Genomic DNA, 134,018 nt, shown 5'->3' with positions numbered 1-134,018 from the left:
CGCTTGCCTGATCAGTACAGGTGCTGTTGATAGAAATGACAAATGTATATCTGGTGTGATGCCCCCGTGGTGAGATCCTGATCATTCTTTGATCCACCAGAAGATTGGTATTGGCCCAAGCCAGGCATGACTTACTGCGGCAGCGTCGGTAATCTTCCCTAAGAAGGCACCCGGTTCGCTACGAGCCGATTAGTTTCATGTAGCCAAGCGTAAGAGATGGTCTAGTCAGCGTTATTAGACACAGTCTGTTCCTAGGTTTCCTGCGGACAAAGACTTCCCGTCACCTGTGAAAGCAAGTGTGCGACTAATTCCAGCGGGGTCCCACTTCAAAACGTAAGTCTAGACAGGACATTGAGTATGGCTGCCTGTAGCTCGTATGAAGTGCCGAATTTTCACGCGTAGTGGTATCTAGGGAAACCCGGCGTATGCATATGCACAAGCCTCTGCGCCAACTATATGAAGCTACGGCATCTCCGAACAAGCAAAGAGTGATTGGCAGCGTTCTTCGCAGCCCCCACGCTCCTAGAAATAAGGATATGCAAGGCTATTACATATTTCCAACATAGAGAAGGCGATTCCGGTCAGCTGTAACAATGAGCATGGCATTTGACGCATATCTGCCTCGTGGTAGCCCACGCATATGAACTGGTAAAGGAGTACCTCCACAGTGTAGCCTTCCCTCGTGCCCTTTACAACACTGCTGGGTCGCGAACCTTATGTACTCTGTCAGGTGTGACAATAATAGACTTATGCCTTTGGATGCCTGCATGGATTAGCTTGTCCATACCTTCCTTGAGGGAGCTTTAGTAAACTCTTGGCATTTATTTGATTTGCTTATCTGTTTTCTGTTTTCTGTTTTCTTGGCTGATCACTGCCTACTGGACTTCCTGTTAAATAGAGGTTAACTACTCTAAGGCTTTCTCTACACTGCGTAATATGGGATTGCCCCTTGCTTCATCCGCTTCGTTTTCTTCCACAACTCCGAGTTTCTTGCGTCAATGATTCCCGGAATTAAGATGTAAATGGTGAAAGAAGCTGGCCCTAATTCTAATATGTATGCTACAAAATCTTACACATTATGTAGTTTGACAGATGATATATAATGGTTGTGTTCATGTAGCTGTACATAGAATTCCTTCCCATAGCCTAGGCGCAGCGTTAGCCACCACGCCAAGGCAAGGGCAGGCAAAATAAGAGTATTAAATCAGACACTTGAGATTCTAAAACACGATAACCTGATGGAAAATGCAGAGTAACTGCACAGCCACAGAAGGAAGACCTCGAGACTGGGCATCTGGACAATGCAGAACCGATTTCCTGCGCCACAATGCGATACATTTTCTAGGCCCACTTGCCAAGGAGTGCCATCAAACCCACTCCCCAAAGCATTGAAATCACCATGAACGCCAGTCGCTTGTTGTCCTGAGTACGATGGGGATCGAAGAGAAAATCGCGAGCCAGCAATTCGACCAACCCCGTGTAGATAAGGATACCAGCAGAGATGGCGTCCAGAACCCCCGAGACCACATTGGCGGTAAAGGAGCCTGCGTTGTAGGTGGTTCTGACTCCGAGTCCGATTGCGATGGAAATTGGTGTTGTCAAACCATAAAGCGTGCACAGAATCCAGGGCAACCAGCTGCCTTTGCGGAAGGGAATCGCTGACATGCGGGCACCAATACCTAATCCCTCAAAAGACTGGTGGAAGACTAGGACTGGGTACAGAGTGGAAAATTCTTCACCGGTAACACCGAGATTCAAGCCGATAATGACCGAGTGGAAGATGACACCGAACTCAAGGATTAGGAAAGCAGCAATCTGCTGCTTGAATGATCTCTCCGTCAGCGAGTCATTGACAGATTGCGATTCAAGCTGTGCTTCCTTCTCCACAGGGGCTTGGTTAGCCACAGCGGCAGTACGCGAGGTGTTGTCCGTTATGCTGGTCATGATAGGCTCCGGGTCCTCACGACAGATTCCGTACTTGACCTCCACATATCGCTCCGCCCCAAAGTCGAGAAGGAAGATTGCGATGAGAGAGGCAAGGACGATGGCTGGGCACCAAGAATAGTCCCCCCAGTGGCCGGTCATGCCGACGCAAGATGCCGGTCCTATTTCATCATACGCGGGATCCAAGAGATGGATAAAGGCCGTCGCCACAATGACACCTGCACCGAAGTACCGTGCGAAGAGGTAGACGTATAGAGGGATGTGAAGGCGAGGAACTCGTTTGGCCAGCACCGGGAAGAATGTAACAGCGCTTGAGATGATCAGAATCACAAAGATTGCCGATACACGAGCGCCTAAGCGCCCATCGTAGTCGTTTTCTGAGGCATTGAGGTAACAGATGATTTCTGCCGGGTCCGCGGTATCGAGATCGACGTTGTTGGGATTGAACGACATGGTGAAAGAGATTGAGTCTGTGAGGAAAATTCCAACGTGCTTCTTCTGGTTCGACTCGCGCCGGGATGCTGGGATTTATAGGGGAAAGTAGGACATCTTTGTGGGATACCTTGCGAGCCATGACTCCAATGGTGAGGCATTTGAACCACTGAAAGGAACCATGGAAGCCGAAATTACCACATTTTAGTCACCACATGGTGGCAAGCGATTCATAAGTGTCTGAGCCGGTGTGTGCCACCGTCAGGATTATTTCTTGACGGACCGTATTGGACAGGCAACTAGAGGCAGCTAAAGTTCATGCTACTACGTTCCTAACGAGTCGATAGCATCCTCGACCCGAAATTACATGGCATCTGGGTGGAGTTGTCTGATGATGCATCCCCATGCCCTGGTCCACCCTGGGAGCAAAGTGGATCTTTCGGGTAGTATCCGGACTGTCTGTTCGAATCGAAGTCCACGCGATATGAACATTTCCCCAGGGTCCCCAAAGTTGTTTCAGCTTCTCCACCCACCATTCCAAGTTGATTCTCGATTCGCTGGCTCTTTGTCTTTGCTTTGTACCAAGCAACTCTGGGCAGGAAACAAGCAAAAAGGCCAAGTCAAGGAAATACGAGTGTGGTAGTGTCGTTGAAGATTTGAAGTAGGCCCTTAACTACGGCTCGCAATTCGCAACGTACAGCCGTGGAGACGGATACGGAAAATGTCTGCGTGAACAATTTCTGCAGAAGCCCATAGACGGTAGAAAACATAATGAATCACGCACGACTGCGGTCCTCATTTTCTAGGGCCGGCTCAGGAGAGTCGAGATACTCGTTGACATATCACGAGCGACCTCTCGGCCGGGATTTCGTTAGCATGGTCGCGACAACCGCGACTAACATTTTATTTATGAAATACGAGGACGGAGCATACTCCACAGTGGTACTAGCTCACAGTGTCGCAGCCTGCAATAGTCCAGTTTGATTTCACATTCCATGGTTGAGGCAGGATATCCTTCCCTCACGATATTCTTATTCGTGGTCGAGCATTAGTAGCGATTCACCGGATAGACATGGTTCGCATGTGATGAAAGATAAGGAAGTCGAAGAGGATACAGGAAAGAAGCGGATGAAGGGGGTTGTTATCGTCGTGCTTGGGCGAATGTTGGGCACTCAGGCGATGAGGAGGCTGTTAGGGCTCAAGTTCCACAGGAGGCAATAAGTTGAGGGAATATAGACATCGGTGTCACATGACACACGGCCTGACAGGACAGGCTGTCAACTTAGGCGTCGAGATGAACTCATGCTTCTCTCACAGTTCGCTAAATCGATCGGAAGTATCAACAGATCCCGCGACATCACGACCTTATGTCCCCTACATTTCCCCTGTTCCCGTTATTGCCGCCTGAGATCCGACACTACATCTGGCACTTGTCTCTCACCCATGCCCGAGTGATTCGTATCTCGTGCGACCGGGGTATCCTTCCCAACTCGCGGCGATATGCTCGCTGCTTTCGCGCCGACTGCGCCAATCCACCTCAGCTACAAGTAAATACGGAGGCCCGTCATGTGGCCCTGCGGTGTTATGCACCTTACTTTCGGACTAAACATATGCCTCACTGCTGCATTTATCTAGCGCCAGACCAGGATGTCGTGCATCTGCATGAGGCGGTGTTGGCATACCTCAGCACGGCAGAGAGAGCGGCCCTCCGACGGCTGATAATTGACGTTCAGGATTACGGTTCCTTCGGTTCGTACTGGATGGATAGCCTGTGTAGCATGGACCGATTGCAGGAAATTGTGTTGGTGGTGTTGCCAGGCACCTCTACTCCCTATCGAGTATATGACCATCTGCCCGTGGCAGACGATGAGATTGTTTGGATGCTGAAGGCTGCCTTCGTTGAGGGTGTCAGGACTACCCCGGAGTGGGCGATGCCGCGCGTCAAAGTCATATCGCATGATGGAACCGCGATGGGGGATATCGTCGTAGAGGCGGATGATCTGGAGATATCTTAAGGCCGTAGGCCTTCCGGGAGAGCCGAAAGCGACTCTCCGTCCAAGCGAAGGGTGACGAAACGATCTGACAGCCCGTCCTGGAGGAAAGGTGGATAATCCTTGCTCGATGCGGAATAGGGACGCACGGGGCGCGAGTGCCAACGTCTCGCTGGAATGTGGGGACCGGATGCGGGACATGGAATATCTCTTGCGGACAGTGCCTTGCCCATCGATTGATCCTCACGTCTGGACTAAAGCTCTGTATCGGCCCTACTCGATTGATAACAATGAAGGTCATTATCGTTGGTGGTGGTATTGGTGGTCTCGCGACTGCGATTGGTTTGCGTCGTGCTGGCCATCAGGTCAAGGTAAGAGGAAAGCGGTTCCTGTCGATCATTTTAAAGACAGGCTAACCACCGGCTACGGGTCTGGCAGATCTTTGAACGATCTTCGTTCCTCCACGAAATTGGTGCAGCTATCAACATCTGCCCAAATGCCGCTCGGGTTCTCTCACACTGGGGATTCAATGTTGAACTAGCCCGCATGGTAACCGCACGGCAGTCTATTGTAGCACTCGGAAGCTCACTCAAACCATTGGCGGAAGTGGATTGCTCAAAGTGTGAGGAAGTGTATGGTGCACCGTGGCTGCTGGCCCATCGAGTCGACCTACATTCGGAGTTACGCCGTCTGGCTACAACTCCGGAGGGACCCGGATTACCGGCAGACATCGTCTTGAACTCAAAGGTCGTTGGATATGACGCTTCGGAGGGATATGTAACGCTGGCGGACGGGTCTGTGCATGGGGCGGATCTCATCGTCGCAGCGGACGGAGTCCATACGTCCGCTATCCAACATGTCAATGGCCGTGCAACACGACCAGTTTCTACCGGCTCAGCAGTGTTTCGGTTCCTACTCTCGACCGAGGATTTGCCAGATGATCCTAATATAGAGCCACACTTCGGTGATGGTCTTTTGCGGATTATGGCTGCGGAGGGTGTGAGGCGGTTGGTTTGGTATCCATGTGCTAAGTAGGACTGCCTTTGGCTTGCCCGTCCGGCATCATTTCATGCATCAACTGATGGCATTGCGCAGTAACTCAGTGCAGAACTTCGTGGGAATACATCCAGATCAATATACAAACGGCGACGAACAAGAATGTCAGTCTTTTTTTCTTTCTTTCTTTTTTTTTTTTTTTCATGTTTGCATTTTGTGCCCATTGTGACTGACGACCAAGTCATAGCCTGGGACCGGTCCGCCCATGTCAATGATGTGCTGGCGCAATACCACGACTTCCATCCCAGCATTTTGAACATTATCAAGTAACGTTAGGTGGCCACTCTTCCTTTTCATATGCTAACATGCCTCAAGGAAGGCGACCAATATCAAGCGGTGGCCACTTCTGTACCGGGAACCCGTGCCAACTTGGAGCTGTGACCGTCTAGTGCTTATTGGGGACGCAGCGCATCCTATGCTACCTCGTACGTTTTCCTGACTTAGGCCTGGAATGAAAGATCCTCCCTAACACTCGTGTTTTAGACCAGGGCCAAGGTGGGGCTCAGGCTATTGAGGATGCAGGCGCATTGAGTGAGATCTTCACTCAGTTGCCTGCCAAACCCACGGCAGATGAGATCCGTGACCGTCTCGCACTATTTGAAAGGGTTCGGATCAAGCGCGCGTCGGCGATACAGGTCACCTCCAATGTTGGACAGGACGAAGCGTGGAAAATCCGGGAACACGCACAGCAATACATGCCAGAAGGTGTTGATGTGCCCACGTCGCCAGCAGAATTCATGGAGCATAACTTCCGTTATGATGTTCTCGAGGATAGTCGGCAACAGCTCGAGGCTTTCTTGGGGAAGAGTTAGGATCAGAATGGTTGGCTTTCCGATTCACTAGGTGGACGTGAACACAATCGAGCCTGTTCTGCGTTGACTCAAAGTATATCCTGCAAGTTTCCTTCATATTAGTCGTGACCACTGAACGCCTTTGTGAGTGGGGAGGAGAAGAAGCACAAAAAACAAAAATTTATTTTTCTATGGACATAGAGTTTGTAGGCCGGTAGAATAGAATTTCAATGGCCACCGCGGGTGAGCGTTGGTTGATCACTTATATGTTGGATCTAGAAGACGATACCAACCCTCCATTGCCCCAAATATTCAAGGCCGTTAACCCTCCATCAACTAATAAATCACCCCCTGTGGCAAACACTGCATCCTTTGAACATAAGAACGCAACCGCGTTCGCAATGTCAGCCGTCGTCCCCATCCTCCCAGCAGGAGTGCGATCAATAGAGCTCCGAAGCATAGACGCCGCAGGCCCCTCCAGCTCCTCCTTCATCATAAAGGACTGCACCACCCCAGGACTGACTGAATTAATCCTGGCACCTTTCCTCGCCCACAAGGGTGCAGATGCCTGGACGCGCAGGATATTCCCTCGCTTGGAGATCGCGTACGCGCTCGTGCGGGACTGCTGGTCTGTCCTCGGGGTCTCCGAGTCAAAGATGCCTGGAGGGAAGTCGGGATGCTGCAGCAAGGTTTGCAATGGGGCCGTCGCCAGGTGTCGTTCGAAATCCGGGGAGAGTGAACCCTGAATGCGGTGTCCGGCTGCGCTGGCGATTGCGACTAAAGAAGTCCCGACGGTCGCGAAGTGGTAGAACACCTCGATCACATTCGCCGTGCCACGTAGGTTAACGTGGTATATTCGACTGGGAGGAGCTTGATTCATGGCCACGCCAGCGGTGTGCGCGACCACTCTGATCGCGCCCAGCCCAGCGGCATGTAACGCGAGCCTCTTGACCGCGCTGATATCAGCTACATCTGTTTGAACGCCTTCGACGTGGTGGCCTTCGTCACGAAGGGTTTGGACCGCCCTCTCGAGGGCGTCTTGTGAATAGTCGGCCAGGACGATGTGGCAGCCGCTGCCCAGGCGGCGCGCAATGGCAATGCCCATGCCTCCACAGCCGGTCACGATCACCACGTCCTTCTCAGGGGCCATTGTGGGTGAAAACAAGGTGTAGAACGTACGAGGTAGCGAATCTGTCAAAGTGATAGCAGTCAACCGCTTGAGACACCCGGCACTGAGCAGCGCCTACCTTTCCACGTGTACTTTATACGCCCTGAGAACACGTGGGGTCCAAAAGTGCTCTGCTGCTATATATAACGTTGGCTGCAAAGCAGTGGATGTCATTGGTATGGAAGAAGACGGTAGACCCACTGACACACGTCAGATCTCCTTCGATATCACTTCTCTAGGAATGGTGGTCAGCTTAGGAGTAAGAAAAACAAGGATGCGGCTTACACACATACCACTTACAATCTAGTCGGCGCGAGGATGAGTTCCATGGCATCCTCCAAAGTCCCAGATACCCTCCGACCGATATACCCACACAGCCGTGCAAAGGGGAAGAAGTCCAGGTGAATGCGAGGTGGGTATTTGACAGGCTTTTTTGTCTCCATATACCAAAAACGGGGGTCTATCGAACTAAGAGTGACATGGCGGGTTCGCCGTTCTATATTACATATGATACATGATTCATTTCCATTTCCACTCCGAGTTGCGATGGATGAAATAGTCCTTGCTCTGAATCGCCTTGCGAATGCCCCAAAGCCCACCCAGGGGCCAGATGTCGCGCAGTTTGCGACTCCACGACTCGCTGCGCTCCCTCCGATCCGCCTCAACATCGATGCGCACTTTATCATACACACTGGGGAGGGTCTCCGCCCGATACTTCCGTCGCAAGCCCTCATACCAGTCGCGATCGTACATCTTCCAAAACTCCTCCTGGCTATAATAGGTGTGGGCATAGAACCACTTCATGCCACCCAACTCCCGTAATCGCCGTTCCAAGTCTCGATTGGCGGCGACAAACGTGTCCGGATCCTTGGGTCCGAAACCCCACACGCCAATGTTCAACATCTGGCCAGGCGTGAAGCCCTCACTCTCACCCTTGACCGTGGTCTCATGCGGATGGAACGTCGGCGCTGGGCTTTGCTTCAGCGGACACAGCCACAACGGCCAAATGCCCAACTTCTCACTGGTATAATTGATGAAGGACTCGGCTGTGGCGTACGGCAGCGCCAGATCCTGAATCATGTACCGACTCGACTCCCCGCTGGCATGCAGCGCCTTGTACAGCATCCGGGTGTGTAAGAAGTCGTCCAGCCACCAGCGCGTGAGTCGGTTGAAGGGGAAATGGAAGTACTGGAATGCCGACCGTCCCACCCAGAAGCCGGCGCGATCATAGCGGAAGAGATACTCGGCCAGCGGGATATAATCCGAGACAGGGCCCTGAGCCGCTCGTGTCTTCTCCTGCACATGGAGATAGTACCACGGGTCCCAGGCATGACTGAACGTCTGCACCTGCGCCGCGGAGGGCATCTCGTCCGTCATCTCGCCCGCGACCACCACCCCGTGTTCCGGCCCGTATACGATCCCATCGACATAGTGATTCCGGTCGTTTAGCGTATGTTCGTGTACCGAGTGAACGGACTCCTTCACACTCCGCTGTGGATGATATGTGGCCTTGACGAATTTCTTCGCCTCGATCAATTGCAGCTCAATCAGGGTGGTGACGCCTAAACTGCCCACCGCACCGGCGGCGCCGTGGAAGAGATCTGTGTTTTCACTCTCCGACGCCTTCACCACACTGCCATCGGCCAGGACCATCTCCACCGAATGGATCGTCTTGTCAAAAAACCCATATTTGAAGCTGGAACTTTCTCCGGCCGTGCCCGCAAAGCCGCCGCCAGTGGTGATCCCCGGGAACTCCATCACGACCGGCGGCACCAGTCCGTATTTCATAGTGGCCTCCACCAGTCGGTCCATGGGCACATTGGGCTCGACGAGGGCCCTTCGCGTGGTGGGATCAACGTGTAATACATTGCGGAGGTCGCCAATATCGACTTCGCGGTCTCGGCGGATCGGTCGCGTGCTGTTGGTCGAGCCGTGGTTGATTCGAAAGGGTTCCTTGCGTTCGTAGAAACCCCGAATGCTGTTGGCGATCCGGGAAACCGCCGTCTTATGGCGTGCCAGCCCCATGGCGGAGGAATTGTGCTGGTGGTGGTGGTGATGGTGGTGGTCGCACTTCTTGTCTGGAAGGTTAATTGATGGTCACGTTTTCCCGTCTCAATAGCTTTGACCTGCGGGCTCGGGGAAAGTCGGGGAGCACTCGGGACCACCCGGAAGGAATACCTGAAGCACATCACAGCCAAGTCTATACGTCTATACGTCTATGCATACATCCATCCCATATGTCTACATACTTCAGTCATTGATGTGCGTTTCCACGTCGTAATATCCGTATAACTGGTATGTATTGTTTGACAATAGTGATGATTTATTCATTTCTCGCAACAATGCCATCCAACCTAGAACCGTTTCTATCCTCCGTAGGGTTATGCTTCTCACGCCCAAGATATTCTGTATGGTGATTATTCCTAGTGGCTAGGTGGTCACTGGGTAGCCACAATTTAGAAACGAAGTTCATATTAAGGAACTGTCAATCTAAGTTGTGGATGGTGTGGTGTACCCTTTGTAATTCGAAGAGGTCTAAGATTCTATTCAAGATACAATAAGAGGGCCAATTTCATACATGAGACAAATACAAGACCCATTCCGTAGCCACATTATACGTCTCGGCTCAAGAGACTCCCTTCTCAAGCATCAACCTGTTCTACCTGCTTTCGTTTGAACCTAAACATTTGAATCATTTCGGTCCAGAACCCCGGGGCGGGACTGGTGAACGTGGCTTCGTAGGAGTCCACAATCGGTCGGTCCCAAACCAAGTCGACATCCTTCGGCTGGAGGATCTTTGTCCGGTGAGCGAACTTCCATCCGAAATACAAAATGGGCGCGAGGATCTGCATGGTGTAATTCTGGAAGAAAACCTCCACACTCCATGGCGCGAACGCGGTATATCCGTAGAAGAGCAAGACCAGGACCATACACACCGCACCGATGTAGGAGCAGTAAGGCTGGAAATAGCCGTAGTACGGAAAGCTCTTTCGATCAATGCCTTGCGCGTTGCATGCCCGGTAGAACTGGATGTATGTGATACATACGACCAGATAGTCAATGAGGGCACCGGCTGTAACCAAGTTGACTAACCACGTCAAGACTTGTGCCGAGTTGTCCGATAGTTGCAGGAAGGACAGGAACGGAAAACAGATGACGATGAGGAAAGCGTAGATCGGGACACCATTCTTCGTCTTGCTCAAGATTTTCGGGGCCCGTCCGTCGAGGGACAAACCGTAGAGGGAACGAGTGGCGCAGTAGGTGAGAGTGTTACCGGCGGAGAAGACGGAAGTGATGAGCAGGGCATTGACGATGTCGGGCAAAATGGTGATCTTCAAGTTCGACATGGCGATGACATAGGGAGACGCACCACCTCCCTTCTCACTGCTCTCCCCAGCAAGAATGGCTTGCAGCGTCGGGTCGTTCCACGGGATGACGATTCCGACACACAGGGCACCGAGGGCAAAGAATAAGATAAACCGCCAATAGATGGTCTTAAAGGCGGCCTTGACAAAGATCCGAGGGCGCTTGGACTCGGCAGCGGCCATCGCGATATACTCGGGCCCCACAATGCAGAAAGCAGCAGACCAGATCGCCGCCAGGAAGCCCTCAAAACGACCGAGGCTACCGGCCGTTCGATGCGTGGCGAAGGGGCCTGGATCGTTCCAATAGCGAAATCCGTACGCATCGTGAGCGGGGTTCCCCCCAACCATAGTCACGAAGGTAAAGAAAAAGAGCAGGAAGATCAGGAGGACCTTCCCGGAAGAGAGCCAGAACTCCGCCTCCCCGTACGCGGCGACGGCGAGAGCATTGATAGCACTATGGAATATTCAGCTTGGGTTCTCAGAGGGACTAATGAACCTATAAACATCACAAATGGGAGAATATGCGGCAGAGTACGTTACGAAAAGTCGCTTATGGGAAGTGTGGAAAGGCCGGGTAGGATAAGAAATAGTTGCTCTGGGGTCATACGCAAAAAGAACTATACACGCCGCACAGACTGCGGCGACCGGAATATCGTCTCGCCAGTAGCTGAGGATCAGGTTGATGGCGGTTATCTCGAAGGGGATCATGAGTGCTTCGTAGAGGAAGAAATTCCAGCCCACCATGAAACCGAGAGCGTCATCGACCCATTTGCCTGCGATCCGGATGAAGCCACCGGACACCGGATGGAGGACAATCATTTCGGAGAGACAATTGTTGATACATGCGAGCACACCACAGTACAGAACGTAGGCAATGAGCAGACTGGCTGGACCACCTGCTGCCAGGCCATTGCCGATGGTGACGAACAAGGCTGTCCCGATGGAGCCTCCAATGGCGATCAGTTGAATATGTCGGTTCTCGAGTCGCCGTTGAAGACCCTCCGTGCTGTCGATCTGGCCATCTTGGACATTTGCATCGACCAGCTGAGGATCCTCCTTCATCTTCAAGTCAAGATCGGGCTCCATGTTGTACGATGGTTGGTGTCGCACTGGGCAAGGGGCAAATCGGAAAGAATACAAGTGAGCAACCTAGTGATAGGTTGCATATCAATGAGGGATCTGGTTTTCGAGGAGGAATGCAGATACAACCCTGTAGATTATATAGTCCGCTCTCTCCCTCTGGACCCTTATCGCTCTCCATGGTTGCCAATCTCGGGTTCCTTCCCGCGAGACGTCATGACCGCTGATCTATCTCTATCCTCTCCGGCTTCCGACACGAACTGAGAGCTTTCAATCCTTTGCCTCAACCCCAGATTGCGCATGATCTGAATCCCTTGGCAACTCTTCCCCGCAACTTTAATCTCACAACCCACTCACTTCCCCGCTTTAGACGTTGAGCAGGAGTTGCGTTTGCAACATCTGGCTCGCCGAGTCGCCAGAGGGAACATCGGTTAGGGCTTCCAGGGTGGAGACCGCGGCATTTTACCCCGCGTCTGGGGCACTGCGCCACATAACCCTAATGCAGACACTTCCTTATCTGCTACGAATACTACCGTAGCTCTTCCAAACTACTAACTCTTTAGACTGGCTTCTAGCCCGATACCGGTTCAAATTAATTAGTCCGAAAGCGGAAATCAAAATGAGAGCACCCACACACGGCTCCAGTTGATCTATCTCTCACAGATGTTGTATATGGAAGAGAATGGAATCAGAAAGACGGGCAAGCCAGGCGTAATTCATTTGTTGAGCCTAATAAAGTTCTCAACAGCTCCGGTGGGATGACGAACCGCGATCATTTGGGGGAATGCTCTCTGGCATCATGGTCGAGATCTTTTCCACGAGGTGCCTCTCCAGGAGTTAGGAACCTCGTTATCCATCCGCGCCAGTACTATGTCTACATACGAAGACCAAGACAGTATGGTTCATACCGGAGAGTGTATTTGCAAAGGTGTAGGGTTCACCGTTAAAGGTCTCCCAGAGGATGTGTTCTGCTGCTATTGCCGTGACTGTGCGATTGGAGCCGGAGGACCCTGTCAAATAGTGAGTCAGCGATAGTTCTCCCTGATGTTGCGTTTCCGAGACTGACGGCTCTAGACCGCAAGCTATGCTTCGTCCAACGTTACCATTCGCGATCCGGACGCGCTCCTCACCTGCTACACGATCACAAACGGGACTATAAGTGGCCATGCGAAGGAAAAGCATTTCTGCAAGCGGTGTGGGTGCACAGTATTCACGATTCCTTTCAGCCTGGGACGCCAATACGTCGTTATAAGACCGGTGCTCATCGAAAACGGGTAAGCAGCGGTGACTTCATTGAGTTCAATACATTAGTGACATTCGCAAAGCCTCGAAATCTATCAACCCGGGCTGGAAGTTTTCGTAAAGCGACGTCCAAGCTACTTTGCAGGGTGCCAGTCAGCCCAGCAGTACGACATAATGCCGACAGAGACTGGGAGCTCGGATACAAAGGAATAAAGTATGGTGAATCTTTCTTTCTTTCTGTGACTACATAGCATGATACAAAGCTGATGTATTACAAGAGCGTAATCACGGGATCCACCCGCGGTTGAGAACGATTTAGTCTCAACGAAAGACGGATCCGAGTGCTATATCATATATCCAAAGCTCGAAAAATAGCATCCACCGGTACCATGTCGCGAGGCTCCTTACACATTTCTTTTTACATCCTCCACCTCTTCCGCCTCCGCGATAACCTTGTCTCCAGAAGGCATAGCCTCCCCACAATAGGGTACCTCGTTCCAGGTGTCACTAGTGCATGGAATGGGGAAAGCCTTTGCCAAGGCCCAGTATATCGCACCAGCCACCAAGAACCCTGACAGATAATTGATGTTGTAGATATATTCCGCCGCCACCGGTACTTTTGCGCCAACGGCGCCAGCAAACCCAACGATATTGATCAGGATGCCGCATATGTAAGCCGTATAGCCCCTCCAGGAGATACCACAGGTTCCATAGTAAGGGCCGTGCCTTTCGGCGCTATATAGCGCTTGGATGTCAAGGTAGCCTCGCCGGACCAGGTAGTAGTCGCTGACCATGACCCCGGCGATCGACGAGAGAAATACCGAATACGATGACAAGTAGACTGTGAATTTGTTAGAGGAAGCTACCAAATTCCACTATGAGGGTTGTTAGTGATGCTAGTGTAACATCCAGTATATATGGATCGAGAGAGACGGGAGGGAGGAGACTGACCGGGCACATAGCGAGACCAATAGCGGCACACACATAGGCCCCTCGGCGAATGGTGCAAAACCGAGGGAGTAAGGCCGAGAGGTTTGTTCCAGCCGATACAGAGTTGGCTGCAATGTTCGTTCCTAGTTGAGCCAACGCGAAGCCCGCGGCGATGACAAACACCCCGAACCGTTCTGCCGAACTGGCGTTCTCCAAGAACATCCCGAGCAGAGTGAGAGGATTCCAGACTGCTTGGCCAAAGATCACTGATGAGGATGAAGTGACCACGATCCCAATAAACGACGTCACGGCAAAGCCGACTGGGATCGTGATCAATTGTGGCCATACCGCATCCTTCGGCTGGCGTGCATATCGGCTAAAGTCAGGGTTATTGATAATCAAAGCGGCGAAATTGGCAATGCAGTTCATAATGCTCTTCACGAAAGCCCATGCCAACACGCTCCCTTGCGCAGTATTGGGCTGATGGATGATAGGGCCCATGCCATGAGCACGCACAATCGCCCACACGAAGAACGCGATCGCGCAGGCAGGTGAAAAGTAAGCTTTCACCGTAAAGAGGTGTCGGATCTTATAGATCGGAAACCAAAGGGCGGGCAGTGACCCCAGCCAGAACAGAAAGAAGCTGGTGAACTCCATGGTGGTGACGCCTGCACTGGCCGGGATGTGATTTGGGATGTTAACGTAGCTGGGCCAAATGGCCTGGATCATCAAAGTCACACATTGCCCTACACCAAAGTTCGTCATCATCGAGCAAAAGAAAAGAATCACATAACATACCTCCGAGATATGTCTGTTTTGCGGAAGTGGTTAGAGAAGAACTTTGGCGACCTGCAACCAAGCACATACCTGCACGCCATACCAAATGACCGCCATGGCCGCGCGATTTAGAATCGGCCAAAAGGAACCCCATATGCCAAAGGATGCTCGGTTGGCTACTGCGAATGGAATGTGGTAGATGGTTGCAATACGGCCCATGGCAATCACAAAGATACCCGATATTGTATAGCCGACCCAGACGCAGAGCCAGGCCTGCCACCAGGAGAGTCCATCCACAATCATGGACGAGGTGATCATCCACGTGTTCTAGTACAGTGAAGGATGACGCTTAGAAATAATGCGTGGGTCGCCTTGACTGGGTTGGCTATGAGATAGTAACATACAACATTCAACGAATCGGCAATCCAGAACGCTACGAAGTTCAGCCATCTCCATTGGCGACGCTCGGGTTCGACTGGAAGCGATCATCTTCATGTATCAGTGTCCAATTGACAGGATGTACGCGCTCTTCATGGGAGCATATATGAGAATGCATGGATTATGCTAACCTGGCCTTAGATCATCATTTGTTAACATCAACTCCGCCGTCGTGAGACCGGGCTCTGTCGGCACCTGTAGTACCTTGATGGATTTCTTTATCAGTGACATTGTCGTATGTTATAGAGCGACTCGAAGCCGTGAGGAGGGAGAAACAGAAATGTATACAGAGACCCAGTGGCACGAGATATAAGGGCTCCAGGAAATACGTGCCAACTTGTTAGTCAATTTCTACCCCGCATTATATGGAGACAAAGATCAGCATGAATGATTTTTGGTCTCCCCCGCAGGCGGCCGACACCGTAGTGGAAGCTAAATCAAAAGCTCCCAGAACCGAGGCTAGTAGAGTAAGTCAAGGACCATTCGAGCAAATCCTAGACCGCCATTGAGGGGGGAGAATATGAATCTTAGGAGATGGAGGTTGAATCTCTTCAGCCCCGGTGTTGATCGTCCTGGCCCACAATGGTTTCGATATCAAGTCATGGCGTGTATTCTGAGACGACTCAATCGTTGGCCATGTGTGAAGCCTCAAGGAGAGCCCCCCCAAACCTCCTCTCTCTTTTTTCCTCTCCTTATATCGATTTTACATATACGAATGTTTCTTGTTCCTCTCTTCCCAAATACTATTTTCCCCAGAAGATAGTAGTTATTTCCAGACAAAAGGGTGTCGAAGAATAATTCCTTGATCAATTCTATCTCTAGGAACTTATCTCAGTCACTATCTAACTAAGAAGTATATAGGGGCTCGGTCTCTTTAGGAACCTACTGTGGGTATATATCTCTAGATCTTGATATGAAATGACTATAATAGTATAATCTCCCTGCTGAATACTATTCTTAATTTGAAAAGTATGAGCGTTGTTTAACTTTATTCTTTCTTCAACAGTCGTCAAGCTATTCTACTGTTAGTTGAATGCTTTAATGCATATAAGGAACTAATTATTTATGATATCCTTATCTAATAAAATCAAGCCTGATGGCTGAACACCTTCCTAACTAGGAAGGTTCGCTGTGTATCCCTGGGTCACGGGTGGATCCTTACCCTATTCTTTCTGCCACCTCGAAACTATTGAAGCCATTTGTCAATCGATCGACGGATCACCCAGAAATTCTCAATGGTACGATTGTTATTTCGTCTTGTTTATTATTTTCCCGTTTCCCGCGCCCGCGACATCTGCTCACGCGTTGGCTTAAGTCCACGACTCTACCTCTTTCCACCAGATGAGAGCTGTTCCCTTCCAGCGCAAGACGGGAGAGATACTCCCATGGTATGTACACGTCGCGCCTAGCTGTCCAAGACGACAAGATTAACCCAACGCCCTTTAAGAATGTCCCTGGCTTCGCAAGCACCTGATCTTTATTCAGTGCAGGTTCCTCGCGGTCTATCCCGGTTTCACCAGCAGCATTCTGATCCCCGGAACCAATGCCGTAGCCCAGGAACTGGGGATCTCTTCTCAAACAGCGACATATCCCATCGCCGTCCACGCCCTCTTCCTCGGACTCGCTCCGTGTTTCTGGATCACCTGCATGAAGGCTATCCTGATTACAAGCACCTTGTTGTGTTTCGCTGCGCTGGGCGGAGGGTTCGCGAAGACCTAAGGGGTCTCATGACGGCCCGTGTGTTCCAGTCCCTCCGCATCCCCGCCGGGTTCGTCTTTCCCGGCGTGATTGTGGTGGATATTTTTTCGGAAGAATAACGTGGTCGCCAGAATGCGATCTGGGCACAAATGGTGCCGATCGGCGTTCTGATAGGCGGGCCTGTGGTGTGCTATGCTGGCTGGCGATGGGCCTTGTGGCTCACAACGATCATGAATGCTGTACAGTCGATCGCTTTCATCTTAACGTGTCCCGAGACCTCACACCAACACCGCAGATCCGGAAATGCTAGGCTTCGCATACAACACGTCCTAGAACCATTTCTGATTCTTCAAGTGCCCCATATCGTCTTCGTGGCAATCGCGTATGGCGTCACCTTTGCGATTGTTTCGGTGGGATTGGCAACGATTGTGCCAATTGCCCTGGAAAACAGATATGAATCTGGCGCGGTCAGGGTCTCTGTTTCTTGGGTTCATTGGTTGGAGCCCTTATCGGCGAACAGCTCGCTGGCCCAGGGAGTGACTAGATCATGAAGGGCGAGCGGAGCAGTGCTGCTGCTGCTGGAGATGTCGGTGGAACTGCGCAACGCTTGAAAAAAAAAAAAAAAAAAAAAAAAAAACTTTGACTGATTGTTGGCCTTCCAGGATTTCTGATCGCCGTCTCAGGCATTTCGATCCTCGGTCTGACCTTACAATACCGTACCTATTAGATGTGGCCCTGCATAGGCTTCACAGTGGCAACTCTGGCCTTCGATTGGTGATCACTCCCTCGAAAACGTATTGCGTCAAGAAGAAACCTAAGGCTGCCAGCAATGGTTGGAAGCATAAATAGAGCGGAGACCACCGTACGACTATTTCTCGGGAGGTAGTTATCGATAATTGCCCCCAGCACGATCCAGATCACCACGATGACACCCTGCGGTATACCGAGTAGGGCCGTGTGGAAGGTACCGAATCCGAGGCCTTCGATCACCAAGGTCAAGGGGTTGGAAATTCCGCCATTGGGAATATTGCCGACAACTCCAAGCAGGAAGAACAGCCATGTCTTATAGTCGAGGTACGCTTCCTTGATTTGATCCCATTTGATTTTTCACTGCTCCACACCGGTTTGGTTGCGCCGCACGCGAACAATAATCATCAGTCTCTCCTCACAAGTAAAGCCCCAGAAAGTGGTGGGAGAATTGGGAAGCACCAGCGCTAGCAGAAGGTCCCAGGACGAGCAGGCCGCGCCCACAATGAGGAATATATAACGCCAGGATTCTAAAGCGCCCTTAATGTTACCAGTCCCATAGCCTACGGATCATGTCTATTGAAAAACTGACCATGAGCTCACATAAGGAGAGTAGAAGATAAAGCCTACCAATAAGCCCACCACCAGTCACACCGATGCCATTCCAGAGGTAGTATGCTGCAATGCGTGACAATTGTTCCTCGTGAGTAGTCAGTCGAGATGAGCAGCATGAACGCTGGATCTTCAAAGGCTTCAAATGTACCAGACAGTACTCGAAGCGCGGAGAGAGGCGAAGTTCTTCGATACGGCCTGGCACATAAGGAGCGCCCCCAACATGAAGATGTTAAAGCAGAGATACCAGGCTGGTGGAAGTTTCTGCATTATCAGATTCAATAGAATAGCCCATGCTAGCCACCCAAAATAGAAAATGCTCGATAGCCACGAATGCTCTTGCTAGTCGAGATGCAGAGACTCTTTGATCCCAAAGATCGCTGCGTAAGAAAGTGTCGTCTTATCGACATACTTCATATTGATAATCTATGATCAGTGGGCCATCCAAAAGAGAAAGCAAAACATAGGGAGATAAGAGAGAGTGTGTGAGTGAGTGAGTGAGTGAGAGAGGGAGGGAAGGAAAGGCCCTTGTGGCCATACGTAGAAGAAATAGCAGATTCCGAGAAGAGGGGGAATCCGCATATACAATTTACGTATCAACTGCTGCCGGGTCAATGGCCGCATCAACTGAGTACCTTTGAATTCCATTTGATTGATTGCCGCGGCCGTCAACGATTTGGGGTCGCTGTGTGTTGAATGAACATGTCACAGATCCTCAATACGCACCACGTCTAGCACCTCATCCTGCTTGGGATCCATGCAGTGAAAGTATATCGTTCGGGTAGACCTCGAGTAAGTGAACAACTAAGCATCGAAAGGGAGAGATAGAATCCACTGAGAGCTATAAGAGACATGCACCATTAATATACCCACTATGCAACTAGCTCACTAAATCAGACGACTAGCTCCGGTAGCAAATGATAAGTGGATAAATTGTACCCAAACTTGCTCTAGCAAATAGGCTTCTTGGCAATTGACCGGTTAGATTAAGAATATGCGGGGAGAAAACGACGATCCCATCCGGAACCCGATTAGGCAATTCATTTTGTTTTTTCTTTGCTTCCAACACATTTGCTTCCCCGACCCGGGCTGGCTTACTCCATATCGTGCATACTATTCTGCGAGTACGTCCCTTTCGTGTTCCATTCTCTGATGCTGGTAGAAGTCATGGATGGATCAGAGCTCGCAACCATGTCATTATACCGACGATATTTATAGCTCCTCCCACAACAGTAGTACTTGATGTTCGAAGTATCTCTCACTTCCACTACTATTGAGTATATATACTTAATAAGTCTGGTCTTTTAGACTTGAGTCTAGTATTAACAGTAGTCTTGTACTGACTGTATTCCTGATCTAATAATAGCCTAGTATCGACAGCAGTCCTACACCGACAGCGGTCCAATAGTGACTCCCGTCCTACCGCGACTGTAACCTATTGGTGACGGAAGTTAAAGGACAATTTCAGGTTAGTAAACCGTCTAGTGTGGTCCACTAACTGGTCTCAGACTTGACAACGAAGCCCCGGGCGTAACAGTCTGCTGACCTAAGAGACAGCTAGTGTGGCTTTGGGGTTCAACCCTACATCATCAACGAAGATGTTGACGACTTGCCCTTCTAGAAAGAGCAGAGGATCCGAGGTCCTAGTATACACACAAAATATGATTGTATCTGGTTTCCAAGTCTTATTACTCAATGCAGACACAATTATGGAGACGGGAGTTGGAGTCTGTCTCCCTCGTGCGGGTATTTATGATCATTGGCGACCTCTTCCGTCTGATTCCCCATTGAAATGTGGCTGCTATTGGTGCTGATATGTTTAATGGGATATTAATTTCGTGATATATACTACTTTCGATTAATTGACTCATGGGCATTCAGACATTATCGAAGGTCCAACGAAAGCTTCTCAGTGAAAGGCTCAATGGAAGTTGATCAGAGGAGACCTCGTAGTGGATTATATGACGTACAGAAAGTAAAGACAGGTGGTGACGGGGGCCTCGAGTTGTCATCGGGCTACATCTGCTTCGCGTTTAGCCCCGACATGGTGGCTAGCCAACAATCCCATCACAACACCAGCATGTCGCTTAGCGCGCTCGACCAATCGGGTCATCTTGATGAGATGGGAGTGCCCCCGATGCAGTCGACGGCGAGACAGCAGCCTGCGAAGGATGCTGCAAAGGTTCCACGGATGCTTCCGCCATTTCAAGATCCTCAGCACTACGTGCGGTGGTAGATCCCTGCCGTGAGTCCGGCGCCACACTCTGCGATGGACTCGGGGTCAGTAGGCGGGGTCCAGGATTCTTTCCCGGCTGCTTGCTTGTCTTCACGCGTGCTGGCGCCGGGCCCAGCATTGGTGGGTATTTGAATCGAAATCCCCACACGAAGAACAGGCGCAGCTTTGTCCAGAACCCCATGGCATCCCATCGCTTCTTCAGAATCTCCGCGTCAGCCTGGGAGCGGGCGCGATAGCCCTTGCGGAAGAAACAAAGAAGGAGAAGGCTAATTGGGATAACGGTGAGAGACCAGCAGACGGGCAGACCACGCCGAGTTTGCCAGCCAGTCATCAAGCGGCGGAACCGAACGAAGGCCTCGATAAATCCGAGGATCAGAAAGAGGCCGATCCAGCCTAGAGTGAGAATGAGGGTGAGGGCCAACGGAGAGATACCCATATAGTAGTCATCAAGGAACCAGTTGTAGTCGTCGCCGTAACCGTAGTAGTAACCGCCGGTATAGCGGGAGCTGTCTGTACTTGTGTAATAGCACTGTGCACCTGTGTACAGGGAGGTGGGCCGGTTGTAGTAACTGAGTGATTCGAGAGTGCTACTGGGGACCTGAGTTGGATCGACATAGACCACGTCATAGGTGTAAGTGGTCGGCTGGAACGGCACGCTGGAGTCGACCGAAACTGAGGTTTCCATGCTGGTCTGAGGCAGTAAATCCTGCACCACAACGGGCGGAGACACTGGAACGGCAGTGGTCTGTGTCCATTGTGTTGCGCAGCCTGTCGGGGCTGAGTAGGTCAGATATACCTTAAAGATGGTGTAGTGCTGATCATCACTGTAGTAGTAGGGATAATCGTAGTCATCGACGGGTTTCCCTACGCCAGTGGGATACAGCTTTTGGATGACGGTAGCATCTCCTGCATAGTATCCGGTGCCGATGGAGGTGATGGTCGATACGGCTTCGGGGAGGGAAGTGGCCGTCGGAGAAACTTCCTGAATCGTCGTTATGACCTTGGTAGTGTAGTAGTGGGATTCAGTGACGATAGCCTGTTCGTAGTAATCCGTGACGACCCACGGGACTGCAAGAGCGAGTGAACACAGGTGGGCAAGAATGACAGACAAAAACAACGTAAAGGAATGTGAGGGCGCCATCCTGGATGGCCGCCTGCAATGGTTGCGCAAAAGTCCCCTCCCCTTTTCTGGGACACAGTCGTAGTGGCACCCATGGTTTTAATACTACTGCTGGAAGAATCAGTGGCCAAAGGCAACGAGAGCCTCATGACCTCGCCAAGCGATGTTAAGATTGCTTCATGTAACATAGTAGCATCGCATGGTGGTGAAAGCCTGTCGGAGGCTCGCAGGCTGATGATGATTGGCAGGGTTTCAATCCAGACAGGGTCTAGCAGTTCATGAAGCTTTAGCTCGTGCGCTATCAAAGACTTCTTTTGCTGTATTAGGGCTAGACTTGGCCTGTGCTGGACATGGGCATGGACGAACTACTCTGGAGTCGGCTAGTGGCTCTGCTTTTTTGGGACCTCATTTCTCCTATCTCACCATTCGAGTCCGTGCAACACGCAGCAGCAAATGGTACGAGCCTAGGTAGTGGTTCGAGGCCAGTATGGCCAGTCGGACCAACTTTTAGTGTGGCTTCGCTTCAGGGATTTTTTGGCCATGCTAGGGAGAAAATAGACTAGAATGCTGAACAGCCTTTGGAGTCCCAGTTTTTCAATGGTTGTTTGACATGTTTGCATCACGCTTAGTCCTCCTGGATTGGGTTTAGGCTCGCATTGCTCCGAGAAAAGAACTGGAAATCAACCCCAACCAAGTGGAATTTGCTTGATACTAAGTCCACTAGTCCATACAGGGGTATAATTGATCTAACTGTGAAGATACTAGTGTGCTTTGACATCAGTTAGCCATATCCCCGAGAGTTCTGCCATCGCGGACAATGTCCGGAATTTTAGATTCGAGAGAATGTTGGCCACCTGGAAGTTCTTCACCCAGCATACATTAGTAGCCAACAATACCACCTCTTGATTTAGCATTCATAGTAGGGTTTCCAGGTTGGTTATTTCCATGCAGTTAGATTTATGTTGGGTGTGTATTGTATCAATGTCAATTATGTGAATGAAGAAAAGTGGTAGGAAGTACTCGTTTCGAAGCAAAGAAATATATAGCCGTCTCTTAGGTCAGCAGACCCACCCGCCATTCGGCGTGTTGGTCTGCCTCACCTCAACGCAAATTCCCACTTCAACGCAAAATTTGAAGCTATTCAAGCTCCTATACAACATCACCTCGAGTATCTATCCAATAAGGTAGTTTGGGATCTTCCTTATCCACCTGGCTAGCCCCCGTACTAGGCAGATTCCCTATATTTCTCTATTATAGTGATTTATTATGTTCTAAAGTTCCCGTTTTCCTAATCTGTCTGAGACCCTGTAGTCTTTCTTCCTCTGTATGATCAGCAATATAACGTTTTATATTATATACAGTCAGTGGTCCATTATACCGGACTCTTCTCTGTGATTTCTGTCTATTTTAAGACTTCTGATATTGGTAGTATTATTGTAAATTATCTTTCAGCTGAGCAACTAGTTCAGTAACTTCTAGTAAGCTCTGAAATACTCGGTTCAGATATTGGACAAAACTCTGATTAAGCTCTGGGCTATTATTAATAAAGCTCTATACTTTATTAATACTTTAATATAGACTCTATATTGTAGATAGCAGTAATAAGCTTGATAGTAGTAATAATAGTATTATAATTATCTCAAGTTCTGAAGTAACTTCTAAAACTTTATATAGAGACTTTATTATCGGCTCTAAATTTAAGAGATATATATCTTATTTCTTAAAGATATCCCGGATTATATATTATTTAAAAATCTTTATATAAATAGAATAAATCTGTTTTAAGAAATTACTTTTATTATCTATTTTAATATTTTTCTGAGTAAGCTTATTGTTTTGCTTATAATAGAAATATTTATAGACTTGAAAAGACTATCTATCAAGAGACTATACAAGATATATTATATAAAAAGGGAAATAATAAGATATAATATAGTATTGTTTACAGAACTGAAGAAATTTATAGATAAGATAGAATTTATAGCTATTAAAAAGTAATAATTGAACCTTATTTTTAGAGATACAGTACTTTGTATAACAATAGAAGTATTGAATCCAGTTAAGACTAATCTTATCTGAAGTATAGCTTTTAGAAGATAGAGTTATTTAATACTTACTGGGAATATCTGTATTGTACTATCTCTCTAGATAATATATATCTTTGAATATAAAATATAGAGAAAGAACAAAACTATCTACTATAATATACTCTATTGTAGAGACCAGTTTCCCTATTTCTTTAGATAGATTTCTCCTTGTAGCTTGTAAAGGTATAGTAGTTATAATTTTTTGAGACTTTCTCTGCTCTAGTTAAAAGCCGGTTTTATTAAAATTATATATATTTTTGGAAGAAATCTACTTGATAAAGAGCTCTAAGCAGTTGAATCAGTATTAAAGAATATCTATATTCTCTATATCAAGACAATTTCTATTTTTAGACTTCTGTTAAATAAGCTTAAACTTACTTGGGAGATATTTAATAAAGTAATAGACCCAGTTTTTATTAACTATATAAGATAACCTGTGAATTATATTTTGCTGCAGTATTTGATTAGTACTCTGCTTAATTATTCCGGCTGTAGGAGGATAATATAGATTATCAAGCTGATAAATCTAATAGATCAGTATCTTTTTCTGTGAGTTATCAAGGGTTTTAATTAAGATAGAATATATATTTCGAGTAACTCGGCTATAAATATATATCCTGAGTCGATAATAAGAAATATCAAACTGATATGCTAACGCAGAGATATTTAGTTTTTTTTGGTCTTGAGCAGCTGTATAGACCTCTAAGATTTGTTCCTCGATATCAGAATAAGAATCAGGTATGGTAGTGGTAGGTAAAATCTCTGAATAGCTTCAAATTTTGCGTTGAAGTGGGAATTTGTATTGAGGTGAGGCAGACCAACACGCCGAATGGCGGGTGGGTCTGCTGACCTAAGAGACGGCTATAATCCGTGGCGCATGGAGAGGATATGTAGGTACTTGTTAACGCATCAGTCGTTCGTACGATTCATTGGGAGTTGTACCTTCCCGCATAGCAGCTCTTTTTGAGTATGATAAGCCAATATGCCAGTATATTACTGGGCGAGTCAGTATGTTTATAGGAGGGACTGATATCATTCGTGATACTTCGTGATTCATGAAATTCCTTGATGTGGGCGGGAACCAAACAGTGCAAACAGCCTCCGGAGATCCGATGGAATTGCCATTTTCGGTAATCGTCGGGGAACCATCTCATTCGCCAAAAGTGGAAATCGGGAGATAGAAAGATTCAAATCTGTTGCCCATTACGACAAACCAGGATGTCCTGGGAAAGTACTAAAAACGATTAAGGTTGGAAGCGAATCGTCTCCCTATTTTAATGTAAAAACACCACTACACGGGCTTTGACAGCAGATATGCCATCCACATTAGTTCATTCCGTCCAACAAAAGTTGAATCTCCGGGCGTATGAGGGTACTATTGAGAATTTGAAGAGCTTGAAGCCTTTCACACCGGACACCCCGCTCGCGGTGCCGAAATGACATTTCTATGGAGATGGAGTACTTTAGGTGAGTCTGTCAAATAGACAGTTATCCAGAATCCATCGTCCTAATATCACATAGGTGAAAAGCCTCATTGGCCGGAACTTGGTCAACAAGTGCCGTCGGGACTACCTGGGGTTTGTTCACCAGGGATCTGGCGTGTTGAAGCCCGGCACTATTCCCCAAGACAGTATATTCCCCGGAAACAATTAGAGAAATTTCATTCTTCCTGGCGGTACCCATCTCGCCTTAGGTCTCAAAGATGAAGGACCTTTCGTCGAGAACACGGTGGAAAGCCATGTCGCACCGTTTTGTCTGAATTTCAAGGACGAAATTGCCAAGCAAATGGAAGCTTTTGTGGGGGAACTCTTCGGTTTTGAGATCATTAGTACTTACCTCGCTCACTGTTGCAGTGCACAGTTCCTGGCGCAGAATCAACACCGGTCCACTATACCCAGATCTTCCTCAGGTCCGGCCCCCCAACCAGTGTCACCGCTTGGGTGCCTATCGGTGATATCGAGAAGGACGGTGGCGGGTTGATATATCTCGATCATCACATGACATTGGGAAGAAATACGAAGGAGAGTTTACGTGCCTCAGCATAGACTTGAGTGAAGAGAAAAAGGTATCTCATGTTAATCGAAACATGAATGCGGGAGGCTGGTTAGACAGGAATTCGTCGCAGTTCGGGAAAAACTGGGGCCGGAACTGGCTCGTGGTAAGTTATTACTCCAAGAATGATAAGAACCGATATGAACATTGCTTCTGATTTCATATTCAAACTTACAGGGTGAATATGGAGCTGGAGATGTTGTTTTCCACAACCCACACATGATCCATGCTGGGCCCATCAACGAGTTGCCCAAGGGTCGGATTCGAGTATCAACTGATCTACGGTGTGTCGACACATCGAAGCCCTTTGAGGAACGATGGACTTTTCCTGCCTTCAGTGAAAGCGATCCTAACCTGGCGCACAAACTGAAGCTGTCCGCCTAAAGGGTGCACTTGTGGCTCTCTGACGCTTATATATATCGATAGAGCTCGCTGAATGCAAGGATGATAGGCCATCATAGCCTTTTGTGCGATTGACCAGACAGTGCTAGTTATCTTATATTCCGGCTCACAGATACACGTTAGGATTGCCAGTCACTCCCGCTATATTTTATTCTACTATGTTAATCATGGGCTATGGTCTCCTATGTGGTTCCTAGCTTATATGTTTTGCTTACAGTGCGGATATCTTGATGATGACCAGGTATAGTTGTTAGTAAATCGTATCTTGTAGGGGACTGTAGACCCGGCAGACCAGTAGTGCGATGGCACCCTCTTCCGCCCAGTTATCCTTTGAAGCCTATCCTTGGGGTCTTTGATACTTTATATTGTCCACCTGTCTTCTAAATGAGGCTGCTTTTCGAGACTGATGTTGATAACGGGTCAGTAAAACAGTGTAATAGTTAATAAGTATAAATAAGTTGAGACGGGTCTTTACTACTTAACGTATAGATACTAAGTAACTGAGTAGAGTAATTATAAAGAATTAGACTAAGTATATAAATAAATATCTTTATATATCTTATAGTTGACTACTCCTATTGTAACTTTTCTGGGGATAGATAATAGAGTATATCTAATTGTAGTATATAGTACTGTATACTCCTGGTATACTTCTCCTGGGATAGAATCGATAGATTACAGAGTAGATATTATATAACTGAGTTAGTATTAGCTATTTTATTAGTTATTTACTATAATTATTCTTTGGTAATCCTGTAGTTATTTCAGTTCTTGTTATCCTATAATATTCTGCCTTGTGTTTCCACCCTCGATAAGGTACACTAGACAAGGGTCTGTAACAGTGTGTTGGCCACGGATTCCTGTTTGGGCCTAGTGCCCACGCGCGCCTTTGTCTGTAATCGTGTAGCTAGAACCAGAATAGTAGAAACGATTTCTAGACTCATGAGATTTCATCATGATGCAATGATTCTGGACCTTGGGGATCTTGTAATATATTGAACGTCTCATGTGAACCTGTGCCTGTCGCGCGTGCACCAGTATATTGAGGGATCTTAATATCACAAGACCAGAAGCCTTCAGTGTTCGAAGGGCAACGCCGATAATCATAATCGGAATAACACAGACAGTATCTACTATCTATACTCAATAGATCTGGTCTTTCTCCCTTCGGCTGTTGTTGCGTGGAATATACTTGCATTGTGTTGGACCCCCACGGTTGTACCAGTAGTTAAGTCGCATCGAACCAAGATAGCTAACTGGTTGCAAGAGCCTTTGGACGAAACCCCTCACACCATCTCAGCGAGATCGGAACTGATTGCTGCGTGGTCCTCAGCCCCGCTAAAATAGCAGCCCAGAGTGCCCCACACTAGCACTAAGATCGAAAAGAATCGATGGTAGTGAAGAACACGTCAATATGTCGATCCACTCGGACCCAAGCTGAAATAAGTTCGGATCGACAGAAATACCCGTGTGGCCAAGAATCACCAGCCAGCCACAAAAATATTAGACACTGCGCTGAGAATTGATGTTAGGATATTGAATTCGTGCTAGATTCCAGCCTCTCCCTCCAATCTAACTACATGACAACCATTCCGAGAATCCAATTTAATAATGGTGTATCACTTGTAGGAAAGGTTATATCGGAGCTATATTGAATTGTTCACCTCAGGCTAGGGTAAGCGAACTTGACCAGGTCAGGGTCTATTTGCATTCATATATATAAGTGGCAATGAGTACAACTGCCCAACCAACAGTCTGTTTCTTCATCTTAAACTTCTCATTGTCGTAAAGGTTGTATCAGCCCTTGCACACTGAGTCTCCGACCACTAACCTAGACACTGTACTGTTGAAGCAATTAACGCCCGGTGTTACTGGCCCAGACGGCGTCGCCTCTGTAAAGAACAAGGTTACCGTCATTCTGCACAGCAAGGATAACAGGGCCATTGCTTGGGGCGGTATTGCTGTGCCAGAGGGCGTTGTCGTTCTGATCGCTAAATAGCAGTATGAAAGTTAACCAAGAAGAGCTTTATATTCAACTCACAATATCACGACAAAGAGAGATAGAATTGGAGCACAATAGGGAAAGGTAAACTCACTACAGGACAAGATTTCCATCTTCTTGCATATGAAGCCCCTTAACATCGTACCTCTGCTCGGATGTATTCTGCCATTCACATCTCGCGTTCACGTAAAGCGCGATCTTGCCATCCTGTTGCATTTTGAACTCGGTTTCGCCATTCTCACTCCAGAGGCTCTCGCCGACTTTGAGCCATTCGCCGTTACCAAGAGTGTTGGGCATATTGACAGAAGGACTAGGGAGATAGAAATGCAATGGGTTGAGTTGTAGGAGGGGATGGATAAATTGATATGCTTAAGAGACTGAAGTATTGAGCGGGCTGTAGAAGGGGGATGATGGCATTTATATATTACTATGAGACACACTTCTTTTACCGACTATAGTGCCGAACGCAAAGCCGTACGTTATCATGTTGTGCTGTTCTTGCAGGACAGACGATGATCAATGATCCTATGTTCAGCTCGCCTCTGTCCATCCAGCGAAAATGGCCTCCCTATTGGATTCGGCCTCTTTCAGCTCATTAACAGCTGTGGGGCTATGAGCGGTGCAGCTGAGCAGTATGTCAATCAATGCAACGCCGTCAGTTGTTCTTCACAGCGTCGTACTTCAAGGTGTCATGTCATTGGGTCATGGAGTTGACGTACTGCAGCATCTACATATGTGCTGAGCGCTCCGTGCGCAGGCTCGCAGCAAGCGAGCGTTCTAGAGCAGGTAATCAATATTCGATTAGTCAGAGAATGGATGGAAGCGGAGACCTTCCTGTCTGAGGGTGACGACTCATCATTTCTTTCGACCGTAGTTCTATCATTCTCTCTCTTTGGGCCAGTGGATGATTATACGGTGTCGAATAACAGTGGAAGAAGACACAACGGGATGTGTGATCTGATTGGCGGTAGACCCGGAATCCATCTCGGGCGGATGCACAGTTACTCCATTTATTATGATTTATTTTTTTTTTGTGAAATTTATTTTTTTTTTGGGGGGGGCGGTGTGGGTGGGGTAATTGATGCCTGAGGCAACAACCATTCCATACGAATTAAATGTTTAGTAACTAATGATGGCAAGTTGGGAACTTTTATCTGCCCTGAAGTTATCTACTATCAATCCCTTACTACCTCTCCTTTCAGGATTTGTCGGTTACACTTGTATTGCTACTATCATAATACGGTGCCTAACTTAGCTATATCGACAATACCGCTAGCTGAAAATATGATTTCAACTTAGAAACGGTGGGCTGAGTGCCCAGATGGATGTTGCTGAGCCACAAATGTACAATCAGGAGGTTACTGTTACAAATATCTGCTGTTAAAGACAGCCGGCTTCCACTTCCCTTATCCTTTGTAGTAAATCTTGGTGAAAGGATCGGGGGCTCTCTAGAACATGCCTGTATTCCCATTTCTACTATATTAGTATATCAGTTTAATATTTTGTATTATCAACTTGGAGTATATATTTATAACCGAGTTACTTGAAATATATATTCTATTTTAATTAAAATCTTTGATAACTTACAGAAAAAGATACTAATTTATTAAATTTATTAGCTTAATAATCTAGACTGGCGTTTGGCCAGGTTAGGTTATGGCTAGGTTACAACGGTTAGGTTATGCCAGTCTAACAGAGACTAGTTAGATAAATAAGAAAGATCCCAAACTATCATATTAAATAGATACTTAAGATGATATTGTATAGAAGCTTGAATAGCTCAAATTTTGTATTGAAGTAGGAATTTGTATTGAGATAAGACAGACTAATATACCAAAAGACGGGCGGGTCTGCTGACCTAAGAGACAGCTAATCTCTATAAGAATGGAGCAAGCAAACAAACAAACAAGCAGTTCATGCCCTCGTTGATCTCATGGTCGATCTATTCTCTCTCTCTCTCTCTCCCACTCCCTTCTCTCAATACAGTAGCTTCCCAATTTGTGTTTTCACTGTGCTGATCCCCATCGACTATACGCTACATCCCAATGGGCTACCCGTTACTCAGGAACTCCCAAGCGGGATACTCGTATCCTGGTGGCATGGACGAACATTCTTCCACATAATTGTTTCCGGGACTATCACGCTGAAATAACCCCAAACTTAAGAGGCGATAGTTGCATATTTATCATCCTTAAGGTATTCTATAGTCGGTTGGACATTGGCGTTACGTGATTCTCCATCATCGAGGACACAAGCATCAAAAACAGACGGGCCTGCGTCGACACCTTGAAGTAGGCTTAAATACCATGTATCGTTGAGAGACGCACTTCTTTGTCGACCTCTCAGCCGGCGTTGATCCTTCTGCACGTTCTCCTCAGTGGGCACGGTTGTGGCCCCGGTGGCAAGCCCTATTGTCCACGGAAGCTTTGGTAGGCCCAGAACCACGTATGTCGTGTCTCTGATTATCGGTGGTAGGAGTTCGTTTCGTGGAAGACGACCGGTTGCCAGACTAGAGTCAATACACGTTGAAAGTAAGAGATACGCACGCGGATATTTCAGGAACGCTTCAGCCCAACCTCTTATTCGCAACCTTTTGAACGCAGGGGACAGAAGCTTATCACGCCCTTTCTCCTCTACATCATTGCCTTGGAGGCATTTTGAGTCTTCGGTCAGCGACGGGCCTGTTTGTGGCACATTGCCTTCTAGGAGCAGGTTTTTGGTAATGGCGTATGCCAGGTGCAGGATCTGGTGCGTGCCTTGGGAGAACAGTTCTGTGACGTCGTACACTCTCCGTGACTGATCGATGACCTCGGAGCATTTGTCAAGAGCACGCTTTCGTTCAATCATGTCCGAAAAAGACATAGATAGCTTGACGTCTATCGCTGCGAGCACCATGGGAGTGCCGCAATACGCAAGTCTTCCAACCTGGTCAGTAATGGGAAAAGCAACAACAACGACAAACAAGAAGGCCCGTTTGAACGGCACTTTAGCCTCAATTCGTATTTTGAAATTGACATCTCGGGACATAGGGCTCATTGTCAAGAGCAAGGTGACTTACACACTCAAGGGGATATGTTCTGTTAGGTTTCTTGAGCTGAAATAACCAAGCTTTTGCGTGATCTGAAATACGGCGTCTTTCAAGTCCTTGGCCACAGGCAGAAGGATCGACGCCGAGCGGTCTTGGATTATATCAAGGTGGCTTTCCACGAGAAGCGTTTCATAATGGCCCAGGACCATACGAGCGGTCCTGTCAAACCTGTAAGTGAGAGCACAGTATCATGTTCGCCGGTAGTAACTTACTGATAGTGCAAAGCAGTTAGATTGATGATAATTCCAACAGTTTCCGGCTCGGCGATGCCAGTATGATGCAAGGGGGAATAAACCGTTTCTTCCCACTGAGTGAGCTCGGCTCGTAGCTGCTTGATCCGTGTGAGATATATATCCAGCTCATGAAGGGATAGACGTGGAGCATCCCCGTCCGACGCCGAGAATGAAATGGTTATGACATCCGTCAAGATCGCAGCCAGCTGGCATTGGGCCTGGAACACTTTCAGCAGCAGGCGCTTGGCATTGGGCTCATAAAACGGGGACATCATGATTTCGTTGGCCATGTCTTCCTCGTGTAGATAGTCAATGTTCAAGTTGAAATTCGCGGATGTGAACTGAGGCCGACGGTGACGGCCAAGCCACAGGAAGCGATCGCGGACAAAGATAGACCACCACAGTCGTTTCTTGGCACATCTATTGGGATCCTGGACCGAAGGATGGAGACCCAGCCCTGTAGCGGTTGCATTGTGGATTGCGCACATGTTCCAGGTCATCGTTGCCTGGGGGTCTTCGGCTGTGGTATGGAATGTCAGCAGCAGGGCACCTTGAGCTCGTGCTAAGGGGTCGCTCTCGAAGTTAGTATCATATAGCATCTAGTTTGGTCAGGCGCACATCAGCAGAGGGATAATTATTTTTTTCCAGCATGGACAAATATGCAAAGAAAGACATACCTTGGCGCGGTGATAAAACGTTCTTCTTGCTTCGCATGCATTATTGAAGCCACATTGCTGGATGGTTTCGATGGGCACAAACTGCACCGTCCAGTCCATGGTTAACCTGAGGCCCAGTGGCCACATGACGGGAGAATGGTACATACCGCGCAGCTCGAAAGAAGTATGGCTTGAAAAACGAAGAGGGAGATTTTGGGCGCGTAATCGGTGTCCTCCGGTTGGAGATAGGTGTTCCAAAACTCCACTTCATCCAAAATGGGCACAGACGGATGGACGAGCAGAAAGTATTTCATGATGAAAACATCCATCGCAGCCTTGGGGGGCATGTCTAGACAGCCCCCTGTCACGAGGATATGCACATCGCTCATCGGAAGCAGAGATAGGGCATTCAGGTCTAGAAAGTGTTGTCCAGAAAAGGTAGCACCGACACTGCCCAACCTCATCCGAGGCGAGTTCATAGGCAGGGGGTCTAGTATCTGGGTCGAAGAATCAGACTCATACTCAAATATCGTTTCAGTACGACTGGGTGACTGCAACAGTGCCGGCAGCCCAGCCGCTGGTGGTAACACGGCGGATTGTGGAGTGGTTTCGCAGGGCTCTCCACTGGCATTGAAGGTGCTTTGTTCGTCCTCACTCGGCTTCGCTAATCTTTCGGCAGTGTTCCGACGCTGGCCCTGTTTCAGATTCTTGAAACGTGTGGTAGCATTGGGGCGCAGAGTACAGTCCGTTCTGCCATCGAGCACGCAGTTCGTGCAAGGATAGCCGAGAATCGATGCATCGCAGCGCACCTTGCGTCCATGGCACCGATAGCAGGCCGCAGCCGCCCGTCGGATGCGTTTCTCCGCTGGCCGAGGGCCTTTAGTCTGGTACATGTTATCTCAGGAGGCTAGCTCGTGGGCCCAATCAGTGGAAGAGGGTCTGAGTGGATAGAGGCTATAAACTTTGGGAATATGTCGCAACAAGCGAGAGAGAGATATGACAGCTGTGGAAGTTCCGTGGCTTTGGGGTGCTCCAAAGGCTGTCCAGCGTTTACATATCAACCAGGGCTTTCCTGGCGACTTGCCTTTCTTACTATGAATGGCCATGGCTGAACGCCGCGTCACACACAATCCTTTCCCCAGGTTTACAGTTCGAGAGCATCTCCAATCTGCTCCAACCCCATTCAGCACACGCCTGATTCTGGCTGAATTAGAGAGCACCATCTAGTCTCGCGGCCCGCGGTATGCAATTTCCCCCGCGGGGAAACCCTAATTTGCAGCGACAGACCATGATCGACCTGCGGGGTTCTCCTCGGACTATTCTGCCCATCAAGCGAATTGGATTTGCGATCATCCTGCTAGTGTCGTGTGAAGATATAGCAGCGTTGTCTGTGTGTACCGGCTTGATCTACCTATTGGCCACATCTGTTGCGGGTTTCGTTATACGAGTAGGTGGAGGGGCGATATCTTGCTTGTCCTTACGTTCTGACCCCGCCAGGTCGATGGCGCTCAGGTGATACCGGCTTCCATTAATTTAATCCTGATCAGGGCACCAGTTTTCATCCAAAACATCACATCTCGTTCCCCGAACCCCCCGATGAGAATCTGGCACCAAATCATGGGACAAGTGAAACAGGGGTTACTGAAGATGCCACCTGCCAAAGAGGTGGACCTCGAGGCAGCTGACTACCCTGGAAGGCTCGGATGGCTTGAACGATCATATGCATGGCCACGATTCAGAAGTCATCTGGAGGGAATTTTGTGCTGGACACTCTCGTGGATTGTCTTCCTTGCTGTCATCTATTTATACTGCAAGTCAATCGATGCTAAGCTAAATGGACTAAGCTAATTTGTGACAGTGGTTTCCTGAGGGCTCGTAGTGGATGCTGTTTTAGAGTGCGGTGAATTTTGCTCTTGTTCTTTGGGTACGCTCGTTGTCTGGCGTTTACCAATTGGGCTCCTATATGCCTATCTATGTCCTTTGGACCAACGTACATGTATACCGAGCTTTGTTATATGGATGGGCTGGACGTATCGATGATTCATATGCTACAATTGTCAGGAGTGCTACCAACCCCATCGGTGTGATGTAATCTGTAGTCAATTCATATTTCAGTCTGGTTGCATACGCGTAAAGGCGTAACCTATGGAAGAATCGAGAGCAAGACGGCTTATTCATGAGAGTAATACAGAGAGCGTACTTGACACATTGACAAGAGTGCCAGTAGAGCCAATGAATAGAAACAGGAACACACTGCAGGCTGCATGGGAATGAGGGAATCATCATCAAACATGAGAACACTAGTCGTCACGCATTAGGCCATCCTCCTCAGTCGACGACGCATGTCTCTCATGTAGTATTTCATGGGGACCGTCCGAATAAAACGAGGAATGATCGGGTAGGCGATCTTGGCCCCCAGGATCACTGATTTATAGATCGAGCGCCGCAGACGGCCGTCGCTCATGCCGTACTCTACGCGCAGACGTTCAGGGAGCATCTGAGCTGTCATCAAGCGCACGAAAGGTAGACCCATCCGCAGGGGCAGGAACAGCTGCTTGTTATACAGCAGGTCTTGGGCGATGTTGCGGGCGTGATCGGTAACTTCTAGGTTGGCCACCGTCTTGTCCCAGTAGCGCCAGAAGGCCTTTCGGTCCTTGGGCCAGATCTCGAGCGGCACCCGCAGGGACCGTGCCAGGACGGAATATTCTCGATAGATCATATCCGCCTTGCGGGGATCCATGGCGCCGTAGACCTCTTCATACATGAAGATGCCACTGGCATACAAGGTGGCCGCCACCCACATCTGAAGGTGCGGGTCATCCGCCGAATAATCCGGCCCTTTGACCTCGGCGTGGGCACGATTGACCATGGAGATGATCGCGCGCTTTTCGTCCTTTGTGCCAAATGCCATGCAGTAGACGAAGGTCAACGTTGTCCGCAGACGGTGTAGGGGCCGGTACGCGAAGCTGCTGTGATTATCGACGCCCTTGGCGACACCGGGCATGGCAACTTGCAGAAGGATGGCTGCAGCCCCGGTGGCGAGCAAAACCCCTTCTCGCACAATCTTCTGCACATTCTCTGTGCTTTGAAGGGAGTCAAGCAGCTCGTCGTCCGGAACCATGGTCATAGTGGCCTTTTCCGAGATACTTGATTGCCATGGCTCCGGGGTGTCATCTCGCTTCGACTCCTCCGAGTCAGGCGTAGTCACTCGTGGCATTTCCGGTTTATCCATTGTGAGGCTTTTTGAGCATGTAGATAAACCGTGCTAGGAGAGTCTTTGCACACAGAATACCACTCCATCGTAAGACTCAGACATCACACCATGGCATTCGAATATATAACCCTCTATCCTACGTATTTGGCCACATACAAAGGTAGCAGCGACTCTCATCCACGAATTTAATTCCACGGCCGCGGCAGGCAGTCCGAGGCGTGGATCTGCGGGGAAATAGGAGGGATAAATTAATCAAGCCCAATAAATTAAATTGGCGCTGGAAGGATTTTCTTCCGCGGTTAACGGTCCGAGGCACTCCTGCAGAAATGCACAGCCTTCGAGATACATCTGACAAAACAAAATTATGAGTGTCGATAGGCTGAGATCGTAAGACCAAAATCAAAAACAAAAAAAAAAAAAAAACTTAATTGAAGGAAACAAATCGAAGTGACGCCATTACTCAGTCCTATCTCTAAGTTGCTAACCTAGGTAGCCTCACCACGAGACCTGAAATCGATCCCAATCTGTAAGTTTGCTAGAATACGCCAATGTAGGGTGTTCCTAGGTCCCATTCTTCTCGTTACCAGTGCGAGCCGACAGTCTCCCAAGGCACAAGAACGGACAGACCCTGATCTTTCCGCACCCTACCTATTTCAGACTGATCCAGTCGGAGCAAGCTTGTTTTGACTCAGTGATGATCGGAGGGATCGTGGGTAGCCAAGATGTTCAATATGATAGTGTTTGCGGGGGTTACTCGTCCCCAGATTCCCGCTTTGACTGATAAAGTGTTTATCCCCCGCACTCCTGGTATGATAGTTCCACATGCCATAGCCATTTCCTATTGCGTATTGTGCATTGGGAGCTCCGTCCTGTACACCGCAGAAGGACTCTAGAGTGGTATTCGCAACTTCCGAGACCCCATGGCTATCGGTGAGTCGGAAAGGCCCTTTGAGAGCTCCAGTGCCTGGAGAGAGTCTATCGATTCCGACTCCCCAGGCAAGGAGAAGCAGCGTGAAGGCGAAGGGGCAGGGCCTCGTGGCAGCACTGCCCTTGGAGCGAGGTCCAAAGACCTCCGATACAACAAGCCTAAGGGCTTTTGGCCACGCCTCTTCAAGCATTTCAAGCGGTACTGGCTGTGCTATGGCCTCCTGGGGTTCATATTCCTGGCAATCTTCTTGCCCGTATTGTAAGACTGTCGCCTTTCTATCGGTCCGTTATTTGTTGAAAAGATGGAAAATTACTAATACTCGAGCCTTAGCTTCCTAGTCATTATACCAGCGATTGCGCAAAGGTTGGTCGATGATGCTGGCATACCAATCCACTCGGCCGCTATCATGCGACCAACCCCTGATGGCTTGACCTTTTCGCTGTCCGCATCTCTAAGCGTTCCACTCGGATTGAGTGTTCGGATCGATCCCTTCGACCTGAGTCTCTTTAATCGGGATGTGGTGCCGAGGAAGCCATTCGTGACGGTTCCGCTCAATGGACTCCGCCTGAAAGGGAAATCAGACATCACCATCACCAACCAGACGACTGAAATCCTGGACGAGGACCAGTTCACTACGTTTTTGGCCAATGCGGTTTATTCAGAACGATTTACGTTATCAGCTTACGGAAAGGCGACGGCTCATCTCGGAAAGATTAAAGTCCCTCTGAAACTGGATAAGGATATAGAACTAGACGGTAAGTGGTGCGGCACCCCAGCTGATCGACTAGCATTAACCCCCCGGCGATCCAGGTCTCAATATGTTGAAGGGCTTCTCTATTGACTCCGCTCGCGTGGCTCTTCCACCAGAGGACGATGGTTCGAACCTGCTTGGGCAAGCGACATTGCCAAACTACTCTGTCGTTACCTTTGCTCTGGTAAGCTCCATTCACGGGTCTGCCGGGGCTTCGGCGACTTACTTCTTGAACAGGGAAATGTCACTCTAGATCTTAAGATCGATGATATGATTTTAGGAAATGGTACCATTAACAACGTGCTGCTGAAGCCAGGAAACAACTCAGTTCCATTGCGTGCCGTAGTGGATATCCCAAACGCGATCAGAAATATCGGGCCCATTTTGGCCGCAGAGACGGAGGCCCTGAGCCAAGGAAATGTGATGATCTCGGCATCCGGCCAGTCGACTATCTACGAGGGGGAACATATCTCGTACTTTGAGAAGGTGTTGAACAACCTGACCATCAGCGCCAACGTGCCCATTCTCAGGGTACTGTTTGGTTCTATCTCCGGGTTGGTGTCGTCGAATCCCGACGTGATGCAGAATGTGACGGACGCCTTGCGGGACACGGACTTGTCGGCTAGCCCGAATATGCGAGTAATTAATGAGTGATACATGAATGAATGAATAATGAGATAGTGTTTATGAGACGAGACGATCATGTCGTTAATTAATTTTTTCCTCCAATGGTAGTTTCAGGGACGGGCGTAAATACACCGAACCCTAAAAGCAGAGCCCTAGCGTGTCAGTCGCCGGGCGATATGTCGAGCCCCCACTGCTAGCAGATTTACGTGCCGAGTTAATTTCAACTCGGAGAGACAATCTTCAGAAAGGTATCAGCAGTCTAATTACCCCGCAGACCACAGGGGATCAACATCGCTTCCCCAGTTTCCCCACCCTGTATTTAGTCTTTCGGCATTACGGTCCGCGGCAGTGGGGCCGGCGGTACACTAGAGAGTCGAGATAGAAAGGTAGAGGAAGTTATCAGCTTCGCTTACACGCGCTGATCCTACCAATCTCCAATAGCTGACCGTCTGGATAGCTTGGCCGCGGTCAGGTAGCGTGAGGGACTAACCGGAAATCGTACAGGGTATGGCATCAGTGTTGGTCCCCGCACGAGAACACATGGCTGCCCCGTGCTTCTTACTGTCAACCTAGGCGAAGAGAGCTCTGGTCGGAGAAAAACAGAAAAGAAAAACAAGAATTGAAAAATGGCTCGCCGAGAGGGACCATGCGGAGTGCGCCAAGGTCTCTTCATGCAGGGTAAACACTAGGATACTAGTCTGTTGTCTGTTATGATGCGCTTGGCCCTCGGCAGGGTCTGCTCAGGGTGGACTACTAATACAGGTAGCCAGCTCCTGCTGGCTTGTTATGTCTTTGCAGTGCTCATCCAGGCCAGTAAAAGTGTCCATCTCTTCGCAGGATGAGAGTTGTGTCTCTATTTTCCCCGTTGCTGCTCGCAGCGCTTGCAGTCGCCTCCCCCGACTCGAATAATAATAATGCGACTCAGGGGTCGGCTGCAGTGAGTGCCGCCAACATCCTACCTGCCAATGCAGCGCAGGAATCGGCTTCAACTGGCGACGGCAGCAATAGTGCGACGCAGGAGCCAGAGGTAGTGAGCGCAGCAGCCAACATCCTGCCTTCCAGTGCGACACAAGAACCGGCTGCAACTGACGGCAGCGACAGTGCACATGCCACAGTAGCAGAAAGTGACCAAAGCACTGAGGGATTGGGCATTCCACTTCCTACCCTTCCCTCATTGTCTCTGGGCGACATTCCTATCCCAACCGTCTCAATTTCCACCACTATCAAGGCTCCCCCGACCTCGACCGTCTCCGAGAAGGTCACAGTAACTGAAAAGAGCGCGGAGTCGACGCCCACGGCGTCCACGGGTGGCTCGGGGCTTGACCTGGAAGATCTCCTAACAGGTGTACTGGGTGGCAGCGGCTCTGGTGGAAGCTCCGCTCTCTCGGAGATCGAAGACGGGATTAAGAATGTTCTGAGCCTGTTCACGCCATCGTTTATCACGGATGCCACCACACTGGTCAGCCAAGCCTCCGGGTTCTTTGACAATGAGACGATGCAAGATACGAAGGCAATGATCAGCACCATCGCCAGTATCAAGCCAATGCTCACGTCGAGCAACAATAACAACGGTGGAATTGAGGGGATCACATCATTGATTGGCAATGGAACGTTCTTGAACGATATTGACAATATTCTGAAGGATATTGCTGCTCTACCAGCCATAATTGGCGAGATCATCAACATATTAACAAGCGATGAAGTCCAACAATTCCTCCAGGAGCTCCCTGAGATTCTGAACAAGATCTTACCGATCCTCAATCCCGACTTAATCAAAGCTCTGGAGTCGCTCATCACGGACAACCTGACACCAGAGCTGGTGAATGACTTGTCATCAACACTGGGCGCCCTGCGTCCGCTACTCCATGATATTCAACCGATCCTGTCGAACCAGACCATGGAGCCACTCCTGAACCTCGTGACGACCATCATCTCACCGACCTTCATCAATGAGATCGAAGAGGTGCTGAAGGCCTTGCCACCAATCATCAAAGATATCCTGCCTCTCCTTGGATCGGACATTATTACTCCGCTAGTGAACCTGCTGAAGGAGATCCTCACCCCCGAGTTCATCAAGCAGATTTCGTCCCTGCTCAGCGACCTGCCTGATCTGTTCAATACCCTTGTGCCGTTGATCAAACCCGTGGAAGAACTGATTACCGAGATTATAACACCAGACTTTATTAACGAGATTGGGTCCTTGATCAAGGCTCTGCCACCCATCGTTAAGGAGCTTATACCTCTGCTTGAGCCTCTCGGGAACCTGCTCAAGGAAGTCTTAACGACAGAGTTTGTGAACGACATCAAATCATTAATTCAGGCTGTACCAGGTCTTTTGGACACCATTCTGCCGCTTGTGCCGAAGATTGAGGATCTACTCAAGAAGATTCTCACACCAGAGCTTATCAATGCGCTTGAATCGGTCCTGAACGCTGTACCAGATCTGATCAACAGCATATTACCGCTGGTGCCGGACTTAGTGAACCTGGTTAAGAAGGTTCTCACACCGGAGCTTATCCAGTCCCTTGAATCGATTCTTGACGCCGTACCAGGGTTATTAAATTCTCTGTTGCCGCTCCTGCCGAAGATTGAGGACTTGCTTCAGAAGGTCCTAACGCCGGAGCTCATCAGTGCACTCGAATCAGTCCTCGATGCCGTGCCAGGACTGATCAATAGTGTGTTACCGCTTGTGCCAGACTTGGTGAATCTGGTCAAGAAGGTTCTCACACCGGAGCTCCTAAAGGTTGTCGAGTCGGTTCTCGACGCAGTACCAGGATTGGTGAATACTCTATTGCCTCTTGTACCTAAGCTAGAGGAGGTACTGCAGCAGGTCCTGACCCCAGAGCTATTATCCGCCGTCGAATCGCTCATTTCTAAAGTTCCTGGTATTATCAACACGATACTGCCACTGATACCATCGCTTGAGGACCTGATCGTGAACCTTCTCACACCAGAGTTCATCAGTCAGATTCAGAAGGTCCTGGCCGCAGTTCCTGGATTACTCAACGCCATTCTACCCCTGCTTCCACCCATTGAAGAGCTCATTCCGAAGATCCTCACCCCTGACTTCATTTCTGCCATTGAATCGGTACTCGCGGCGGTCCCGTCGATTATACAGGATGTGCTGCCATTGCTACAGGGCGATATCATCAAGTCGTTGGTGCAGATTGTCACCGATATTGTCACCCCAGAGTTCATCAGCGATATCAGCAGTATTGCAAGCCTGATCCCGCCGTTGGTGCATGACCTCGTTCCAATCTTCAACAAGGAGCTCATCACGGCGATTGAGAAGCTGCTGGCGAGCATCATCACCCCAGACTTTATCAACGATTTGACGTCTCTGATCAACGCAGTAATCCCTGTGGTGGGAGATATCATTTCTATCATCGGCAGCGATGCCGTGAAGAACCTCATTGCAGGACTGCCAGATATCATCAACGGTATACTGCCAATCCTGAATGTGGACATTATTCTGGCCCTCGAAAAGGCTCTCACTGGGCTTGTCACTAAGCAATTCGTTACCGATGTCGGCTCGGTCCTGGCAGCGGTGCCACCATTATTGCACAGCTTGGTCCCCATTTTTGGCACTGAGCTTCTTGGACCTGTGGAGAATGTTATATCCACATTGTTGACGCGAGAATTTCTGGGAGACGTAGGAGGGCTGGTTGATACTGTGCCACCCCTTCTCAATGACACCATGCCGTTGTTCCACAAGGACATTATCGTTCCAGGAGAAAATGTTCTCAAGGATCTGATTACGCCCGAGCTTCTGAACAACGTTGGGTCTGTGCTTAATGAAGTTCCGGCCATTGTTCAGAGCTTGATTTCAGTTGTCGGCAGTGATGCGGTGAGCTCACTGCTAGACGCAGTGCCGAAGCTTCTGAACAGCCTTTTGCCGCTTCTGAACGGAGACCTCATTTCCAACCTGGTAAATGACTTGACTGGCATTCTAACGCCCGACTTCATGAATGATATCAACACACTCCTCTCTTCAATCCCAGGCCTTGTACACTCCATCCTACCAATCTTCACTGGAGACACCCTCACGACACTGGTGCAAAACATCATCCCATTGATCAAGGCAGTTGTAGCTGTACGTTCCCCCTTCCTACGAGCTGCTAGGACGAATATTTGCTAACTTCTACCGCACAGTTGTTGCCATTGCTGACCAATATTCTGGGATCTATATGAGCCGGAATACATTAAGGTTCATCCTCGGACTTTCAGTGATGCTAGGCCAACCTCCTGAGTGTATCCTGTGAAGATATGTATATGTTCACCTCTGAGTATGGGGTGGAAATCTGGTAAAGATGATTGTTGACGGGGATGACTCGTCTATTGATGGAATTGAGTAACTGTCATGTTGCATATGACCCTTAACTAATGGTCTGACCAATAATATAATGATTTATGTTTTCTGTGGGCACCACGATCTATTTTCGAAATGCGTGGAGCCTGTTACGACATCCCACGAAATAAATCTCGTACTGAACAATTCTGAGCACCGGAAGAGCGCTACCGTAGGAAATGACACAATCTCTGTATAATAAAAATCTCTGTAAACGGACTTCAGCAACTGCAGCCAGGAACTCAGATATATTTTTAACACCATACTTTCCTTCGAACCCCTAGAATTACCAAACCTGGGCTGATGGTCTGCATGTAAAAGTGTCTTGTCCCTAACTTCAGCAACTGATTGCGGGAAATGCTATATACATTCTTAAAAAAAGGAGCATACTAACATACATTGGTGAAATTCATAAAACTAAATTGGCGAGCAATAGGAAACAATGCGCAACAACCCTCAGGGCTTGATCAACTGCCCACCCCGTTTCCTTATCCGCCTCCTCATCTGACCCATCATGTACGTCTTCGTAAACTGTCGTACGAATAGTGGCATGAAGGGGTAGACGCCGGACATTCCAGTAATAAAGAGGCCCGAAATCACCCGGGAAGACTTCGTTGACTTTAGGAAGAATTGATCACGCACGCGGGGAGGCAACTGCTCGATAGTGAGGCGTTTCACAAATGGCATAGCGACAACAGCCAGCGGCCGGGCCCACAGAGGTAGACCTTTGGCCGGGTGAAAGATATCATGCAAGACTGCACGGGCATCGGGTGTCACACACAGTCTTTTGTTCACCATATCATCCCAGTAGAGCTGAAATTCTGTCAGATTCTTTGGCCACATCTCAGGTGATACTTGAAGCGACGTCCCCATGATTGAGAATGCCTGATAGACTCTTTCGGCCCTCGTAGAACTGAGGGGTCCATAGATCAACTCGTACATATTGACCATAGTGGCATAGATCGTGGCTGCCACCCACACCTGAAGCTCGGGGTCCTTTGCGTTATATGACTGTTTGTTATGTTGCCCCACGACGCGAGAGTGGGCTTTATCGACGTATGCCTTCATGGCCGCCTTTTCAGAGGTAGAGCCAAAGATCATACAGTAGATGTACATCTGGGTATACTCTGCCCGACTGATAGCGCGTGTTTTGAACGTGCTGTGGTCTGCGACGCCAGCTCCTACCAAAGGGTGTGCGATTTGGAGCAGGATTGCCGCAGGGCCTCCCACAAAGGTGATGCTTTCCCGAGCGATCATTTGGAGCTCCATCATTGCCAGATCAGATATTTCAGGTGTGGAATAACCCTTCTCCACATCGATGGAGAAGTAATCATCTTCCTGGTCAATGTACACAGCACTTTTTGTTTTCATGATTGGAATGGTCTGATGTAGAAAATAATAATATCTTGTGAAGATGCGATAAGGGGTTGAACAAAGCAAGTCTTCAAGCAGGGCTATATATGGGTCACGGTCTCCAGATTTATCAGCGACATGTAACACAACCCTTGTGTCTCCGTCTTCCTTCACCTTGTCGGATTGTCCTCATGACGGCTCAGCGACGTCGGTCCGTGGAATCTGGATCAAGTAGCCCCTCTTTACCACATGGTATGTCCAGTCATACAGTGAAGTATGGACTTGTTTATGCTGATCCCATGCCTCAGAAGGTGGGCATGGCATTTCTATGCGGGGATGAAAGAGAGTTGACGAAATCACAGGTAGTAGCCACCCACCATTCCATGATGTCCAATAACAACAAAGCCATAAGTGGTTGAATAAGACTTGATTGTATCGCGGGCTCCGAAAGAAGGACTTGCTTGCCTCGGACCGCTCTGTGCCTTCGTCATCGTCATGGAAATGCATGGACATGCCTGTTGTTTCAAGCCTGCTCATTGGGTTGCGTCACGGAGCATCATGATGGGCTGGGGAAAGCATGGTGGACAGCAGTAAATGTACACGACATTATTCACCCACCTAGACTTCATCAGTATGATTCATAGTGATACCTCTAGACTAGGAGCCCACTAGGTGGTTTTAGCCTGGACCTACGTTTAACATTCGCACACCCAAGTACGACATGATAATCACACATGCCCCATGTCAAAGCTTATCTTTGGGTATACATCTGGGCCTCCTACCGAGGGTCATAACATCAAGCGATTAGATATCAGGCTAACCCAGAGCTTGATGACGAGATCCCCCACAGCTCCATCTTCCTGACCGCCTAGTTAACTTTCAACTGAAGGTCTGCGTGAATCCATGCCCCAGGAAGCGTAAACAGCTCCCCTGACAGTTGCCGAGTCGATACGGCGGAATGAATGATGCGCAACTCAGTCAGGAGAGTTGCATAGGTAACTAAATGTTAATGAGTGCAATGCTTCTTTCCTCTCTAACTTTGCTCTGACCGTTTATGCTGGGCATTGTGCCGTGAAGTGCAGCCACACCATACCGATGAGCTGCCCGCTACACGCTACTCATCATTTACAATGTGTGACTTCATTACCCGTTTAGCTCACCTCACAAATTGTAGTGCTAGCAGCGAAGACAGTTCCTGGTGCATGTGTGGAGGCTTCCGGTGTCCAATATGCCTAGGGTTTCCAGGATTCAGATCCCCGCAGACGGCAGGCTCACACTTCCGTGGAAGAGGCAGCTTTAAGCCTATAGGGTCTGGAGGTCAAACCGCGGGATCATCGCCCGGGCCGCGGGAGCCCTAGTGGTTCTCGGGGCCCCGCTGATGATGGCGTCGATCATCTCTACTTTCGGTGTCTTTTGTCCAAGATATAGTCATTTAGTACACATGACCTGTTGTTATAGCTATCCATGAAGGAGGTTGGTCCGTGGCATCCCAGCAAGGGAAATTGCGGCATGGTCGCCATTCAATAATTAGGAAATTGGTATCCGGCTTCTCTAATGGACATCAGATGAACCTTGGTACTTGAACACGGTTCGATACGGACTTTCACCCGGTAGGTCTCTTATATCTTTGTTGTATTTATATCTACAGCATACAAGCACGATGCGACACTTGCAGTACATTCCTCTACTCGCTTGCAGTATCGTTATGGGGACAGAGAGTATAGCCTGGAGAGGTCAAGCAGCTAATATCCGGGATTTACGGGACCAGAGGTGGGTGTGGTGGTCCTTCGCAGTTCCTGACAATAGTTACTGATTTACTCATTCTAAGATCCATAACCAACAACCCAAGCATCCTGCTAGAGAATGGGGCGTCCTCCAATAATTTAGCCATTGATGTACCACTCGCCTCGGACCAGATACTCTCAATAATAGCGGCACGAGTTCTTGTCGGGTTGATCAACTCACAGTTACCCACCATCCTGGCCAACCACTCACAAAATAATAACGCAATCACTGGGTACCCAGCTACGCCCAACAACACCATGGGCGATCTCTCTAACATCCAACTGCATACGGGATTGCCAGGTGACACCTTTCCAACGGGACTGCTGTTAGAAGGAAGCCTTGGGATCACTAGCGCCATCAGTACAGATGGTGCTAAGGCAGAAAATGCTCCTACTTCCTTCTCAACAGACAGGATGCCCCAAGGAATCGAGGCTATAGTGGACCGCCTGTTGATGGCCTTGAGGACACTAGGGGCAGCTATGCTTCTGTACGTATCTCTGAAGCTGATGGGAATGAGTTTAGCGTCAAGACACAAGAGACACTGGCTAATGTGGAGTACGTGACAGAATGGTTATTGCGCTTGATTCTCGGTTTGGACGCGGGTTAATCAATGCATCAATAAACGGAATTTCGGTCGTCTAAATCATGATACGAGCATGGCTAACCTACAAACAATGGAGGGCGCTGGATGACCTTCATGATCACCGCTAGGCCTGTGGTAGTCAACGACATGAGCTTTCATACTTCGCACCCTATGAACACCATTCAAATACCATGGGTTTTGCAACAGGACTGTCCCCCGGCCAAAGATACATAACGCGCTTTTATTGGACACACCAGGAACGCTTCCCATGTCCTTAAAATGAGGTATTCAGATTTTCCACCCGTTTAGGACAGCGTGGCTATCTCTGAAGCCAGTTTGTTCCTGCAAGCCCACCCTCTCTGTCCCTACCGGAAAGGCCATCCCCGACGCGTTTAGAGGGCTTTGCCAGGGTATAGGATACACCACATCCTCCATTACGGGCAGGCAGAACGCTGGGTCAATAGATGGCATTGACTGGAGGAATTCGAATCTGATGGCAGATACCTCTCTATTTTCAGTGATCTCTGGGGCATTTTCAGCCCCTTTATAGGGTGGAGACAAGCGCTCAGGCACATGCTTTCTGGCGTGCATTTGTCGCCCAGACTCGATAGTAGTCCTCGGGCTTGGCTGTGTTCTAGGACCTATGCTGTCCACATCGTTATATTCTGGATGCCTCACCCTCGGCTCTGGCGCCTTCCGCTCAGTCTCGTCCAAGGGCACTGTAGCCACCCATGGGAGTTGGAAGCCTAAGGATCCGGAGGCCACTGATCGCAGGACCTCCGGTAGAGCGTTCTCATGCGGTAGTCGGCCGGAGCAAAGGGAGTAGTCGGTAGAGGTCGAAATAAGGAGGTATATACGGGGATAGTGGACAAACAGATCAAACCACCCAGAGGCGTACTTATCCTCAAAGGCCTTCAATGTTGCATTTGAATATGCTCGGCCTTGTTGGTACGGATCCTGGAATCCAGATGTCTGCCCAGGTTGGCGTCGTCGGGTACCCAGCCCTTCCGACATCTTCGTAACCAGGTGGAGGATCTCCTTGGTCCCCACCGCAACAAACTTTGTTACATCATAGAGTTCTATAAGGACATTGTAAATGGCCCCTAGAGTGTTTAGCTCTCGCTGCCGTTGCAGGGCTTCGGCGTCATTCCGTGCAAGGCCTGCATCAATTGCGGCCACGACTATCGGCCATCCAACGAATGCCAGTCTATTTACGGCACAGCGAGTCAGTCCCGTCTGCCAGGAATGGTGCAGGCAGTGTACCTACATGCAAAGCGGAATAGCTTCAATATCCTTGGTATAGCTGAAATATTTTAATACATTGTGCAACCCATTAATGGCCTCCTGCAGGTGGCCCCCAGTCTCCCGGAGCTGCATGGTGTACGAGTGTCCGACAAACATCAAATTGGCTTCAAGAAGAAGGGCTTCATAGTGCGCTAGATGGATATGAGCGGTACTAGATAGTGGAGTTAGCCGGGGGTATAGCAGGGGCCTAGGCATGTGCTACCTACTAAGAATACACATATGTCATCTTAATGAAAGACGTCACGGAGTGAGGCACGCTAGAAGGCGTGATCGACAGAGCGTCTCGCGACTCTGTCTCCCATTGACGTAACTTATTTCTTGTCTTCAGAACTTTGGCCATGCATGCCGGGAACTCCTTTGAGGGCAGGCCCCTTGAAGAACCTTCATACGATGAGAATACCAGGGAAACCATGTCTGTAATCAGGATCGCTAGACGGCATTGCTGCTGTAGAGCTGCCAAAATGATGCGCTTGGTGTGTAAGTCATATACTTTAGATTCTTGAATCTCCTCAGCGAAGTCTGCCTCCTCTAATGGGCTGTTCTCTGCATCAAAGTCCTTCATTGTGAGTTGGCTGCGTCGGCGAAGGGCCAAGGAAATCCATCGGTCACGCAGCAGGATTGACCACCATAACCGTTTGATGGTTGATCTCTTCACACTGATGGATGGCTTCGGTGGCTTTCCTAGGATGATGGCATTCTGTATCGCATTGGCTAGAAACAAACTACCAATTTGAGGATCATCTGGGGAGGCTTGGTAAGAAAGCAACAATGCTCCCTGTGCCCTCTCCAAAGGTTGGTCTTCGGCCTTGAGGTCTAGTAGCAGCTGAAGAGGATGTTAGTGACCCAAAGCCTGGACTCATGCCATAGGAATACGGTGCTCGCCTTGGCTCTATTGAAGAAGGTGTCCCCTGCCGTGGGTCTCTCTGGCAATCCACACCCACGCAATGCCTCCGTCGATACATACTGAAACGTTTAGTTTATGTCACCCCAAAGCCATAACAAATCGGCGTACCGGACAGCTTCGAAATAACATTGCCTGTAAAATCAGGACAGAGATCCTCCGGCCATGTGATGCTGCGCTATCCCCATGCTGTGAATACAACTGCCAGAACTCTGCCTCATCTAGTACTGGGGTACCTGGATGGATATGTAAGAAGTACTTTTTCACAAACTCGTCCAGAATCGGTCGTGTGGGTAACGTAAAACACCCTTTCGACGCTAAGTATGAAATATCCCATTTGTCCAAACAGGACAGCGAACGAAGGTCAAGGAATGGATAGGCAGAAAATTCCACATCCGAGGCCGAGATGGGCGCAGCTGTCAGACTAATTGGTGCTGAATTGGTCGCAGACAGCCTGCCGCCATTTTCTGGTCTGACTTCAATGCTTTGCTGGGTCGGGGGTGATTGATCGACGAGGCTCGCAGGAATCTGAGCTCCCTGTGGTTGGTAGGAGACCCGACTCTTTCCTTCGTATGTAAGGCCCTTGGATCTGCAAGATACTTGAGCACAGGTTCTTCGTCTTAATGCTGTCCATACGGAGAGAGAATATGAGACATGATACTTACAGCCTCGGAGCGCGCTCGCGGAAAGTGCAAGCCTGGCCATCCTGGAGGCACCTTGAGCAAGGACATCCACTAAAAGATGCATCGCAGCGGACCTTGCGTTGCTGACACCAGACACAGGCGCGGGTGGCCCTTCTGGCTCGTGGCAAATACATGTGTGGATTGGTGCTTCCAAGCCCAACGGTACGCTGCGGACCTGAACTTGCTACACCTGATATGAGAGACTTAATACTATTATTGAAGAATGCTGTTGAATAGGAGAGTTGATATTATGCGGGGAAACAGGTCAGGTGAGCGAAAAGATGCAGCCAAAATTCATCCAGGACAGTCCTTGCCCTACGTAGACCACGCCGTGGACGAATAAGCGACTGGCATCTCCGACTGAATAGCGTACTGCCCCTGTCGCGTCCTTTACCTAGTTGGGCCCCAGATCTGGCCTGCAAGGACCAGGTAGTCCAATGGCTGGGTGCTTGACCGCGCTATGTCTAGACAAAGTAGACCTTAATCGTTCATTACTCGGCTATGCTTCTGTGAATCAGTCTTCATGCGTAATTAGCCTGCCCATGAATCATATTACTGACTCGCGCTCTTCTGATCCTGGGGTCCAAAGAGCCGGCGACGATCATTGAGCAACAACATGCCTGTCCTCGGCTCCTGCGCACGAACGCATTCTTGTTGTGATACTCAACATGCACCTCTATACGTGTGTCGGCGTTGGATCTACCAGCCCCTCTCCCACCTGTTCGTTCTATTCGAATTGCCATTCTGCATAACGTAGCGAAAATGCGATCAGATACGTTAGTGTCCGGGGTACCCCGCTGATCAGCACCAACTCGTTTACATGTGGAAGCCCTCGGTCCGCGGGCTTTATCGGATTGGGTACGAGCCGAAGTTCAGTCCTGGGTCTAGCTTTTAGTCCACAATCTGTACCACCAATAAAGTTGGTCCAGCGGGTAAATTGAACCTGGCCCTAGACATCGCTTTGCATGGCCCCTCACCATCTCCTGGGGAGTGTCTCCAGTTGTAGGATCCCTACCAAATCTGTCACCGTGCGGATTCACATCCGAACGTTAGGGCTTGGACTTCAGACTGGGTCCAACGGCGATAATGATAGTGACACGAATACTCATCTATATGGTGTAACAGTTCCTATTCTGCCAAGGAAAATTCCTTTCACAACTACTCTGCTCTACACCAAAATATACTTATAATGGTTCAGTCTCGAGGTTAAGGGTGTGATTAGCACTTATACACTGATATACTTCTAATGGGGGTTATTTCTATATCGATATCTTATTTTAAACTAAGGTTAACACACCGCATAGACCAAAAACTGGCCGACAGCTTATGGGGAACGTAATATGGTTATAACTGAAGATCCCGTACCGCATCCTCCGTCCAATTATTATTGTCTTCTGCTTAGTTGAAGCAGCAATGCGGGACTATAGCGGAGATTATGTATCTTAGTATTCGTGTGCATGGGTAGTAATGGTCACGGAAAAACCTTTCATAAATGAGCCTTAATGTTATCAGCTTTATACACTTATAAGTCTTACCAATATCGAAGTCAGCCAAGCTACCTGCGTCATACACAACTCAATTGCCAGCATAGAAACGCATGATAGGATTATATGGAATCTTAAACTAAATCCCTATCGCTCTGGGCTCCTCGATGACTTGATTAGAGTATATATGCTGCGTGGATGCCGATCACTAGGAAGATACTAATACCTGGAGCTTACTGTTGGGATAGAATATTGCAGTGTAGTTGTGTCCATAGCTATACCTGGACTATCGGCAGGGGAGAAGCTTTGTTGGTTTCCGCCGGACTGCTGCCTGAGAGCTGGACACTCTACTAGTGGCATAGACCATCCTTGGGGTTTTAGACTAAATACTAGCAAAGTCCGAGGTCTAGGACGATTGGGCTTAGGTGGGTCCAGTTTGACAGTGCCCTTAAGAAGATACCTGTTTGGGCATTATATCATACACTGCATCGTTGGTCGGTGTTTAAAAACTCTGTTTAGTTGGCTTATGGTATAGCAAGAGCTTCCTTGAGACTTACACCTCTCAGCAAGTTTATATGACTGGCTTGTTACTGTTATATATATTTTGTCTCAACCCCACTCGAACAAAACGCCAATGGCATTAAGGTCGCGCCTTGAATACCATATCTCCAATATGTTACTTTGAAACAATTTTCATCATCGTCATTAGGGGAAGAATATATCGTACGGCAGCATGGTAGGGGATGGGTTCCGAGTTATATTTACAATATTTTAATTCGTGAACTAGTGTCTTAAAGCGGCATCCGTGTGGACGTATGTTTTAGATTCTGGAATATTTGTTGCGATAAAGCTTCAAGACGAGCAAATTATGAGATGATTGAAAGACCACAACACGGGCCTGAATGGACACAATTCATGGAGCAAGGCAGTAATGATCGGGCCTTCGGTCCTGTTTGCTACATCCCCATGTACCTCCTGCGCCAACTCTTCTGGATTCCCCGGCATCTCATAAGCGAAATGACTGTTTAGTTCCACGGGAAGCTTATGCCGCAGGTAAGGAGGATGGGGCTTTCTGATAACAGCCGTCATCGGTTCCCTATTCCGGAGTCAAAGCCAAGCAAAGTTGACAAGTATCATGATCGCCTTGAAGGTGGTGCAGCAGTCGTGAGTCTTCACCACAACACCAGGTTGTGGTGGTGTTTGGAACCCCACAAGGTGCTAGCATCACCGTGTGATTGGGGCTTTGATGTTGCTATTGTATTTCTGATTGTTGTGTTAGTGGGCTTGGGCGAAGATGAGGGCGTTGTGGGAACGGATTTGAGGAGCATACCACATTTCCGATATAGGCTGGCAAGCATCCTCCGTCATACCAATTCTTGTCTTCCCCAAGCGATCTAGCACCCCCTTCACAACATTGCGATTCCCTTCAGATACCAGTCCTCTCTAATGCCCTGTCCCATAATGACTACACAATGGGATGAATCTGTGCCTGAGAGGTAGAGTTCGCGGTCGCTGACACCATGCTACATGATATGCATCCTAACCTTCCCCGCGTGGGCAGCGACATGGATGTTTATGAACTGGGCAGTATTTGGGGAGGGCCGCCTCGCCGACGGGGTGGTGATCCAGACAGGCTGAATGGCTGAGGTTTGAAGCTCCAGGCACGGGGAGGAGAGCCTCGCCCTGCGATTCTTGAAGGAAATGTTTCATCGTAATCAGAGAATGACAGGATTAGCATGAACAATTGTGCCAGCAGTAGCCACAACAATCTGTATTCTGGATCTCCCGCCTGGGCAGCAGCCGTACAGCAACAGCCAGAGAAGAATCCCAGCACACCCCAGAGCCCACTTCGGGTGGAGGATGAGATCATGGGATGTAATTCCACTCGCGGATGTGGTCGCTAGCCGACATGACATTGGCAGCATCCACCACTACTACTGAACCTGAGAAAGGATGACTTCGTGCCGATCAACCCCACCCTTCAGCTCAGTTTGCCGACGCCACAGCGGCTTATGGGATTCGGTATCGCTTCTTCGGCTCCCGAGTTTCTCTCTCCACTGGTCTGTGCGATTGGATCGCTTAATACTGAGCCTGCAGCAAAGCACGATTGGCGCCGGGCCGGAAATTTCGCAACGCCAGCTGATGAGTGGCAACCTTGATGAATCACCATTCATAACGGACATATATAGATCGGGCATTGGCAAACTCTGAGCTGCCCCGTTTGAGAAGCGAAGCGGGTCAACACACGAAGGTGGCTGGCGTCATGGAATCTAAGTTCATGACGTGGCGATCGTGAGGCCTGCAGGATGGGCCGGATTCGGTGGGTCGTTGCTTGACTTTTCCACATCGTGCATACCGCTAGATGAGAGTAGTGGTGTGATTCTATCCGTAGACGAGGAGGAGGGGTAGGCCGTCAATCAGTCTTAATAGCCATCGTTCCCACAGGTCTGGCATTGGGCTCTATCTACCTTCTGATTAGGAAGAAGGGCGGGACGTGTGCTAAGAAGATACCAACACCAAAGATACTATTGCATTCCACGGTAACCGTTCACCATGTCTGACCATTCTATCTCCGCCGAAGCCACCCCAAGGAGATTGGAACTCCCCAAAGGCGAGGGCGAGCAAGAACTGGAAGACCTCGAGTGCGAGCCGTTGAACAACTACTTGGGCTCGATCATCCGAAACGCGCAGGTGAAATTCCGCGACGACGCCGAGGCTGAACCGCCCGTGGAGCTTCCTAGTCTTGTTCATGGGGACTCCGAGAGCGAGGAGGAACAATTTATGCCTCGACACCAGATGGTCACAAACTTTCTATCCGCGGGCTCAGGCTCAGGCTCCGTGGGTGGAATAACCGTCGGCGGTGCTGTTGTCGAGAATCTCTCCTTAGTCGTCCCTAGGGATCGGGACGGTGGCTTTGGCGATCTTCCCGTTTTGCCGATTACGGCGATGGGGCAGGAGAAGACAGAGCTGGTGGCCATCGTGGGTAAAGATCCAGAGGCGGGTGCAGCCACCAGTATTCCGATTTTATTGATGCCAGACGAGGAAGAGGATGAGGGGGAGCCGTCAAGGGCAGGTGTTGGTGATACCATGTCGGGACTCGCAGGTGCTTCTGTTCTTGCAAACTTCGCCCCAAAACGGAAGACAAAGCCCCAAGTCGAGGAGAACCCAAAGAAGAAGGCCGGCGAAGGCACGACGGCCGAGACAGAGGTGGCAGAGGACAGGGCGAAGAAAGAGGACGAAGCCAAAGTTGCTAAGACCGAGCTGGATAACTACGTGCTCTCCGGGGATATTAAGAATCTTTTCGGCATTAAAGGGTTGAAAGGAAAACTATACAAATACAAGGGTAGGATTTCTGAAGGCGACCAAAAGCACAACCTATACTCACATTCGTTTAGGCCCTGAAACCAAGGAGGACAAGAAGAAAACGAAAGACAAGAGAGAAGACAAGAAGGAAGGCAAAGGGGAAGGCAAAGGGGAAGGGGATGATCAACCGAGTGAGAATGATCAGGGAGACGCAGAGCCCAAGGCCGGCACTGCAGGTAAGGATACCCCGGAGCTCAAAGCTGGCAGTGACGATAGCGGACCCAACGGAGACAAAGCCGGAAAGCAAGATGAGAAGGGGAGCAAGGATGAGAAGGACAAGAAAGCGAAAGAGAAAAAAGAGCCAGCTCGCGAGAAGGTAAAGATTAATCCAAAGAGTTTGGCTTTGTTGGGTAAACCTTTGGGAACGCTTCTCCCATTTCTTGAGAGCGAAGAGATCGAAAGCCTACCCGTCGAGAATCTCGAGTTCACTTACTGTGAAGAGAAAAGCGGCCAATTCTTCCCTCCTGGTCTGCGTCTCGAGGTGGATGTGCCGCTCACGGGTAGCCTGCAATGGGCGACAGATGCATTGCAGAAGATGTTTGGTGAGAAGAGAACGCCCAAAAAGGTCCATCTTAGTGCAGACCTAGGTAAAACTAGGGACTGGTCGAAGCGACCAAAAGTGGGAGATTTTGCGCTGCGAGGTTATTTCAAGGATTTTGGATGCCAGACTTGGGACATTCTCCAATTCAAAGCCCTGGGGCTAGAACTTACAGCCACGAAGGCAGCCAGTAAGAATGCTAAGGACAATACAAAAGGAAAGGATGAGAAGGAAACGGAGAAGAAAAGTGACAAGGGCGACGATGAGAGCGAGCAGCAGATGTCTCACAACGCTACCGGGGAACACCCGAGTGAGCCTAATGGAACCAAGAGCGATGAGCCAAAGGCTGAAGTCACGACAAAGCCGGCATCAACGGTGCAGGCTGAACCTGACTCTACGGAGAGTGAGGTAAGTCCATCCTTGACTTCATTCGTCGTGCAATGCTGAGTTGAGCAATCCCACTCAGGCACAGCAAGATGATGCAAATGGCAAAACTGAGGAAAGTAGTTCTTCGAAGAAGGACGAGGAGGGGAAGAGTGTATCCAAAGATGGCAAGGAGGACAGCAAGGATAAGAAGGACAAGTTGCAGAAGTCCTATAATTATGGCTTCGGTTTCTTCGGAACTGTGTCGTTCATCAAAGTTCCATACGCCAAGTCACCATTGGACTTACACATCAGGATTGCTCGAGATTTTGAGGTCGAGAAAGAGAAGAAGAAGGAGGCCAAGAAGGACGAAGCAAAAGAGAAGAAAAGGCAAACAAAAGACGATGAAGGTGAAGCGAAGAATGAGGGAAACGAAAATGAGTCGAAGAAGGCTGAGCCGCTGGAGAAGAAAGACGAACCGAGCAGGGAGACCCAGAAGGCAAGTGAAGACACTGAACAGATTGCTAACGATGCCGCCCCTGCGGATAGCACAGCAGGTGATGGTGACGAAAAGGCCTTGCAGCCGACAGAGGGAGATAGTAAACCGAAGACGGCCGAGAAGAAGAAACATTCCGATGGTAGGCATAAGAGAATATGGAACGTGGTGATCTTCTGTGATGAATGGAAGGAGATCTACGGTGTCAAGCATGTCTCAGTAAGTAGAATAGCCTCTTGATTTGGATTTACTGTGCTAACTGCTGCAGTTGAAAAAAGCCGAGCTCAAGTGGTCATTCGAACAAGGGAACTTCAAGAAATCAATGGCATTTGACCTATCCGCCGATATCAAGCTGGGCGCCGGGACCTTCAAGGTCAAGGGCAAAGTATCTAAAGGTATGGAGCCCCTGACCTTTAGTCACATTCTTCATAATGTCTAACAGCCGGGACAGCGGACAGCTTTATAGATGCTGAACTGGGCGATGTCTCGTACCGCGACTTAAAGAAGATACACGCCCAGATTCAGGGTCATGACGTGCCCGAAGAAAAGAAAAAAGAGGAGAAAGAACAGACAGCAGCGGAGCTCAAGGAGGAAAGCAAGAAGAAGGAGGCAGAGAAGAAGGAGGAGACGAAGGAGACTCAGGGCAATGAGTTCATATTTAACAAGATCCACCTCAAATTATCTAGCCAGTTCATCGAAAAAGAGAAGACCAGGGTCGGATCTTTGTTATTAGAGGGCCATGTCACATTCAACGGGAAGGCTAGTGCAAAAGCTTTACTCGAGATCAATAGGGACGGCATGACCATTTCAGGAGGCCTTGCTGACTACCAGATTCCTGATGTTCCTGTTACCATTAAGCAGGCACGGATGCACATTTTCATAGGATTCAATCGGAACAAGAAGCAGAAGAAGATTGAGGAGAGCAAGACAAATGACAACAAACTAATCACGGATCCCCTGAGTGAAGGGAAGAGCGGCCAGCCCGACCAGGGCGAAACAACAGCAGTTGCTGAAGCTCATGCAGACTCCAAGCCTGATGCGAGTGAGACCAAGCAGATTAAAGAGTCGAATAGGAAGGAGAAGAAGACTAGACGCGAGAGTGAATTTGCAGTTCTCGGGGTGGTGAAAATCCATCAAGTCACAGTATCCGTTGGTCTCTATATCGCGCGGAAGAATGACAAGGAGAACCGTGATTGGCTTGCCTTTGGCAGTATCCAAAATTGCACATTGTCCCAATTCGTACCCGAGCTGAAGGACTCGCCTCTTAATCTACAACTCGACAATATTGCGCTCATCGCGTCGTCAGAGGATCGGGAAATCAAGGAGGAAGAGGAGGACAAGCAAGATGAAAAGATGGACAAGAAGGAGGATAAGAAAGGGGAGAAGAAAGGGGAGAAGAAAGAGGACAAGAAAGAGGACAAGAAAGGGGACAAGAAAGAGGACAAGAAGGACGCTGGTGATCCACATGCAGGTGTTCTCCAGCAAGTCGAGTCCTACAAGTACCCTATCCGAAAAGGTAGGCCATGGGATTTCGTGCAATCCAAGGTCTGAGCTGACCGATTGGAAAGGGGTGCAACTATGTGCGACCATTAGGAAATTTGACGCCCTGGAACAACTGAATGACAAGAAGCCAGTCGACGGCCTAATATTGATCATTGCCTTTACCCCTGAAGGACTCGAGATCGGCATTGACCTGCCGAAGACCTTACAGGTAAGAAGTGTACCATGCGGGACGCTTGGTAGCAATCATCCTCTCTGACGAAGCATACATAGGTCAAACTGTTTGATGATGCCATACTCGGTGATTTCGGGGCCAAGATTCTTGCAACTGAGGGAGCACTTGCACTGTCTACCACATTGACCCTTATGGTGCATGGCCAAAGGCCCATCAGAGTTAACGGTAAAATCAAAGGGAGCTGCTTGCAAGCCAATGCCGAACTGTATGTTGTTCTACTAGCCAACAAGGTCCACCGAGGTTGTGACACTGACATACCACACAGCTATATGAATCCGAAAGATAAGTGGATCAATCCATTCCAGTTGAACGATAAGGTTGTGGTATCCAAACTAGGTGTCGGTGCGGGAATCACCTATGCCACAGTGTGTGTTTCAGGACCTGAGTAAGACAATACTACAACGCACTGCGAGCATTGTACTAACATGAATCAGTCAGGTGTCTATCCGGGGGAGAGTTGACATTGGAAAAGACTTCCACGCCGAGATGGCCCTCAGTTTGGGGGTGAAAAAGGAGCAGGTCATCTACTTCGACATATCCGAAATCAACGTATCGAAGCTGATCCAACTGGTTGGAGAGATGACAGACAGAGTGGAGCTGCAAAACCTGAACGGAGGAGAAGACTTCCTCGTCTTCCGTGACATCATGTTCTTTATATCCACGGGCGGCATGGCCCTTGGCGTCCGCTATGATAGAGGCATACATGTCCGAGGCAGTGTGGAATTCTTCGGCAAGACCGGTAGGTTTGATGGTCGGATCGGTGATGATGGAATTGTGATCAAGGGGGCCATCGATAATTTTAATATCGGTGGCCTTAAAGTTCACTCAGCCAGGGACGAGGGCAAACCGGCGATGATGGATATCGAGATGACGGGCGAGAAGCAGAAGGTCCTGATGGATGGGGTAATCAGTTTTCATACCTTTGAACTGAGTATCTTCATTGACGCGTATCTGCAAGAGAAACGCTTAGAGGCCGATATATCCATCAAGTTCACTGAGCATATACTCCTGCATTTGAAGGCAAAGGCGAACGTCTCCGATTTCCAATCATTGGATGGAGTTGTGATGAACTTCGAGGCGGAGATTCGTCCCGATGTACTCGGAGCAGTCTTTGAGGCTATCGACCAGGCCATAGCTACACTTGGAAAGATGGCATCGGATAAGCTTAAGGAAATCGAGCAAGAGCTCCAGAGACAGGTGGACGAAAAGGAATCCGAGCTCAATACGATGAACAAGGATCTGCAACGCCTGAAGCAACAAGTGGAAAAGCAGGTACAGGAGCGAGAGGACCAGATCGACAAAGAGAGTCAGAAAAGGAAGGAGTTAGAGGAAGAGCTCAAGGGGCTGGAGAAGGCAGTAGAAGCGGCCGAGGCAGACCAGAATAAGAACGAGCGCGAAATCAGAAACTTGAAAGCCAGGAAAGAAAAGAAGGAGCGAGAATTCGATGACAAGATACGCGAGAAGGAGCTCGAGTACCGCCAGAAAGTACAGGAAGAGCGCGATAAGCAGAAAGAGTTGGAGGAAAAGAGGGAGAAACTAGAAAAACAAAAAGAAGCGTCCTTCGGTGATGCATTGAGAAGTAAAGAAGAGGCCGACCGCAGCTGGGCCTGGTGGGTGGGTAAGTCGATGTCTCCCATGATTTCATGATACTAGTAGCGCAAAGCTGTACTCACCATTGTACCCTTCACAGCGGAAGAAGACCGTCTATACCAGAAGATCCAGGAGAACAAGAGGAAGGCATGGAGGGCATGGGATGCTTGGGACTGGGGTGGCGCGAATTACTGGGTAAGATAGGGAATCTGGTTCCATGAAGCATCAATCGCTAATCATCGGGCCTCCTAGAACTGCGTGGTGAAGAAGCAGGAGATTGAGTTAGAGTGGATGCACGGAAAGAAAGCAGCTGATGCTGAGGCCCGTCATGCAGCGGAGAAAGCCCTCAGCAGTCCTTTATGGAGGACAATCGAAAATGGTCTAAACGAGGCCGTACAGAAGATTGAGGACCATGCCAAAGCTTTAGAACATATCATCAACGGTGAGGGATACAAGGCCATTCAGGTACTGCAAAAGGATAGGAAAAGGGAGCTAGACAACCAGATTGCCGCGCTCAAACGGCTCGAAAGGATCAGCAAAGAAATCGAGAAGAAGCTCACAACAGCGCGCCAGGCGCTGAAGAGGAACAAGGGTCGCATTACCGAGGAGGAAAGGACACTACAAAAGGAGGTTGAGAGATTGCAAGGCGAGCTTAAAACAAGGCCCTTCGAAGAAGCGTATAGGGCCAAGCTCCAAGAGCATGAAAGTGTCAAGGCTCAGATAAAGAACATCCAGAAGAAGCTGTCAGAAATCCGATCGGGTATCGACAAGGCTACGAAATCGGCGCAAAGATATGTTGATGTGCTGAAGCAGGCCACGCCAGCCGTGGAACGCATTGTTATCACTGGTTCTACCGACGTCTTCGCCAAGAACAAGCCACTGGCATTCAAGGTTGAGGCCCGCTGGATGGGTAAGCCACTGCACGTTGACGTGCAATGGGCGCCCGGATGGGCTGTGGCCGAGCTTTATGATCAAATTGGCTCGAAGGTACTCGAAGCTGCAGGCAAAGAAGCCTGAAATGTTCAATTACCGTAGATATGGTGGAATTGACTTCTAGGAGGGAAAACAAATGCATTCTTCAACAAGTCTATAAATGTTGAAAGGTATTCTCTTGATGTAACAATGTTCGCATATATGGGCATAACTCGTAGGCATAAACAATAGTCCGAGCTTCTCAACCATCGAGGATGCTTGGGACATGTGCCTAGCCAGGCAACTTCATCACACGTTTCCTACTGGTGTCTGCCCGAGTGGGGTCATGCTCTCTCTCCATACGAGTCTGGGGAAGGGACTGCAGTGGAGAGTGACCGAGCCTGCCACTCTGTTGACTCTATATTCTTGGGCGAGACTAGTGGAGTCACTGCCCCTCCCCTAGTAAGTCCTCCTAGATATTGAATTCAGCCACTAAACTACGAGTGGGGGAAACGGCACAATCCACCTTCACTCTGTCTCGTGTAAGTACTAGCCCCCTAACTTGGATTATACAAGCAAAGCTCAACTACCCGTTGCACGACTCCACAAGATCCCAGTCGTCCCGTTAACATGACAAGCATCAAAGTACCCTCAATGATCCAAAGGCCCCACGATAGCTTCTGGACCTCCAAGCATGGAGAATCCAGCCATACACGGAAATCCTTCGGGAGATCCTGGATCGCGAAGCTTGCATCGTGGTTTCCTATACGTGGGGATACATCGCGCAGTCGGATAAGCCGGCATCAGATACACCCGAGGGTGTTGGTTAGACGGCACCCACGACGTGGAAATGGCACTCGTCGAGGGCAAGGCAAGTAAGGCAGAAGAGTGGAACACGATATATATGGTTGGTTTGGATGTGCGCTCCTCAGGGTAGGGAGCTCCAACTTGACCGTGAATTATTGAAGGCCAAAGGGGAGGAGATCGGTAGACAACTGTAAGCAACCAGTGAAAGGAAAGAAGTCTTCTTACTAGACGTACGTACCGTAATCATTTCCCATCATATTTACAAAAACGCCGCCAAAAGTATCGTATGGCTTCATTCGACGTCATGGGAAGAGGATTCGGCATTCAAACAATTGCTGCTCTTGGATATGTCACGGCCTGGTTTCCAGGACCCAATGCTCGGCCAGGACTATACTGACAAGGTCAAGAGCTGGCTTCGAAGTGCTCAGATGGACGAGCGCTGATTGAAATCGAGTTGGACATTACAGGAAGGTGTCCTTCTCGGGAGCACTTGTCCGATAGAAGATAACGGTAGAGAAAAGGCCGTCCAGCGGTGTTGTAATCGGATAAGCCATGGACACGCGGCCATAGGTTTGTGGCCCCAGTTAACTTGATCCTGGTCTGAAGGACGTCTTCGATGATCCACATGGGTTCAAGGACTTCTGAGTTTCAAGGCTGCGTATGATTCAGTTGGGAGTTTTCCGCGGCAAGTAACCCGGATGGCGGACCGCATATAATGTATTGTATGTGACTACAGGTGGCCTCTAAAGTACCGACTATGTTGTTGCTGAGCGCTAGCCTTTCTGCCAGATCAAGTAACTTCTTCCAATCATGTAACTGCAGCATTGGCCGGTCATACATCTTGAGGTAGCTCAGGCATATGTTGTCATCATTGAACCTGCCTTCAACAACCAGGGCTGCTGGCCTAATAAAAAGGCGTCCGACTACAAATCAAAAGATTGCATATTGATCAACCAGACAAATCTAGGACGGCTTCCCCTTGCAACGTGCCCATCTCCATTGCCTCGAAAACTCCCGTCAATGTGGCCATCCTCCCAGTGCGTACATGTGTCTTGATGATGCCGAGGGCGGCAAAATCCAACGTTTCGATCGCGTCGCGCCGGTTGCCAACCGCGGAGCCGGTGATGGTGCAGTGATTCCCCATCTTGGTGGCAGGGAGGGCACTGGCAATGGGCTTGGGCCCATTCTCGGGGACACCTACGCACACGAGGGTACCATTAAAGCGCAGGAACTGGAGTGCCTGGGCATAGGCGGCGTTGGAGCAAGTGCACACCACGGCGGCGTGGACACCCAGTCCACCGGTCAGCGACATCACGTGGGAGGAGATGGCCGCGCCGTCATCGTCCATGGGACACCTGGTAATGTCGACAAAGTGCTCGGCGCCCGACACCTTGACAGTTCCTCTTTGTTACCATAGTCGACCCTAATTGCCCGCTGTCCCATGCCCTTGCTGGCCAGCTGCACAGCGATGTGGCCCAGGCCACCGCCCGCCCCAGGGATGGCGACCCACTGGCCCGGGCGAGCGTTACGGGGCTTCAGCGCTGAATAGGCGGTGATACCGGCACAGAGCGTGGGCGCTGCCTCATCGGACGCTAACTCATCAAGGATCGGGGTCACGTAGTTGGCTGGAGCCCGGGTGTACTGTTGGAACGTGCTGGCGGTGTAGTAGGCCGAGGCTTTCTGGGAAAAACCGAGGGCTTCGCAGCCAGCTTCGCAGGGCTCTATCAAGCCGCTCAGTTCTATCTGCACCGCGTTGACCAAGGGCGGTTGATGGATATACCGCAATTTCACCACCTCTCCAATGCCCTCATGGCCGCTGATCTGGCCCGGTTGAGTGGGATAAGGGAGCACTTTCCACTAAACATCACGTTGGTGGGCTTATTTGAGCTCTCGCTGAAATTGGTAACACGAACCTTGGTAGTCATGATGCTATAGTCTGAGTGGCACACACTTGAATGGGTCCTACAGGTTGTCACTCCCAGTTAAGGATGTTTCGCTTTGAAGTGTCACAATATAAGATCATAGAGATTGATCAACACTTCGCCAGAGCCCGGCTCAGGAACATCGATCTCGGTGACATTGGTGGACATGGTACCAGGTTTGTCATAGATGACGGCCTTTTGTCTCAACGGGATCTCAGGGGCGGCCATCAGGACGAATGCGACTTTTTGCCCGACCTCGCGATGAAGGAGGTTCTTCGATGCCCGCAGAGTAGTAGAGGGTCAAGAGTATAAAGGAAGGCTTGGGACATCCTCATCGCTGATCCTGGTCAGCAGCCCCTCGTTTTAACCCTCGACGGATATTCGTCAGATACGAAGATCAAACAATCGCATAAGCCTATCACGGTCTCCAATGACCTATGCCACAAAAGTCTGACATAGCTAGTAAGATAGTTCTACTCAACCAGAGCCTTTTCTACATAACGCACTTATTTCTATGTCCGAGAGTTTGTCCAATGTCCATTATTTAGTGACGGTGTTTGCTTTTCAGCGCAGGACATCACTTTTCCCTTGCTGTCGTCTATGGTCTTGAGAGGAAGTGAGAGACGGGACTTGCATTGACGATCTTGGTATTTGGTCTTATACCGATGCAATACTGCGTTTTCGTACTCAGCAACCCCTTGGATTAACGCCAGGCATGGGCATAAACAGCGTAGTAATGTGAACCGGGAGGCGGTTGAGGTCAGATGAGGCAGACCGAAAGTTCATATTGGACACGTAGCAGGGCGTGCAGCATCACGGAATGGAGAATGTCAAGTGTAAAATATATTAGACATCACCTGATAGCGTATTTAGGTTCTATATCTACATGTGATATATCAAGTGCAGTGAACCATCAGAGATGCTGTGGTTTCCTTGTAAGATACATAAGTGCGCATATTGTTATCCCTGAACCTGGAGACGAGACCTCACTTTCTGCCCCTAAATCAGCTTTATGGTCACCAAATGCTTGTGTCATATGAGCAGTGAACCAAGTTCGGTTACGTCAGGATGGGCTCTTCTCTATTGCTCGTCGCCATCTCTCTGGGGACAATTTGTATTTTTGTCTATACACTTTCTTATCCCAGACGCCAGCTACCTTTGCCCCCCGGACCCAGAAGGCTTCCACTAATTGGCAATCTGCACCAGCTCGATATTAAACGGCCATGGGAGTCGTTCCATAAATGGCACCAGCAATATGGCCCTCTAGTCGCGGTTAAATTCGGAGCACGGACCATAGTAAGCATCAGTTCGGATGGGTTAGCTCGTGACCTGTTGAACAAGCGGTGTGCCACGTACAGTTCGCGCCCAAGGCTCTCCGTCTGCTCAGAGAATAATGCAGGAGAGCTCCATGCAGCCCTCATGCCCCATTCTAAACGCTGGGTACTTCATCACCGTATTGCATTGACTCTGCTTAATCCCGGCCTATCAAAGCAATACCGTCAGCTACAAGATCTGGAGAGCCAGCGAGTCATTCACGAGCTACTTCAGGGTAATGATGTAGCGCACTCCTTTGACCGGTACATGGCAAGTGTGAGCTTCACACTTGCCTATGGACTCCCGGTGCAGCATCATAACCAGCGTGAAGTGCTTCAAATAAGAAACTTCATCAATGGTCTCCGGGACGCAATGTCAAATATGTTTGTTGCTGTTGCCGAGATTTTCCCTCTTTTGGATCAGCTTCCTGGAGCATTTGCCATTTGGAGACGACAGGGGGAGGAACTCAACCGACATGCCACTGCGTTCTTCTTGGACAATTCAATGAAGGCTCAGTCAGCGCCCGGGTGGAACTGGGTGAGAGAATGTGAACGACTAAAGGAGACGCAGGACATGTCCCTGAGGGAGATAGCCCATGTCTTGGGCACTATTCAGGAGGCAGGGATGGAAACCACACCCAGCGTTTTCCGAGTGGTTATTAAGGCTTGTCTTCTGTATCCGGCGTGTTTGTCACGAGCCCAGGAGGAAATTGATGAAGTCGTTGGCAGGAGTCGGCTCCCGTCGTTTGATGACATGGGCCGGTTGCCCTACATCAACGCACTCATTCATGAGGCAGCACGATGGCAACCAATCACCCCATTGGGATTGCCCCATTGCCCACTGAGAGATGACGAATTTATGGGGTATCATATTCCTGCAGGGTCGACCATTTTCCCCAACAATCATTCAATGGTCAATGACCCTGAAGCATTCCCCGAACCTCGCGAATTTAAGCCAGAGAGATGGCTTCAGAGCCAAGATCCTCCCTTCAGCCCGTTTGGGTACGGTCGACGAATTTGCCCTGGCAGGCATCATGCTTTGGACAGTCTCTTTATCGTTATTTCTCGTGTTGTCTGGGCATACACCATCACCCATGCGTACCGCAATGGCGAAAAAGTTGATGTAGATGCTTGGGATACTCATACTTCCTTTACCTCTTCACCAGCTCCGTTTCCGACAGTACTCCGAGTTCGCAGTCAAACGCATCAGGAAATCATAGAAGAGGCCTGGACATCTACTAAAGAGAAACTGGCTAACTTCTTGGGGACCTTCAACCCGACATCTGGTGGATAGGTATTCTGAGGTATATATTATCTAGCCGTGTGCATAGTATATATCCATCGTTTGACAATATTTGCTCTGGACTCTGGTTTACGTTAAAGGCTTCCACAGCCTCAAGCTTTCTTGGGCTTCACTATGTTCCTTCGGGGTCATGTTAACTAGACCGTCAAGACGTATTTAACACGAGGTAGCCAACTGATATTACGGTATGATGCTTAATTCTTGAAGGACTGAGTTCTAGACTCTTGTAACTTTCATTGTAAATGATTCCATAGAGGATTTCTAAGTCCACTTAGATGGTTCTGTACCACCAATATTTACGTGGCCCTCCCCTTACGCAAGCAGATGGACGTAAACTCAAATTAAGAGCTGGCAGACGGGTGTCTCCAGCGAAAAAAGCAAACAAAAGAAACGGCCGCAGATGGAGGCACGACGTATTTTCGGGGAAGAGGGAAAGACGGGATATACCAGCACGATTTGTAAGCTAGGATTGATAGTGTTTACCGACAAAGCAAATGTATGCTGATCTCAAAGCTAATTACCGGGTGAATCAGCACATCTAGCGCGATTAGGGCCCCAACTATAGGAACCAGAACACCGCGTTGTCGCTAGCACGCGTGCCCGCTGTCGACAGTGTCAAAGCTCCTTACCTTCAATGATGCACATTGGCGAAGTCAAGACCGTGAGGAAGGAGGCAGATGGCAGATGAGACAGTGAGAATATATGATGTATGATGGGTTCATACCTGATAACTTAACTGACACATACTAGTTCATGCAGCTACAATATCGTCGAGCTAGCTAGCTCGATTTCCTCATCATGTACGGCATAACAAGTCAAGGACGTGTCATACTGCTCACATGCTGGAATACATACAAAGATTAATATCATGGAAATAAGAAGAGAATAGTTCAAGATCTGTGGAATGATAACTATGATCTGAAGTCATCAATTATGCGTAGCTCTCCAATTACCTGGCCGCATATTTGCTGGTGAGAGGAATCCTCACCTTGCATTTCACTCTGAGTCTGTCCTCAAACCCCTTGCCTAATGTACACACATACTTTCGGTGTAACCTATCTTGATTCTTGACCTGTTCGATGCTCTGATGAGATACCAAAATAATACACCTTGTTAGCAAGTCGAATGTGCCCTTACAATTGCTATTTAAGTGTGTTGACCTGTCGATTGGAAGCACTTAGGGTAATAGCTCTCACCTGAACTGGTAGATTCATTGTGTAGGGATTAGACTTGTCTCTGTAAAGGTCAGACTGAAAGGTTGAAGTAGCTTTCTCACTGGATCTATTAACATCATCGGTAAGGGCCCTGCGCAGCTCCGTATTCTACACAAACTAGCCCTTTTTGCTACTTGGATATCTTAGTAATCAGACATACGCAAAGATACAATTTTCAATATCTAACATAGTACAGAATGAATAAGACTAAGAATAAACTGGCTGGTTATATCTATATATTCAATTGTATGCTATAAAGTAGGTATTTCAACCATACAGGTGTAATATTTAATACTAACAAATTTATTATAAACAGACACTTCTACACATCATATGTTAAAGATGAAGTACTATGATACACTCTATGTAAAGTTTTGATTAACATATCTTGTGATTACTGGGAGATTCAAAGAGCCAAAAGAGGTGATTTGTATAGAATACAAAGCCGTCCAGGGTTCTTACGGATTACATGATCTAGACCAGGCGGCTAGGCCTTGCCAAACCCCACAGTGCTTAGTAAAGGCGGCCATCAAAAGGACATCCAATTAGATCTTGAGGCCGCGCTCACCGAAAAATAGAGTTAATGTGGCATTCATTGCCTTGCAGTAGCCTCAGTTCGCACTTAAACCCCATGGCGGGTTTTCCTTCATCCAGTAACTCTAACCTGCAAGTCCCATTGAAATATCGAAAGGGTTTCCGATCTGTATGAAGCGCTATGACGTCTCGTTGGGCCCCATTTCGCTCGCTACTAGATACCTCTCCATCGAACCACCTTATTAGTGGGCCATCCTTGCTGTGCAGCTTGATATCTTTGACGATGTTATGTGATTCTCATGAAACACGCAGAACTCAAACACGGCTCTGCCCGCTATGGTTTGTCCGTCGATTTGAGACTATTCAAACCTTCCCCTGCTATTGCAGCGCATTGACATTATTGACTGCGCAAGGGAGGGCATCATTGACAAGTGCTACAAGACATATGGCTCCACCAATCAATCTATAACATTTCAGGGGAATATGGAACCTCCCAGAGCCAACTCTGACCGCTTTCTTGCTCGACGAGCGAATAGAGGTTTGTGCAAGGCAAGACATATCAGGAATCGATAAAGAGGGAGAAGAGTAGCTGAGCCAGCAAAGCAGGATTTTATAGCTGGGGTTGACGAAAGAAAGGTCCGGTTCCCTTATATGTTCAAGTTCAGCCACTCTGTACCGTCTTATTTCTTGTGTATCGCGTGTGCTCAGGAATATTGTATCATCTTTGAAGATCCTACTTCTATGAATCATTATTCTTCTATATTTCTTTAGAGCAGCCGGCCCAGCAATCTTTCTATCATCTTCTATCATTGAACACATTCATTAGTTATAGGTATCCTTGTTTCAGTACCTCAAGCTACAATGGGCTCTTTCGATATTACTACGAGATCGGCGACTATCCTGGTTGATCTCGGAGGTATCTTTATGCATCCAGAAGTGGAACATAAACTGAAGACTCATGAATCCACCATCTCCTTACGAAGAATCATGTCGACCTCAACCTGGATGGACTATGAAACTGGGCATTTAAGTGATAAGCAGTGCTTTCGGCAGCTAGCCAAGGAATATCACTTTCAGGCGTCTGAACTGGATGAGATGATTCAGGGTTTCCGCGAGACTATCACATATGAGCAAGCTGCTGCTTCTATTTTCAGGGAAATTAAACGTACAGGGACGCGCATTTTCCTGGTATCAAACATCTCTAAGGAAGATTACGCAGCACTCCGCCGCCGGTGGGACGATAAATTCTGGTCTATCTTTGATGGCATTTTTATCTCGGCAAACTTGGGCGTCCGAAAGCCCAGTTTGCGTTTCTATCGGCACGTACTCCGGGCCACACGAGCAATTCCTCGTCAGACCTTCTTTTTGGATGACAGACCTGAGAACGTACTCGCGGCGATCTCTCTGGGAATGAGAGGAACATTTGACACCTCAGCTCTATATCGGACACTAACTAACGTTGTCGGTAATCCTGTGACACGCGGACTCGCATTCTTGCGACTTCAGAAAGGGCATTTTCCTACAACTACCCAACATAACGAGACTATTACCGAAAACTACGCCCCACTTCTAATCCTTGAAGTGTTAAGTGACCCGTATGTCTCTCTTCCACATTAGTGCTTACACGATACTAACTGCTATGAACTAGGAGTCTAGTGAACCTCAAAGCCCCGCCCCGCCTCTGGAACTTCTTTAGTGGTCGGTCTTCCCCGGATCTTCTGTCACCTTGTCCAGAAGTCACTAATCCACAGCTTAGGCGATCCAAAATACACGAGTGATAGCTATCCTGATGACTTAGACACAACCTCCCTCGGGCTCTTAACGATGCCTCCTCACTCTGAAATAGTCCACTCCATTCTAGATGAGATGCACAACTACGTAGATGAGGACGGTATTCCGCAGGTACGCCTTTCATACTTCCAGCAGCAGCACAGCTGGCAAAAGGTCTAACCTTCTCCTAACAGGCATACTTCGACAAATCCCGGCCACGTGTCGATGCAGTCATAGCGCTCAATGTTTTGACCCTGTTCCACAAGCATGGGCGCGGTCACGAGCTCCCCCATACAACAGAGTGGATGATTAGCATCCTACTGAACAGGGCGTATGTTAAGGGGACGCGCTACTACGCAAATGCGGAGTGGTTTCTCTATTATATGACGCGTCTACTACGTGCGTCAAGCGACCAAACTATCAAGGAAAGGATCGAATCACCTCTCAGAGAGCGTGTAGCTGAGCGGATTGGAGCTCCAGGTGATGCATTCTGTCTCGGGATGCGAATATTGGCATGCAACCACCTTGGCTTGGAGAACCACCCTGACCGCCAGACACTTGCAAATCTGCAGCAGGAAGATGGTGGTTGGGAGGCCTCCTGCATTTATTTCTTTCCTGGCGCTAAGCGAGAAGTTGGAAATAGAGGAGTCAGTACAGCATTTGCGGTAAAGGCCCTCGAGGACTGGTCCGGGTGGTGACAGATTGTATAGCCATTATGATAGGTCTTTAGGGAACCATGAAGTCCGTCGTGGGTATATAGTGGAATGTCTTATGATATCGGCGTAGTACCTGGCCCAGTGTATTATTCCGATGGTGATTATAGGCTAGCTGGCTGCTAAACACTATCTTCGAGATAAATCAATGAGAGTAGCCCCACACCACTCATTCGCTTGAAGGATTTCCTTCTCCGCTCCTTCAACTACTGTGCGATAAGTTGATACTCTTGTATACACAGGCGAGTCAGCGGTCAAGGAACTTAGGCAAGGGTCATTCAAAATCTGTACGGCAGACTTGCGATCTTTTACTGAAATCTTACTCTCCCTAGAATAGCCCTGCATTGCTTTACCCAGCAGATCGTGTAAATGTGCCCCATAGCCCCGTATTCGTGTGACCAAAGAGCTCAATATTTCCACAAGAAGGAACTGCTTGTAAGATTAAGACCCTTCTTTTACCTCGCCAGTTTCACTCGCTTCCGTGCAACTAAACCGACAGCCGTTGTAAGAAATTAGACATGATGCCGATATTGGCCTCAACAGCTTTTGTTTTCGATGGCTCCACCTTCATTTCTCTTTTTACATAATATACTCACAGCTTCCACGACATGTCCCAAACACTATCAGTGCGTGCCCCGTGACATAGATCTCCGACAATGCAGAGTCTATTTACAAGTATGATGCCATTCCACCACAAATATCGACAGTCTCGTAATTTGTTCCGAACCCCTTGATCTCCGGAATGATCCGGTAGTAAAAGTTGTCCGCATAGACAGGCCATGTAGCAGCCCCTGCCAGTGCCATAGACTTTTGATGGGTTTGGGTGAGCTTCGATCTTTCCCTGGTAGTGAACGTGATCTTGAACCCAGGGTTGTCGAATCGATTTTGCAAATTGGATCCTTCAGTGCTATTCGCACCAGAGTCCCCTTGTAAAGGTGGCAGGTGAAGAACGGTTTCACCGTTTTCATAGTGGTTGGCGATGATATCGTGCTTCGGAGAGTCGTCAACGGCGAAACCAGTAATCTGGAATCTGTGGGTTGGTAAAGGCTCGTCCTGAAGTCTAGCTAAGGCAATAGTATCCGAGGAAATCGAGAGAGGAGAGAGGCTTTCGTAGGACATATCAGCACTATTGGACAGCATAGTCTCCCACATCTGGAGATAGTCTTGCGAATCATCGACGTCGCGCTTGCCTGGTAGACCTTTGGGAATAGATTCAGAGTAGTGGGCGACAGCGGAGTAGGCCAAGAGTAGATCATCTGAAATAATATAAGATAGTTCCTCACATCTACCACCGCCGGCATATTCACAGACTTGTCGAGCAAGACGCGAGCCCATTACGATATAGACAACCCCAGAAATTACTAGTCTCTTAAAAGCTATTGGGCATCAAGAGGAGAGTATGCGCCTTACGTGAATTTGCTAGTACCAATGGTACGAACTGTTCGGTCGAGTATCTCACAGACCCTAGTAGCCCTCTGATCCAGAACCACCAGGGCTTCGTCAGACGGATTAGAAGACCGGATGTCAAGGATAGTATCTGAAGGAAGTTCAGCAACATCCACCGTAGCAACAGGCGCCGCCAAAGTAACTTGACTCGTGGCCAGGAGAGAGAGAAGGGGGATTGAGAACTTCATGGTGATGTTTTAGGACGGTTGTTGCTACTGAAGACATCAGGCTTTTTAGAGGTTCGTTACTCAATATTTGTAGCTGTATGTCGGTGTTCAGCGTTGGACGTTACTCCGTGGAGCGTACCTGATTTTTGATTACTATACGATTTGCACATGGGACAATAGAATAGCTATCCATAAAAGCATGGACTATTGAACTACTGGTGCTTCCAGCACATGAAATCCCTGTCTCTATGTGGACTCTATAATCAGAATAATCCAAACAGGAACAGTTGATAGTGGATAGCCGGCCTAGGAACCCTTGCAACGCTAGCGAAGGGAGCGTTAGTCTTCTTACATAAATACCTCCCATAGCGGATGGTCTTCTACTTTATTTATCTACCATTGTTTCCTGGGCACAACGGTTCTACACAGCCTACTCTTCTTTTCTTTGAGTGGTGCTAACATATTCTACTGTCGGATGGGACGCAATGGGTACCAATGAAAAAGCTCCGCCGATTTCTCAACCATCCTCTCCGCCAACACCTTCGCGAACTGTTGCTATCCTTCGGAATATCGTACGAAGTCCGCGGGCGTAAGTGCGGTCGTATATATCAATGCTATAAGATATCTGAAGTTAACTATTTAGCTTACCTTTTATCGCACTGATCACTCCGCCTGTGCGATGGTTTTGGAATTACATGGGATGGCGTAACGGAGGAGACGTGGCCCTATCGCTAAATCTCGGACTATTAATGCTGTATTTTATCATATCGCAATATGTTCGCAGGTACGATTGATGGACTGGAAGACAATAATCTATTATACTGAATAACAAATCTTCATCTGCCGACCCTAACTATCTGTGCCGGGGTGAAACTCCAACACATGCAGTCCGTTAATGTTCTACACTTAAGATCTGCTATCTGCATCCTGTGTTTGAGATCCTTGCCTGGCCGAGTTCTCTAGGAGTCCGCGATGCGAGGTTCGGTGAGACACTTCTTCCATAGTCCATGTCACTTGTCATCGCTACCTACCCAAGGCAACAGAAAAGGCCAAAATTCATGCATCCATGATCCTCTACCCAAATGGTTATGCCTTAGCGCTTTCTATGGGTCGTTCCCAACAAGACACCTCACGGAGAATTCCGGAATTGCGATATTAGGTATCCACTTGGCCCTACAGGTGTAGGGCTGGTCTGTGTACGGCGGAGTAGTACCATAGTCGACAGCTCACACCACGGTCCTACACAAATTAACATGTACCGGTGTTCACATTCTTTATAGGAGTCTTTCCCTACGCTGACAATGCTGCCCGGAGATTTGTAAAGTATCAACTCCACTCCTGGACCGTCCCACACTTTATGGTCTTTTCCTAGACTAGTCATCATCGGGATGATGCACAGGGCCAGGCCGGATAACCGACCACACGCTAAACAAAAGCCGGTCATGAGGCTACCTTCCGGGTTTGGCAAATGCGCCGCTAGCGTCTCGCTAAGCTCTTTCATGATATGAGGTTACATTAGAACTTGAATTTATCAATGACCAGAATCTGCCAGTACAGCCTCAAAACAATACTGCGCCGTTCGCGAATAGGGTATATCCTACAAGCAAAAGATAAACTAATCTAGAAAACAAAAAGAAATGACTTAATAAAGGGGATTTTGGAGCAAGCATAGATTGTTATTATGAGTAGACAATGTTGGTTCTTTGCACACGGTTCCTTCACTCTAGCCGGTCCCTACTCTGAGGTGGAGTCTAATATGAGATAGGTACCTACTTCCCATTCGGTTCCTACTCTGTAGTGGGTTCATACTATCCAGTCAGTCCTTACTCTGTAGTAAGTATCTTCCCTGTAGTAGGTACCTACTGAAAATGCCCCGGTTAGTATCACTCACCACGGTAGCCACTTTGATTTCCCATACAAATGTTCAATTAACGCACGAATATATGAGAATTTCACATATGAGCTGGTTGGCCCATACAAATTTTCATAAACCGGGGTATTAAAAACCTTGATTTAACATTGATCATTACTATTCTGGCAAGGTCACGTGAATGATAGGGTCACAATAAGTATCTATATTTCCTAAAATAGTTAGTTAGTAATTTCTGTTTACTAAGTGAGGACGGTGAGGTTCTGACCAATCAGAGGCATACCTCGCTATGCGAAAAATCCGTTCAGTGCAATTAATTGCCTTGGTTCATTAAGTTGCACGCGGGTCGGGTTCAGGTTCAAAGTCTGCAACCCGCCCCTGACCCGGCTCCGGGTCAGGTTTTTTAATAGGTCTCCCCGAATCCAATTCAAAATCTGCTAGGTTTAGATTTTCCCGATCTATGGATTCCTTGCCAAAATATATATTTAGGATTCTGTTAGGTAGGACTACAAATAGGTAATACTTTTCTAAATAATCTAATTAGATATCACTAAAGATTTAAAGAATTTACTACAACTTAATATTATTATTACTAGGCTTGTAATTGATCAAATAAACTCTGCTATATATACGAATCAATATATACTCACCTCTATATGTAGAATATATCAATTAACCGACCCAACACAGACTTTTGGAGGAATGTAATGTGACCTCACCATGGACCTCAGACCTGTACACAATATCCCCACCTGCCTTTCAGAACTTTTCATGGCCGCACAATACGAGTCTAGACATGAATTCGCTCGCCCAGAAAACAATTCAATCATCATGTTCGGGACAGAAATTGTACTAATGTGTTGAATACCGAGAGTTGGCTTTGCGCTGGCCCGCTGGGAGGGCAGCTTTGAGGCAACAAATAGAAGCAACATTTTGTGGGAGAGCAGGTGGTGATGAAGCCGTGGGTTGGTCACTGTCTACCCCAGTCCTACCATGCGTTCTCTGCTTCTTGAATTCAGAATCGTGCGAGAAGGAACAACACCTTCTCGACTGTCTTTAAAACCGGCCAACTTTGGGGCATGTCAACTACTATTACCCGCCTAAACTGTCAGACTTTGAGCGATCGTCCACAATAGAGTTGACGGGGGTGTATACAGAGCTGATTGCGCCGGGCCCCCCTTACCCTAACCCACGTGTATACTAGAGGTCTTGTCGTCTGATTACACCGGGGTCCAGATCAATTGCCCGTGGGATAGCTGACAAAAAGGGTGTTTTCCAGCCCTTCACAATAGGACCACGAGTTTGTCCTGGGAAGGGGTACGGTTCTTCATTGGGAGACAAAAGCAAAGAAACTAACGGCTCGTTGCAGTATAGCTTTCTCCAGGGCGAGCCTAATCCTTGCGAAGTTAATATGGACCTTCGATTTGCAGTCCCCTTCTGAACGCTCAAACTGAATCAATCAACGTGCATATATTATTTGGGACAAGAAACCGCTCATATTGAACTTAATCCCACGCCCTGTTGATCGCGAACCAGCCCAGTCGCCGTCCCTGGGGTACCAAAAGTGTGCTGGCTATTCTAATAACTGGGCTTTGCTCTGGAATAGTAACTTGTAATAGAAATGTTGACAAGATGATTATGACAGCAAAGGGCTTTTGTGAAAGTCTTGTCGACGATATGGATGACACTGATAAGGGCCTTTCTAATCTAATGGAGCAAAGGCAGTGGGAAGCACTATTCTATTAAATGGATTTCACCAAGCGAACTCTGGACGGAGGTGTGAAGTAGTTCCCAGGCAGACTATGACTGTAAAGAGGAAATATACTACTCTTTAGTATTAATAGCCTTCCGGTTGTTCATTTCTTCTAAACCGCAAAAGGTTGATCCTCGATTTGAGCCATTCTTCCCGAGACTGTGGTAGATATACATTATATGTGTTCCTAGCATTGTTTTCCCATAGTGCAAGGGCCCTCGCCAAATATAAATATGCTAAGGTGATGTAAAGTGCGTTACTCCCTCACAGCCCTGAGCTTGACATATACTTTCAGGACGCCCCGTCGTGTATATCCAGCAAGAAGATCGCTCGTCATACATACGTCTTCTGGCTCAGTGTTGTACAGATGTATATGGTACCGACGGCACATATGGGCAATAGTCAAGTACAACTCGGCCATGGTTAAACTACCCGAAAGCATCTGATAAGAAAGGATAATAGGATATTGGGGATAGGTAAGTACTTACTTCATTCCAAGGCAAACTCGGCTCCCCTTGGTAAACGCCGTGAGATGCTGTGTTAGATTCTCACCCTTCTCCGCTGCACGGATCCATCTCTCGGGGTCGAACTTATGGGGGCTAGGAAAGATATCGTGGTTGCGAGAGATAAAGTAAGAAGAACAGCTCATTGGGGTCTATCGACCGTGTTAGCCATGTCTCATTGCACAAATCATGTACTTGCGAGGGGGTATTCACGCCTGGAGGGAGAACATGGTCTTTGTATCGGAGTGTTTCTGTTGGCGCTATTCGAGGGAACCGTGCAATAACTGAGTCCGATATGCGCAATGATTCATAGATAAAGCCATGCTGTAAATATCCTGTTAGGGGGAGGAACACGTTGAGGTACAGCGAAAGTAGGAGCATACTAGATATGGCAGCTTTTCTAGTTCTGCATATGTGGCAGTGCTGGTACGTGTCGGTAGGACAGTTTTCAATTCAGCCCGTAATTTCTCACCAATAGCCGGTTCGCTACCAAGGTAGTACATAGCCATGGATAGAACTTTTACGGGTGCTTCTGTTCCAGCGACAAGAATCGTGATGACTTCATCCTCCAGACGCCGACGACTCCGTTCCATATATGGTATAGATGAATCGACTAGGTTGGAGATTATATTCGGACCAGGCTTTTCAATTTCTTTGCGGGCGACATTAGATTGCTCGTTCTCTGCTATTTGGATAGCATGCTTTAGGAGAGATTCCTGGAATTTAAATGTTGCCGCTCGACCGGGTATGAGGAATGCTAACATTCGTGGAGACAGTGCTCGCAGTGTCATGAAAATCCATGGGAAAAATCGGTTAATATGGAAGAACTTCGCGAAATCCACACCCGCCTGGTGAATGTCGCAATTAAAATCCTCTTGGTCTAGGAATTTCCAATCTTTCCCATAGCAGATATAAGTAATCATATCGGAGGTCAATGCTGAGAATACCTCATCAAGAGCCACTACGGTCTGGGTCTTCTCGAATTCATCCAGGCGTCGCATCAGCTTCTCTACCCTCTCACTAATTGCGGACGAAAATTCCATGACAGACCGCTTGGAGAAGAAATTCTGAAGGATGCCGCGTCGGAATCGGTGCTTTTCAGAGCCCACGGTCGAGACAGTAGACTCGTCGGCAGCGAGAGAGCGCACAAACCCCTTATACTTATCACGCTTTCGAGCCCCTGCTGCATATATTTCGTTATAGAAGGTGGGATCAATGATATGGACCTCTTTTGGATTGATACGCACAATAGGGCCTATTACCCAGTTAGACAAATAGTTGCCGTAATACACGGCGAAAGAGAAAGAAGAAACGAAAGAAGGAGAACTAGAAGAAGTGGGAAAAAAGAACAATACCGTATTTCCGATGCATTCTCTCGACTTGAAATACGAATTGACCTCCAAGAATCACATCATAGTAGAACTCCAGAAGATGTGTAGCGGCGGCTAGTTTAGGGCCAGGTATCTTTGCCAGAGGATGGAAATATAAACGATAAAGAATCCTAGTAGCCAAGATGAGTCCCGCAGTAGTCATGAGAGCCGTCCAGATGCGGGCCTGGTCTATCATCATATGCTCAGCTGCCGGTAAATGGCCTTGAAATTTGGAGAACACGCGAGTACACATCAAAGTGATGGAAGGTATGATATGCAGTAGCACCATCTTGGCTTTATGCTCAAGAGAATATTTTCTCCCCAAGACGATTAAATCTTTAAGAAACGAGAAGAGTACACTAGATTTTGCTTTGCCAAAAAGTATTAAGGAAGGATATGATATAGTGTTGTTGTCGGTGAGTTTGCAAAGAGATCGGACAACAAGATAACACATCGAGTTAAAGTTAACTTATACCTAAGTACGAGAAGCATTTTTAAGACACCTTAGCTGTGGTAGTTCGATGTCGATCATAGACTTCCTGTGAGCACTTGATAGAAATGAATGGAAGGGAGAGACGGTAAGTTGATCGAGGATAAACTTTAACCACACGCCTTTTCTCTTTCCCTTCATCATCGGATTCTACGATGCATCTCCGGCGCCGCCATGACCCCCCATCTGTGAATGTGTTGATTGAGCAAAGAAGCGGTAAGAGCTGCATGCGGTGGCAACCTAGTAAGCTAGTAGCTATCTACAGGAAAGATCGACAATAGTTAAGGCAGGCCCGCTGAACGAGCTCACGCTCAAGGAAGTTATGCATCTCAGAGTGACATCGATCAAAAATGGAAGGGCAACAGCGGATAAGATATATGAACCACTACTGGTAAATGAGGCCGAGAGCATGACGTAGATATACTTCCTTCGAGAGATAACTGAAGCAGCCTGAATACTAAGTAAGGAACATGCAAGGGGTCATTGACATATGACTTATATGTTGTGTAGCAGACGCACACAGTAACATACGGTGAGCAACCTTTCACTATGTGTCAGGTTTAGGAGATTGGAAACTGCAACGCGTTGTAACTCGTACCCTGTGTTATACATATCCTAGCCTCCTGGACTGCACAACAGGCTGTCACTGAACATACTCCATGTAACGACCCCAATGGCCCTTTCCTTCAGCATTTATACAATATTTTCCTTGGTATGTATGATCAAACCAGCATAACAGGCTGCTAAAACCTGACGAACGGGCGCAGGTTCTTTCGGTTATCGCATGGAAAATATTTTATAATCGACACCTTCACCCTCTCAGTTGTTACCCGGGTCCATTTATTTGGACTGTGTCGAGGGTTCCTTATGCGGCATATTACGCCCAGGGTAAGTTGCATAGGCGAGTGCAGCTACTCCACGACCAGTATGGGGACGTTGTCCGAGTCGCTCCAGACGAATTGAGCTACCGGAACCAGCAAGCATGGAAAGATATCCACGGCCACTCACGGAACTTTCCAAAAGACATGCGATTTTACCATATATCCAAAAACAAAGCTCCAAGTGTTCTGGTCGCTCCGGACGGTGTCCATCGCCGTCAAAAGCGAGCCATTCTCCGGGCATTTTCAGAACCAGCACAGAAGTCGCATGAGTGTCTTCTGCACCCATTCGTCGATACTCTTATTCACAAGCTGCAACAGAAGGTCGAAGATAATAATAGCGTCGTGGACATAACAGAATGGTACAATTATGTTATGTTCGATTTCATGGCGCTCGAGCTGTTCGGCGAGTCGCTGGGTTGCCTTGAGGATGGGGTGTACCATCCCTGGGTGGATATGCTCTTCGGATCGATCAAAGCATGGGCCTTTCTCAGCCAATCCAAGTATTTCCCGACAATCTCCTGGATGATTAAAATTGCAGGACTCCTTTTCTATAGCGATCTGCTCCAACACCGAACCACCAAATTCGATTCCATTGCCGCTAGGGTTCCAGGGGATGTGGAGTCCGATTTAGACCAGCCAACCTTTACCACATACATCAAGGCCCGAAATGACCCTCAGTCGATCCTTTCCAGGGAGGAAATCTTATCCAATCACAGCTTCATGATGATGGCAGGCAGTGAGACCACCGCTACCCTGTTATCTGGCTGTACATTCTACATCCTGAAGCATCCAGAGGTGCACAAAGAATTGTCTTGCCTGATACGGAACCGCTTCTCCTCTCCCTTGGAGATAACATTCTCATCACTAGCGGATATATCATACCTACGGGCTGTGCTCCAAGAAGCATTGCGCATGTACCCACCGTTGCCGCTCGGCATGCCGCGTGTTGTACCGAGTGGGGGCGCCATAGTGTCAGGGCAGTTCGTACCTGAGAAGGTATGAAACATCTCTATAGAAAAGAATTGAGCTGCAAGATAACCGAGGTCTATAGACATCTGTTGCCATCGCTTCATGGGCGACCTACCAATCTTCGTCCAACTTTAAGGATCCCCAATCATTTCTCCCAGAACGCTGGCTGGATATGGGCCCTGGGGATAATGATATCAAAGATGCCATGCAACCCTTCTCAGTGGGCCCGCGGGCGTGTCCAGGAAAGATGTAAGTCACGTCTTTGTGCATGGTTTCGGGTGCGGGCTAACCTAGTCTAATAGGCTGGCCTTTGCAGAGGCAAGCCTAATTCTTGCACGATTGATATGGGCATTCGATTTGGAGCTGTCCCCCCAGTGCTCCAACTGGGCGGATCAGCGTGCCTATATCATTTGGGACAAGGGACCACTTCTAATCAAACTGAAGGCACCCTCTTAAACGGCCGTCCAGTTTTAAACTGTGATCTTATCAGGTGCACCTAGCAGAGATGGGCTGACATCCGTCAACTGGATCGACAAGGCCCCCTGCTTACTTGTTAGTGATGACATCAGAGAGATGTACCTCATATGTATTAAGAACAGGGCAAACTATCAGCTAGAGACATACTACGACCCTAGAAATTATATAATGGCCCGATCCGAGTATTATGAACTCATTTTAAACGCACTGGACTGTAGCCTATTCTGCAATGAGGACATGCACGTCTTCGCAGGCAACGAGATCATTCGTGCTTCCTAATTCCACTCTATCCCTAGGAACCTCTCTATAGAGGTATGAGGTTACTGATAGGGTCACCAAAGTTGAGCTCAGTTTTATTGCCGCGACATTAGGCATGCCTAATTTGGCTATACATTAATATCTTCAACGAGTTAGGCCTCCCTGCGGTTGAGATGCAACTTTACAAAGACCCCGGCATCGTTTGCAACCGTCAACCGTGGATACAGAGCCAAGCCAACTCTCATTATCTTGTTTACACAGGGAACAGACCAAGAGTAGCCACCATTGGGCATCGTGTGTCCGCTCGCTCGGAATAGCGCCAGCTACGGCAGCTTCGGGGTTTGGCTCAACATACAGCAAAAGCCGGACTCTGCAAATAGGAGGCATTTAGCTTGATATGTCGTCATTGTGTATACAACGACCACCTTAAAGATCTTTTTATACATGACCTCACAGCGGAAATGTTCAAGTATATAGACGATGGGGATTCCGAGCTACACACCTACGAACTGTCTAACCTTGTGTAATGGACTAAAACTGCCATTGATATACCCGTGATCCAGTCCCCAGCAAAGCTTAAATCACCCTCGTTCGTACGGTCTGTTGCATTAAATACAGCTATGAACCTAGCCTCCTTTCCCCTGCGGTAAGATTCGTTCGTTCAAGGAAGCAGGATTTGGTAATGGCACAAAGCCAGCCTAAACACGGTTCACTCAATGCATGAACCGTGTTCCGTGTCGATCCAATCCGGAGATAGGGCTTTGCGGATCACATTTTAACGGCCAAACGGTCAAGTGGGTTACGGCCGAGTATGGCATACAAGGCGCGCGAGCTGCGATGTGTTGGCACCTTTTTAGAAACAGCTCGACCAGACTATCAGAGAGTCTCCATGGCTACAGTAGGTATATAGATCCGAAAGAATTAGTCATACACCTTTAGGGGTCGAGCGTTATTCGGATATTAGCCAGACGCAACTCGGCTTAAAAGCCCGATAACCGATAGTGTTCAAAGCCCGACACATGAACTGAGAAACGCAGAAGGCGAACCCGGCATTATTGCAGAAAGAAGCAACTCCGGGCCCCGAAGTATCGGCAATCCAACTATCAGCTATGGTAGGGTTTGGATAGTCTTTGACATGACGGATATCCATACTTCTATAAAGCGGACGAAAGCACGGGAGCTTCAGACGAAGGTCTCCCAGCAAAAAGAATCATCCTCCCTTGTGCTTCAAGAACCTCGTTTTGCACAGTTCAGTCATTCCACTTTCCGTCCCCATTTTCTATCGCTGCAAGATGGCCTACACGGCGCATGACGTGGTCATTGTAGGAGCTGGTCCAGTCGGACTCTTCCTCGCTTGTGAACTACGCCTGGCTGGTCTCTCCGTTCTGGTGGTCGAGAAACGAAAAAGTTCTGACGGCATGGCAGAGACACGTGCATTTGTCATGCACGGTCGATCTTTGGAAATATTCGCTTCTCGTGGTCTGCTTGACTCTTTTCTTGAAGCAGGACAAAAAACCAACTGGTGGCATTACGGCGTTCTTGACACTCGACTTGATTACAGTGTTTTTGGCCGTGAAACAAACGAGAACTATGTGCTACTCGTTCCTCAGTACAAGACCGAGATGATCTTATTCCAGCGTGCCTTGGAGCTCGGTGTGCAGATACTCAAGGGTGTCCATGTGGATTCAGTAATTGACTCGGGGCCTTCTATTGTTGTGAAGGGCGCCTATTCCGATGATCGGCCATTCATCGCCACCGGGAAGTACCTCGTCGGTGCGGACGGCGTTCGCAGCACGATCCGCAGACTCGCCAAGATTGAGTTCACTGGCAATCCACCAGTCAATACTGTCATGAGTGGAGAGGCTACACTGGGCGCGACCATGCCGAACCCTTACATTGTTCACAACGAGCACGGGTTGGTTATCGCTGCTGATCTGAAAGTCCCCAGCGGAAGGACCAGGCTCAATGTGTTTGCAAGTGATCGCGGCACGGTTCCTGAGTCGGCCGAAGTGACTCTGGGAGAGCTGAATCATAGCCTCCAGAAAATCACCGGTGTTGACTACAATCTGTCAAATCCTTGTATGCTAAAGCGTTTCAGTAACGAACAGCGGCTGGCGACAAGGTATCGCCAAGGTCGCATTTTTATTGTCGGAGATGCATGCCATAAGCACCTCCCAGCCGGTGGTCAGGGGTTGAATGTCGGCCTTCAAGAAGCTCTGAACTTAGGATGGAAGCTGGCGGCCGTCATCTCTCAGTCCGCGCCCGCTTCGTTGCTCGATACGTACGAAGAAGAACGATGGCCGATTGCCAAGGCCGTTGTTCAAAACACAACATCACAGTCCCTCTTATTCTTTGCCTCTTCTGGTCCGGAATGGGCGGTCCGGGCAGCGGTCGACAAGCTTTTGTGTGTACCAGAGGCCAATATGAGTCTAGCTAGGGAAATTAGCGGGTTCTCTGTCGCCTACCCCAAGTTACTCGACATGATACTCCCAGATGGATGGCATGCCCTACCTGAAAGCATCCAGGGAAAGCGTGCCTTGAATGTAAAGATGACATTACCGGCGGGGGAGGTCACTGAACTTCGTGAGTACACCCAAGACGGGCGTTGGATCCAGTTGCACCTCCCTGGGAAACATACCATTGAACTCCGGCCACCTCCGGCATTTGGTAACAGGACTACGGTGGTGGAAGCTGTCGACCTGCCGGATGAAGAAGCGAGGACGAGCCTGTATATGTGTGGAGTTAAAGAGATGCTGATCCGCCCGGATGGCTACTTGGCCTTTGGTCGATTTGACGAATAGGGTTGGATGCAGGAAAGGGAGGGCAGCAATCTCATAGTCTTCACGGAACAATATCTTATTTCAAGAGACAAGGAAAGAAAAAGCTCAGGCACCGGAAGGCAAAGAAGCTAAAGTGAAACACAAAGAAAATTGAAATAGAAATAGACATAAAATTAGGCCATCTCGGAGTTCCCCATTTGGTGCGTGTCTGTGTATCTAGCCAGATCTGTTAGTACCCATCCTTTAATTAAATCTTCGAGATTATTGGCCGCAATCACTACAAGTACATACCATTCCTATTTGGGATGGGTAGAGGAGATTACTGGGATGTGTTGTGCTGGTAGGGATCTTGAGTCCCAAAAGCATGTGTATAGTAACCAATTCAACAGTCCTCGACGAAACAACCGTATACTGCCGATTATTTATCGCTCTCAGGTTATATAGCCAGCAGGCAATCCCAACGTAAAGACTTAGCTGGCCCTTCTCTGCTCTTCACTGCTTAAACGATTCGTGCACAACAATACAAAACCATCTCATCCGAATATACAGAGTCTCCTCATGATTTCTGCGCTCGCGATCAAATACCAGCTACATGTAGGGAGACCAAAGTGAAGGTGGTAGGCCAATTAAGCTCCCACATTTGACAAGCACCGCTAGGGGGGGGGTTGTCCCTCCCAGGTGGAGCGTTGAAGCATTGCATTAAGCAAGCAGTGGTGGACGTGACACGTTACTTCTACCATACTGGCTGAGAGTGTACATGCTGGGTTCATAGTAATGATGTATCTCGGAGTACTCTGAACTCTCTGTCTTCGCCTGAAATGCCGAACCAAACACATTATGATTCAGAGCACTCCCCTCAGTCCGGTCAGAATGCCTCTGACTGAGATTAGGGCCGTGGTGATGACGGCCGAAGAACAAAAACCTGCCGAGGTCTGATAATGCCGATAACACCGAGACTGCCAAATACGGCAACTCTGACCGACCGGCATGCACGCGCCAGCTCGGCGTTTTCACACTTTTCTCGCTCATAATTCTATGCATGCCGATAACACGAAAGGACAACCAGGAGTCACTATGCAGTTTGGGGTTGGGGAATGGGATAATGGGAAACTGTAGATCAACATAATACTTTCAAACGCAGCCGCTCCAAATAACAGAAAAACTCCGAGTAGGATAAACGAGACGAAATAAATATATCCCGGGTGGAGAGTAATCCACACAGACAGATCCATAGAGATAGTCTATCCAGTCATCGGAGGGAGTTTCGTCAGGTCACTCGAAATTTATTTTCTCGTAGTCGCAGCTCACGAGGAAGCCCTCGTCTCGACACTGCACAGGTGTGGATACTTTGAGCTCCAGTATGACAGCGGACCATGACGAACAATAAATCATAGAGATGCCCAACAAATTCAGACAACTGTAGAACAATATATCACTGACGTAGGTGACGACCTGAGATGCTCTCTACTGCTCAAAGATCAAGAGTATATCCTGACAGCAGCGACTAAATATGTAATGTACACCTGAGTTACTATATTTGTAAGAATATATTTCACAAGTGAACCTTCACCCTCTATATCCCGTATCAAATAAGTCTGTCTATCACCGAAAATCAAATATCCCACCAACAATGAAGATGTGATATTGTATTCGTTAGTACATATATATTATATGCTGGATGTGTACCATATCTTAAGTTAAATAGACTATTTGAATGTATTTCAAGTCTCCGTATCTTGTGATTTGAGGAAATATACAAAACTTCCGTGGTATTATATATATCGAGAGAATTATTGACATGAAGAGTTTTATATCCACTATACTGGAAAAGTATATAATCCAAGCCTTTTAGCAGTAGCTACCGCTTCTCTTGGCCTACCGTTGCTGAGATATCTTGGAAGTGGTCGCTTTATATTGGATAGAGTCCAGAGGGCTGAAACGCTCGCCCGTGTAGAACGCTCGCCCGATGGATTTGTTATAACCAACAAATTCTAGAATTCATCAATGAGTAACGTCAAAATAAGAGAACTAATGCGGGGTAAACCTGAAGGACCATCCCTAGATCTATACATCTAGGCAGGGGTAGAGGGCAATCTCAGCGTGACGCTGAGTACAGGACGTCAGTAACAACATAGAAAATGTGGATTTACGCCCTCCAAGAATATGTTATCATGTATCTCACGCTGTTAATATTTCGCGAGTCTCACTCTTATCCAGCTGGCGGTGATACATATGCAGAACTAGAATAGGCCCTGCACTTGCGTCTAGACATACAGTATAGCGTATACCTTCTAAGCCGAATGACCATCTTATCTGTAATACTATGGCTTGAAGGAATATTCTGAAGTCAACTCGGTAAGCAATTCCCCAATGAGCACAAATTCCTTTGGCCTAGGCAGACCCTCACTAAATGGGCCCAAAGGGGAAGTTGGGTCGAGAGAGTTCAAGAGATCAACGTGGAACGGCCGGGCCATTTACCGTGAACCTTTATGGACAGGGAAAGACTAAGCCGCTGTCTACTCTCGGGAGTCCTGCATAGTACACCATATTGAAAGCGCACACGCAAGGTAGAAGGTCAGAGAACTCCACAATATAGAATCTAGAGCTAGCCCCCAATCGCTCCCCGATGACGTTGACTTGTCCACCCACACTCAAGCATCTCTTATCCCAACCCATTAAGACCACTTCCAGCGTCCAACCGCTGGGGGAAAGATGACTTGAGAAGCACGAAAGAGCGTTGGATTGGAGCATGATTGTTCTTGGCATGGATAGAATCATCTATTTTGCTGTTGATAATTTCGCCCTCCATGTTGTCCGGGGGCTAGGCTGAACACTTTGGTGGGCGTGTTGCTGTAGGTAACAGTAACATATCATCATGACATGCTATATCAACTGAGCTGATGTTTTTAGCCAACATCCCTGTTTTTCAAAAGGCGAAGTGTGCCTCCAACGTCTGACCGAACCTCAAAAGGCTTGCACGGTGTTACACGAGTCGGAAAACTGTCCCCGAGATTTGAGAACCCGTGGCTAGCCATCTCAGTACGGCCCAAGGGTTGAACATAGATTTTCACTATCAAGCAGCTGGATATGCACCGGGGGCAGCGAAAACTTCCGCCGACGCATTAGCTATCTGTCCGAGTCGGAACAAATGTCTGATAGTGTTTGAGAAAAATGAACTCTCGAAACCTTTACTCCACCTCAAAATCTTCCGAGCGGGTTCCGAGGAAATTGACAAGAAAACTGGGTAAGCGAGCATCCAATCAACATGGAAGAGTGTGATTGCGAAGGGCAGCAAATGGGAGATTGCTTAATCGTTGCTTTTGATTCAATTATGTGAGCTACCTCTTTCTCGCTTGCTCTTTTTGCTTTGTATTGACAATACTCTACCGTCTGAAGTTCCCTTGCTGTTGTCTTGAACAACAGCCTTCCCTACCATAATATGGCGCCGCCAGTTGAACTCCTCATTTCCCCGTGGATTACTTTTATTGTGCCAGTTTTTATATCTCTCTATTATCTGGTTCCTTGGTTCTGGATCCTTAATCACCTGAGGGATATACCCGGGGCCTTTTCAGGCCAGCTCTCGAACTTGTGGCTATTGCTTGCCTGTCGAGCGGGCAAGCGTTACAGCTATGTAGACGAAGCTCATAAACGATATGGACCCATTGTTCGCATACAACCTAATCATATGAGCATTGCCAACGAGGAGGTCATTCAGTTAAAATCGCTTCCATATTGGCTGGGTTAGTCAATGAAGCTGTATTCGCTCCCACTCGCTACTCATATAGCCACTAAGTCAATGTTTGGGGACGAGGAGTCATACATTTCACACCACCCGTGCTCTCCACCGTTTATTTTGTCAACGGCACCACGCTCCGTCCGAGGCCATTCCATGTTACCGAGAACCAGGCCAACGGTGTTGCTTTCTCCCAGGACCGCAACGGCAAGGGGGGCGTCTTTACTTCCCCACGGGGATGTGTCCCCGGACAAGAACCACCGAGGATACCTTACCGGCTCCGCACTCTAGACGCGTACGGTGTGTCGTACCCAGGCGCCTGGACGAGTGTCCCTCGGCCCGTCAGTGTTCTTATCTCTTTTGTCTACGACGGTGTCAAATCCACCAGGAGTGCCTGGGTATTCGCCTTTGCGGGGGAGGGGGTAGACGTTCTTGACTCTCAGACCGGGCTGGCGTTGGGGACCATTCGTGTGGTGGGCGGGGGGGACTATGTGGCGGTTAATATGGCCTTGGGACAGAACAAGCTCTGGATTATTGGGGCCGGGTGGTCTGGCATGTGACTGGCTTTCGCGAGACCCTTTTAAGAGGCTTCTAGGTGACCCTCGCAGGGACGGACTGCGGGTTTCAATTGAGATACCCTTTTGCATATAATCCGTAGTCCACGAGCCGGCCGAATGTTGAGGGTACCGTGATCTAAATGTATGAGTTGATGTGCAAGCTTCGACAACCTCTGCACTATTTCCCACTTAAGAATGATAGAAAGTGGGAGGCTGGGGATGATGGTCAGCTGTATGCATTTCCATTTTATGTCCGTTTGTTCTCTCGTGTCGGTAGACAGTCACCCGACTTCATCTCTGCCGAGCTCGCCTGCTTCATTTTCCTGTATACGTGAAATGGCAATTCTTTTGCTTCTACGGATGGTGCACGCTGCACTATTGTCATCCGTAAAGACTGATAAGGCGAAGAACAAACTCATCTGTGGCTCTGTGTGTTCAGGTCTTGGCGGGCCGTATAGTTGCGTTGCTTATATACGAATTTAGGTATACGGGCTTCCAGAACGTCATATGGGCTATTTGATTCAATTACCTCGATAGAGACAAATAGAAACGAAGAATGGCCCTTTTTAAATCGGAACAGCAAGCCGTCGGTGATCCATTGTGAAGCGTTATTGAACCTAACTTTGAAAAAAAAACGAAGCAAAACGCCCTCAAATCTTAACTTCGACAACGACGTACCTTGAAATTTATAGACGCTGCTAGATACGGTTAGACTCGGCTTTATCATTCCACGTCATTCAGCAGCTGCCTGAGACATGAGGACGCATTTATAGAAGCCTAGGCCCAGACCTCCTTCAACGGGATTAAATGTCTCTAAATGGCGATAATTTTTCACAAAACACTTACAATGATTACAAAAATTCTGAACTGCCTAGACTTCCGAGCCTTTCGCCACAGATGGGCTGCCGACCTACGTCAAATAGCCTTATCACCCCTCACAATCCTTGTTTGGACAGCATATACATCATTCAATTTCGTGAGATGGAATCTCATGAGGTCCCGACCATGCCCGCGCATCCGAGTTGTCTGTGTTGCTGACACGCACTCTCAGCGCTGCGACGTCCCAGATGGCGACCTTCTGATCCATGCGGGGGACCTGAGCCTCCATGGCAGTGCGGCGGAGATCCAGGAAACGGTTAACTGGCTGAAATCACTGCCACATTCTTACAAGGTTGTGATCTCGGGCAACAGTGATCGTTTTTTTGATGTTACCTCCCGATTGGCAGAAGATAAGTTGGCGATGACATTATCAGCCGACAGCACAAGCAAAGGAGCTGCACAGCTTCGGCGTTGTATGCCAATTGACTGGGGCGACATCTATCATCTACAGGAGGCTTCGGTGTATTTGCCCTTTCGGGACACATCTGGTATAACGCGGCAAATCCGTGTCTATGGGTCACCACAGATCCCTGTTTGCGGCGGGCCAGACAATGCCTTTCAGTACCCTGTCGACCAAAATCCATGGGCTGGAACCATCCCAGCGTCTACAGATATCTTGGTAACGCATACACCAGCCAAGTTCCACGGAGATTGGTACCAAGGGTCTCCTGAAGGCTGCCCATTTTTGCTGGATGAGCTGTGGAAGGTTCGCCCTTTGTTACATGTATTCGGCCACGTGCATACCTCTCATGGCGTGGAGAGGGTACAATGGGATAGCGCTCAGTGGTGGTTAGAGAAATACTATCGGGATACTTCAGACTCTGCTCAAAATCTGGGAATATCCACCCTGCGAGGCTTCTTCCATCCAGCGCTGTTCCTGGACGCTGTCATGATTCTGTTCTCTGCCACGGTAACTCTTATACGAGACTTAGCTAGTCTACGTCGCCGAGAAGAACGGTCTACATTGATGGTCAATGCGGCTTGCATGAGCGAAGACGGCGAACGGCTGGTGAATAAGCCGATTGTTGTTTATATATAGCCAGCGAAAATCCAGCTATCCGCGGTTAAGAGAATCGTCTCAGATCAGCATATCACTTGTCAGGCCACTGCGATGGGTTGTACTCTTGTGCAGCTTGGAAAAAACGTGATTTAGAGCAAGGCGCAGAAAGACGATAGCATCACGATTCCCATATTTGTATCATTTCTGAATGTCACTTCCATTTAGTAGTGGTGTGTTTGCGAGCTTAGGCCATAAATTTGGCAGTCTTTCGAATCACAGATACAACAATCACGTAAGCAAGAATATATAGTTATATAACTAGAGAGCACCCTGATAGGTGTTCAAGCTAGTTTTCATATGTCTGAATGATGAACTAAAGAAGGTCGGATTGCTAGAATCTAGATAGAAACGAAACTTGAAATATAGAAACGTAATAAGCAATATAGCCTGAATACGCAGTTTGAAGAAATGTACTTTTTGAGTTAGGGAAATCGCTGAAAGCTCTGCGTAGGTCTTGGTGATTGGATTCCGCAGCTCCAAGCCCCTAAACAGGCACGCGCCATGTATGGCTATATGCCGTCGACAGAAACTTTCTGGCTTTCTTGCTGACGGTCGCAAAGTAGCACGAACTCTTTCGGCAGGTGGCTGAGCAAAATGCTTCATGGAAGAGGTGTTGGGTGGAAAGATACCATCTGGGTCTGCAGTCTGCCTGGTTTTCTGGATCCTCTCGTACTTGGCCTGGTCATCGTAGTAGTAAGTAAAACTCTCCAGGTTAAAATCCCCATATGAATCCCACAGTACACGGCGGTCTTGTTTGATGAAGTTACCATTAGGCTCAATACCTTGTCATTGACGGTTTGCCAGTCCAGGGGCTCGCTGTTTAGCAGATGACGCGTGACAGCATTCTAGCACGCATGCAACTGTCGAGTCCTGCCAGCTGTAAGAGGTGCCGCTACTGGCATTAGTCGCGAACTTAGAGTAATTACCGCCAAAACACTACAGTTGAGCGGACAGCCAGCAGCGATTGGCATCGGGCTCGACGATCTCGTTGATGCGACCGGTGACCCAACTAGCCCAGCTATCATTGCTAAGTGAGGTTGGCTTGGTCAAATAGGCACGCTTGACGTACGGATAGTTGAATTCTCGCATGTTCCGGAAGATCCAGTCCCCTGTCAGCTTGGATATAGGTTTCTGTTGCACGCCCTGGTTGAAGATGGACATTTTTCCCAGCCGATCGAACCAGTCCATGTCGTATTTGGTACTTTTATTGAACAGTATCCACTGCACATAGACAACGATTGTACGGGGCCAGAAGGATATCCCATTTCCTCCATAAATCTCCGGATGTTGTTCTCTTATCTACCTATCCAACTCAGGCCACAAATTAATTTAATTTAAATGATGGCCTGCAGGCACTGATACAGAGATCATAATTATATACAAAGTTCTCATTATCTGGTATCTCCACTAAAATATCCAACAGTTGTCTCAATATCTCTTTATTGTACCGGTATAGTGCCTTAAGATCTCGGGAGCCACTATAGTCAATTTCACGATAGACCCAGATCGTGAAATGGGTCAGTACACCGAAGCTTCCTGGACTGCTTCCAATGATGGCGTAGAATAGCTCGGGGTTAGTCACCCTCGCAACTCCTTTGGATGTTCCTTCGTAATCCACGAGTTGAAGCAAGGTGGCATGGTCGCTAAACAAGCCAAAATCTCGCCCAATTTGGCCATATCCACCAGCCTGTATATGCCCCCCGAGATGAACGTCGGTACACTGCCCGTGAGGGAGAAATAGGTGGTACTTTTTGAAACATGCACTGAACTTTCCTAGACTCCAGCTGACGCTAGTGCGAGAAAAAGATTTGTAGTTAAGCTCGAGAACTGTAAGATCTTCAGGGCCTCTAAAAGCCTTTTCCGAATCCAGCTGGATATTGGGAACAAATGTAGATGAGGCACTGCTGTATTGGTGACCTCCAGTCCTAATTGTCACTGCAACTTTCTGGCGGTTAGCGTACTTGAGAGAAAGTACAATGTCATTTTCATTCTGTGGTTCGATTATGAGAGCTGGATGTATCCTGTGATCTATCTTGTGACTAGATGACGCACATTGGTACTTGGTATTCTGATGCGTCTCTGTCCCTTGGATGAACTGATTGCCTTCTATACCTGCAATGGTGTCGATGATGTTAGAGTAGGTCCATGCGAATTAACTGGTACGAGAGGATAGATATCTTGTACTGTGGGTGCATATATTTCATCGATTAACATGGATCTCGGAGTATTATCAAACCTCAAATGAACATGGGTTTACCGACAATCTACTATCTAGGCATGTGTGTAAAGACGGATCGCCGGATAGTCTGGTTACCCCTGAGGGTTCTATCACACCAATGGACATAAACACGGTTCTAAACCACGGCACCTAGCAGTCGTCATCTCAATGAGCGTTCGGAATTTGGTCATCATAGGAAGCACGCCTCCAAGGTTGCAGGTGTGACCTGAAATCGTCCCTGGAGACTTCTTACTCCGTACATCAGATACCGACCAGTCGATTTCAGATTTTCCATGTATCATTGTAATACTGCATAGAGGATCTAGGTTCTCACGAACGGTAAACCAAATAGCGTTTCTGGGGGTTTGGATGTAGATGGTACTTGGCTATTTTGAGACCTGAACGCACGAAATCGTTAATCGGGGAATGGAAATATGCATAGTTCAAGTATTTCAGGTTTCATACTTTCCTGACCGCTACTCCCGTAGCAAGACAGATACTAAAACCGAAAACAGTATATTCTACGACGGGTCGGCGGTATATATGCAATTCGTATTTGTAATTTATAAGTTGACCATATAGCAATGTGCTCGAAGCTTAGATCTTGCAGGATGTAGGAAGATCTCGTCAAAGTATTGCGCTCTGTATACTCTAACGGGAAAACGCAACCCAGGTCTTAGATTAATGTCCAAAGGAGGCGTTCCGTGCATCAAATACTGATAAGTGAAACTGAACTTCCACAAACTTTGTACGTTTGGGTGCGTGAGAGGCACGGGGCTCATTTTGCTAAATATTTTGACAAAGCTAACAAAGTATAGGAGAGCTCCAGGTAGCGAAGCAACTGACAATGTGTCTTCTGCAAAAATTGTTCCAATTCTTTCCTTCTTGACCAAAAAACTCGGAGGTGGTGGGTTCGGGTTATGCGTGGAGTAGCGAGCAGCGCGACCTCCAGCTTTATGCATGGCGCGTTTGAGATAAGAACTGCGCAGATGGTAGTGCTCGCCGGCCGTAATGGGAAGCGATCAGCGATCAGCGGCTGTCCGGGAAATGCGACGTCTTGGCTGCGTCGGAATTTCGATGTCCAGACAATCTACCGCAATGAATCATACACAATATCGAGCGCATTCTGTCTGTACCCGTTGCCATTCTCGCAAAGTCAAATGCGACTTGGAGAGTAGCCGAGACAATGTGTGCACTAATTGCCGTCGGTTCAATCAATCATGCATGTTCGTTTCTAACCCCCCCCCCCCCCCCATATAACTAAGGACTTCTCAACCGAATTGAATCCCAAGAGATTCTAACCAAATAACGAAGCAAACGAGCCAGTATTCGCAAGAAACGGAAGGTGGATGAGAGGAAATCTTCCCCGCAAAGATCGCGAAAATCACGATCTGAAGATTTAATCCCGGAAGACCGGGCTTTTGGCTCACAGCCGGGGTTGACCAATTCTGAAATTCAACCTTCACCAGCATGGGGAACAAGAGAATTCAGAGAGCATAACGGATTCATTGCGGAGCACTCGGTCCTGGCATACGACGAACCAACACAGCCCACAGTGTCGGAAGGATCTATCTCGAGCCTTCCATGCGTCAGAGACGCTATCTTATCAGCAACCGAGGCATTGGTCCTACCAGTTCCACCACTACGGCGAGCATTGATTGATATGTTCTTCGACCAAGTCTACCATGATTACCCAGTGGTTGAGCGAGGCGACATTTCGGCGTCAGGTTCATCCATTCTCCTCCAACAGGGGGTATTCCTAGCAGGAAGCCTTATGCGTCATGGCTCTGACAGTCTGAGGTTTTCGAATACTCTCTACGAGAAAGTCAAAGCATTAATTTATCTTCAGTACGAGACTAACAGCATTGCAACATTGCAGACGCTGTGCCTCTTGTCTTGCTGGAGCGTGAAGCCCCCGGACAAGATCAGTCTCGATGGGCCCTGGTATTGGACCGGGATAGCCTCACGACTCGCACTGCAGATGGGTTTGCATCAAGAGTCAACATACGCCAACAACGCCCATGCCTCATGTCTTCGAAAGATCTTTTGGCAACTCCATGTCAGTTTCAATCCTGAAATACTTGTCATATCCACACAATGACTAACGTACTCTACTTATCTGAACAGAATGCTGATAAACTACAAGCTGCATGTTGGGGTCGCCCGCCATCATTCAATCCTGCTTATATTGATGTGGAGTTACCGTCTCTAATGGATTTTGGTAACCAGTCCCTCCAGGCGATACTCTTCATTCACGGCACAAAGCTCTGTATGATAATTGGAGAGATTGCCGAGCTTCAGCGTGAAAAAGACCACATTGATCCGCAAAAAGCATCTCAACTCACGCAGAAGCTATGTGAATGGGTGCGGGAACTACCGGCAGAGCTGCATTTATATGATGCCGCGGGTGATAGGAACCAATTCCGTCGTGCGGTATCAGAATTGTTCATCAGATACTTTGCCACTGTCATTCTACTGCATCGCCTACACGGTGGGATTGACCGACACCGGCACACGTCAATACCGTGCTTGGTTGCCTCCTCATGCATGATCCATCTTTATGAGGAGATTTTGTTCAGGGATGAGGCATGTTATTTGCTTCAAATGAATGGGTTCCTATGCATGGTGGCGTCCCTCCCACAGATAAACTACAAATCTCGATCACCAGAGAAAGAAGCTGCACGTCAGAGGGAGATTGAAGTTCTCTGCTCTGTGTTGAAACAGATGCGAATGAAGTACGGAGGATCCGAAATGGTGCTCAGAAAGATCATGAAGTTACAAAGACAAGTGGATACTTCAATGGGAGAACAGCCACTCCCCGAAACAGAAAGGATCGAAACACCCACAAGTCTTACGGAAGGCAACTTTTACAGTCGGCTTCAAGAACTTTTTCCTTTTCCTAATACTATGTGCAGCCAGATGGATTTGTTAGAGCGGACAGTGGATTTAGAGGAATGTTTCGCCCCAAGCTTTCTTCCCATCGACACTGAATGGTTCTTTAATGCAGAGCTGGACCTCATGGACTCAAATGAGATGTACGCGGAGTTACCAAATGTTATTTATAATCCTTCCCTAGGGGAAAGTTCGATGTCGTACGCTTCTACTCAAAAGTCGGCGCTCGGTACACGGTTCTCGGCACTCGGCACGCCAATAATGACGCATCACGATGCTCGTGGAAATAAATTTATATAATCGTAATCCCCTACGTTCTGCCGATTGCTTTTACGTTCTGCCGAGTGGACAGAACAGTAAGGCAGGCCATTCCAAGCAATGAATGATCCCGCATACTTACGAAGTTTTCACGATACGCCGCAGGCCCTTGCTGGATCAGACTCTCGTCACTCCGGGAGATTTATGGGCCACATCAGGAGTTGTATATAACAGCTCGAAAACAATTTAAGTCGCTTTACACCACGAATCTCAGTAATCACGCTTTTTCGACATGCAAACTTGGTCATTGTTGGTTATTGTTGTTGAAGTATTGCTTCCAATTGGCATGGCGAAAATGCCAGTAATTGCCGCTCTCGGCTGACCGTCCGTTGGCTCGGCACGGATGGTTCCTCCGAGTTTTTGTCAGCGGCGTCGTTTCAGCCCTTAACTACTACTACCCAGAACGCCTCGACCGAAGTACGGTTCTTACAAACCATTTCTTTTTCAAGTATTCAACTTCTGAACCAACTCTGCTTCCATTACTCAATATCCGCGGAACATGGCATCCAGCTCCGACAGTGGAGTTTTGCGGTTGACGTTTCTTACGACAGGATCAGTCCGCATCAGGCCGTCAATGAGATCCCAGCCTCCAAGCAACGTTCCTCTTCTTCGTCGCCTGAGATCTGTTTGCGATCGTCGGTGGACAGATCCTCTGCCAGTTGGAGCTTTTCTCATCCACCACCCTGAAGGTCCTTTTCTATTTGACACTGGTCAGTCTCCTTGTTGCAACAATCCTGGCTATTTTCCACGACTCGCTATTTTCAACAGTCTCCTGAGTGAGTTCACCATCGAGCCCAAGGATGGCATTGTGAACCAGCTCCGGGAAATAGGAATAAAGCCCACCGACCTGAAGGGAGTCATCCTAAGCCATCTTCACAACGATCATGCGGGTGGTCTAGAGGACCTGATCGCCGAAGCACCAGAGTTGCCAATATATGTCTCTCGGGAACACTGGAACGCCTTTGGGAAGCATCCCTATTTTGCGAGCATGGAGGGAGCAACTCCAAATCACTGGCCGAAAGAATTCACGCCGAGGATTGTGGACCTCCAAGACAAACCCCTTGGGCCGTGGGAGCAGTCTTACCCGCTCACAGAGGATGGAAAAATATGGATAGTGGATACCTCCGGCCATGTTCCAGGGCACATCAGCCTGGTTTTGTATACTGATGCGGAGCATTCGAGCGTTGAGAATACCGGTAAACAGCGTCTTGCTTATTTTTTGCCCGGCGATGCGACGTACGGGTTGGATCTGCTGGATAAGGAGGAGCCGGACGGCATCAATGATGATCCAATGCGTGCCTTGCGGACCTTGAAAACCATCAAACAATTTGCTAAGGAAATGGATGTGGTCATTCTGCCCAGTCATGATCCTAATACTCCGCAGCTGCTCGCCAACCGACAGGCTTACCGACCACCGAATTGATGATCCTGCATTCGATTCGGACATTATCTCCGCTTTGTAAACTTGGAAGCAATTTTGCTGCCTTGGATAATTAATGAAGTTTTCTCACGTAAATAAGTTGCAGAGTCCTACTTCTCAAGCCCGGCCAGTATCAGCTAGCACTAAGAATATATTTCTCATCAGAAAGAAAAAATAAATTAATGTGATTTTCATGATTCTATATTTTGATTTTACTCTAGAGTTTCATAGATAGGCTTAATCTAAATTATATACTAAGAAATAAAGATAAACCGAAACTTGTCTTTTTATTATTTCTATCTCAGTTTCTGCTAAGCTCTAGTTTACTTTAATAGAATAGAGAGGGTAGTATATCGCTGTCTTAAATAAATAATAGTGTTACAAGATATACTGACTATCCGAATTGTATAGGGGATCCTACTTGATCGATGGTGGAAGTCGGAATCGATGCCGTATTAGGATAAGCTACCTTTCTATGAGACACAGGAATATCAGGGGGTATAAAGAGGTAACTAGGAAGCACGATGGAGCTGAGGCCCTTAATGGGGATCAGCAAGAGTGAAATTCAATGTTTACAGTGACCTATATTACTATATCCAATGTGGAAGCTGGGCCAAATCACGATTATACTCGGTGAATCGGACACGATCATGGAATGATATGCAAGGTGGAACGGTCTATAGTGTTATTTTACGTCTTTTATCTTCTATTTAGATTTATCTCCTAGCAGTTAATGTCAATGTTTCTCAATGACATCAATTTTCCCCTTCACTCGCTTAGAATTCTAGTTAAGATAGCAACAATATAGTTGTATTAAATGCAACATGGTAGCTTGAATCTAGTCACCCCGGCGTGTAGCTACGTAATGGCGTTAAGAGAGGCAGTGCTACAGAGAGCTAGGTTGTATCTAGTACACTCACCCCATTTATTACATGCACACTCAGTCATATTACCCCCTAGTGTCTGCGAGGATTTCGCGTATATCGTCGTCCATTCTAGATTCGCTAAGCAAAACCCTGAGTATGCTATATCAAAGGCTCTTCTTCAAATCGAATCCCACCCCCTGAAGACACAATACCCGCAGTCGACTCCCAAAAATTCCATCGTCTTCTGTCAAAGCGTCCACCGTGACATGTCCGGGTGGACCGTTTTATCGGGTGCCCAATTATATCCCCGCGGCGCCTTTGCTAGCCGCCAGGCAATCCATTCCGTATCTCGCCAGATAGTATTCTGGTCTGAGGGATCGGCATCCTCGAAGTTCATAATGTAGCTGCTCATAGTATACACAGGTCATATATTAGTCGGGTTTGCAGGCGACAACAGCCATTTCTGGCTCATAATCCCGAGCACTGCACTCACATATTGCCTTTTTCAGCATCCCAGATAAGATTTTCGATAGCTGACATCGCAGGTTTGAAGCCTGCGCTAACGCAGTTCCTAGTATCAGGATAATATTGTTAGAGAGTGTACGGTATGTAGTAAGGGGGCAAGACTAACAACCACGCTCGTTTGAAGGCATTTCGGACCGTGTTCCTATTCTGTCCGTCCATACTCCAGAAGATCTCTTGGTTCAGATACTTTCCTGGGGGGCGTTGGATCAGGAGATAGTGGAGAAGACCGCCCGGAACTGGGCCCGTGTGATCCTGTTCATCTTTCTTCACGTGTAGCAGCTTTGGGGCGGAGCTACATGCATTCTCGGTGAGGACCTTGAGGGCCTCCAATTGGTATTCCCCAAAGTTAGGTATTTTCTGAGAGGCAAGCCGGGCTCTTTCATTTGGAGATGTGTACTCCAGCCCCTCGTACGGGATCCTTGTCGCGGATGAGGACTTATCATATGTATGAAAGGGCAACGAGAACGTACTGCATGAAAGCCTTGATTATCCCTTTAGATGATGAATCGCTCAACTCATGGCAGCTGAAAGTTCCGTAGGCGGCCGCTACTCTGGGACGCAGATGATGTTCATAAGCTGTGTGCTGATGATACAGTTCAGCCAGTTTCTCGTCCAATACCCAAGTACTCGGAATATTGTCGCTATGTAGACTAATAACCTTCGACTCCCAACCTACAAAGAACTCCTTTCCATTGTCATCCATCTTGTAGGTCGGTCTGTATGACGGAGAGAGATATCGTGCGGAGCGTGGGTGGTGAACAGAATACGCGGGTTAGACAGCGCGGGGAAGTCCAAAGCTTATCATCACGACGTCAAACTACAATGCATTCCAGTGGGTGACTAATACTTTAATAAAATTATGTCAATTGGAGCACGCGCGCGTGTATGTCGCGGAGTGTTATGGGCGCGACGCAGAGTCCTGAGAGTGAATTGATTTCCCTTGTAGTAGGCAGTAAACCCGGATAAGAAAGTAAGTATGGAAACCCAAGCCAGAACCAATCTTCAAAATGCCAAGTGGAACTGCCCAGAGGCCCATGAAGGCCATTAAAGATTCTTTACCAGATCTTAATTTCGGCATACACAAGACTAAATCCCTTGCTTTGCATCCCGAGACTTTCATCGGGCCATAAGCCCCTTGGGAAAACTTTTGAGAAAGAGGCGAGGCAGAATCTCGTAGCATTGAACCTTGGAAATGGGGGTCCAGTATTGGGCTTCAGGTCGAGCAAACAACCGACATTACTACCTGAGGAACAATTCGTTGTCGGCGACGAGATGGGAATACAAGGTCGATTTATCGAGAGGCTGTCGCAAGCAATGACAGCTATTTTCACGGCGACTGGATCAAGAACACGCTTTGGGGATTACAAGCCTACTAGTGACTGATGCATCAAAGGGAAAGTGCCGGATGTGGCCATTATGGACCACAATAACCTGCTGCGTGTCATAGGGGAGTTGAAACCCCCATGGATAGATCAACATGATCTCGAAGCCGCATACCGAGACCACATTCGCCTGCGACGACTCTTTGGTATATACAAACATAAACAAGACATACATAGTGGTATCACTAACTTTGAACAACAAGGTCAAATCGTCGGGTATGTGGTTACCGCGAAGTTCAAGTACGGGTTCATATCAACCTATTGTATGACAATTTTATTGGAGCAGGAAGTGATAAGGGGAGTATGGACAATAGCCTCTAGTAGGCCAATCATGAGCTGCACAGAATGGAAAGATGTGGAGGATGGAAACTACGAGGACACGGTTTCCCTGAGCGTGTGTTTCCTCTATCTTGTGCGTATGGCAGAGAACGATCATATTGCGAACAATCAGGTGCCAGAGGAACAGTGGTTTGAATGTTAGTACAAGTTTGGGGTGATAGGGTAGGTCTTGTTAGTCTCCCATTTCCGTATGCTAAGAAAAGAAATACGAACCCCTTTAGCGGAATTCTTGAATCCTTGCGGGTTGCCAAGACATCAAGTATGGATTGACGCCGCAAGTTGCCTCTCATGATCAACATCGAACAGCAGCCAGGCAACCTTTGTGTTCGTGCAAATGTTTAAATTCTGTATATATCCAATAGAAATATACCTAGGTTTGATGATGGAAAACTATATTCCGTTTGCGGAAATGTGGCAATCCCTCCACATGTTTACCAGGAAGTGTTAAGAGCAAGTCAAATGTCCATGACGGTATGCTGGCAGCTATTCTTCGGTCTAGACATATTATATGCAATAAGTTGTACAGCATAAATTACCCTGTGGCAAATTCCCCGGGGGTTCCATCTTACATTAGACAAATTACGACTGTGCTTGCTAAACTCTACTAAAACTCAAAATGATTTTTAGTATCCGTTAGATGGCCATAATTGAGGGCTCTATACACCTCTGCAATGGATGCAGCCATCCCAGGAAATGGAACCACCATAACATATTGTCTACAGAATAGAAGCGCTCATTCGTAATTACATTATGTAGTTCTGTACAATAAGGCCAGGTGACCATAGGTACTTGATTCAACGCCACATGTCAAGTATACTATGATACGAATATGGTAAAACTCATGTCTCATGTAATTTAAATATCTAGCGGACCAATATTCTAAACCTTTTCATAACTACACCTGGGCTCATGATCGGATGATATTTGCACTAGCAGTAGCTCCAGATAGGGAAACGAAATTCTAAAGTAAAATCTTACGTCAAGATGAGATTGACACAAATACTATCTCCACATTGCCGATCAGCGCTGTCATATGAGTGTAGTACGAGGCCCCTAAGATTGGGCACATATGGAAAACCTTAGTAGCTCAAGGGCTCTCTAGGTACAACTGAGATAAGCGGTAACTTGAAAAACCTTTTGCTGTTTTTAAATAATCATCAAAATGATCTCTTGTGAACTGCAACTGCCCTTTAGAGGTATTTATATTTATTGATATATTAGATTCCGTTTACTTTCAAGTAAGAATACTTGGAGATTTCAGGACGACAGTATCATATCGCAAAATAAGGAAACCAACATAATGAGAATCGAGATATTTGGTTTGATGTTTCCAATATATAGTCGGTCGTTCGAGACTATCACTTGATTATAGAAGAAATCATAACAGCAAGAAAATGGAATACAATAATGTGTGGCGTTCTTTACATAATGTGGTGTTTTGCTGCTGTAGGCTATTGAGGTGATATGGACTCTAGACCAGTATGATATTATGGTTATTGAATCAACCTAGGTTTATAATCTATTTGATATTTATTGTATGACCTAAACCAGATATCTAACTAGCATAGTATATTTTTCCTGGCCTTAGCGCACACTCTTTGTCACAAATGTGCTCTCATGATAGACTATCACATGTGTATATTCGAATATGGTGTGACAATCACATCAAAGCCCAGACTTTTTGATTAATTATTCTTTACGCAACTGAAACAGGTCTGGATAGATATAAAATCCCGAGGTTGCTCTTGTTCAGAACCACCAGTTTAGTGGTTACCACGCCAATCTGTATGGCTGTCTCTGTGCTTTACATAATTAAAAGCTGAACTTCCAATATAAACCTTTGATATAGATACCGACAAGATTCATATGTGCAAGCCTAAATTTTTGAAGGAAGAATACTCTGGTCAGAACTGTAGGAGTGTAACCTCTGGCTCTGGGCTATGGTCTCTTGCTTTAGAGAAAATGTCCTTTTGGCCCAATGGCAAAAGGCTACGGGTCAGGTTCCTTTGGGATACCGCATATATAAAGGAGAAGATCCGGCAATATACCCAGGTGTGGGAAAAGTACGCTAATATCGACTTTCGCTTTGTTGAAACGGGCCCTGCAGAGATTCGGATTGCTTTCAAAGATGATGGCTCAGGGAGTTACGTGGGAACGGAGAATACGCGTATTCCTGCCGAAGAGCCAACAATGAATTTTGGGTCGTTTGACCGAAATACCAGGGAAGAAGAGTTTTCGCGTACAACAATGTGAGTATATACCTTCATCCAGTATATACCCTCGTACATCCCACACTGATTCTAAAGTACGTAGTCACGAATTTGGTCATGCGCTTGGGTGTATTCATGAGCATCAAAGCCCGGCTGCAGAGATTAAATGGGATGAGGGTAGGCTTTTAGAATACTTCAAGCCCTGGAGCAAGGAAACCATCGAACACAATATCATTTCAAAGTATGCACAGGGAGCCGTCGTTAACACCGCTTTTGACATGAGGCCTATCATGCTTTATTTCTTCCCGGCATCCATCACCACGAACAACCTGAGCACACCGTTGAACTCTGTCCTATCAGATCAAGATAAGACGTTTATCAATAGTATCTACCCCTTTCAGAACCGTGCTAAAGGGTCCTTTTATTCCTTTTCGACCCTTGAAAACAGACCATGGTATCCCCCAATGTTTCTTAACCCAAGCAGATCAAATATGACCCAACCTACTTACAAACCCCGAAGATAGCTGTTGGGCTTAACCTGCTAGATATCTATCTGGTATCACTAATGATTTTTCTCTTATTTATTCTTCGTTAAGTTAGTACTATTTCGTGAGTTAGAATCACCTTTTCTTTTGAGCTTTGGCAGATTATACAGATATTTTTGAGAATAATTACTACTACTGTATACTGAAGACAGCATTGCTGAAGAACGCATAGTAATATGACATATATAAACCATGTTATGGTAAATAACAACATGAATCGCTTGCATTCAGGCATTCTGTATTTCGATGAGACGGCCGGCTTTACGAAAAGACAATGACTTTTGTGTGAATGGCAAATTTTCAAGCAATCAGAAATACTAAAAGACATTGAATTTTGGGGACTCTCATCAGCACATTTCACTAGGCCTTTTCGTAGGAGTTCGATTAGTTTCACGTTGGTGGTATTGCTGTAAGTCCTTCAGGGAATGGAGGGATAATGTTTTCATGTCGTAGGTTGCATTGTTGAAAATGTCGCTGACAAGCAGCAGACCAAAATCTGATTGGATAACTCCTGTCGGAAAATTGTCTGCAACAATTCTGGCATCTTGTTTCTTCCTTCAGGCAGCGATCTGCACATGCGCGCAGTCCAATTATACAGCCTTGTCCCTGTCTTTCTAGGCCCAATCGACACTCTCGGAGTTCTCTTTGATTTTCATAACAATGCATGAGACAAGTCAAACCAATAAGACCGGGCTTGATGTCACACTTCGAGAAGCACGCCCCAAGCATCTCAGAGCATTTCCTAGTCGCCTGACAGTTCAATTGTGTTGTTAAGAACAAAAATACCAGTAAAACAATTCTAAGTTCCATGGCTCATGCGATAGGTTATCTGCCTTAGCAGTTAAGTAATATGGGAGTATAACAACAAGAAAAAGTTCTGTCTGGCAAAGGAGTAACTCCTGAATTTAACGTTGTCAGTCAGGATGGGAGGGTTTTCTTTCTTCCTTTCTTTCTTTCTTTTTTTTTATAAAAAACAAAATTCTGCTGATGTGGTCTCGGGTCACTTAGTGAAAGAAAATCAAGGTTTCTCAAGCTACAAGCCTGAGCAAATCTCAATGTATCAATATATCTTCGGTATAATCAAAGATTAGTTGAGAATTCCTAGCGGAAGGTGAAAGTGAAATATTTATAATTGTTCCCTGGTTCGATGTCGTCACTGAGGTCATCACCAGGGAAATAGAAAATTAAAATTCTGGGAAAACACGAAACTGGATTCGTCTGAAACCTACAAAATCATAGGTATAGACAATCTAGAGCTTAGCCGTCTGAAGTTTATCAATCGAATACAAAGTATCACAAGACACGCAAAATCTAGAAGAATACCTTGAGGCGCGTCCATTGGCTTAATCACCACCAAACCATCCATTCTAGACCTTCTAGGTTGCATGGTACATCATCCTACAGTACCACAGTTAAGTAAAGAAATTTCCAGACAGGGTTTCACTTGTTGTTTTCATTATGCTTACATATTGATCCGTCTAAACTTGTGCTGAACATGAGTTCGGTCTGTCATTTGATCTAAAATACCCAAGCCAGCCACAAAGTTTAATTAGGATAGGGTTAATTACCTCTCAGTGATTTGGTGCCAGGACTTAACCTATCTCAAAATTGCTGGACTCTGCTCTTTTTTTTCTTTCTTTCTGTCTTTTTTTTTTTTTTTCGGCTACAGTCCACCACCATGTTGACTATGATTCCTATCAGCTGTGTTGTCGATTCCGCTAACAGAGCAGAACCATTATCATTCAGAGTATACAAGCCGGTAGGTTGGTTTGAATATCGGCCCTCGGATAGCAATTGGGAAAATAGTTAACCGCAGAGAGCCACTCTAGATGGCTATGGCGGTTTCATGGTTTTCAATAGTCAGCACATGGTCCTGGTCGATTTAATTGGAAGATGCATCCCATGCCTTTTCGGCTTGTGCAGATTTGACGAAGTGATTATTATTCTCTGGGTCAACTTGCTGTTCGATGTTCGCAGACAGGAGGAGCTGGGTCACGAAATCTGATGGTTCCAAGTCTGTTTCCAGTGGGACAGTTGGAAACGCAGCAGTAGATGTATCATACGACCTGCAACCAAATAGTACTGGTGCAATCTCCCGTAATTAACCTCCATACAGGTGACTTGAAACTATATGGGTATATGAACTCGAATGAAAAGAAGGATGGCTTCTCTAAGATTTAACGTAGACGCTGTGGGGGAGAAGACTCCATGCCTGGAAAATCATCTGCTGCACCAGTCCTAGGAATGAAGCAAGACTCAGTACACATCACAAGCCCATAAAACGATCATGACGTGGCTTTACTGGCAGGAGAGCCCGCATCTTTGAACGCATAGTATAGTTGGCAACGGAGAAAAGGGACGGGCAACGCATTTTCACCTGGATCCTTCATCGAATTTCATCACTGCAAAGAATGGATGACGATCAAGCCTTCGCGCCTAGTCGGTCTGGACATCTTGACATCCTCAACATGCAGGAGTATAGACCGTATGAACTGCCCCGAAATTTTACCAGCTCTTGATTCAAGGTGCAGCTTGCGGGGATTAAGGTCACCCCAGAAGATCCCTACTCTAAAAGAGGGAAATCCGGTCAAGCCCACCAATCACCGTTTCTTGCAGCGGTAGGTGGAAATAAAGATTCCTTGTTTAAATTGTTGTACTATATAGTGTTGTGAAAGAAATACCGCCGAATTGTGTGGAATGTTAAAAAGGGGAACAGAAAGGTAGAAACCCAGGTGTAGCCGAAGCCTAATCAAAAACTTCAAAAACATAGGAGAATGACAATGCTTTCACAATTACTCTAGTACTTGCCCACCGTGCAAAGCATTTACGGGCATTTTGATGTGGCTGTAAAGGCAATGATGGCCTGCAAGATTGACCAATTGGGTCGAACCATTGAGAGCGGATGAAGGTCAAAAGACTAAGACAAACACGCCTAATTTTATTGTCTTGCCTTAGCCCGACAGACACAGGTGCTTGGTACGGGGCTCAGCGCCGTGACTAACCCATTTCAAGAAATTATCCAAGTTCAACTTGACGTTATTCGCGGTATTCGATACTTTAGTGAAAAATTGGCGCATTTCACCCTCATAATCATGATTTGGTCCATCAAGATACGCAGTTATGAACTACTTTAGCAATTTCGAGGGCCGTATCAACCTGAGATGTGTTGTCATACTTCTGCGAGAGCGATGCGTATTAGTTCCCTCCCAAAAGACCAGAAGTAGGGTTTCGAGCGACCCACTGTATATTTTTGCGTGTGTAGCGACACGTATCCCCTTCCAATCGAAAAGATGACCAAGCAAAATGGCTCGATAATTCCTGTTGCAATCCAATTTCAAGCATACCTTACCTGCACTCTAGACGCGGTCTGATATTCGAAAGGGTTTTAATGAAGTCAAACAACATGTATAGATCTCGTAGTCTATCCCCACACTCGGTACCCCTTAGCTAGCAGACCAACTTGCGCCACGACAGCACGTAGTATGTACTATGTCCCTAGTGCAGCTGAGTATTTGTGTGGAGCTGTGACAAATATTGCAAGATGTGGTGAGTTCTCAATAATTCAGTAAGTCAGACTCTGTCTGCCTGCGCACATCGCATTGAGGCGGAACTCCTCCTTATTATTAACCATGGTCCATTAATTGTACCGCTGAGTGGAAGTGGCTTGTAAAATGTACCAAATTCACCGTTGATCATGTGTCGAATACAATGATCCCCGGATAATGGGGAAAATGAACTCTTGTGCGCAGGCTCTGTGCCATGATTCGGCGGTCGCTAACTAGCCCCTAGCAACACGCAGAGCTAGAAATGAGTTGCCGCTTGTGTTTCAACTCGAGTAATTACAGTTAAATATTGCCAATCGAACTCATCAATCGATAAGACCACCTGTTCTGGAAAACCACATTGATGTGATGGAATCTTCATTCAACGATGGTTGTGAAGTGCATCTTCGATACGGAAACTCCCTCGATGAAAATATCTTGCATTTGGCTTTGTCATCCTAATTCGACATTACCTACGGCCTCCCAATTGGACTGGGCTGCTTGCTTATCGTCGAACTCTTCTGTCAGCTGACGACCTCTCTTCCGTCGAATGCCACAGTGTCCATTCAACAGGCGGTTTCGTGTTCGTATGGTCTAGTATGAGCTCCATCAGAGCTCCCCGGGTTACCCCCTATGTAAAGTTAGCAGCAAAATTTGACAATGACCAGTGCAAATGTATGTTGGTGCAAAACCATAGCTTCTCCAGTATTCCTAGACCACGTACTTGGCATTCCTTTTATTCTTACGAAAAGAAACAGGCTTCCACCATTTTACTGAAGGTACCCTACCTCAATACCAGACAGATATGCTATATCACAGACAGCAAGTCCTCTAATAGTTAATGCTTGCCTGGAATGTAACGCGGCTGCCTGCGAGTACTAAACATTGATTTGTTTCACATCATTTGATATTAGGAACATGGAATCCTTGTACAAAGAACTTTTTAACGCATCAATTTGAGCAAGCTGTGCAATTCGCAGGGAGCCCCCTTTTCGAAAACCAGTTATTGCCTTGCCTCATAGAAGCCGCAGTAGACTGTCGTATGAGCACTAGTCGACGCAATTGCCATCTCCACAGAGGACAACCGCGCGGTAATATACTTCCGCAATTGTCAGACACATAATACGTCTCCAAACTTGTGAAAATCCGCTTTGCCTCCCACATTCATTGTACAAATCCCTCTTGAATACATCATCAATTGTCTTCCTCGTCGTCTCTGTCAACCTGTCCTGTGCGCCGACATTCCGATAACCAAAATCATGTCGTCTGCAGCTCGGCTCAAAATTAAATCCCACTGGCATATCTGGAGCCATGGTACAGTCATCGGACGACCAATCAAAACAAGGGGGCTCTCTGGCCTCCCGAGCCGCGCTAAAAGCCTCGATATTCGTGTTGAAGATAAGTTCGTCCGTTGTGGCGGCAGTGCATTCATTCTGCCTTTTGGAATTTGAGGATGCCAGTAGAGCGCTGGTATTTGTGAAGAGTGTCAGGACAGTCCATATGGAGACCCTCATGCCGAGTCTATTCTACAGCCTCAGTTAGTTCACGCAAAATCAGATATGTGGAGTACAGACTTACCAGTAAATAGTTATCTGCACGTTAGGTGAGACGTTAATGTTGTATAAGGAATGGCAAAACCTATTTAAGCAGATGCAAGTAATGGCTAGTACTACTGGAATGTGGGAACAGCCTCTCGTATCATAGTTCTTTAAGTACTCAAACCCAGAAGGTATCCAAGCATGATCGAAGTATGGTTTCATGCTGATGATATCATGATAAAACTAAACTAATTTAAAGTGGTAACGTGGTCTACTGCGTGTGAACAGCATTTGAAATTAATTAATTGCAGATATGGTCGGACTTAAAATTCTGTGTAGCAGTCACCTTACCTCGGGTTCCAGGACTGACTTGCGGATGTGGGTATTCTTTACTAAATAGAGAGACATGAGGCTGCATATCCGGAATTAACTACCAAGCTAAAAGTCTCCTTGGCAACCAAATTACGTTTAAACTTTCTTATTCACAAATGGACACTAGACAGTAGCCTTTTTGTAACAATAATTGTTACCGGAGGTTGTTGTGGCACAAATAAAAGGAGTATTAGTTCAACAACTTCCTCATTGTTCATCTCTCAATGGTTGTGCCGCAGCTACCCGAACCAAAAGGCACCCAGATGAGCGATCAATGAAACCAGGAATATGGTTTCCAGTGCTTAATAATAAAGCTGTCAGATTGAGTACAAGTTGTCAGTCTAAGTGGTGCTCCAAGTAATCTCAAGCCATGAGCCCGAACCTTCTTTGCAGGTTGTAGACTCGAAAATTTGATCGTTTCGAATGCACGAAACTTTGGTTGACCCTCACCCAAAACCACGCTTCCCAATCCACAAATTTCTGGCACTTGAGTGCAGTCGTCTGGGTTGACCGACCCAATAGTTCTTCTGACAGCTAGAATGCTGAATTTTGGCATTCGAAGCTTTCATGTTTAAATACAAAGTAAACAAGCCGTTTTCGCATGGTGCAGATCACATTGAGACCAATGATGTTTCGTCAATCCGCAGATGAATCACGAAGCTGTTGGAAATAAAAGTGGCTATTTAACTCCCGTGAGGGTAAAACGCAGAGAAAAATCTTCTAGTCCTCCTACCTTTCCCATTTAAAACTATTCCTTCGGCCCCAAACGATCGTGTAATTCGCACGTCAAGACAAATATTAGTTTATTGCGACTGAGTGCGCGAGGATTGTTTATTCGCTTCCTATAAGGCAGTCAGACTGTTAAAGCCTATGGTAATGACAATATGATACCTTCAGGAACGTTCTAAAGGTGGGAATGGATATATCGCTCAATAATCTAGCCCAAAAAGAATTCCTGGAAAGTGAAAATAATTTCCTCGCTGGAATGTTTCAAACTCACTCAGCCCGAGACGAGCTTATTGGGATTAGCGTTACAGTTTTGCCAGAGTTTGATGGCCATTATCCTGTGGCTAAATTCTAGCTCATACTGCTGTCGTGAAGTTGTTGCAAACGGCCAAAGCTCAGTGGCTCCACCCGTGGAAGAACCACCCGCCAACCATTAGTAAAAAAAAAGGAAATGAAAAGAGAAGAAAAGAAAAGAAAAAAAAGAAATTATTGCAGCTGAGCACTGCATGAGTGTATATGTAACCTTCTCACCCGGTTCACAGGTATAGTGGTATGACCAAAATTGAGTCTAAATTCTGTTTCCTATACACAGCAACCATATTCAACTGACCGGACTGTTCTAGATCTTGAAGCCGCCCATAGAGGGTTTGGAACTACGGCCTAGGCGCCCGGGAATTCTGTTATGAATGACACACTGCTTGTTATTAGGCCCTCTTGTATCTTATTCCCTTCCATGCTACGACTCTCCAAAATACCCCCCTTTCTTTAATCAACAACCGCTATATTGACCTGGTCTATTATAGTATCATACTGTGCATATAAAACTCCAGAATGACCGCAGCATCGCGTGTCCTAGTTGTATCCGGCGCTCTCAGCGGCGTTGACGACGAATTTCTCGGTAATCACGAAAGAATGCACCGGCCTGTCTACGCTAGAGTAGTTTTATCAGAAGGGGTTCCCCAAACCTTCTTTACATGGTCTGAAGGCTGGGGCGGGGAATGCCGCCTGGAAGTCATCATTACCGCCCAGCTTAACGAAAACCGGCACATTTTCGTCACCGTCAACGGAAAGTTCTATGAGGGCACGAGCGAAGCAACTACGGACTTAGCTGATGAACAAACTCAGTCTGCACTAGTGCCGAAGGGCGGCCTTCCTATCCCATTCTCGCTGCAGTTTTTCAACCGAGAGCCTTTCGGAGGCGATACAGCGACTATCTCAGTGACCTTTGTTAATGTTGTGGAGGAGTGAAATTTCCCCGATTATACTTAACCTCTAATTTGCTTTGACAGTCGGTCGTTTTTAATTGGGGCTTTGGTTTTGGTTGCAGTCCTTCTGTCTAAGCTATTCATAATCCATGGATTATAATTTACTGATCAAAAATATAAATTTTCGGTGTATGGTGGTGTAGTGATTGCTACTGTGGTTAATTATATATCTCTATAGTCCTTTATACGCTTGTGTTTTCGCAGTCACATACAAAGTTAATCGGGTCAAAAATAGCCGCTGGACAGATATATATATAACCAAAAAGCACCCATATCTCCAGAGAATTCGATCAAGGCAGTAAGTTCATTCCAGTCATTTCCCGTCTAGGGCAGCATTCCAGTAAGCATAATGAAGCCTCCCGGTCACTTTCAAGATTTTATTCTTGGCCCATAGTCCGAGAGACATTTTGTACAGCTTTCCATGTACATCCACAAATATGGCCGTCTACATAACGCCGCGCATTGTTTCCTAAATTATACACGACCACCCGGCTCACGCGGAATAACGAAGAAGTATATAACCCCAGCTGGCTAGTAGACTATCTTTCTTCAGAGTACCGTCGTCAGTGTAGCATTATATAATTACTGCTAGATTCGCAATCAACATATAGATTATTTCCCAAACCCCAATACTAATAGTAAATACACTAGTCTAGATTTGAACTAGCGAACTCTAGACCGTTAAGAATAAAACTTTATTAAGGAGTTCAGGCCAATCATGGCAAGCCACCGATTTTCCGATTATTCAACAGTCCCGACACCCCCGGACCCCGATAAGTAAAGCAACGTTGTCACGTCCTTTTCACGTTCTCAGGTTATCCATTACATCACTGCATAACTTCAAGATAAAGAAAAGACCTTAAAAGCAATACATAATAGTCGAAGCAATGACTGACACGCCCGCGCCTCGCAAGAAAGGCCGGTCACAAACTGTGACAGACAATCAGCAAGTTCCCGAGGTGGGTGCATCCCGAGCAACTACAAAGCAAGTTGGATCTGACTCAAGGAATCCAGAGACACCGAAAGCAGCTTCGCATCGCGCAGCAAGCATATCGCAAGAGAAAAGAAACCACGATTGTCAATCTGCAAGCTCGCGTACAGGAACGCGAGTCGGGCATCGAGGAGCTCAGCGAGTCGTTCCTTTCCTTCAGTAATCTTCTGTTCGAGGCTGGGATTCTCGAAAATCAGCCTCGTGTCACAGCTGCTCTGTAAAATATTACACAGCAATGCGTGTCGCTTGCCAAAAGTTGCTGCGACGAGGCCGAACAAGCATCTGCAGCCCCGGCGGACATATCGCCATCGACATCTCCCACGCTCAGCGATACACAAGATATAATCTCAAATTACAATCCGCTCCCAACACAACTTGATTCATTGCCAATAATCGGTGACGCTTTCCAGTACTCGTCGGACCTCGCAGCTCAATGGCCTGGGCTATCGCAACTACCCCCCACACCACCCTACCAAGGACAAGCAATTCTACCGTTCGGAATAGGCTTGTCGCCTCCGAATATCTCCTTCTCATCCATCCCCGGTCCCAGCTTGAATTTCCCGACAACAGTATCGCCCGAGGATCTCTTAAAGCAAGGGAGCTGGACACTCTCACACCGTCTGGTCCAACAATGCTGCGACATTGGATACCATCTATTAACAAGCTCGTCTGGAGACAATCCAAGGGTCAAAGCAATCTTCGGCAAACGATTGACCGTCGACGAGCGCAACCGCTTGATCTCCGGATTCTTCGCCGTCATGCACGACGAAATAGGAGACACGATCGAGTTGAGAACAACAGTTCTCAATTCAAGAAGGAAGAGCTACTCGTCTGAACAACTCGCCGTTTCCTCTCGAACGTGGCAAATTGTTATTAAATCGGGTGCTGATGAGTGGATGGACGCGAGTGGTGTGCAAAGGCTGCTACAAGAGCGAGGGATTTGTATTCATGACCCGAGCTTGCCCTGGTCCAGTCCCCGGTCCAATTCGGCACCGCAGCTCAACGCCGCGAGCTTCATTAAATGTGAGTAATACCGAGATCAATGGTTCTTTGTGTCTTGTTGTCCATGCATTTACTGACCTTGTCGTATATCTTTCCCTCGAGGCTATCTGTCTCGGTCGCGGACCAGCTTTTCGAAAGCGCGATGTTGAGAATGCCATTCGCCTTGCAAGTCTTGATGGTCCTTGGGCGTTTAATGCTGTGTGCGAAATACTATGAATTATGTATAATACCAATAATTTTCTTAAAAGATATAGTCTCTGCTTACTTTGTATGATGTGACGATTACAAGCAGGATCCCGATGTGGAGTCGAGGAAATCCTCCTAGTGCATGTGTTCAACTGACATCGGTTTCGCCAGTCTCATGACCTTGTATTTGCATCTAGAAGATACTTTTCTTCTGGATCCCAACGTTATCAACCCTTTCAGGTACAATAGAGCTCATTTTTCCAGCCCAGTCTATAAACGAAGCTCACAGGTACACTACGAAAGTACCGCATACGGCTAGGCATGTCAACATTTTCCATTTATATTCTCTCCCTTTCTGGATCACACAAATGCGCAGGCACATTTCTAGTCACGTCGACGCCAAATTGAGACTCTGTCATGAATCACCCCATTCTCACCCTGGCCCACAGTGTGCGTGCGCTCTGGCTGCCAGTGCGCTACTCTCTCCAGGCCCCCCTTACTGGGCTCTCGCAACGGGTCCGCATTGACAAGACCCTTATCGTTGTAGGAGATCTTCTCACCGGGGCGGCTCAGGTGCTCCATGTAGGCCTCGGAGGGAGAGGCAAATGGAGGACCGGGGGCCAAGGGGTTCTTATGACGAGGAGATTCCAGACAGATCAGATTGCCTCTAGGTGAGGGAGCAAGGAGCTCGGTGTGTCGGAGAGCCCATCTGGGACGGAGCTTCGGGTTCAGGGCACAGAAAAACTAGATGATTATTAGAAGGAATGACTAGAAAGAACCAAGGTGGGTTGGAAATGGCACATCAAAAGCCCAAAGACAGAGAGCGAAGCATCTTGCAGGTCCCCCTGTAGAACGCAGAGTACAAGTGGAGAGAAAATAATAGCAATAACAGAATAGAGCCCAACAGCGGTAGTGAGTATATATATCGTGTAATCATACATAACATCAAATCCATTCCGAGGTACTCCAATTTCCTTCAACCAGGTATTATCAAAGAAATCCCTCTGGACGAAAGTGACCTTCCCTTTCCAAGCTTTCTTGTCTCCCACGTGGTACCGGCTATGGTTCTCCTTCTCCTTCTTGCATGCATCGACAGCCGTGGCGCTGCACTCCAGGCCATAGGCATCATACCCAAAGCTCGCCAGTAAGAGTACATCGACTCCACGTCCACAGCCCGGTACCAGGGCCTTCCGTCTGTGACCGTCCAAGGCGAGGGGCCCGCCAATGGTGTCAGCTCGCTGGACCAGGGTGTCTTCTAGCGCGGGGTTGGGGAAGCCACGATCCCAGGGCAGATTATCACCTTTGTCCAGAGGGAGGCCCAGCCCTCAACATACTTATTGTCCTGATATTTGGCCCAGTATGCTTGAATATCCTTGGGATCAATGTTGATAGGACTCGTCATGGCTATGAGGTGGTGGTTTAGTGTGGGGAAAGTTGGAGGGGCTCGCTCTGGAGTGACAGTGATAAAGAGGGTAGAAGATAGGAATAGTACAGAGTGGTGAGAAACTATTGACTACACAGGGAAGTAAATGATATCTGGGTGTACGGCGTCTGTTCTACTTATGCCTCTGTATACCCGTAATTGAATGTCGTGTCTTTACGCTGTGATTAGAAATTATTGTCGATGGATAACCTCAAGCTCCGACCGCGAACCAATAGTCAGTTAGGGTGTTGGGTCGAAGTTTAATCAGGCTTTACCTGTTTATTCATTATACTAAGAGAGATCTGTCGAGAAAAGTGGAGGTTTCTATTCTAGTGGCATGCTATTGGCCTAGGCGGAAATCTCGGGCCCGCCGTGCTCCAAGAATTACGCTGCTCTCCATTTTCTAGTCAGCATTTCTCTCCCGACAATTTTTTCCCTGAAGGCTTAACTTGACATTGAGGCGGACTATAGCATATCTGCATGCAAAGTCAGAACGTTATGATTAGTGGCGATGCAGCTGGGGACCAAAAAGATAACTAAGGTTTTGACTGATGACATCAACTTTAATGCTGCGCCACCCGGAAATAAATATAACTATTAAGGATAATTGGGCTAGGTCGGTTTCTATTGATACACTGAATTAATCCTAGTTGTTCGCTCATCGTAGATCGCAATGAATGTGATTGATTAGTCTGTCCAAGTGTCCATTCCACGGGGCTCCAGCAATCAAGCCCTGCCAGTCATCGCATCTACTCCGTAATGAGTTAGAGAGCTGGTTGACTTAAGCTGGGAATGTATAGTAATGACTCCAAGCGGGCACCTGATGATTCAATAAAGACGGTTGAACTAGTTTAACTCATCACGCCGTACGCAGATGTTTTAATGTTGAGTAATGGACAATCAGTGTTTACACCAACTAAAGCGATCCATTCCTGGGAGCACCGTCTATTTTATCCTATGATCATGAAGCAAACAATTTTGTCACACAGGAAAACCGGGCTTGGATTGCTGGCCTCAGCGACGACGGGGGAGCTGGTTCGTTGGTTGTAGTTGCTATAAAATAGATTATTCAACCTGCCAAGGATAAAGTAGAACAGCTCCAAGAATACGTTAACAGCACCGTTTTGGGGCTGTTGCAGCTTACCAATGGTACATGCATGTACGTGTTTTTATCATGACTTGGAAGCCATGCGCCCCCCCCCCCATCCGTATGATCAGTCCCTGGGCTGGGGTTCAGCCTGGAACAAGGTGGCGCCGGATTTGCTTACACGAGCCTACCATTACGTCCATGTCTCAGCGCTCTACTGGGGATTGTACAAGGCCGGACGCATCGCTCCAGGAATCTTGTCAAAGCAGACACCAGAGTGGTATTTATTGCAGTCCTACAACACGTAAGCCCAACGCAAGGCAATCAAGGATCTCGGACTTTGACTACACATGCTAACCCAGTCTCACTGTTTCTAATAGTGTTATGTATTCCATTGGCTTCCATTCAGATGGATTAGCTAACACTGAGTACAATCACCTTGGACTGATAGGAGAAACGGTGTGGAAATCACTGCTAGAATCCCTTGGAGCTGAAAACTACTTGTCCGAGGCGTACAAACTAAACGCAATCATGGAGTCCCGGGCCGACCATTGGTCAACCCATGAGGACCCTTTTGGTAGCGAACAACTGTGGGATTCTACGGCCCAAGAGGACCGTGGCAACGAATGAATTTATGACAAACATACCTGCAGAAATTTTATCAGCCACCGCACCGTTATCTTTGGCACGCTGAATTTGTTCGAGCAACGTTTGCAAAACATTATCAGAAGATACTGGTGCAATCGCCGTGCCAGATTCAATCGGATCCCCAGCTTTCAGGGTTCTGAACTGCTCCTCGACACCCTTGAGAAAGCGTTCCCCGCGTTCTTTGCCAACGACGATGAAATGCTTAGGCGAGGCACAAGTCTGGCCCATACCCATCATGCGACCAGTACTGGCCCGGGAAATTGCCGCCCCTAGGTCCACATCTTCAAGAACAATAAACGAGTCAGATCCGCCGAATTCAAGGACGACTTTCTTCAAATGGCGTCCAGCATGTTCGGCGACGGCTGCGCCCGCAGCCGGAAATCACCGATCAAAGCATTCATTTGCGATGTAGAACTGAAGAAGATACCAATTCAGCAAAGGCCAAACAGGCCGTCCAAGATCGGGCGACGCGCATTTTAGAACGAATTCTCGATGCTGGGTTTCTGAGGGACTAACATTGCGCGTTGGTGGGCTGCTTGCTCTGCTTTAAAGACGCAAGTTGAGGGATGTCAGGGGGCTTCGCGTTCCTAGGATTGACTTGATCATCGTGGTAGCTTCCTTCAGAATTTGTCAATGAACTGCTGATCTTGGAGCCGTACTGGGTCCTGATGATAGTTGGGTGGGGTAAAGTGAGGGCTGATCGATTCATGCTGTGCTAGCCCTGATTATGTACTAATATGGGAGATATGAAAGATACAAATGTTTGATCGCTGTGCAACTGTTAAGCTTCATTGAGACAAGTGAGGTCTTTTCAAAGCCGCAGTCGATCGCTCAAGGGGACAGAGTCTCTGCGCTTCTCTATCAGATGTCAATCCATCATGCAATGTCCGGAGCTTTGCTGAAAAATATTTCAATTGTCCATCAGATCGACCACTCTTTTTTTTTTTTTTTTTTTCGAAATTTTGTGTGGATGTCAACAAATGTCATTCGCATCATCTAGTATGGTCGATCCTAATTAGTGGGTCCTTCGTCGCGGAAACTCTTTCCATCTTAATTGCGTAGCGGAGCGAAGCGTAGCAAGCAATATAGGAGACTGCGCGATCGGATCTGGGTTCTGATTGAGCGAGAATTGACCAGTACGTGATATTACTTACCGCTTGCCTATACTGCAATATCTTAGATAGATCCTTAGAATGATTTAAGTAAATACAGTATATGCCTAGATTTCTAGAGCTTTTGAACACGCTGCAATATCTATATTTCTAAATTATATATATACTGTAATGCCAGCCTATTTAGATAGAGCAGACAATCTAGACAGACAATCCAGGTAGATAATTGGTTTACGAAATCTAAGCAACTTAGGTAGTGTAATATAAGATTATATAATTCTTTCGCTGCGCAATATTATGCCAGGTCCTTGAGCTGGTATCCCCTAGGATAGGACTTAGTTTTGACCATGAAATTCCAGCGGCATATTTAAAAGCTCTGTTCACAACCCATCAAAATCCCCACATTTGACCATGGATATCTCAACAACCATAAGAGATATGTAGAATCTGACTGAAAATTGATTTGTACTCCGGAAGACCTTATTTATCAGTCCTCAAAGTTAATACTCAGCAGTGGTGGTTGAAGCCCAAGTCGAAGGAGGTTTTGGCTAGTGGGCAGACCCAACGTCCAATCAGACAACAGAACGACAATGAAGGGAACAAAAAAAAAAGATATTTACTTTCGATATATGTATTGTAGACAAAGCCCATTCCGTTGATGCTGACTATGGCGACCTACTAGCCGGGAATGACTGACCAAGTCTCCCCAGTAAACACAAGTTCTCCATCCAACCTGAACTGTTCAGGGTCAAAATATACATTCATTCCAATGTTATTCCCACTTATATCAAACACGCGCAGAATCATGTAAACCTCTGAATAATCTCTCCTGTTATGCACAGCACGTATCTGGGTTTGGTTAGCGGATATATAGTACCGATGGTTGTCAACACACTCACTCTTTCATATTGATGCTTGCTCAAGTAGAAAGGAGTTTTCGAAGGCCCTGTGGTTGTCTTAACTTCAAGGTAGTATTTCGGCCGTTTATCTCTCCATTCTTCAGCCTCAAGGTACCCGCGATTGATGAGCATGGCTGTGAAATCGCCCTCGTAATCATCATATGTAATATCTGCTCTCTCTCTCCCATACCAAGGTGCCATGTTGGCGTAGTCCGGGTGGATCCTGACATATCGACGAATTGTGCTCTGCCAATTCAGAGCACTCCAGCCTCTTAGAGCTGGGTCCAGTTGTGTAAGTAATTCAAAAACCTGCAACGGGGTTATTCACACGTTGGAATTATACCCTAAAAAATTTACGGAAATATAACGCACATAGAGTTCTCCTGCGGCGCCAATTTTCTTGTCTCTTTCAAGCTGGCTGTCTGAGCGGAACGCATTCCTTACGTCAATGCCATCGAAACCATCGAATTGATGGAGAATTCCTTCTTCCGATAGCGCTTCATTCAGCTGGCTCATGTTGAAAGGCCCACCTGAGGGAAATGTGGCTCTCCTCGCAGCCAACAGCACACTGTTGAGGAGCGCACGGTACTGCACGGTATCCTCCGATATATAGTCACGCGGCGAGTACATCAGTGTTGGGCAATTGCGATCGCGGCTGGGCGGCCGGCTTATCATCTGGGTTTGTCGAAAAATCACTTGCTCTATGGTATTAAGCGTGGGTCAGCAATTCTGATGTGTAGACAGGGTGGGAACACCCGGTGAGTCCAGTGGAACCTCACCAGTGGATCGGTCCTGACTTTGTGACCGTTGGGATGGTATATAACCATCAATGCTATCATCATCGATGTCGTGGTCTTCGTTCAGTACGCCAATTTCGATGATACCCTGTCGTTCCAAAATAAGATTGGTAGCGGAAGGATCGATACTCAAGATCATGGAGATTACAATTATAGCATCGCTTTCTATTTTGTGGGGAATTTGTGTGGCCGGATCCCGCATGAGCCAATCGATTAGTCGCTTAGGCAAAAGGTCACAAAAGCAAAGTTCTTGGGCCTTTTTGTCTTTCGGCACATAAACAGTGAGGCCAGACGGTTCTTCACTGATGTGCAACTTACCAATCAATTCTTCAACGTCCACCACTACGCCATCTTGGGAGATTCTCAGAATCGAGGAAACCCCATCCGTGGCTTCTACCTTGGCCGTGCGAAGCAGCTCGTAAAGCCCGGATGGATTTGCGTGATATCTCGGGCTATTGAACGTGGCCGCGACTCTGGAAAGTAGAAGGGACATGAGCGACAGGACCCAAGTTTATAAATCCATGATGCCTACCGGAGAAATGCATGCGCTTTTCTTTTCAAGTCTCGGTGTGGCGCGGAAACTAATTGTGCTGTTTCCCCAGAGAAGGAGGTTACCTCCTTGATAGATGCAGATAGATAGCGATGTGTGAGATTTGTCCACTCGAAAAAGCATTTCAGACGACGGACTTCTTCCGGACTGAAGTCAAGCATCTTGATCCTGCCTCTGAATTGTGATGCCAGGTGTTCCCGGTCAGGAATGGCGAACTCCGTAGAAGCAGCCGTGAGCCCCTTCGTTCCATCTGGGAAAACAATGGGAAATATCTTTCTTTCCAAAAGCGGTTCTGGATCGGCATAACTTCCTTCTGTTTGAAGGAAACCATTGAGAGACCAAATCTTACGTTTTGTCTCGTCCATTGTTAATTCCAGGCGTGTTTCCAACAGCTCATCATATACCATCTGCAGGGTCAGCGTGTGTACCCCCAAAGTATCAACAAAGAAATCTTTCAGGTCCTCGTAATGAGCATTCAGGGTGACCTTCCCACTTATATCTGTGGTACTCGACCACAAACACTCGGAAATTTTGTACCAGCCGGGATCACCGTTTGTGTTGACAAAGATCAGACTTTCATCCTCGAATTCACGCCTAATAATAGAGGTTAAGTTCTGTGATGCAGCCCTAGATGAGAATAAGAGAGGTTGATACATACTGCAAATCATCAGTGAAGAGCAATTCCATTTCAGAGAGGTATCTGTACATGTCGAAGATTTGGTCGAAGTCCACGCAGTGGTTCTGGCTCCGCTCTACCAGTTCCTCTGTCAGATCTGACCAAGAGGCATCTGGAATACTCAATGTGTATCTGAAGAATCGTGAAAGTTGTTCGAGTTGGCCTTCTTCGAGAATTTGCTGAAAGACGTATTTGAGAGAATACTTCGACAACATATTTGGCGGTGCGTCCCACAGGCAGTGCTCAAGACCAGCCCATGCTGGATCATACGGATCATCCTCCTGGAGTTCAGGAACAAAAATGTAGTCACCATCTTCAAAAAAAGACCTCGAGCAGAACGTGAGCAGCTAGTTTGGGGACTCGCGAGCATTGAACTTACTTGATGCTGTCCCTGGCAGCCACTCTGTCCTCGGCAGCAAGTTGCTTTGCCTCAATTGCAATATATAAATCCCACAGTCGCTCGTACGAGGTAAGGGTGTATTCATCGGGATTGGCGCTCTGGATCCAATACAGCACAGTCAGAAGGAAATCTATGTCATCGTCTTTCCCGACTGAGAAATCGTTGTGAAGAAAAATCCACTTGGAGTAGAGTTCCTCATCCGAAAGTCCTTCTCCAAGGTATAGGAACGGAAATGGTTCATCCTCCTCCATAAAACGTTGACAAAGGGCATGAAGATTAGGTAGAGGTAGATATGTCTCGTCAAGCCGGCAGTCAACGGGCAGCTCCATATTGCAAAGTCTTGTGGCATTTGTGTTTTGAATATCCATGATGAGATCAGCATTATGATGCAGTTCGGACCTTTGGTATTTCCAGAGATGTTCCAACAGCCCAAGAAGCTTTCCCGGGCAAGACTCCGCGACATAGGTCCACGTGTCTGAAAGAGAATCATCATCGGATGAAACAAGACTCAGTCGTTCCCGAATCCCAAGTGAAGTAATTAGCCAGGCGCGCCACGATGGGTGGTTTAAATGAGACCCTGTTGGAATATTCTCAAGATATGTTGAATGCATGAGCAATACTTCCATGCCCGGGGAGTACTCTGTTTGGCCTAGGAGAGCCTCTGGTCCATATGGATGGTTGCTTGGCAGATAGATCTCTTCCTCGTCTGGATTATACATACACCCATCGTCGCAGTAAATATCAATATCGCCAAAGTTATCTTCCATTTGATCGCAGTCATGAGTCAGATATAGGTAATGAAGATGTGCTTTCGAATCTTCCATGCATATCTCGCTATACGAGGGACTATAATTCGCCAGTATTCCAGATCGAACAGCATTGACCGACGGTTCCACAGCCCCCAAGCGTATGAAGAAAGCTCTACGGTCTTCATTGGCAACCGCTGCTGGGTCCAAAATGCGAATACCCACGTCGGCCGGGATGTCTATTTCACCTGTCTTCGGTAAGCATACCGGGCCGCTATTAGCGGACACCCATTCACCATTTCGTAGAGGAAGAATAGCAAGCTCATTGAGATTATGCATCTCATCCTGGTCCTCATGTTCAATCCTCGACAAAAGTTGCGAAATTCGGGAGTGGAAGTCTGCGCTGGTAACATCCGACTTGACTCTAGAGGTAGAGCTTTCAAGATCGCTTTTCAGCATTTTGAGAATTAGTTCAAAAGTCCCCATCCGGAGTCCGTACTCTTCGAGAGTCTCTTGTAGCGCGGCTGGATAGGCGCTGGATATGAAGGGATCCAAGCTCGAGTCGTCCAGCAATGGATTCCCGTCGCTATCCATAAAGTCGTCTGGAAGAATTACAATGGAGTTTATCACATGAAGGCCGTCACCGTGCCTCGACCTGCAAACCGGGGTCACGGCAATCAAATCCCTAATCAATGGAACCAGGGGAGACCAGAAGCTATCCATGTCATCTTGTAACGAAGGAAGGAAGCTTGGCCATAAGTAGCACAACTCCGGGTCATCGCAAAATTCCAAAACTGCCTTTACAAATGCCGAGGCAATATGAGGCAATAGGCAAAGGTTCCTTCTCGAGGTCGTAGAGATATCTTGCCGATTTGCGGCAGTGTCAAAGTCGGATTTTATCAGGAACTATTTTCTCCAGTTAGTACATGTATGTACTGGAACGTTACTATTGCATGGAATGGAGGAAGCCTCACTTTGAAGCCCGACTCGCAGACTGGTGAAAAGTCACATATCTCCTGTTCCTGAAAAAAAGGCTTTGAATCCATTGTGAGAGGGAACGCCAAGACGACCTCCGCCTCTGAAAATGTCATATCGGTTTCCTGTGTATCCAGGATGTAGCGACTCTCGCTCGTCGGAAGCCCGGTGGCATTGTGCCTGGTGACGTGGTAGCGTTGCTCAGCCGTGGTATAATTCGCATCTCCAATGAAAATAGTCTTGAGGAAGACATTGTGGCCAGGCGCATCTCGAATACAAAAACACTTAGATTGCCTTACCGCACCATTATCATCGTGGAAGAAGATTCTTATGTGCTTGAGGCTCCGTAAAAAAAGCAATGAAGTTTGCTGAAGCTCACTGAGTTGCTGGAAAATGGTTTGGCGGAGGTGCTCGAGCGCGTGCGGGTCTCCTTCCGTGTGAAGATAAAGAGTCATTCGGGTTAAGCAATCGGGACATCCGTAGTCAGGGTCCTCCCACACTGGTAGAACCATTCCAAGACCAAGATCACCTATCCTATGCTTAAAGGAAAACGAAAAATTGCCCGACTGAATATGAACCTTCCACGCCGCGGTGAAAACGGACTTAAACCCAATGCCCCTTGCTCCCATGTAGCCATGAGAACCGGCTTTGGTGCTCTCGCCAACAGAGCAGATCGCCGCCAGATCTTCAGTCGTGAATCCATCCTCATTGCAGTCTACAATTATACGATCGGGATGGATGCTAAATGAAATAAAGGGTATTTCATCGTGTTCCCGTGCGAGCGTAAAGCGATTATCGTCTGCATTTTGCAGGAGCTCAAAGACAAACCGAGCATTACTGTTATATAGGTTTCTTGCAAGTCTAAGCAGCTCAAGTTAGCACACAACGCCTTGGGTCGCCGGTAAACACGTTGAGTAGGTGACAAACGCTTTGATTGAATGGCCTATATTCTCGTCCTTGATACGCAGACCCTCTTCAATTATGCGTCGCTCCTCAGGAAACAGTTCCCCAATGCGATCCAAGCTCGCCAAATCAACATATCCGAGCTTCGCAGCAATTGCTTCCACCGCTTCTTTTGCCGTTTCTCTGGTGGTCATCCTTTTAAGCCGGTACTTGAATGAGTTGAAAGGAAGTACCCACCCCCACGCTTTCATGAAAGGTGGTCTCATGGACAAAAGTACAGACGGCATCAGGAACCAGCACGTGAAGGGATAAGCACTAGACCAATCGCGGACTAGTGATTGTCTCTGTATCATCGACGAACCCGCTTGAGTCAGGCACCAGGGGCTTTCCGAAACATATTCTCTATTCTTTGCATGCTACGCTCTGCATCTCAATCATGGGGTCAATTATTATTCCGGTTAGCCGGAGATCCCGCGGTGTAAAGGAACATGCCGCCGCGAAGAGGCCGGAGGGCTTTTGTAGTGTTGCATTCCCTGTTTTTTAAGATAATGGATAGTCTGCGTCGGCGGAACAATGGAACCGGGGCTTGAGCAGCCAAGAAACGGAATTACAGTGCTTGACGCGATAAAGCTACGGCCGGGGAATCCTCAATTCAGGGTAAAGGAGGATGGGTCTATTAGATATCAGGATGCATTTCTTCCTAGGTCACACAACTGCATAGTTGGTAGTCATATACCAGCCTATATAGTCAACAAGTGATAAAAGAATACTAAGAGAGCACGGTCATATCAAAAACAAGCAAAGCGGCACGATAGAAGCCTGGTCATATCTTTATAACCCGGGACCGGACAAATAGGCTAGATCACTCGCAAGTCTCTTCACACTCGTAGCCCTCTGCGCCATTAATATCACCACTTTTATACACCGGGGAAAGTGGGTACGGGCACAATTTCCTTCTCAGCCCTGATGCAGAGACCGCATCCAACGTGTTAGGCACAATACCTCTTTCCACCCAATCCACCACGCGTGCTAATGGATCAATAGGGACAGGGCCATCCCCACCCTCGCAATGATGAACACCGGGAGCCTTGAACAGACGATAGAAATCTGAGACAGAAGGGTCCTTTTTTTGCACCTCTTTGTAGTACTGTTCCGTCCCTTTCGGAGGAATTAGTTGGTCCGATAACCCATGCCAAGTGATTATTTTCCCACCGGCACGTTTGAAAGATGAGAGATCTGGATTGTTTGTACCCATAATTGCATCAAAGTCCTGCTTAGAACGAGCAAATATTTCATCGAACGTTTCGTGATCTAGGTCGGCCAGGTTGGCGGATGGATTGCGCAGGACAAACCGGCTAATCCAGTCTGCGGATATAGGAAAAGGCGCACCGGTGCAATTAAGTCCCGAGCATTTGGTATATACGAGACTTGATTCCTCCATCGAGAGAGGAGTGCCTTTTTCAAGTCCATACCAGAGGAATGAGCCATTGGACGCGACAGGTCCTTCCCAAGTGCTTTGTACCACGAGAGCATCGTTCTCTGTGATGGTTACATTTTCACCTTCGCAATCGACCACGGTGTTAACCAAGCTATGAGGATCAAAGTCACAAAGATCTGGTAATGAGATAACTCCATCGAGAACCCCATCAATCCCGTCACACTCCGTGATTGCTGCAGCTGTAATAGCGTCGGTAACACAAGGAGCAGGCCAGGTACGAAGCTGATTCATCACAAACTGCGGCCAGAACTGAGAAACAACAAAGCTAGGCCAATTAACTCCAGGCGCAGCTGCTAAGATTCCATTATATGCAGTTGGATATCTTTGCGCCAACATTAAGCCCTGCCTGCCACCTGTTGAACACCCATTCCAGTATGAAAATCGCAGTGCCTGGCCGTAGAAACTACTCGCTACCTGCTTCCCAATTATAGCGGCATCGTTAAGAGCGATATATGCAAAGTCTTCGAGCAATGCCATATTCAAATTTCCCGCTTTATCCAATGACCATGACTCCGAGCTGAATCCATTCACTTCATGTCCTCCATCGGTCGCAAGAGCGGTGTATTTCTGAGCCACTGCTGCTGCAAGAACTGCATCTTCTGATCTCGCTGCGTACCCGCTACCACCCGAGCCTTGTAATCGGTGATTCCAGTCTTCCAAGGGAAGCCAGATCGTGACGTGGATGGCATCTTTCCGTTCAGGATGGGTGTATGTGACTGTGACGTTGCAAAAGTTTATTGCCGAGTCCTCATCTTGACGGTAATTCAGGACCGGGATAGCACTAAGTTCAAGGATTTGTGCCTCAGCTATGGACGGATGAGGAATAACATCTGACGAACAATTCCTGGTTTGAGCTGCGGTAGCAGCCTGCATAAACAGGCCTGCCATAGCTATCGGGAGTAGCTTATCGTGAAGCATGATGGATCTGGCGAAACGGAACCTTGCTCCATGACTTGTAGGAGCACTGAGGGGTATATATAGATGGTACTAGAGACATGATGTCGGCCAACAGAAGGCGCATGAATACGCGACGTAATGATACAAAAAGCGGGCCACTTGTTGTAAACGTAAACAGCACACTACTGAAAATCACTGCTTTACCAAGGGGACATGATCTTCTTCCTCTAGTCATTCTCTGAAGACTCGGTGTCTGCGGATGGGCTTGGCAAGGCTTGGAGAATGCTGAAGGAGGGCTGGGTTGGATTACAAATCTACTATAACATTGGTCTTGTAAAAGGATGTATGCTAGCTAGCGGGATTTGCTCAGTATTTGCTTGATAATCAAGTTTGAGACATTTATCAAGTCTCCTTACGGGCAAACTTAGGAACGATAGCGAGGATGATACTTATATAGTGGCCAATGTGCTTCTAGCCTATTGTATCATGTAGTAAGGAATTAGACTGGCTCCTAGTTGTACACAAAGTTATTCTGGTACGAGCCACTTTTAGCGTTTTCGCCAGTGATTCTTTATGTTTGAAAGGAGCGGATAGTGCTCCAAGGATAAGATGAGTTGATCAACAATTGTTCGGACAGCGAAAGGCTATTCTGGGTAATTTAGCCTTATAATCAGCCTTGCGCTCGAGACGAATATAAAATGTATTGCCTTCTACATGCTCCGTGAAAGAACGTTGACAACCCTCCAAACTTGACGCCAAAACAGGCTCTACAACTCATAAGAGGGCTAAAGACACTGCTCCACCTAGTCTGACTGCTGTTGAAACCTCTCAATCGTAGCTGGTCTATATTCACTAGAAAACATTTGATATCAAGGGCCTCTGTGCTTCAGGCTTGTGCCCCATCCGCCGGGGAAATATCCGACTGTGATTTGGTATGCTGGCTATTTCTGGCACCGCCATATTGGACCCAATGTGTGAGGGCCCCTACGGCATAAAATGTAACGATAAAAAGCTGGAAACTGGTCCTGCATTGAGCTCCTCAATTTCCTGTCTTATCAGTAAGCAAGTATTATATAAGGATCACCGGAGTCTCTTAGATATCCCGCGACGATGCTAAGGGCGAACTATGCCATACTGTCACGCAAGCACTTGGGGCTACATAGAGGCTACTAGCCTGTGCACGATTTTACTTCAATGAAGAGGCTGGCGAAGCCATCCATGACTTTTTAGCTGACAACTCCAGCATTTCACGGGACGATATTTTTTTCATGCCGAAGGTCTAGAGCCATCTTCACCATTATGAGGATGTGTTATGGTTGATCGAAATCCCTTTGTAGGCGCCGAAACTCAGTATGTGGACATGTTTCTCACTCACCTGTCTGTATTCGTCGGGAAGGACAATCGGGAGAATCCTAAGATTGGGCCACCGTTATTCGTGATTCATCTAAACCTGCATTCTATGATGATTTCTCCCGTGTGTAAAACCTGGCTCTGACATCTTAGTGGGGAGGATACCATGATACGGAGGCAATTGTTGAGGTAATATTCCACTAATAGATTATTTTGGAGAGAAAATATGGATTTCCGCAGGGTTTTACTTCAGGGAATTCCAACAACCTACCCAAACTCGCAACGATCTAGGTGGGGAGCCTGCTAGTCATAATCTTCATACAAGCACAACCGGCATGCGGAATTCTTGGTTGATTATATCCTGTGATGTATGCTGTTCGTAAGGCAGTTACTCTATACCACGATAGAATTTGAATTATGTAATGTGTGCTGCAGCATATACATACCTTTCCTTTTTCGTCTCCTTTTGGCCTGTATCTTGGTTGCTGTTTGAGAGAGAGAAATGCGAGAAACATGGTGCGAGCTGCTGTCGAAGGGGCCACTGAAAATGAACAAACCCCCGGAAAAAAAGAAAAAAATGATACAAGACTGTAATAATATCGGAACAGTATTCGTCATTCCAAATGATGGCGCCATGTTTGCTCGAAATCTTTCCATGGTTAACATGTGCTCTAGGTATGAAGCTTTCGCCCAAAGGCGATTGGCATTTCGCCTTTGCCCTCAACCTAGCTATGAGAGCAATGGTAGTCATGTGAATAGATCGCGGCTGGAGTGGATCCCTGACTGAAGGAACCAGTCCGTCACTTGTGCTTCCGGGTGGGGACTTCGCATGGTTCTGGATGGGCTTCAAATCCCGTTGCAAAGGCCGCAGACGTTGTGTTTGCAATCAACCCACTGTCCAGCACGAAAGTGGCATGCACCGAAAATAAAGTATTATGGAGAAAGGATCATGGAGACTGCCATCTTTCGGCGCGATTAGTAAAGTCGAACCAGGGATAAAACTCCCCGAGCTCGCGGAATACCAAAATGATGATATCATAATTAACAAAATTCCCATGCTTGCGAATGTACTGCAAGTGTATGATAAATGGTCTCTACCGACCTCTTCTTGAGCTCGTAGCATAGAAACCGGTCTTGAGTTAACTGGTGTCAGTAAACGAGAATACTACTATTTGCGAACATGTCTCTCCCTAAAACCACCAATCTCTGGACGGTGCATGGCAGTGCCCCAGGAGCTGGAACTGGCGCATTGAAGTGGAAGAATGACCAGAACATCCCCGAACTCCATCCTAGCGAAGTATTGGTGAAGTTGCGTGCTGGATCGTTGAACTATCGTGATATTGTCAGTAAGTCAATATATGCTTCCTCCTGTTTCTCCCTAGTTGGTCCCACTGACCTGTCAATCAAACAGTTTGCCAAGGCATCTATCCCCGCAAATTGATCGAAGGCGTTGTTCCCGGTAGTGATGGGGCTGGAGAGGTTGTTGCTGTTGGGTCCGCGGTCTCGCGCTTCAAAAAGGGGGACAGTGTTGTGACCACATTCTATCAGGACTTTTTCGGAGGACCAGCTCCGACAGAGACCAATGCAGAGAGGGCCCTAGGAGGCTCCGCCCATGGTACCTTTCGTCAATATGGTATTTTCGATGAGCATGGGCTGTTGCCCCTCCCAGCCAATCTCAACTATCTTGAGGGTGCGACACTCTCATGCGCCGGTCTCACGGCGTGGAACAGCTTGAACGGCCTACAATACCTCAAGCCTGGAGACTGTATCCTGACCCAAGGCACAGGCGGCGTTTCCCTGTTTGCAATTCAGTTTGCGTTGGCGACCGGCGCCACTGTTATTGCCACCACCTCCTCGAATACTAAAGCTGAGAAGTTGAAGGCCCTTGGTGTCCATCACATCATTAACTATCGGGAGGAGCCGAACTGGGGTGCGAAGGCAAAGGAGCTCTCTCCGAAAGGGCTTGGTTGCCAGCGGATCATCGAAGTTGGTGGGCCGAAGACAATTAAGCAGTCATTGCAAGCGGTAGCACCTGGTGGTCACATTGCCATCATTGGATTTCTGACAGGCTTTGAAAAAGATGAAGATCACCCTTCATTCCTAGAGCCATTCTCCCGTATGTGTATAGTGCGGGGTATTGAAGTTGGCAATCGGACCCAGTTCGAAGAAATGATCAGGGCTATTGAGGCTAACGACATTCATCCTGTCATTGATCCTACCGTATTCCCACTTGAGGACCTTCCATCGGCCTTCCAGTATCAGTACGATCAGAAGCACACAGGTAAGGTTGTCATCAGCATTGGGTGAAGCGCTGGCGAGTATATCGCTCTTGGGAAGGGCTGATGCAACAGATCTAAGTCTTCATCCCAAATGTGAACTACGATTCATTTGTATTTGATGCAAAATCTCTTTTGGATTATGGTATATGTTCGCTACCAGATTATTTTCCAAGGGACTATTGTATTATTCTGCCTCATAAGAACATAAATTCAGCAGAGTGTACAAAGAGCTACGGTATTAGACTCATAATCAGTAAACTGGCTACACTGTGGGCTCCTTGACTTCGATTTTCGCCATGAGATTTATATATAGGGGTATCCCGAGGGACTCTCACATGTCACTGGCTTGTAGATGCATGAAGATGCCCGAATAAGTCCCAATAGTAGGTCTGGAAAAAAGCTGATTGGATTTCGATCAGGACTCAATATGTCAGGAGCATTCGGCTGTGACCGGAGACTGCGCCGGGGCGCATTGTAGCATTAGCATGTGCCCTATTTGCCATCAACTCCGAGAAACTGCATCTTGGAGCTAAGGAGAGGTGAAGAAAGTCGTGATATTGAAACGAGAATCTACATGCTCTATTTACGATTGTAGTAGTACATACCACTCTCCGGAATGTAAATAGTACACTCCAAATAAATGAGCCACAACGCTTAGATAGATCTTGTAGCAGGTTAGGGTGAGCATGGGACGAAGGGGCCCACTCAGGAGAGAATTTTCTCCAAATCGGAGAAACGTAGGCCATGTACAGGTAGAGTAGCCATTCCGATGTCTTTTATTGCCGATTTGAACCAGTTAAATATCGTCAGGTCAGTTTAAAAATGGCACACCCCATGCTTCCCTGTCCTATTCCTGGCCAAAAATAACATAGAATCAGAATTATACAACCCCCTTTAAGCTGCGAACGATGGCAGATGCTAGGCCAGCACAAATATCAACCATGCCCAACCTACCGTCCTCGAATGCGCCTGAGCCAGGGTCAACTCGCTCTTCTGTTTATGCAAGGGGAGTATCTCATGCCAAGGTGGTCGAAGGAGAACTGGATCTCTCTCAGAGCGAGATCAAATGGTTAGACCTCGGGTTAGACACGCCGCTACCTCTTCCAACGGCTCTCATATCCCAGAATGCGAGCCAGTCGCGCCTCCCCTGCCCACCAAACGTCCAAAAATACGCTTCCCCCCTCCAATGGTCTACACAGCGAAAGTGGATAGTGACATGGATTTCATGTGTGGTGACAACCGTAGCGTGTTACTCTGCTGGTGAGATGAGCCCAGCATCAGAAGAGCTAACATCAGAGTGGGACATTACGTTGACAGCATACAATTCTGGAGTTACGCTGTTTTGCATTGGGTTCGGCCTAGCACCAATGGTTCTTGCAACCTTCTCTGAGATCAACGGCAGGAAACCGGTGTTCATCGGGAGTGGAGTTCTATTCTGTGGTACATGCAACCCTGCTTTGTTCTATACGTATCTAGGCTAATGGTGTGGAAAGCCTGCACTGTCGCCTGTGGCGGTACGCATGTATTCGCTGGTCTGCTGGTCGCTCGGCTTTTACAGGGCATCGGCGCATGTACGTTCAGGGCTTCCTTCCCTGATTTTATGTGAGGCACCCCTTTAACTTGAACCTTTGCAGCTACCTTCTCGACCATGGTCGGGGGCGTTATTAGCGACATCTATAGCCCCGAACAGCGAAATGTCCCAATGGCGCTGTTTTCGAGCGCTGCTTTGCTGGGAACAGGACTTGCACCGCTTATTAGCAGCGTTGTTGTATATCATAGTACCTGGCGCTGGGTGTACTACTCTCAAGGGATTGTTTCAGGCTTCTGCGTAGTGGTGATGATTCTGTTTTTTCAAGAAACGCGCAACACCGTGCTTCTCCAGCGGAAGGCAGATGCATTAAACAAGTATTACGAGAAGCTCGAACAGCTAGGCTACTATGGAGTCATCTTGGCAGACAAGGACGAGGTGAGGAGAATCCGATGGACACAGAGAGATGGGGAGAAGCACGACTCGGTCAGAGAAATGATCAAGGCTTCATGCTATCGTCCATTCCGTGAGTGTCAGAAGGACCCCAACGGATATCGACAAACCTTAACCATTGTTAGATATGCTTGTCACAGAACCGGTGGTATTTTTCTTTTCGCTCTGGTTATCATTCAGCTGGGCGGTGCTCTATCTCCAGTTCAGTGCCGTGCCGCTGGTGTTTAGGATGAACCACAACTTCAATACGGAGCAAATTGGCGCTGTCTTCACTTGTAAGCTACTTACATGAAGTTCTCGTCCCATCTTGGATCATCACTTACTAACAGCCAGAAAGCTATGTGCTGTGGTATCATTCTTATAACAGTTGTGAGCATATACCAGGAGAGGATGGCTAATCACTTTGGCCTCCTCCCCAAGACTCCCGAAGCACGACTCTACTTCGCATGCCTACAAGCACCACTAGTACCTATTGGTTTGTTTTGGTTTGGGTGGACTTCCTTCCCTTCTGTACATTGGATCCTTCCTACTATAGCCATCGGATGTTTAGCTATGGGGATTTTTTCTGTGTACCTGGCAGTTTTTAATTACCTAGCGGACGCATATGGTCCGCAAGCAAGCTCCGCCATTGCGGCCCAGTCCTTCTGTTTGTATTTGATATTCAAGGGAGCGGCCATATAACTAATATAATGACCAGGTCGCAATATCTTAGGCGGGATATTTCCATTGATTACGGATGCCATGTTCACAAACCTTGGATACCCAGCTGCCTCGAGCCTCCTCGGGGGAATAGTACGCTTTATCTCATGGTTCCTACATGCCACAGGCTCTGACAAAACATAGGCTGCCGTTCTAACCCTTGTGCCTTGGGTGCTAGTGCTTTATGGTCCCGCCATTCGTGCCAGGAGTAAGATGACTGTGGTGCGTTTGATGCGTCTATTAATCAGTCGGCTTTTACTAATAATGGCGGTAGGCTACGTAGAATTGAGTGTTTAGATGACTTACGCCCTTGGTGGTTGGTGTATTCAAAGACTCTTCTATAGATAGGTGTGTATCGTGGTGAACTTGCATCATCTCATGTATAGACTTCTATTTTTGGTTTAGAGAATGGAACTTGCTTCCTTTATAGTCTCTAACATCGATTCCTTCTCAATACACATATAGTGTGAACACTGCGCCTTTCTCATGCTACTTTCACCAGCCCCTAAGACTGCAATTTGGCTGTCAAAGCGTAAATTTAATGACCTCATATACCATACTAGTTTCTTTGGTCACCCTAACATAGTATTTCTGGTTTAGTTAATCCACCATAATTGCTCCAGATCAAAAACCCCCTTTCCCTGATGAGGTCGATGACTAATTCATTGCCCGAGTCCGAGGAACCGTGGAAATCCTATCTGGTGAAAGTGGAGCCCACGGTCGAACCCGGATAAGCACTACCCGGGACATCAGAGCTACCTTTCCACTGTTGTAGATTACCTACGCTGCCCGGATAATGCTTACCCTGATATGTAACGGTACCGACAAACCTTGCCTCGCATGCTTCCACTTGACAAGTACTATTCCAAGCTGTGGGCCCGGATACTGCTTACCCGTACGGCATCTGCCCTATTAGGTAGTGTGCCGCGTGTGAGGCAAGAATGGTAGCAAGCGGTGGCTTTGTCATGGTGTTTTTGAGTCAGGATATGCCGCTTAAAAGTTACTGTCTGTAGGTTATTGTTTTAGTCGGGGTTACGTTAGTGCGGTCTTCCCATGTTCCGTGATACGTTTAGGACATTCAGAGGGTCTCTAGTCCGGGTGAAGCTGAACTCGGCCGAGAGGGCAGGCTAGACCCAATTAGAACTACTATACAGGAACGGCGTGTTTTTACTACACAGAAGCATGAAGGAGAGAAAAATCGTTGGCTATATAGATATTACCGAAATATTAACAGAACACGCCCCCCTCCAAAAATACAAGCCAACTAGATTTCTAAAGTCAGACCAAGAGTGAGGGCAAAAGAAGAGCTAAAATAATGGCTGCATATCTAGATGATGCCAAACGTTACTAAAAGCCGTAAACTCGTCCCACCTGGGAACCGCGAAAGTGCTCTGCGCAGCACTCGTAATCCACGAGTTCAATTCAGTGCTTGCAGCTCCCTGCTCGGTATCTTCTCTTTCGTAGTCATGATGAGTTCGTAGCAGCCAATCCAAGTTGTCCTCGAGAAGGGGATCCATTGCGAAGCTACTATCGGCTTCGTATCGAATTGTCTCCATATCCATAGGACCTGTAGGATCACTGCATTCTACAGCCCCAATGGATTCGGTGGGAGCTACTTGTTCGACTGAGGTAGGCTCCAAGGGCTGCAATTTAAGGTGGCATTCAGTGGCTGATGGTATGCTTCTGGCGAGATTCTCAACCCGAACTGCCTCTGGCGTTAACCATTCGTATGCTAGGATCCTGAGGGCCCGGATAGCACGACAGCTCCAACACCACGCTAGGCTCATGGTTTCAAGGGCGTCTAGACAGATACGGAGGTTGGAGATTCCTCGACGACGAATCAGAGGAGTGGTCGATGTTGCGTCCATCAGGTGTATGATAGCAGCCGTAAAGGTGCTATGCACGGTGACAATGGGAGTGAGGCGCTACCCAGAAACGCAAGTCAGTACATGGACAATATGCAGTACATGAAACCTACCAAGGTGTAATGATCCTGGTATGTACGTAGCAGCTTTGTGACTTCCGAAGCGGAGTGTCTGCAGGTCTGTAAGTGCGTGTTGGACTCTTGTGAATCCAACAATACTCGAGACGAAATCCGACGCTTTGCAATGAGTGGGCGATGAAGAAGAATCTGAATGACATGGTACTGAATACTGTGCATACCTTTAGTCTATTTACAAAGCTTATGACGCTGGATCAGGGCTTACTGGAGCTGGTATATGTGTGGGAGGCACGGCATTCGAATCGAAACAGGGAGCCGAAGAAAGCTTGGGATGTCACGGTAGAACTGATGCAATGCAATATCGGTTCGGGTAATTATCCCCTCTAGTTCGGGTCGTCTGAGTTCGCTGTTGGGCGCATACCTGTATCGAGGGCGTTAACACGCAGATGGATCTTCATAGTCCAGCCTTGGATCCCGTACACTACATCTAATGCGTCTGTCGCAATGCCTAGAAGCTCAATGACATAGCTTGATGTGGACACAATCCGTATAGGAGCATTTGCCAATGTTTGATCGCTTGTCGACCATGGGATCCAAGGACCGAACTCAGCGGTTTGGCATTTGTTTGGCTTTGGACAGCTTATATCGTATTTTCGAGTCATTCCTGGTCGTCCATGGCCGAGACTGAATAGTCTAGACAGAGGCAAGCTTGTTAATTGCCTACAATTTGTTTGATCAGGATGGTGGGTTTCAATTCGATCCACGTACTTATCTAAAGTATAACATCCCCACCATGCAACTTTTCGAACCTCAGCATCGAGCTCGGACATATGTGCTGTTGTTACCCAATTTGAGCAATCAAGATTGAGTCCGAGATTGAAAGCCATTCTCATCGCCATACCTGAGTGGAGTTCAGTAATATACCGACATTTCTATGTCCACAGGTGCCCTAACCTACAAAAAGCCACCCGAGAGATTCGCGATCCTCGGCCATAGCATTTAAACCCAGTAGCACTGCGGCTTGAACAGTGGGGACTGTCGGGGTTTCCATTCCTTCCTGCAATAATATTTTTGCCTCGCGTGCAAAGATCTCTCCGGCAGTTTTAGGATTAGTTAAAACGGCTCGAACCTCGCGGCGATCAGAGTAGCGAGCGGCCAAAGCAAAGATTGCGAGAAGAAGCAAGGGTGTACAATACTTTCCCGACCGATGAAAGGCGTAATCCTGCATGAAAGCATCCTTGTGTATAACGTAATTCCATGGATTCTGCCACTTCCAATACAGGTCCAATAGGTGGTCCTGCAACTCTTGGGAGATACCCTGGCCGTTGTTGAACCGCGTGATAGGACTGAAGTCACCAGCGCGCCCGAGAGCCAACGGTTCAGCCGAGACTTCATGCAGACGGCCATGAAGCAGATTATAATTACTCAGGGTCCCAAAATACCATAACTCCCCATTAGTGGAGACGTTGAGACGCGCAGTCATGCCGCTGATTTCCTCTAGTGGGTTAATCCGGCGAGGTTGATTGACACCATCTTCGGTCTCTGTATCACTTTCTACCACGGCTTCGACAGAGGTTTCAGGGACACAGGGAACTGGCCTCCCGAGAGCCGCTAATTCTTGCTCCAGCAACTCTATACGAGCTTGAAGCGACCGCACGAACTTCTTGCTGGGAGGCCTTGTCCGTCGACCTTAGCCATGATCTATAAAGAGTCGGGGTACCGGCAAACTCACTTGCGCTTGTTCTCTGTGTGTTGGTATTCGCATGTTAAGTTTCGCTGCTGACAAGGGCCACAGCACGGCTCGGCTCCATCGCACTAGAATCAACTGTCAGGCTTCATACGCACAGAATACTCGCCCAGTACGTCGCTCACGCGAATACGTTTCATCCGGCAAAGCACACATGCCACAGACACCCTTTGCCGGATTTTTGACTGGCGGGACGCTGGGGGACGTCCATCCGCAGTGGACATGGTGTGAGTTATGATCGTGATGTGATTCTGCGATTGTACAGGTCCATGAGTTCCACAGACTGCATACGAACGTCTCCCATCATGGGCAAAGGTATGTGGATTTAGTAAAGCCGCGCCAAGGACTTCGGGATCTGCTCTCTAGGTCATGACATCACGTAAGCGATCTGCGCCGTTTGACATCCTGAAGATCCTTCTGTCAACCATGTAAAATACAGTGATCAACCTAGATCAGTGCCTAAACACTTGGGTTAGTATAGTGGTTCTGGCTCTGATACTCACTCTGTCTAGGATCCAAGCTATCATTAAAGAAACGTAAAATTCGATATTCTCAACTTATCTGTTAACGGCATCTTCATCAAGATCTGGTCAACGCTTTCAACAGATCCTCCTCGGTACCTGTAGCCGCAAGATCAGTCTTTCGTTTCTTACTAAATACTTTTTTCATGGACTTAGACTTGTTCTGTTCTATCCCCAGCCAGAATGTCTGGATTGCGACCCTGTGCTTCCTATACAATTAGTCATGTTGAAAAATTGCCTCCGAAGATTCTCCGAGAAGTAACTCGTTTCCATTGCCTTCAGGAAGCCAGGCAGCATTTGTTATTTATACTTCTCCAGACCAGTACACGTACTACGCAATTGATGAGATGTATTAAGTAGAAGAGGAGCGGGGTGTAATGAGTTATAACATGATGATCTACTTCGGAGGGCTGGTTCCTCATGCATCATGCCTAAACATCCACCAATTACAACGTTAGGCAGCTCATCAAGATTTTGGGTAATATTTGGCAACGTGGACTAGGGAGGGGGGAGTTCGCAGAATGAACAGAACGTTGCTCGCTCCTAACTAGTTTTAACGGACAAATACTGCTTACCCGCGTTGGTCCATAAATGCCCCGCTGCCGCTATCTCCATCGGTAGAAAATGTAGTGCTACAGGCCATGGCCAGACCAAAAGGCAGGACGGGCGGTGGGAT

At 47.7% G+C, this 134,018-nt stretch overlaps 42 protein-coding genes across 42 annotated transcripts; 21 read left to right on the top strand and 21 right to left on the bottom strand.

Moving 5' to 3' along the window:
- Nucleotides 1-1,157: 1,157 nt before the first annotated feature.
- Nucleotides 1,158-2,570, bottom strand: BDV38DRAFT_182889 (Zinc/iron permease). Its single transcript, XM_032052110.1, has one exon. The coding sequence runs from the start codon at nucleotides 2,395-2,397 to the stop codon at nucleotides 1,342-1,344; it is 1,056 nt and encodes a 351-aa protein (XP_031909681.1). The 5' UTR covers nucleotides 2,398-2,570; the 3' UTR covers nucleotides 1,158-1,341.
- Nucleotides 2,571-3,571: 1,001 nt separating this feature from the next.
- Nucleotides 3,572-4,652, top strand: BDV38DRAFT_182910 (2EXR domain-containing protein). The gene has a single exon (XM_032052114.1). The coding sequence runs from the start codon at nucleotides 3,744-3,746 to the stop codon at nucleotides 4,389-4,391; it is 648 nt and encodes a 215-aa protein (XP_031909680.1). The 5' UTR covers nucleotides 3,572-3,743; the 3' UTR covers nucleotides 4,392-4,652.
- Nucleotides 4,653-4,657: 5 nt separating this feature from the next.
- BDV38DRAFT_296007 (putative salicylate hydroxylase) lies at nucleotides 4,658-6,371 on the top strand (the record flags this gene model as incomplete). Its single annotated transcript, XM_032062834.1, has 6 exons — nucleotides 4,658-4,738; nucleotides 4,779-5,398; nucleotides 5,463-5,527; nucleotides 5,611-5,689; nucleotides 5,739-5,848; nucleotides 5,907-6,371. The coding sequence occupies 6 exons, from the start codon at nucleotides 4,658-4,660 to the stop codon at nucleotides 6,233-6,235; spliced, it is 1,284 nt and encodes a 427-aa protein (XP_031909679.1). The 3' UTR covers nucleotides 6,236-6,371.
- On the bottom strand, nucleotides 6,357-7,633 carry BDV38DRAFT_182893 (uncharacterized protein). Its single transcript, XM_032052111.1, has one exon. The coding sequence runs from the start codon at nucleotides 7,362-7,364 to the stop codon at nucleotides 6,477-6,479; it is 888 nt and encodes a 295-aa protein (XP_031909678.1). The 5' UTR covers nucleotides 7,365-7,633; the 3' UTR covers nucleotides 6,357-6,476.
- On the bottom strand, nucleotides 7,634-9,451 carry BDV38DRAFT_182894 (uncharacterized protein). The gene has a single exon (XM_032052112.1). It carries the CDS (start codon nucleotides 9,405-9,407, stop codon nucleotides 7,902-7,904), a length of 1,506 nt encoding a protein of 501 aa, XP_031909677.1. The 5' UTR covers nucleotides 9,408-9,451; the 3' UTR covers nucleotides 7,634-7,901.
- Nucleotides 9,452-10,024: 573 nt separating this feature from the next.
- Nucleotides 10,025-11,907, bottom strand: BDV38DRAFT_296005 (amino acid permease/ SLC12A domain-containing protein; the record flags this gene model as incomplete). Its single annotated transcript, XM_032062833.1, has 2 exons — nucleotides 11,355-11,907; nucleotides 10,025-11,201 (listed from the first exon to the last, which is right to left on the bottom strand). Exons 1-2 carry the CDS (start codon nucleotides 11,831-11,833, stop codon nucleotides 10,025-10,027), a joined length of 1,656 nt encoding a protein of 551 aa, XP_031909676.1. The 5' UTR covers nucleotides 11,834-11,907.
- A 790-nt stretch (nucleotides 11,908-12,697) lies between these two features.
- On the top strand, nucleotides 12,698-13,282 carry BDV38DRAFT_286653 (GFA family protein; the record flags this gene model as incomplete). The annotated part of the gene is made up of 3 exons (XM_032060719.1): nucleotides 12,698-12,847; nucleotides 12,902-13,101; nucleotides 13,153-13,282. 3 exons carry the CDS (start codon nucleotides 12,698-12,700, stop codon nucleotides 13,280-13,282), a joined length of 480 nt encoding a protein of 159 aa, XP_031909675.1.
- A 110-nt stretch (nucleotides 13,283-13,392) lies between these two features.
- On the bottom strand, nucleotides 13,393-15,544 carry BDV38DRAFT_296003 (nucleobase cation symporter-1 family protein). Its single transcript, XM_032062832.1, has 5 exons — nucleotides 15,346-15,544; nucleotides 15,181-15,251; nucleotides 14,867-15,103; nucleotides 14,021-14,797; nucleotides 13,393-13,944 (listed from the first exon to the last, which is right to left on the bottom strand). Exons 1-5 carry the CDS (start codon nucleotides 15,443-15,445, stop codon nucleotides 13,474-13,476), a joined length of 1,656 nt encoding a protein of 551 aa, XP_031909674.1. The 5' UTR covers nucleotides 15,446-15,544; the 3' UTR covers nucleotides 13,393-13,473.
- A 1,118-nt stretch (nucleotides 15,545-16,662) lies between these two features.
- BDV38DRAFT_286651 (uncharacterized protein) lies at nucleotides 16,663-17,031 on the top strand (the record flags this gene model as incomplete). The annotated part of the gene is made up of 1 exon (XM_032060718.1): nucleotides 16,663-17,031. The coding sequence occupies one exon, from the start codon at nucleotides 16,663-16,665 to the stop codon at nucleotides 17,029-17,031; it is 369 nt and encodes a 122-aa protein (XP_031909673.1).
- Nucleotides 17,032-17,635: 604 nt separating this feature from the next.
- On the bottom strand, nucleotides 17,636-18,541 carry BDV38DRAFT_286650 (uncharacterized protein; the record flags this gene model as incomplete). The annotated part of the gene is made up of 4 exons (XM_032060717.1): nucleotides 17,636-17,995; nucleotides 18,059-18,222; nucleotides 18,290-18,359; nucleotides 18,428-18,541. The coding sequence occupies 4 exons, from the start codon at nucleotides 18,539-18,541 to the stop codon at nucleotides 17,636-17,638; spliced, it is 708 nt and encodes a 235-aa protein (XP_031909672.1).
- A 1,680-nt stretch (nucleotides 18,542-20,221) lies between these two features.
- On the bottom strand, nucleotides 20,222-21,916 carry BDV38DRAFT_182860 (uncharacterized protein). Its single transcript, XM_032052109.1, has one exon. The coding sequence runs from the start codon at nucleotides 21,646-21,648 to the stop codon at nucleotides 20,359-20,361; it is 1,290 nt and encodes a 429-aa protein (XP_031909671.1). The 5' UTR covers nucleotides 21,649-21,916; the 3' UTR covers nucleotides 20,222-20,358.
- Nucleotides 21,917-25,028: 3,112 nt separating this feature from the next.
- On the top strand, nucleotides 25,029-26,150 carry BDV38DRAFT_296000 (uncharacterized protein; the record flags this gene model as incomplete). Its single annotated transcript, XM_032062831.1, has 6 exons — nucleotides 25,029-25,142; nucleotides 25,236-25,344; nucleotides 25,408-25,511; nucleotides 25,544-25,682; nucleotides 25,736-25,872; nucleotides 25,944-26,150. 6 exons carry the CDS (start codon nucleotides 25,029-25,031, stop codon nucleotides 26,148-26,150), a joined length of 810 nt encoding a protein of 269 aa, XP_031909670.1.
- Nucleotides 26,151-28,003: 1,853 nt separating this feature from the next.
- Nucleotides 28,004-28,545, bottom strand: BDV38DRAFT_182850 (bulb-type lectin domain-containing protein). Its single transcript, XM_032052108.1, has 2 exons — nucleotides 28,265-28,545; nucleotides 28,004-28,159 (listed from the first exon to the last, which is right to left on the bottom strand). Exons 1-2 carry the CDS (start codon nucleotides 28,465-28,467, stop codon nucleotides 28,024-28,026), a joined length of 339 nt encoding a protein of 112 aa, XP_031909669.1. The 5' UTR covers nucleotides 28,468-28,545; the 3' UTR covers nucleotides 28,004-28,023.
- Nucleotides 28,546-30,330: 1,785 nt separating this feature from the next.
- Nucleotides 30,331-33,040, bottom strand: BDV38DRAFT_286646 (Zn(II)2Cys6 transcription factor; the record flags this gene model as incomplete). Its single annotated transcript, XM_032060716.1, has 5 exons — nucleotides 30,331-31,087; nucleotides 31,229-31,417; nucleotides 31,471-32,090; nucleotides 32,169-32,249; nucleotides 32,315-33,040. The coding sequence occupies 5 exons, from the start codon at nucleotides 33,038-33,040 to the stop codon at nucleotides 30,331-30,333; spliced, it is 2,373 nt and encodes a 790-aa protein (XP_031909668.1).
- A 1,421-nt stretch (nucleotides 33,041-34,461) lies between these two features.
- On the bottom strand, nucleotides 34,462-35,379 carry BDV38DRAFT_295998 (oxygenase MpaB family protein; the record flags this gene model as incomplete). Its single annotated transcript, XM_032062830.1, has 1 exon — nucleotides 34,462-35,379. The coding sequence occupies one exon, from the start codon at nucleotides 35,377-35,379 to the stop codon at nucleotides 34,462-34,464; it is 918 nt and encodes a 305-aa protein (XP_031909667.1).
- Nucleotides 35,380-36,159: 780 nt separating this feature from the next.
- On the top strand, nucleotides 36,160-41,858 carry BDV38DRAFT_295996 (uncharacterized protein; the record flags this gene model as incomplete). The annotated part of the gene is made up of 8 exons (XM_032062829.1): nucleotides 36,160-36,547; nucleotides 36,620-37,044; nucleotides 37,100-37,224; nucleotides 37,278-37,571; nucleotides 37,949-37,982; nucleotides 38,606-41,514; nucleotides 41,545-41,760; nucleotides 41,820-41,858. The coding sequence occupies exons 1-8, from the start codon at nucleotides 36,282-36,284 to the stop codon at nucleotides 41,856-41,858; spliced, it is 4,308 nt and encodes a 1,435-aa protein (XP_031909666.1). The 5' UTR covers nucleotides 36,160-36,281.
- A 613-nt stretch (nucleotides 41,859-42,471) lies between these two features.
- On the bottom strand, nucleotides 42,472-43,386 carry BDV38DRAFT_295994 (oxygenase MpaB family protein; the record flags this gene model as incomplete). Its single annotated transcript, XM_032062828.1, has 1 exon — nucleotides 42,472-43,386. The coding sequence occupies one exon, from the start codon at nucleotides 43,384-43,386 to the stop codon at nucleotides 42,472-42,474; it is 915 nt and encodes a 304-aa protein (XP_031909665.1).
- A 1,642-nt stretch (nucleotides 43,387-45,028) lies between these two features.
- On the top strand, nucleotides 45,029-45,795 carry BDV38DRAFT_286641 (uncharacterized protein; the record flags this gene model as incomplete). Its single annotated transcript, XM_032060715.1, has 3 exons — nucleotides 45,029-45,138; nucleotides 45,197-45,640; nucleotides 45,720-45,795. 3 exons carry the CDS (start codon nucleotides 45,029-45,031, stop codon nucleotides 45,793-45,795), a joined length of 630 nt encoding a protein of 209 aa, XP_031909664.1.
- A 229-nt stretch (nucleotides 45,796-46,024) lies between these two features.
- Nucleotides 46,025-48,647, bottom strand: BDV38DRAFT_295991 (fungal specific transcription factor domain-containing protein; the record flags this gene model as incomplete). Its single annotated transcript, XM_032062827.1, has 5 exons — nucleotides 46,025-46,943; nucleotides 47,004-47,192; nucleotides 47,248-47,864; nucleotides 48,042-48,358; nucleotides 48,608-48,647. 5 exons carry the CDS (start codon nucleotides 48,645-48,647, stop codon nucleotides 46,025-46,027), a joined length of 2,082 nt encoding a protein of 693 aa, XP_031909663.1.
- Nucleotides 48,648-52,662: 4,015 nt separating this feature from the next.
- BDV38DRAFT_286639 (uncharacterized protein) lies at nucleotides 52,663-59,211 on the top strand (the record flags this gene model as incomplete). The annotated part of the gene is made up of 11 exons (XM_032060714.1): nucleotides 52,663-53,452; nucleotides 53,505-54,418; nucleotides 54,477-55,088; nucleotides 55,138-55,264; nucleotides 55,321-56,385; nucleotides 56,438-56,580; nucleotides 56,643-56,809; nucleotides 56,870-56,989; nucleotides 57,039-58,222; nucleotides 58,295-58,389; nucleotides 58,447-59,211. 11 exons carry the CDS (start codon nucleotides 52,663-52,665, stop codon nucleotides 59,209-59,211), a joined length of 5,982 nt encoding a protein of 1,993 aa, XP_031909662.1.
- Nucleotides 59,212-60,862: 1,651 nt separating this feature from the next.
- Nucleotides 60,863-62,063, bottom strand: BDV38DRAFT_274174 (uncharacterized protein; the record flags this gene model as incomplete). The annotated part of the gene is made up of 4 exons (XM_032057804.1): nucleotides 60,863-61,303; nucleotides 61,336-61,770; nucleotides 61,827-61,875; nucleotides 61,924-62,063. 4 exons carry the CDS (start codon nucleotides 62,061-62,063, stop codon nucleotides 60,863-60,865), a joined length of 1,065 nt encoding a protein of 354 aa, XP_031909661.1.
- An 840-nt stretch (nucleotides 62,064-62,903) lies between these two features.
- BDV38DRAFT_295988 (cytochrome P450) lies at nucleotides 62,904-64,722 on the top strand (the record flags this gene model as incomplete). Its single annotated transcript, XM_032062826.1, has 1 exon — nucleotides 62,904-64,722. One exon carries the CDS (start codon nucleotides 62,904-62,906, stop codon nucleotides 64,440-64,442), a length of 1,539 nt encoding a protein of 512 aa, XP_031909660.1. The 3' UTR covers nucleotides 64,443-64,722.
- A 2,338-nt stretch (nucleotides 64,723-67,060) lies between these two features.
- Nucleotides 67,061-68,667, top strand: BDV38DRAFT_274172 (HAD-like protein; the record flags this gene model as incomplete). The annotated part of the gene is made up of 4 exons (XM_032057803.1): nucleotides 67,061-67,794; nucleotides 67,848-67,897; nucleotides 67,956-68,101; nucleotides 68,164-68,667. 4 exons carry the CDS (start codon nucleotides 67,061-67,063, stop codon nucleotides 68,665-68,667), a joined length of 1,434 nt encoding a protein of 477 aa, XP_031909659.1.
- Nucleotides 68,668-69,351: 684 nt separating this feature from the next.
- Nucleotides 69,352-70,316, bottom strand: BDV38DRAFT_295983 (uncharacterized protein; the record flags this gene model as incomplete). The annotated part of the gene is made up of 2 exons (XM_032062825.1): nucleotides 69,352-70,048; nucleotides 70,093-70,316. 2 exons carry the CDS (start codon nucleotides 70,314-70,316, stop codon nucleotides 69,352-69,354), a joined length of 921 nt encoding a protein of 306 aa, XP_031909658.1.
- A 3,858-nt stretch (nucleotides 70,317-74,174) lies between these two features.
- On the bottom strand, nucleotides 74,175-75,987 carry BDV38DRAFT_274170 (cytochrome P450; the record flags this gene model as incomplete). Its single annotated transcript, XM_032057802.1, has 5 exons — nucleotides 74,175-74,346; nucleotides 74,407-74,573; nucleotides 74,635-74,745; nucleotides 74,805-75,676; nucleotides 75,777-75,987. 5 exons carry the CDS (start codon nucleotides 75,985-75,987, stop codon nucleotides 74,175-74,177), a joined length of 1,533 nt encoding a protein of 510 aa, XP_031909657.1.
- A 967-nt stretch (nucleotides 75,988-76,954) lies between these two features.
- Nucleotides 76,955-78,587, top strand: BDV38DRAFT_286633 (cytochrome P450; the record flags this gene model as incomplete). The annotated part of the gene is made up of 4 exons (XM_032060713.1): nucleotides 76,955-76,993; nucleotides 77,049-78,158; nucleotides 78,214-78,380; nucleotides 78,434-78,587. The coding sequence occupies 4 exons, from the start codon at nucleotides 76,955-76,957 to the stop codon at nucleotides 78,585-78,587; spliced, it is 1,470 nt and encodes a 489-aa protein (XP_031909656.1).
- Nucleotides 78,588-80,096: 1,509 nt separating this feature from the next.
- BDV38DRAFT_295981 (FAD binding domain-containing protein) lies at nucleotides 80,097-81,667 on the top strand (the record flags this gene model as incomplete). Its single annotated transcript, XM_032062824.1, has 1 exon — nucleotides 80,097-81,667. The coding sequence occupies exon 1, from the start codon at nucleotides 80,159-80,161 to the stop codon at nucleotides 81,665-81,667; it is 1,509 nt and encodes a 502-aa protein (XP_031909655.1). The 5' UTR covers nucleotides 80,097-80,158.
- Nucleotides 81,668-85,085: 3,418 nt separating this feature from the next.
- On the top strand, nucleotides 85,086-85,939 carry BDV38DRAFT_286631 (uncharacterized protein; the record flags this gene model as incomplete). Its single annotated transcript, XM_032060712.1, has 2 exons — nucleotides 85,086-85,386; nucleotides 85,440-85,939. The coding sequence occupies 2 exons, from the start codon at nucleotides 85,086-85,088 to the stop codon at nucleotides 85,937-85,939; spliced, it is 801 nt and encodes a 266-aa protein (XP_031909654.1).
- An 843-nt stretch (nucleotides 85,940-86,782) lies between these two features.
- On the top strand, nucleotides 86,783-88,108 carry BDV38DRAFT_257759 (metallophosphatase domain-containing protein; the record flags this gene model as incomplete). Its single annotated transcript, XM_032055646.1, has 1 exon — nucleotides 86,783-88,108. A coding segment is annotated over one exon (1,072 nt), but the record flags the coding sequence as incomplete, so codon positions are not given.
- A 2,905-nt stretch (nucleotides 88,109-91,013) lies between these two features.
- On the top strand, nucleotides 91,014-93,285 carry BDV38DRAFT_286628 (fungal specific transcription factor domain-containing protein; the record flags this gene model as incomplete). Its single annotated transcript, XM_032060711.1, has 3 exons — nucleotides 91,014-91,267; nucleotides 91,408-92,152; nucleotides 92,221-93,285. 3 exons carry the CDS (start codon nucleotides 91,014-91,016, stop codon nucleotides 93,283-93,285), a joined length of 2,064 nt encoding a protein of 687 aa, XP_031909652.1.
- Nucleotides 93,286-93,354: 69 nt separating this feature from the next.
- Nucleotides 93,355-94,837, top strand: BDV38DRAFT_257755 (N-acyl homoserine lactonase family protein). Its single transcript, XM_032055645.1, has one exon. The coding sequence runs from the start codon at nucleotides 93,803-93,805 to the stop codon at nucleotides 94,724-94,726; it is 924 nt and encodes a 307-aa protein (XP_031909651.1). The 5' UTR covers nucleotides 93,355-93,802; the 3' UTR covers nucleotides 94,727-94,837.
- Nucleotides 94,838-96,078: 1,241 nt separating this feature from the next.
- BDV38DRAFT_274164 (uncharacterized protein) lies at nucleotides 96,079-96,817 on the bottom strand (the record flags this gene model as incomplete). Its single annotated transcript, XM_032057801.1, has 3 exons — nucleotides 96,079-96,160; nucleotides 96,221-96,406; nucleotides 96,585-96,817. The coding sequence occupies 3 exons, from the start codon at nucleotides 96,815-96,817 to the stop codon at nucleotides 96,079-96,081; spliced, it is 501 nt and encodes a 166-aa protein (XP_031909650.1).
- Nucleotides 96,818-99,797: 2,980 nt separating this feature from the next.
- BDV38DRAFT_286625 (uncharacterized protein) lies at nucleotides 99,798-100,569 on the top strand (the record flags this gene model as incomplete). Its single annotated transcript, XM_032060710.1, has 2 exons — nucleotides 99,798-100,084; nucleotides 100,149-100,569. 2 exons carry the CDS (start codon nucleotides 99,798-99,800, stop codon nucleotides 100,567-100,569), a joined length of 708 nt encoding a protein of 235 aa, XP_031909649.1.
- Nucleotides 100,570-100,980: 411 nt separating this feature from the next.
- Nucleotides 100,981-101,400, bottom strand: BDV38DRAFT_295979 (uncharacterized protein; the record flags this gene model as incomplete). The annotated part of the gene is made up of 2 exons (XM_032062823.1): nucleotides 100,981-101,340; nucleotides 101,377-101,400. The coding sequence occupies 2 exons, from the start codon at nucleotides 101,398-101,400 to the stop codon at nucleotides 100,981-100,983; spliced, it is 384 nt and encodes a 127-aa protein (XP_031909648.1).
- Nucleotides 101,401-107,599: 6,199 nt separating this feature from the next.
- On the top strand, nucleotides 107,600-108,016 carry BDV38DRAFT_286624 (uncharacterized protein; the record flags this gene model as incomplete). The annotated part of the gene is made up of 1 exon (XM_032060709.1): nucleotides 107,600-108,016. One exon carries the CDS (start codon nucleotides 107,600-107,602, stop codon nucleotides 108,014-108,016), a length of 417 nt encoding a protein of 138 aa, XP_031909647.1.
- A 904-nt stretch (nucleotides 108,017-108,920) lies between these two features.
- On the top strand, nucleotides 108,921-110,242 carry BDV38DRAFT_295978 (bZIP transcription factor; the record flags this gene model as incomplete). The annotated part of the gene is made up of 4 exons (XM_032062822.1): nucleotides 108,921-108,965; nucleotides 109,009-109,227; nucleotides 109,258-110,047; nucleotides 110,154-110,242. The coding sequence occupies 4 exons, from the start codon at nucleotides 108,921-108,923 to the stop codon at nucleotides 110,240-110,242; spliced, it is 1,143 nt and encodes a 380-aa protein (XP_031909646.1).
- Nucleotides 110,243-110,596: 354 nt separating this feature from the next.
- Nucleotides 110,597-111,614, bottom strand: BDV38DRAFT_274160 (putative thiol methyltransferase; the record flags this gene model as incomplete). The annotated part of the gene is made up of 3 exons (XM_032057800.1): nucleotides 110,597-110,956; nucleotides 111,157-111,450; nucleotides 111,513-111,614. 3 exons carry the CDS (start codon nucleotides 111,612-111,614, stop codon nucleotides 110,597-110,599), a joined length of 756 nt encoding a protein of 251 aa, XP_031909645.1.
- A 3,546-nt stretch (nucleotides 111,615-115,160) lies between these two features.
- BDV38DRAFT_274159 (uncharacterized protein) lies at nucleotides 115,161-120,622 on the bottom strand (the record flags this gene model as incomplete). The annotated part of the gene is made up of 10 exons (XM_032057799.1): nucleotides 115,161-115,331; nucleotides 115,382-115,690; nucleotides 115,754-116,082; nucleotides 116,137-116,651; nucleotides 116,711-117,322; nucleotides 117,435-117,731; nucleotides 117,784-118,241; nucleotides 118,425-119,456; nucleotides 119,525-120,386; nucleotides 120,453-120,622. The coding sequence occupies 10 exons, from the start codon at nucleotides 120,620-120,622 to the stop codon at nucleotides 115,161-115,163; spliced, it is 4,755 nt and encodes a 1,584-aa protein (XP_031909644.1).
- Nucleotides 120,623-121,290: 668 nt separating this feature from the next.
- BDV38DRAFT_274158 (Tannase/feruloyl esterase) lies at nucleotides 121,291-122,814 on the bottom strand (the record flags this gene model as incomplete). Its single annotated transcript, XM_032057798.1, has 1 exon — nucleotides 121,291-122,814. The coding sequence occupies one exon, from the start codon at nucleotides 122,812-122,814 to the stop codon at nucleotides 121,291-121,293; it is 1,524 nt and encodes a 507-aa protein (XP_031909643.1).
- A 2,437-nt stretch (nucleotides 122,815-125,251) lies between these two features.
- Nucleotides 125,252-126,510, top strand: BDV38DRAFT_295974 (zinc-dependent alcohol dehydrogenase family protein). The gene is made up of 3 exons (XM_032062821.1): nucleotides 125,252-125,519; nucleotides 125,585-125,806; nucleotides 125,843-126,510. Exons 1-3 carry the CDS (start codon nucleotides 125,354-125,356, stop codon nucleotides 126,478-126,480), a joined length of 1,026 nt encoding a protein of 341 aa, XP_031909642.1. The 5' UTR covers nucleotides 125,252-125,353; the 3' UTR covers nucleotides 126,481-126,510.
- An 883-nt stretch (nucleotides 126,511-127,393) lies between these two features.
- Nucleotides 127,394-130,131, top strand: BDV38DRAFT_295970 (MFS transporter; the record flags this gene model as incomplete). The annotated part of the gene is made up of 8 exons (XM_032062820.1): nucleotides 127,394-127,477; nucleotides 127,508-127,892; nucleotides 127,946-128,023; nucleotides 128,087-128,506; nucleotides 128,559-128,708; nucleotides 128,771-129,079; nucleotides 129,131-129,225; nucleotides 129,277-130,131. The coding sequence occupies 8 exons, from the start codon at nucleotides 127,394-127,396 to the stop codon at nucleotides 129,427-129,429; spliced, it is 1,674 nt and encodes a 557-aa protein (XP_031909641.1). The 3' UTR covers nucleotides 129,430-130,131.
- Nucleotides 130,132-130,439: 308 nt separating this feature from the next.
- On the bottom strand, nucleotides 130,440-133,045 carry BDV38DRAFT_286617 (Zn(II)2Cys6 transcription factor; the record flags this gene model as incomplete). Its single annotated transcript, XM_032060708.1, has 8 exons — nucleotides 130,440-131,057; nucleotides 131,111-131,285; nucleotides 131,340-131,495; nucleotides 131,555-131,767; nucleotides 131,843-131,975; nucleotides 132,029-132,750; nucleotides 132,807-132,889; nucleotides 132,947-133,045. The coding sequence occupies 8 exons, from the start codon at nucleotides 133,043-133,045 to the stop codon at nucleotides 130,440-130,442; spliced, it is 2,199 nt and encodes a 732-aa protein (XP_031909640.1).
- Nucleotides 133,046-134,018: the final 973 nt, after the last annotated feature.

The sequence above is a fragment of the Aspergillus pseudotamarii genome, assembly GCF_009193445.1.
Source record: "Aspergillus pseudotamarii strain CBS 117625 unplaced genomic scaffold BDV38scaffold_64, whole genome shotgun sequence".
NCBI lineage: Eukaryota > Fungi > Ascomycota > Eurotiomycetes > Eurotiales > Aspergillaceae > Aspergillus > Aspergillus pseudotamarii.
The sequence above is the reverse complement of the archived record's forward strand: the minus strand, read 5'-3'. Positions and strand labels throughout refer to the sequence as shown.

Coding starts and splice junctions, on each gene's coding strand:
- BDV38DRAFT_182850 (XM_032052108.1), bottom strand. CDS start 28,467: ATGCCCAACACTCTTGGTAACGGCGAATGGCTCAAAGTCGGCGAGAGC. Junction 28,160..28,264: donor GATGGAAATCTTGTCCTGTA/GTGAGTTTACCT, acceptor ACTGCTATTTAG/CGATCAGAACGACAACGCCC.
- BDV38DRAFT_182889 (XM_032052110.1), bottom strand. CDS start 2,397: ATGTCGTTCAATCCCAACAACGTCGATCTCGATACCGCGGACCCGGCA.
- BDV38DRAFT_182894 (XM_032052112.1), bottom strand. CDS start 9,407: ATGGGGCTGGCACGCCATAAGACGGCGGTTTCCCGGATCGCCAACAGC.
- BDV38DRAFT_182893 (XM_032052111.1), bottom strand. CDS start 7,364: ATGGCCCCTGAGAAGGACGTGGTGATCGTGACCGGCTGTGGAGGCATG.
- BDV38DRAFT_257755 (XM_032055645.1), top strand. CDS start 93,803: ATGGCATCCAGCTCCGACAGTGGAGTTTTGCGGTTGACGTTTCTTACG.
- BDV38DRAFT_182860 (XM_032052109.1), bottom strand. CDS start 21,648: ATGGCGCCCTCACATTCCTTTACGTTGTTTTTGTCTGTCATTCTTGCC.
- BDV38DRAFT_182910 (XM_032052114.1), top strand. CDS start 3,744: ATGTCCCCTACATTTCCCCTGTTCCCGTTATTGCCGCCTGAGATCCGA.
- BDV38DRAFT_295974 (XM_032062821.1), top strand. CDS start 125,354: ATGTCTCTCCCTAAAACCACCAATCTCTGGACGGTGCATGGCAGTGCC. Junction 125,520..125,584: donor GAACTATCGTGATATTGTCA/GTAAGTCAATAT, acceptor TCAATCAAACAG/TTTGCCAAGGCATCTATCCC. Junction 125,807..125,842: donor TGGTACCTTTCGTCAATATG/GTATTTTCGATG, acceptor TGCCCCTCCCAG/CCAATCTCAACTATCTTGAG.
- BDV38DRAFT_296003 (XM_032062832.1), bottom strand. CDS start 15,445: ATGTCACTGATAAAGAAATCCATCAAGGTACTACAGGTGCCGACAGAG. Junction 15,252..15,345: donor AAATGATGATCTAAGGCCAG/GTTAGCATAATC, acceptor GATCGCTTCCAG/TCGAACCCGAGCGTCGCCAA. Junction 14,798..14,866: donor TCATTTGGTATGGCGTGCAG/GTATGTGCTTGG, acceptor CATATCTCGGAG/GTATGTTATGTGATTCTTTT.